The following is a 127,500-nucleotide window of genomic DNA, read 5'->3' on the forward strand; positions in this document are numbered from 1 at the left end:
TGGATAACACTGCATCCAACAACCGCGCCAATCGAATACGAGTAGGTTATTACATCTGGGTGTTTGATATAACATTTGTAGACTGTATATAATTGGATTGTAAATGTAAATTGTATTCTCTTGAAATTTCTGGCAACCTTAATCACGGTGATGTACATACGCGAACTCCTGATAACATACCAAGGAACGTTATAAAACTTCCTACAAGGTTATGTAATCAATATGTACTTCTGCCAGAGTAGCTGTGTTATGGGCTTGTAATGAAATGTTCAGAATGCTTTTTTCAAGTATATAAGGACTCAGCCATCTAAGAGTAGTAAGTAGCTGTTGTCGGCAAAGACCGACTGTCTGGAACGTTCTAGTGAGAAATCTACTGTGATATACTTCGAAGACTAAGCATTTCGAGTAGATTTGAAGACAGTGAGTTTGTGCCAGTGGTAAACTAAGTCTGTAGTGGCTTAAAGTAATTTCTTTCAAGGATAACTGTAGTATTTTCGATAGGAGTCGCAACTCGATAATAATTATTACACGTTGTTTGATGAAATAGTTGGGTTTGTCAGTCGAAGTGAGGTGTTCCTTCTGCCGCTTAGGCAACATTTTTCTAACCATAGAATTTTCATGATGCATTGGTGGCATTTTGCAGAGTTATTGAATATTTCATTTGTAGCCTCTTTGAACTTTCCAGATCTCGGCTCGCGTCATTAAATAATGAATACTAAACACATTTACAGAGCTGATTACTAAATGACGAGGAGTAAGGTTTCTTTAGAAACGACTCAACAAAGGACATCTCTTTAGAATCAAAACGTGGGATCCTGATAGGGCTTATGGCATTCGCTTACTGGCGCTGGAGTTGTGAATCAATGGGTGTTTTTTCATAAGTGTGCGAGCTAATTGAATCGGTGAAATAATTGGTGGCCGTGTTTTCACGTCGCCAGATAAAATTATAGTAGTAAATTCGTACGAGCAATTTGAGAGGAATAAGCACGCAAACAAATCAATTTGTAGTCATAACGGAACTTAGATGTATACTGTAATCAAATATGGTATAACACTTTGTATTTCTAAACTTGAAAGAAATGAAATTCTCCTCGAAAGGTTGGCTGGTGGATAATTTTAGGAAGAGAAGCTTCAGATATCTGGAGACGCATGATTATTCACTTTGTTTTTAACGCGAGTTACTGAAATAGACCGCCTGCTCTGTTTCTAATTTGACAGCTTCATCAAATTACTTTCAGTAAATTCTATTTCATTAGGCAACATAAGTTGCATAATGATTCAATTAGTGGCTTGAACTTAACTCCAATTAAATTTTACTTTGCTAACTCCCTTAATATCAGGTAAAGTAGGAAGAGCAACTGGTCTTACAAGATTTCCAGTTGTCATATGCAAACCATTAGAAAAATCGCTCGCTAATGCTTATATTCCTTAAGAAAGAATTTGTAATTCAAAATTGAATGTAAACAAATGAGATTTCTTTGAAGGATTGTATTTTCTTTGCAATGTCATGATTACTCGTGCAACTGACAAAAGAGAATCAATCATTTGTGGGCCAGTGACGTATTATCCAAGACTACTCTAAGATATTTAACAATTGAAATTATCTTCATGTAGCTTTGTTTGTGACTTTTAAGACTACGTGAATCAAGGCCTTAATTATATATTATGTCAGATTCCGGCATATCGAAGATTAAACACTTTTTCATCATTTAATCACACATCTCATCAACGAAGCCTATCACAAATTCTGTCCTGCACTCTACCTAGATCTAACGATCCCACGCGTCTTCAAACAAATGAAGGACGGTCCTAAATATATTTTGTTATCCAACTAAGAGTGCAGTCTTTCAGCGGCACGGAAGTTAAATGTCTGCTCAAAAAAAAAAAAAATAAATAAAACCGTTCGTTCCTTGCTCACTTTTAAGAATGGAGAATTAAATTTAGAAATATATTTAGCGCCATGTATGTTAACCGTGCCCCCGGTGTCAACATTAATTGAATAGACAGTTATTGCTCTCTTGCCCATTACAACAATTTACTGCATCAACAGGAATTTATTTACACAGCAATATTTACAGTTAATATGTACCTCACAAGTGAATAATGCTTTTCGTGCGCGTTGACTGGTTAAGCCGGAAGTGAATAGCAAGTACTTTTCAACTCAGAGCAGCCGATGAGACAAAATCGCGCGTCAAGAGTTTATTTCCAACCATTTTCGGTTTGTTAAAAAAAATTGACCTTTTGGTATCCCTGAAGTATATAATAAGACAACTATTTACCTCAGTTTCGGTGAAATGGTGGATATTTAACTCTCCAGTATATAAAAGATTATAACCCACACATTAATTTTCGCGCGATTCGATTGGCTACTTTACGTCACGTCAGGCAAATCACAGGCATTTATCACGCAATGATCCTTGACTACGTCGATATTTGTCCACCGATTATATTTAGCTCAAGAGTTTCCTTTTTTGTCTTTATTACTTTAAATGATAGAAAAAACGAACTAACTTTCTTGAGTCCAGTGATAGTGATATGAAAATTTAAGTAAAAAAAATACAATATTTAATTTTAAAACCGTACAATTTCAGAATTTTAAAAGTTTTCAGCTCAAATGTGGCTCCAATTTTTCCTTCACATATCGGTACTAATACACTCTTTCCTTTGACATAGTTTTGTCAAAATTTGTCCACTGTTTATTACACGTACTGGGCAATGCGATACCTCCATTTGGTCTCATTTTGATTGAAAACGTTTTCATTCTCTGTGTCCTAGCATCAGTTCATTTAACCAAAAACGCGACACAGCAATTTCTAGAATATTTTAGGAACAACAGTACTCTAATCTCGGTGTCATTTGCATTCAATTTTCTCGATAAGACAAGGTCAGAATTAAAATTATGTGAATAAGATGTTAAATATTTCTTGAGTCAACAATAATGTTTTCGTAGGCAGAGAGCTCTAAAAGGTTATTGACTTGTAGATTTGGAACAGAGTTCCAGTCTCGAGAGCGTCGAACCTCATAGGTCAGTTTCCTGCATAAATTGCATTTGTATACATACTTCTGAAATATTTTTGGATAGAGACCGGGACAGTTCCACTAGATCATATATGGGTCAGTAGTAGATATCTTATCTTGTTCAAATTTCTAACTTGCCGCAGCTTTGCATCAGAAGGAATACATTATTCAAAAATCATATATTTCATAAATGTTGATACACAGGGAAATCCAGAGCGTGCGCTTAGGCCACAATTAGCAGATTAGCAATATCCTCTCCTGTTTCATCACATTCCTGACACGTAAACTTTATTTAGGAATTCATTTCACAAACGCAAGTGGCTTATCAGTTTACGTGTGGATAGAAAGCGGCCAAGTTTTCTCGTATTTTACTTCCTTTGCCTCAAACACTAATATTAGTTCCAACTAATAGTCACACTCTCCTGCAAACTTGTAAAGCTTGAGGTATAAATGGTAAATTAGTTTTAAAGAAATCTCAACGCATTTGACCACAATCTGAAAGAGGAGATCTTTTCAGACAAGCTAAAAGTTATTTCGGGCACAATGGGCGCTGATAAGACCGACTGAAACCCTGACCTTCATTCGCGGGGGGCTTAGTGAAAATTATTTACAAAATACCAGAAATTCTGTCGCGAGCTGAAGAAAGTTAGAATTGCGAAAAAAAGTCCTATTAACTGTTTAACATCAGTTATATATAGATTTGCTTTTTTTTTAAATAATTTTTTTTTAAGTTTACTGTCAAAGAATAGTGTCTTCTGGCTTGATAGTCCTGAGCACGCTGCATTAAAAGAAACTTTAGAAAATTTTACTAAGCTTTTAAAGTATATGTATTCCGAAAATAACAAAAGTTTTAACATGTATGTTTCAGCGGGCACACCAAAGCCTCCAAACACAAAATTGACTGTGCTTTCTACCAGCCTCTGTCTACCACGAACATTGAAAAAAAGTGGACTTTCATTTTTCGCTTTCATTAATTAGCTGTCTCATCGTTCTTTTGAAAGGTGTGCAGAAAATGAATGGTAAAGTGAGAAGGTATGTTCTCTTGTCTGTTAATCAAATTTTCAACCCTTGAAATTTTTAAGTAAATCGACAAAGAATTCCATAAGAACATTTCTTACTTTGGGACATAATTGTTTTTATCACTCTATCCACACGAAAGTATTCAGTAAGAGTTATCCGGCTCAATATGCTGCAAATAATTTTAAAACATGGTAACTAATACTTTCACCCAAATGAGCGGTTACACCATGCCCGGAAGTACACTTCGATACTTTACGTGTTCGTCAGATCAAGTAAAAGATCTTCACTGTGAATTTCAAATTAAAAACCATTGTGGGCCTAGAAATCCTCGAGCATAGGAGAAGGTCTGCGACAAGTGGATTCCCATGGCAACTCAATCGATAAGTGTTTTATATAGATGTAGAAATAATGTAAGGCAGTCTTTATTTTTTCACAAATTATAAACTCCCATTTTAAAGGTACCTTTTGTGATTTAATCTTTGATAGCAATGAAATAGCAAAGCTTAAAAAATCATAAGAAAAGACTAAAGCCAAAGTATTTAGAACAAAACATATATAAACTCTATCTTATGGCATGTAGCGTTCCATTGGAATTCTTCTGAATTAACTTTGGGGTAATGCTGAAATTCTCTTCCTGAAATCATGTTTGGTAAAATTTTATTTGTGTTATCGTAAACAGATCTTATTAAGTCTACAAATAATTAAACATTTCTGATACAAACTGGCTACATTATATTTTCTTTACAACAAAAAGGTCTTCGAGTCTATGATGCCGTCATTAAACTTATTTGCTTATTCTAAAAATCCGAACATCTTAAATTAAAGAGATTGAAAAAACTAATCGGTGTTTTCTTGTCGCAAAATTACGTCTTCATTTTTCTAAAACAGCATTGATTAAGCAGATGCACATATCATATATGTTGACTTCAAGCCACGCGCATAAATTCCACTGGTCTAATTTTCATTTTAGTTCATGTCGGAGCGCTTCTCTCGGCACTGGTAGAATCTAAGTCTTTCCAGTGTTCCGCAACGTGGATAAATACCATTGAGATTTGAATGAACAGTACATTAAGCGTTTCTATTGTCATACCACCAGCCTCCTCCTCTATTTTGAGCACAATCAGCAGGAACCTCATCCCAGGCACCAAAAATGAGATCTCTGAGAGGACCGTGGGTATCAGAGGAAACGGTGGCATATGTTGCAAAACAGAACAAAAGAAGTGGGCATAATTCAAGGGTCCGTATAATGTCTTTATGGCTTCAAGTAGTTTATCTTGTCCAGTCCAATTCAAAATTCACCGACCGAGTTACTGAAACCATGTTTGGGGTCATCCCAGGTGCGGTTAAAATCGATAAAGCCATCCATTCTCTTCTGGATCACTGTCTATCCCCCACCGGCTGTAGCTTGGTCACAATATACATTAAAGGCGCCTGAACCGTCTGGGTCGATTGTGTAAACATTGTTGACCCTTCGACCAGATTTGTACAGCTCAGCGCAGTTCTTAGCTATTGAAGATAAAATAAGGGTGTTCGATGGTGTGAGAATGTCTAAAACGAGGATGGGTATCGATTTGCATCTAACGAAAAATGCGCAAAAAAATTATATCTTGGAAAGAAGAGGGTGGAACCTACATTTTCACAGATCTTTTATATTACTTATCCTATCAAATTAAATGGTACGAACACAAAATTTTATTGACGTGCTCTGAAGACGTACACTGATTATTAGCGAAAGGAGTGCTACTTGGTTGATTCAATATAATCTGTATTATTTTTTTTTGTCATTTCAACAATCACAACCTTTGAATATTAAAGGTATTCAACTAACGCACTGTGCCTATTTACCATATCACATCCATCAAGCGCAAATGGAATAACTGTTTAATCAGATATTGTTTAATGAGCCCATGAAATTTGTTGTACTAAAATTTCTCAAATTCCAATGACCAGAAGTCAATTCTGCACCCAATCGCCAAAACAAAACAAAACAAAACAAAACAAAAAAAACATCACTAGGCAATATACAGCGATATTTCAATATCTACATAAAATTTCGAATCCAAGAAAAGATGAAGGGATAATACTTCAGAGAGGAACATTGCATTGTCTTTGAGTTCCAGCTCATCGACAACCTAAAACGTTCTCACAGTATAAGTGATCACGTGTTTTGTTTTGTGGAACCGAGTGAAGGAAGTGGTGATCGAAGACAGCCTTCGTTTATAAAAACCTGAACTTAATTTCACGCTCTGAGCGTACGAATTACGAGTTACCAACTTACCGAGACGATTATTTCCTTCGACGTTTAAAACTTCAATCTTATCCAGAAGCGATCAGATTCCCGTAGCTTCTTATGCGTTTTCTATTCTTTAACAAAACTTCTGAATCAAACTGCCAACTGATTCCACGTGGACTGACTTTAATTGAGAGTCATTGCTACGAAGTACCAATACTGATAAAGCCAAATTGAGCCTGTGAAATTGTCAATCTTTTAATTCGGGGTTCGGTGAAGATAGATTTGTCCTTTTACATTACTTTGGCGATAAGTTTTCGGTAGGGGCGGTCAATTTTCACTCCGTTTGGCGATTGATTGTGGGCTACTTGACTGAACGATCAATGTGAAGAAACTTTGATAATTCAGAACACTTGCTTGGCCTAACTGAAGGGCAGAAATCCGTCCCCAATTCTACCGGAGATCTGCATCGACTGAATTTTTACCTTGATGAAAAAGCGGAATTTCTTATGTCTCCCTGGGCTCAGGGAATGTATCATTCATACGCTTCACATGAAAATATCACGATATACAAAGGAATTTATCAACGTGGCGGTTTTACGTTTCGACTTTATCTTTTTAGCCAGATTAACATTCAAATTTTTAGAGAAAACATCGCCGCCAAAACTTTGAGGAACAAAATGAGTGCATGACTTTTTCGGACAGACGAGAAAAGGCGGCAGAGAGCAATATTGAATGAAAGAAGAAGAAGGCACCTAAAGCCTGTTTCTTTAGCGAAATTCTGTAAGAGAATCCTCAAATCTAACTGTACCAAACAAACATCATGCTTTGCCATTCTCGTACGAAAAAAAGAGCAGCGATTTCAGGACCCTAGCCATCAGCATGTATTCAGAAGCACCATGAACGCAAGTAAACTTTAAAGGAATAAAGGAATGGGAAGGACTTAAATCTTATGCCGAACGAAATTCGACGAATCAGCCAAATATCATATGCGAATGATTCGCATGATACTTGTTGTATAGGGCTGTCATTTTCAAGAACTTATTACAATGCGACACTTCTGTTTTATCTTCCCACACTTGAATTAAAACATAAAATATTTTCATTCATTAGACATTGAATAGCCGTTCCAAAGCTAGACGAAATTTAAACTGAAATTACAGACTCCAAGAAGATGTTTTCAATAAAACGATTGAACGATGGAACTGGAAAATAGAATTGCGCTGAGCTCGGAAATGAAAATTACAAGACCTTATAGGCCACCACGAGCACAAAAGTTCGACTGTGTCAGACGATCTTACTATTCTTTATTCAAAGCCACCATCGAAAGACATTCCAAAACGTTTAGAGGTCCACCTCTGTTTCTTACGATTGATAACACAGAGTGGACTTTTCGAAAGTTTTAGCTGTTTGCAAGATTAAGAGTTGCATGGGTTAGAAATTAGGTTTAAATGACATAGATATTAAAAAATATCCCATATTTGAAAAAGTAAGCTTTGGATCTAAGCACTGACTCAATTTTCGACGAAAATTTTTTTAGGATGCGACTGATTGTCAAGACTGATTGGACTCAACCTTCTGCCGAGTTATAAGTAGCTGACAGAGTTGTGTGCGCACGTGTTCTATACATCAATGCTTTTCGAAGTTATGGGAGTTCGTTTTCGCCAGCAACATTAACTGCATTATTTTTTCGACAATGACCCTCAAGAGTGATCCGTTAAATTAATTAGCGTTTCAGCGAAATCCTTGGTTAGTCATGTCCAGAAAATTTCTAAACGCAGTTAAAAATATACAAATTTACTTTAAGATTCACCGTAAAGTTTCCACTGTTAAACGCAAACATGGGAAACTTAAACGGATATCAACAACTTTTTTAGTCCGACCTTTGTTCGACGAGGTGAGAGTTCGTGAAAACTGCGTACAGCGTTCAGAGAGAATTTGTGATTGTTTTCGACTTCAATAATGGGATTTATGCTTCAATGGTGAAAATGGCGCTGATCTTTCATATACTGGAATCCGAAACGACAAATTATAAAGACTTAGTTTCATGTAGTCTGGCTTAAGAGCCACGAAATTAGGCTTAATGATGATATTTATGGGTATTTTAAAGAACCATTATTCACCGCACTAGAGGCCCATGAGTGATAACTTTAATTTTATCAATTGCATGAACAACCACGAGTATTGAAATGGAAATACTTTACTTCTGATACATGCACAGTAACTTAATACAATGGGCAGGAGAGACACAATTGTCCATTCAATCTATAATCACCCTAAGATCCTGGATGAAATTGCTCTAGGGGAATTTTTTATTCCTAAACGTCGGAGCAGACACCACTTTTCCGTGGAAATAGAAGACGAGATTCTTAACTTGATAGCAAAACATTTTTAGGGATGACGTTGTTATCTAAATTTAAGATGGCTCGCTAAGGCGGAATTAGATTGAAAAGAAGATAAAGCATTACGATTAGTGACCAGGCACTCTTGAATGCAGATCGCACGTACCAATTATCTCAACCAAAGTAGTTGCCTTCTTCTAACCTTCTTCAATCAATTATATCATCCATCAATCAAATCATTATCTACCTTGTACAGTTATGGTGACTACAAATGTTGAAATCATTGCAAACGTAAGCGAAATTTCTATCTTAGTCCATGATGAATATCAGAATTCGTTTTGTGAAGTCCATTACGAGTGTTTATTACAACGTCTAATTATAACAATCACTTCATTTGCTTCATTTTGATTGAAGCCGTAATCATTCTCTGTGTTATATTAATGATCTTTTTAAAGAAACAGCAAATCGCTAGTAATATATTGTGTTCTCTGATCTTATCTGTATTCAAAAGATGAGAACAGAAATAGAATAATTAGAATAACGGGCCTAATATTCTTCAAGAATATCAGACATGTTGATGACCCAGTAGGTCACTAACGAAGGATGAAAGCCTGCAGTTCACAGCAATATCTTACGAGAAATGATACCTCAATTCCAGTCACATTGCAGTAATCATTCAACACTACGCTGTGGCCACACGCTCGGAACCGAGTTAGGTCTTGAATTGATTAAATGGCCAGCAGTCAGATATGTTTAGCCAAATTTTCATAGATTTTCTTTCGAGCTTCTTCAGAGTATCAAAGTTAAGAGATGCGAAGGATTCCAGGAAATATGTTTATTCTTGAGTTTACTAAATGAGCGACCTTGAATATTCTTTATTAGATCACTTTAGATGTATAACGCGCGCATTAAGGCCACAAACATGATATTCAATGGCTCCGCCCAAGTTATGCAACAAGAAGTTCAAGTTATTTCGCGAGTAAAACTATTTTTACCTAGTTTCTACCTCGATAACATTTTTTTGGCCAAATAACTCAAGTGGCTTATAATTATTACCTCCAAGCGTGGCGAGAGAACAAGGGAATTCTCCTATTTCGTATTATTAGTATTATTAGGTATTCATCTTCCTCTCAGAGACCAGGAGCTTGTGATTGGAAAGCGTGTTGGTTATTGAGCATTTGTTTTTTTCGATAATTATGTGGGAGTCATGGGAGTAGCCATTGGGTTCACATTTGTGGTTTACATCAGGATATATTTGACTGTTCGACGGCACAACAGTTAGATGCAATCTATGCAAGTTTAAGATAAATTTCAGTCTAGCGATGTAGAATACTTTGCCACCCTTGCCAAATCTGCACTTGGTATATTCTAAATATATCCCTTTTTTCGCTTTCTCCTTTCTTCTATATGTGTAGCTTTTCTTAGAAACCCTGGCTCGATTATCGCTTTAGAAAAGTTTTAAATTTCCTCTCTGATTCCAACACTTGTTAATTCATATTTGAACCCCGTTATTTACTGCTGGAAAATGAGGCATTCGACTCGCTGTCATGGACACACTCTGGAACATGTCACGGCTCGAGGAAGAAATCAGCCATCTCGCTTAATTTACAATCGGTCTTCAAATGTCGTCCACGGAAGCCTTCTGTGTGATTAAAAAGGACTGTGTGTAGTTCGAGCTTGACAGAGTAAATAGGGAAAGAAGAGAATAGACTTACATATGCACTCAGTGATATGATGCGATTGCCGAAATAACCATGCATTCAACTTTTGAATGAAATAGCGTTACAAAGAGCTGCTTTAGATAAGAGAAATATCAGTGAAACTGTAAAACCTAAATAGAAAGTGAAGTATTGTAATTATGAAAGCAATTACAAATGAAATAGGAGACATATATAATCTGTACCAAGGCATTCCTATTCTTTTTAATGTTATTAAAACAAAACGGTAAAACAAAAATAAATTGAACGCTTTGATGGAGAACCTAAACTTTGAATAAGGGTTTTTCTATCTACATAACAGTTCTCTTTAATTTTCAATGCATTGCCAAGGAAGGCAAATGAAGAGAAGTACAATAACTGATGAAATAGAAGAAATTTGTATTGATATTACAATATTTCCATCCAAATCAATCTAGACTGACAAGTAAGATATTAGCAAGGAGGAATTATTTTCAGATCTTGATTTAATAGTGAACGGGCTGACTAATTTCAAGACCCAAAGAGAGTGTAACAATCTCGTTTAAAAATTGACCTGAAGACTGTTCTTAAATTTAAAATACATTATTACTTCAAAGAAATGTTTATTCAGCTAGAAATCCTCTAAAATGGTGATAATTGAACTGAATGCTTAACTAAGGGAACTTTTCACTTGGATTAACATCATCGATGAATTGAAAGAGCTGATTTGAAATGATTGAAAATTTAAAATGTTTAGTTTGCTACTACATTTTACTTTCAAAACAGCACTAACTTGGTAATTCAACGTTCAACTAAAAGGCCTTAGATCTCAGCAGATAGTTGCTTCCTATGCCCAGATGGGAAATTAGTTAGTTATAAGTTTTTTCTAGACTACCTTTAGCGTTAAAATATTTACGTGTAAAAGCAAGTTTGTAGGACTGGTTTCATTTCTGGTTAATATCCATTAATTGTGATACAACTCTTAATAACTAGGTAGCTTTGTACCAAATTTTTGAAAATTCATCTCAGCCGAAGATCCGACTTTAAACTTATGGGCATAATGTTTATTCACTATCTTCTATTTTGGGATTTCATTATTCATTGAAACATCACGAGGAATTTTTGCAGGAGAGTCCAAACTCCTAACCTTTCGATGTAAGATCTTTCGGTGGAAGTTCATGCTATGCTATGTTGGCAGTGTTATTTTCAACAAAGAAGATCCGACTTTAAACTTATGAGCGTAACGTTTATTCACCATCTTTTATTTGCGATTTTGCGATGTCATCATTCATTGAAACATCAGAAGGAATTTTTGAAGAAGAGTCCAAACTCCTAACCTTTCAATGTAAGATCTTTCATTAGAAGTTCGTGCTATGCTATGTTGGCAGTGCTATTTTCATAAGCGCAAAAATTATGCTCGTTTCTCCAAATTATGCCAAAAGTTATGCTAACATAATCTATAGGGGCCTTTGGTTGTTTTAAACGTAAGGGGTACTACCGTATTTTCTGCTGGAGGCTCACAGAGCCTGATGTTGGCACATGTCTCTAAGCGGGCGTAAGATGTTTAACTGATGGACACTCACGACGGAATGCTTGAAAAATGCATCGAACGAATTTTAAAGTGGCGTATTTGATGAATTTGGTGCGTTCCTCGACTGGACCATGAGGAACATAACTCTATCGCCTTTTTTTTTTATTTATTTATTTTTTATGCATATGCAGCTTCATTTTTCACTGATCATTCTGTGCAGTTGTAATCGGACAGTGCAATCGGACAGTATAATCGGACAGTTGGCTGTAATCGGACACCTTTAATCGGACAATTGACGTAACCAATCATACTAAGTCTACTCTGCTAATCCACCAATCACAGAAATGATCACAATAACCATATCAACGACCATTTATCCAAAGAAAAATTATGGCATTTCCAAAATGGCAGAATTTTTAACAAAAGGCATTGTCGCCACTGGAGATATTTGTTCTACGTGTATTTGTTTTTATATAATTTTGTAATTATACGAGTGATTACTGATTACAGACCGAATTGGACTCCACGCGGTCCTATTACCGCTATTAATCAAAAGTATAACAAAATTCTTGAACGTGACTGGTTCTCACCAGCCCGATTTAAGCACTGATAGGTCAGTGTATGCGTCATGCTTATAATTGGACTTCGTAATCGGACAGTTAAAGGGACGGTTACCAAGTCATGCCTGTATAATTAGACAGAGCGCGTAATGGGCGCGCGTTGTTGTCTCCTATTTCGTCGAGTTAACTATTTTTTTTTCTTTTTGGAAAGGTATAACAGGACCTCGTGTCGCCTTATTCTATCTGTAATAATACTCGTGATTAACAAATCGGACTCTCCCTTCGCGGTCGTCCGATTTTGTCAATCATTGGTATGGTTAGGGACGGAATTGGACTCCACACGGTCCTAGTACCGTTATTAACAAACACTTTCTTCCAGGCGGCATAAGAACGGAACATGTTTTTAATTTTTTCAATATTACACCTTAATAGATAGGTTAAAGAAAACTGATAAGAAATACGGGAAAATGCCAGGCCTCTTTTAGAAACTGATCGTTTTTTATTAACACAGTGCAGTTACGTTTAATTATGGATCATCTTTGATACCCGATTTATTCGATGGAATGGATCTCATAGATTTTCTTTTTGGTTTTTTTTTTCAATTTTCAAACAAAGGATTTACGAAGATGTAGTCGTGAACAGCTGTCTCTTTCTGTTCATTATTCGTACACATGGGCACCTCTTTTGGTTGAACGGTCCACACGAGTCGAAATAAAATGTGAGGAGATTAAAATAGCATAGGGAAAGCTCTTCTAAGCTTCTTGTTTGTAGGTGTTTCGATAACTGGACCAACTATTGTTTGGAAAATTATATATTTGAATGAAATGACCGATAGGTAAATTTAAAATAATAAATGCTTTAGGGGATTAAAATATGGCACTCATCTTTTAAAAGAAGGAAATTCACGATTTGTGAAGTTGGATAAGTAATAATAATAATAATAACGGATTTCTGAGCTTGGAAATCTGGTTTTTGATTTTATGTGTTGTCGCAAAATCCTAAATTCGGATATCAAAAGCTAAATCCAGGTTTCCCAGTCGATAGCACCCAATAATTTCCTTGTGTCTGTTGTCAGAAATTCACTCTGAAATGTGACAGTATAACATATCGTAGTTGAGATGTCTGCACACTGCACTTTGACTTCTTCTCCGGTTAGGAGCCGATTTTAAAGGGAGGAACTGAGGAATGAAGGAGTTCGTTCCAGAATGTGTACGACAGTTTTGTTTCTGTGTGTTTGACAAATGCGAATAACATTTTTTTTTTGTGTGCGTGCGTTCAGTTACTTCCGTTTATTGTCGTTTTTATCCTCATTTATTTGCTTTATACGTAATCAAAATTGACGAAAGTTGGATGCTAAAATTAAGAAGTATGTGTCAACTATTTTATGATCATATTTTACATAAAAAATCGCCAAATTTTGCTGTCTTTTGTGTCTGAGATCCATGATTATAAAACTAGAAGCACATATTTGCAGTACCTGAACACTTGCACCTTCAGGATAAATATAAGGAGATTCTGTCCAACAGTTATAGGATGCTACTATTGAAATGATATTCCTATAACAATGCGGGAGAAGCCCACTAGAAAACTTTTAAAAGTGCAGTTTTTGTGTATTATTTCACTCATTATTTATCAATGTCTTCCTTTGACCATGTAATATTGATATGTTGTTAAAAGTGTGATTTCCATTCCTCTCGTAGATATGAATTGCTTTCGTTTTATTGCATGAAAAAATGTTACTGGGCGTAAAGGGCATCTAATAAGTTTGCTTTATTATGCCCATCTCCAATTTTTATTTTATTTTGTTGTAATTATTCAAAGGTTGTGATTGTTGAAATAGAGGAAATAATGATGCATGTGTTTTCGACATATAAAACTGGGATTATGACTTCTTCAAAAGACTTTACTAAATGCTATATAGGTACAGGTAGGTGTTGTAAAAAAAGTTTGCTTAGCTTTTTCATTAGTACACATTTCTTTTTCTACGAACCTCGTTTATCCAGCTTGTGCTGAATTCTAATTTTTCAACCAAATTTTTACTATTTTTTTAAATGTTATTAGATCTCTTAGTATCAGTTAATATTCATTCAATTAAAATAATTACATCAAATCTTGCAGATGTATGGCATATTATTTTAGCTCTGAACCTCCTAACATTTTACCATTTGAAGAGACTGGTATTGGCTATAAAAGTATAGTCAAATTAAAGGTTTTTGCGCAACCTATGCATCGAGTTTTTGTTATAAAATATTGTATCCTTCTCAAAACTAGTTTATCAGAATAAGAATGAGTTACCGGGAACAAGTAAGGCTTTCATGATGACAGTTTCCAGATTTGAAAAAAATCCACTGCCTACTAAAATCCTCAGTTCCTTTGCCTTGATAGCCCAACCTCATCAAAACATTACCAACAGGAGTGATTAGCAAATTATTGATAAAGACAAGAGGGCCTATTCCCACATACATCCTCCTCAATCCCGTTAGCTTACTATGGTCATGGCATTTCAAACATGGCGTATATGCCACAAGTTTTCCATTTCCCTGACTAATTATTTTGTAATAGTGTTTATATGATGAGGAAATGGTTGGGTTGAAGTATAATACAAAGACATAGATAGTTTTATTACTGAGACTTGCCAGTAGATAGTTTTATTACAGTTTTTATTCAGTGTACTAGGTAGGGCTGGAAAATAAACTAATAAGAGCTCCGATTTTAGGCTTGGTCAAATCTTTATATTAAGAATACAGATCATAGCGAGTCAATCATGTAGCACTCCTTTCGCTGAATAATCAATGTATGCTACAAAGTACGTTAATGAACTTTTGTGTTCATACCATTTAATTTGATACGATAAATAAGATAAAAGTTCTATAATAAAGTAGGTTCCGTCTTCTTCTTTCCATTTCCGTCAGGTGCAAATCCATACCTATCCCTCGTTCGAGACATTCCCACACCATCGAACACCTTTGTTTTATCTTCAACAGGGCTGAGCTGTACAAATCCGGTCGAAGGGTCAGCGGTGTTTACCCGATCGACCCAGATGGTTTAGGTGCCTTTAATGTGTATTGTGACCAAACTACAGCCGGTGGGGGACGGACAGTGATCCAGGAGAGAATGGATGGCTCTGACAATTTTAACCGCACTCAGGAAGACTACAAACATGGCTTCGGTAACTTGGTCGGTGAATTTTGACTCGGACTGGACAAGATAAACCGCCTGACCCGAAACAAGACAACAACAACAACAACAACAAAGCGTACCACAGACATCCAAAGAAACTGGACTGTATCACTCAAGTCCAAGTAAATTTTCGATATGAATGAAAACGGCAATATGACTTTAAGAAATAAATTGAAGAATATTTCATTAATTAGCTGTCTGAACAGTGTGCAAATAGTTAAGGCTAAACTGAGAACGTATGTCCCTTGTCCGTTACTCAACTTTTCAATCCTTGAAATTTTAAGTATATCGGCGAAGAATTCCATGAGACTGATGATAACATTTCCTACTTTGGAACATAATTGTTTTTGTCATTCTGTTTACACGAAAGTAAAGAGCAGGAGTTATTGCGCTCAGTATGTTGCATAGACATTTGAAACATGTTAAACTAATACTTTTACGCAAGTAAGCGGTTACACAAGGCCCGGAAGTGGACTTCGATACCATAACGTATTTGTCAGATCAAGCAAAAGATCCTCACTGCAAATGTCAAATTGGAAACCATTATAGGCTTAGTTTTCCTCGAGCATAGGAGGTCTTCGACAAGTGGATTCCCATGGCAACTCAATCAATAAGAGTTTTAAGTAGAGGTAGAAATATTGTAATGCAGTCTTTATTTCTTTACAAATTATAAAGTCACATTTTAAAGGTACCTTTTGTGATCTAATCCTTGATAGCACTGAAATAGCAAAGCTAAAGAATCGTTAGAAAATATAAAAACTATAGTATTAATAACAAAACATATATAAACTCTATCTTATGGCATATAGTGTTCCACAGTATACAGAATTCTCCTGAATTAATTTCGGTGTTACGAAAATATGTTTTTCCCAAAATTATGTTTGGTGATATTTTAATCGTATTATTCTAAACAAATCCTATAAAGTCTGCAAATAATAAAACATTTCTGATACCAACTGATTACGATATATCTTCTTTACAACAACAGTGTCTTCGAGTCTATGATGCTGTCATTAATCTAATTTGCACTCTAAAAATCTTGAGGGAAAGAGATTGAAAAAAGTAATCGGTGTTTTATTGTCACACAAACCACTTCTTGATTTTTGCAAACAGTAGATGCAAATTTCATGTAAGTAGAATTCAAGCCACGCGCATGAATTCCACTGGTCTTATTTTCATTTCAGTTGATGTTGGAGCGCTTCTCTTGGCACTTCTCTCTAAGTATCCCCAGTGGATAGCGGCCAAGGTTTCTTTTCCACAACGTGGATAAATACCATTAAGATTTGAAGAAACAGCACATTGGGTAATACTGCTGTCATACCACCAGCCTCCTCCTATTTGTTGAGCACAACCAGCAGGAACCTTATCCCAGGTACCAAAAACGAAACCTTTATGAGGACCGAGTGAATCATTGGAAACAGTGGCATCTGTTTCAAAACAGAACAAAAAAAAATTTCGCATAATTCAAGGGTTCGTATAGTGCCTTTGCAATTTAAAAATGGTTGTTTTCCGTTAAAATAAACAAATAAACAAATAAAAAATAAACAAACAAATAAAATATGGTTAGTAAGAAGTTTCTTATGTGGCACTCAGACCAAACTCTCGACCGAGTAAGAACCAATCAGAACATGCGGATCTACCTCAGGGCTACCCTGCTACTTAATAATACCATTATTCGACTACGTGGAGTTTTAGATCGAGATTTTGATGAGAGAGAAGTAACGTATTAAGATCGAGCGATGAATGCTAAAAAAACGGTCTACTTACCTATGATTTTGCCAAGGTCTAGCCAGTACTTAGCTGTCTCGATCCCAATCCCAAACCAGCCATACTCAGAGTGAACAGTCTTGCCAGTTTTTACTCCTAGATCTACTCGAAGCTTGTTCTTTGTCTTGTTTCGTATCAGGCGGTTTATCTTGTCCAGTCCGAGCCAAAATTCACCAACCAAGTTACCGAAGCCATGCTTGTAATCATCCCAACTGCGGTTAAAATCGACAGAGCCATCCATTCTCTTCTGGATCACCGTCCATCCCCCACCGGTTGTAGTATGGTCACAGTATACATTAAAGGCGCCCGAACCATCCGGGTCGATTGTGTAAACACCGCTGACCCTTTGACCAGATTTGTACAGCTCAGCGCAGTTCTTAGCTATTGAAGATAAAATAAACGTGTCCGATGGCGCGAGAATGTCTAAAACGAGGGTGGGTATAGATTTGCACCTGACGAAAAATGTATAAAAAATCTATATCTTGGAAAGAAAAAGACGGAACCTACACTTTTCGTAGATCTTTTATCTTATTTGTCGTGTCAAATTAAATGGTATGAACACAAAAGTTTATTAACGTACTTTGTAGACGAACACTGATTATAAGCGAAAGAAGTGCTACTTGATTGACTCATTATAATCTGTATTATTTTTTTTATCATTCTTCCCTTCACTTCAACAATCAGAACCTTTGATTAATTACAACAAAATAGAGAAAATTGGAGATAGGCATAATAAAGCAAGCTAATTAGATGCCCTTTACGCCAAATAACATTTTTTTTTCATGCAATAGAACAAAAGCCATTGATATATGAGAGAGAATAGGAATCATACTTTCAACAACAAATATATCAATATTACATAATGAAAGGAAGACGTTAATAAATACTAAGAAAAGTAATACATAAAAACTGCTCTTTAAAAAATGTTTTCTAGTGGGCTTCTCTCGCACTGATATAGGAATATCATTTCAATAGTAGCATTCGATAACTGTTGCACAGAATCTCCTTATATTTATTCTGAAGGTGCAAGTGTTCAGGTGCTGCAACTATGTACTTATAGTGTCATAATCATGGATCTCAGACAAAAAGGAAAGAGAAAAATTAGGCGATTTCTCATCTACAATATGATCGTAAAATAGTTGACACGTACTTATTAACCTTAGCCTCCAATTCTCCTTAATTTTGATTAGGTATAAAGCAAATTAATGAGGATAAAAACTACGATAAAGGACAAAAATAAAACGGATGTAAAAAACAAAAAAAACAAAAAAACAAACAAAAAAAAATATACATATATATATTATTCACGTTTTTCAAACACAGAGAGACAAAACTGTCGTACACATTCTGGAACGAACACCTTCATTCCTCGGTTCCTCCCTCCCGAATCCGCTCCAAACCGAACAATATACTGTTTCTTATTCTAATAGAATGTTTGTTGCTCCTGTCAGAGGAAGTTACTGCAAACATTTCAAAGTGTTATCCTTTTCTTTTTTTCCTTTCCATGTTCAGCTACATTTCTTTTTAAAAGAGTATTGCAAAGGATAAGAACTACGAAGACAAAACTGTATAAACTGTTTTAGAATTTCAAAGTTACTCCTTTGAAACATAAGTTGGATTCACCATTCTGCAGAATTAGTCTCTCGTAATATAAGTTACGATTGAGAGAAGATGGAATGATAAATACGAGTAAACGAAGGATATCTTACTCACATCTCAACGATGTTCTGTTCTCTGCGAGAATGTTAACCTCAAATCGAACTTGGGTGAGTTCCTTCATTATTTCCTCCAGGCAAACTGCAGTGTTCTTTCGGCAATCTATTGGCAATGCACGCATTGTTGGTAGAATTTGAAAAGTCACAAAAAGTGCAAGAGACAGTAGAGCAGAACCTGAAGAGAAGAAGTCATCGAGCGTTATGAGGTCACTTCATCTACGATATGTTATACAGATACATTTCCGAATGAATTTCTGACAACAAACGAAAAGAAATCATGGGGTCCTTTTGATTGGGAAATCAGGATTTAGTTTTTGATATCCGGATCTCGGATTTTGCGACAAAGCATGAAGTCAAAAAACCAGATTTCAAATCTTAAAAACCCGTTCTTACAGGGGATTATTATTATTATAAGTTATCCAACTTATGATATCACGAAATTCCTTCTTTTGCGTTCTTTTAAAAGACGAGTGCTATCTTTTAATCCCATAAAGCATATGCTATATTTAAATTATCCTATCAGTCATTTCATTCCAACACATGATTGTCCAAACAATAGTTGGGCAAGAAATTGAAACACCTACAAACAAGAAGCTTGCAAGAGCTCCCCTACGCTATTTTAACCCGCTCGCAATTTTTAAAAAAGAACGATAGTTGTCAATTTTGGCATTCCCAAGGTAGAAACGAACTCAAAACTGCATCTGCATAATCCAAGAGATTCAATTCAGTCAACTATTGAACAAGGTGATCGAGTTTTTTAAGTGAAATTGTTCAGGGCTCGTTGCAAAAGAAAGTTATAGGCTACCACGTGCGTGAATGATCAACTGTTTCAGATAACTGACTTTACTTCATTTATCATACCACGACTGAAAGATTTCAAAGCGTTTGGAGTTCGACTACTTTTCTCTGTGATCGAGTACATTGACTGGGTTTTCGAAGAGTTGTTAGCGTTTGCTATAATAGGAGTCGCATACAAACCCCATCGGTTAAAAGAAGGTGGAAACTTCAGCCTCTTCGTATTCAATAGCTTCAAAACGAAAAATCCCATATTTGGAAAAAAAGAAGCATAGGATATAATCAAGTAAGTTGTTCAAAACTGTGACTTCCATATCGAACAATGTTACATACCCATTCCTTGTCGATTGTCCCTCACTTTGATTCGTCGGGTGTTGTTTGCAGTGTTATTCATAAAGGCTGCAAAAAGATAAAACCGATTTTATGATAAAGATAGGAAAGAACATTAAGAAACTCTATGGAAAAAGCACAATGGGAAAGTTTTTCCTAAAAGTACTAGGACCCTACATACTGCTGAGTTCACTTACTTCACTTACTTATTTACCCTAACCGCCCGCCTCCTTCGTACTCTGTTCAGGAACTAATAAAAGTCCGTGCGAATTTGTCTGCTAAATATACCCAGAGAAAACAAAAAGTAGACAAATCCTATTGTCTCAGGCCGTTCCAGGGGTTAGAAATTCTGTTAATCCTTAAAATAAAACTAAGGCAGCTAACTACATCGAGAATCTACGACGGGGTCGTAACAGGAAGTTTCTAGTTTGGCAACTTTGTGCCTTAAATAAAAGGAAAAGATAAGAGAAGAAGATGTTGGCAATTTTCCGTAGCCTCTAATCCTTCCTAAGCTCTTCTCATCAGTTTTCATCTGTCAATCAAATCACTATCTAACTCATACGGTTACGGTGGCTACAACTTTTAAAATCATTTGCATAAAATTATTTCCGCAAGCGACATTTATTGAACTTTTCCTCCTCATCTTACACACGTTATCGATGACGTGTTTCGATAGAAATTTCGATAGAAAAACTCATTTCTACAATTTCTTTTCCTAACAGTTTTGCATTGGTTATCCAGCGTGGGTTACCTCGGTGTTTGATTAGTTTTTTTCCTGAAGCGGCTAATGAGGTAAAAACTTGATATATGACACTAGTTTTCCGGCACAAGCATTACACTGATTAACATTCCGTTTTCTGAAATGTTTTCCCCCGATTTTCTAGTATGTTGTAAGCGTTTTCAGAGAGCCCAGAATCACCGACAGAAAATAACAACTGGCGATCAACAATAGATATTGATGCTAGATTTCCTTTCTTAAACATAGCAACGTATCATCTAAATAGACAGCTTTTTCTAAATTTCGAATCCGATTTAACGGAGACTTTTAATTGACGATGAAGAAATCGGAATTCATAATTCATGTTTTAGTTACGAATTCGTTATTTTCAAAGGGTATTGAAAACTTCCACGAATCAAATCAAGAGGTCCATGTTGCTGAAGGCAGACGGCTTTTTGGGGCAACTGGGTTATCTATCATTTCATTTCTATCATTTGGATTATTTTTTCTAGTTGAATCATTCATGTCTCTTGGATCATTTCTGCCCGTGGCGTCATTTGTGTCTCTGAATAATTTGTGTCTATTGGATCGTTTGTGTCTATTGAAGCGAATGCGTCATTTGAAGCTTTGGTGTCTGTTGGATTAGTTATGTCTATGAGATCATTTGAGTATGTTAAGTCATTTGTGTCTATCGAAGCTTTCGTGTCTGTTGGATCATTTGTGTCCATTGAAGCATTTGTGTTTATTGAATCATGTTTGTCTGTTAGATCATTTGTGTCTGTCAGATCATCTGTGTCCATTGAAGCATTTGTGTCTGTCGGATCATTTTGTGTCTCCAAAGCGTTTCATTATTGTGATAAGGACGGAATTAGAATAATCAAAATAACATGCCTAATATTTTATGGGTCACCATCAAAGTATTAGACAAGCACACGTCAGCAGTTTGCACCAATATTGTATTAGAAAAGAATACCTCAGTCCAAATCACATTGCCAAATGCATGGGGACGAGAACGCTCTTAAATGTACTTAGTGCCAAGTAGTCAGGAATATATTACAAGGGTTTTTTTTTTCTTTAAAAAAAGGAAATGTAGATGGTGAAATGCAGATGAAGAAATCTGCGAGACTGAGTATCGTCGTAATTGTGTAAGGGTGGACATGCTCGCTGCATTGGCTCACTACAATCGTGTGATTGTTTTCAAATTTGTTTTTTCAAAATTATCGTCATAAATGTTGAGGCATCTCCCCTTTCCTTTTCTTCGAAGTTTTTAAAGTGAAAAAAATGGACAGTTGTTAAAAGGCTCAAACTTATCTAATGGGGTGCCGGATGTTTCAACAAAACTTGACGAGCGTGGTCGACAAGGCTCAAAAGGGTCCAGTAAAAGGGATCACTAGCTTAACTGAATACGTTGCGTAGTTTTTCGAACAGTTAATATCATTTTCAGCTGCTGGATTTCAAAATTATTGTCAAAGTACAACATTTTAATTTCAAAACCGTATAATTTCAGAATTTTAAAGATCTTCAACACAAACCTATGCAATTTTCTGGTCGTGAATTCGAGTAAACGACGATTCAAGCATGCTGAATCTACTACGTAGTCTCGCATACAAAATTTCATTCATTTTTCGCTCCAGACAAGAAAAAATTCCAGTTCCTTGAATACATATTTGGTCTCGAAATATTTCTTGGTCGTTTTTGCCTTTTCATAGTTTTTGAGTAGAACATGATTACTTGCTTAACCCGACACAGTTTTTTTTCCGAGTATAACTATTGTTCACATGCTTTGTTCTAAAATAATTGGTTCATGCTTTAACTGTACTTATATCGAGTTATTAATGCACTTGGGAAGTTTGGAGAGCTCTCAAGAAGCTCAGTTTACTCTCAGCTTCGCATCAAGCAACTCTCATCAACTCTTACCCTTCTCTCGTGCGTGCATTACTCGATATACAATCGCTATCCAATTCGTGAGTGTTTTATAAATACTCTAGTGAATAGATTTGCGACGGAGTTCAGTTCTCAAGAGCGCTGTATTTCATAGGTCAGTTTCCTGCATAAATTCATTTGCATACATACTTCTTGAAATATATTTGGATAGAGACTTGGACAGTTCCGTGAGACCATTCATGGGCTGATGGTACATATCTAATCTTGTTCAAATCTATAACTTGCCGCAGCATTGTATCAGAAATCATTATATTTTATAAATTTTTACACTCAGGGAAATCCAGAACGTGCTCCGAGGCCACAAATGTGATATTCAATGCCTCTGTTTTGTTTATCAGTTTAACAGATTAGCACCATCTTACACTTGATCCTTATTTAGCATTTCACTCAACGAACGCAAGTGGCCTATCAGTTTTGCGCGTGGAGAGAAAACGGTCAACTCTTCTCGTATCTTACCGTCCCTACCACAAACAGTTATTTCAGGTCCAACGATAGGCTCTCCTGAAAACTTGTAAAGCTTGAAGGATAAATAGTAAAATAGTTGTAATGAAATCGCAGCACATCTGACTGCAATCTGAAAGAGGAGATCTTCTCAGACACGCTTAAAGTTATTTCGGGCACAATGGGCGCCAAGCCCTGACCCTCATTCATAGAGGACTACATGAAAATAAATAGTAAAACACCAGAAATTCTGTCGTTAGCTGTGGAAAGTTATAAGCGAGAAAAGAAGTTCTTTTACAGGTTTCAGTTAGATATTAGTTGTTTTTATTATTATTTTTAGTTAAGTTTTCTGTCACAGAATAGTGTGCCTCCTGAAAAAATTATCCCCAAGCATGCTGCATTAAAAGAAACTATAGAACATCATGCAGAACTTTCAAAGTACATATAGTACATATATTCTGAAATTACAAAATTTTTAACGTATGTATCAGTGGTTTTGTCAATACTTATTGGACTCAACCTTCTGCTGAATCATAAGTAGCTGACAGAGCTGCGTTCGCACATGTTCTATACATCAATGCCTCGTCAAGTCGTGGTTATCGCCAGGGACAATACTAATTGTAGTAATTTTTCCGAGAATCACCGTCATGAGTATCCCGTTAAATTGATTACTGTTTCAGCGAATCCTTGGAAAGTCATGTTCAGAAAGTTTTCAAACACACTGAAAATTGCACAAAATATACCTTCGGATTTTACCGTAAAGTTTTCACTCTTAAACGCAAGCAAGGGAAACTTATGTTTTTTCGGCAAGATATATGATATATTTAACGGGAAAATAACAAATTTTTTTAAAGCCGACCTTTGTTTGAGGACGTGCGAGTTCGTGAAAATTTCGTAGAGCGTTCAGGCAGAATTTGTGGTTGGTTTCAACTTCAGTTATGGGATTTATTATTTAATGGTGAAAATGGCAATAATCTTTCATATACCGGAATCTGAAATTATTAGGACTTATTTTTCATGTAGTCCGGCTTAGGAGCCACGAAATAAGGTTAAATGATGATATTTATAGATATTTTAGAGTATCATTGTCTATCACATCTGATGCCTAAATGTGATAAATTTCGTTTTATCAGTTGCATGAATAACTATGAATATTGAAATGAAATATTTTCCTTCTGATGCAGAACTTCAATACGATGGGCTGGAGAGACACAACTGTCTATTCAAGTTATGATGACCCTAAGATCCTAGATGAAATTGCGGTAGAGGAATTTTTTATTTTTAAATGTTGGCGGGGTAACTGACGTTTTTTTGGGACGAAAACCATTCTTTTATGGAAATGAAAGGCAAGATTCTTAACTTGATAGCTACAAATTTTTAGGGACGATCTTTGTTATCTACACAACATGGCTCGACATGGCGGAATTAGATTGAAAAGAAGATCAAGGATTACGATTACAACTCAACACACATTCGCATCTGTATCCCAATAGCTTGCATTAGTATCATATCGGTTAAAGTCACCTTTCAGTATCCACCATGTATTAACATGGATCCCGTTTTTAAATGGTGATATTTTAGCTACCTAATCTTCGGAGCTATAAAACGAAAGAAAATATGATTTTTACTGTTGTATAAAATGTCAAGCTTTGCAGTAGTTGCGAAGTACATCATTGCTCCCCAAGAGCAAGTTCTTGGCAACTGCGTATGGTGAAGACTAAGAATTTGAGATACGTTACCGATGGAATTCAAGATTAAAGGGAAAAATGTCAGTTAATCCTCAGAGCTATGAAGCAAAACAGAATTACAGTTTTTCCTGTTGGCTAGAATGTTGAGGTAAGTAATTTTATAGTACGCCATTGACCCTCAGGAAAAAATGATTTCCCCTCATCAGATGCATAAAAAGAAAGGAAATTGCAAAGCAAATCAGGTTAAATTGAAAATTGAAATTCTTTCTGATACATTTATTTCAATAAACAAGAGCAGTGAAACTGTGTTATCCATTGATAAATTATACTATTTTTAACCTAGGTTCGGGATGTTTCTAACTCACTTAAATATTTTTGCCAAAGAACTCAAGTGGCTTATCACCTCCAAGCGTGGGGAAAGAACAAGTGACTCCTCCTTTTTCGTTCATTCCATGTCAGTCATAAAAGATTTTTATCTGGTTCAAGAAATTTTCCGACTCTCCTGGAACTATTTTGGATCAAAAGGAAATTGGTCAAATTTTTTAGGTACATTTTTTCATGCGTTTGGCTACAATACAAACGATTTTTTGATTATTGCTATTTTTGTGTACAATACTGCGAAACATCATGATCGGTTACATGATACGTTGACCATCGTTTCATGTCAGCAATGGACTTAAGTAAAAAAAAAAAGGAAGAGAGAAACAGCCCTAAATCACCACAGCGCAATTTACTTTAAATTTTTGAAAGAGGTACAATTGATTCTTTCTGTTCAATAGGCACTCTGATTAACAGTTAAAACTCTGAATATTCATTGCTATTTACCCCTGGGCAACACGCGCGGGACTTACGCCCAAAAATATTGTTCTTATTTCATGGATAAATGTGTCCAAACAATCTTTTTGCGCCATATCATCCTACTGTCTTAGTATATACTAAAACAGCTATTCACTTCGGTAGCTAGTTATAGATATTTACTTAGCTGCAGCAGGACTTGGTAAATGTCTACAACAAGTGGCCTTCACAACAGTGAATAGTTGTTAAATTAATTGTAGCTCAGGCTTACCATTATTTTAAAGAAATTGTGGTGATGCGTCTGTTAGAGTGTGACAAGAACGGTTTACGCTCAAAACAACAGCTTTAAAAACTCCTTACGGTGACCAATTTATTAATTCAGTTTGTAAATCCAAATAAGTCTTAAGAATCAACTAAAAAGGGTATTTGATGATTTGAGAAAGAGATGCTCTCATTCGTGATGCGATTTTTTTCACGATAAAATGATGCTTGGGAGAAATTACGCTGCAACTGTTGGCATATTAATGTTTCAGTTTGGGGTTCGGGGCAAAAACTTAGGTTCTGAAAATCAGAGGTGAAGGAACCACATGCCGCACCAATTAGTAAACCAATCGTTCGATAAGTCAGTCAGCTATTCTTTCAGTAAGTCTATCATCAATTTTTTCTCTAAAAGAAGTGATTGTCTTCCCTTTGACATGCGAGCCGGTGGTCTGAATGGAGAGCATATGAGAGAAAATTGAAAATGAAAAACTATTTTCACTAACACTAAGCATAGGAAATTATAGATAGTCGAACCCGGCTATATTTTAAAAGCGGCCAGTACGAAGAATAGAGGAGTACCCACTAAATGCAGGTTTTACATAGAAGGGTATTATATATTGAGAAAACAATAGAAAATTCCAAATTCTGTCATAATTGACCACCTCAAGTACAAATACGCACTTACAAATATAACTAACCTTGCTTCGAAAGATAACACTGGATTAAAGTGCACTTAAGACATTCTTCTTAGCATTAATTCATTAACACGCTCACTGACGCCACAAATGTGTTTTTCAATTTGGATAACATACTAAATATATTTCTTGGGTCAAAATAAATTTTAAGACAGATATTTCTCAGACGGTTGTATCAAAAGATATCAGAAGATAAACATGTATCAGTAATCATTATATCTCAGATAATATCCACGGAAACTCAGCACGTTTACCGACGCCACAAATGTGATATTCAATGTGTCTGTTAGCTTTTTCAGTTTAACGAATTAGCACTATCCTATCTTGTTGGATCGTATTTCTAACTCAACAAAAATCTTTGTTTAGTGACTCACTGTGACAACTCAAGAAGCTTATCAGTTTTACAGGTGGAGAGCAAAACAGCCAGCTCTTCCCTTATTATACTGTCCCTGCAACTAAAAATATATTCAGTCTCCCCTAAAAACTCATAAACTTTAAGATAGAGAGTTAAATTGTAAATTCCAGTGTTGGCAACAAACTAAATATGGGATAGCAGGTAATTTAGTGTTAACAACTGGGTTGAAAACGTAAATTAGCCACCGTAAAGGGTAAAAAAGCTGACGTTTGGAGCGTTAGCCCTTGGTCAGAGCGATTAGTCACAGCGCCACAGCTTATTTAGAAACTTACCCCTTTATAAATATGGGATATCCTTTTACACGCACGAAAGCTATTTTTGGGTACAGTGAACGCCAATTAAGACTGGTGAAATATTGACTTTCGTTCAAAATTGACTTAATCATGAATTTAATGAAATTATAGAATACCAGAAATATTGTCGTTAGATCTGGGAAGTTAAAAGCTTATACAGCTTGAAAAAAATTATTCTATCTGTATGTGATGTGATTTTTCTTATTTTTAATCTTGTTGTTGTTGTTTTTAATATGGGTAAATATAAATCTGTACTGTTTAGTTAGATTGAGGGAAATATTTCGAAGAGAAATGTCTTCAATCGATAAAGGGGGTAAGTTTCTGAAGAAAATGTTGTACTGCGTCAGTGGGAGAGTATAGCGAGGTAATACAGTATCATCAACTGAGTTGATAACGTAAATTGACTACCGTAGAGAGTTTCAAAGCTGACGTTTCGAGCGTTAGCCCCTCATCAGTTAGTAGACATACTAATCAGTCAATAAATAATAAGTTGATAAAATGTCTTTGAGAGAAATGATATTAATCGTACGTTAATCAGTTGAATCATCGTTGGAATTTAACAGCAGTTTTAGCAGTGGAACCCTGCTGGTAAGGCTTATACTATTTGTGAACAGTTTGTAATCAAAGACAGGGATAACATTGTTAATAAAGACGAGGATTACGAACTCCAATGCTCAGGAGATCATTATGATAGAGATTCTCTCGCTCTAATGGATCGAGGATGGTGTCGTATCTCGCTATGATAACTACGCGCGAGGTGATTAAAGCAAAGGTGCTTAATTTCAAAATTCCTGGTGTTCACTTTGGATTAATTCCTTGATTTACCAAAAATAAGTTCTTCTGTTTATTGCCTGAAAAATATCTTGTTACTTTTTCTCAGGGAGTTAAAAGATTAGCGGTGTTTAAGTCTACACCATTAAAAAAGCTCAAAACTTTGACGAGCATCTTAATTCAGCCAGAAAATTCACCCACGAGTGGTAACAAGAGAGAACCAAATATTTTAAATCTTTAGAACAAACTCTATGAACCGATGAAAAGGGCAGTTATCATGAATACTAGCTTTGCTTTGGTGAAAATCCATAGGGAAATGACAAAATACGATATAAACTTTTGTGATAATTGTAACAAAGTTCTTGTTTATAGTAATCATGATAAACGAGTCGTTTTGTGCAAACTCTCTGCTGCAATTATTCTCTCTTTTATGACTTGAGGGAGCTTCGATCAGCTCTTATTGTTAAGTGTGTCTTCAGGAATTCCCTTAGTTACACCGCTATCATGTTAAACATTATGAAAATGTACCACACGCAGAAAGCTTCATCTTTGCCAAAGAATTTAACAACATTGAAGCCCAGTCCTACTATTTCTGATGTTGGAGTTGGTTTGTTTGCTCAATCTTTTAATCCTTTTTGGACAAGTGGCTTGAACTGGAGAACCCTAGCTGCGACGCTTACCAAATGCTTAATATTTCTAGTAATCCATTTTTTTTGCTCGCCTCGTTCTGGTTCCTTGGTGTTGTAGCTGTTATTTTAGAAGTTTCTTGGGTATTCATCTTCATCTCAGAGACCAGGATCTTGTGACAGGGAAGCGTGTGGTTATTGTGGTGATCGCTATATATAGATGTAAAGAGCGGCATCTTTTATTTGCGATTTTGCGATGTTATTGTTCATTGAAACATCACGGAGAATTTTTGCAGAAGAGTCCAAACTCCTAACTTTTCAATGTAAGATCTTTCAGTGGAAGCTCATACAATGATATAAGGAAGTGGGAATTCTGGTTTCTCCAGCATCAAAAGAATAGGCATGCCGGCTTCCTTCAAATTATAATTCAAACGTTTTCAGCTGGAATGTGTGACAACTCTTAATGTATTAAGTATCCCATTTCGATTAACGTGTTAAAAATAATAAAGATAATGCCATAAATAATATTGATGACAATAATGATAATAATAATAATAATGATAATGATAATAATAACAATAATAACAATGATTATGGATTTCGGTTAACGTGTTAATAATAATGAAGATAATGACATAAATAATAATGATAATGACAATAATAATAATATTAATAATAATAATAATAATAACAATGATTATGGATTAAAGCAGAGTTCAGACATCTAAATCTGTCGAACTCCCTTCCAGACATTAGATATCCAATTCATTTGCTGATACATATTCACAATTGAGGCAAGCTGATCAGCTGGTTTGATTATACAGAGAGAGGTTGAAGTTGAGAAGACCATTGAGTGTTAAACGGTGATTTACGTCACAAGATCATTTGGTGTTATGGATGAGTTACTAATGTAAACTAGCCACTATGAAGAGTATCTACAGCTGATGTTTCGATCGTTACTCTCTTCGTCATCTCCCAAGATGAAAACGGTATGCATGTTAACGTCATCGTTGTGAATTGGCCGGTCTCAGTCGACTTTTCAGATTAACTAATAATTTACCGAGCTAAGAAAGTATGCAGCCCTCCTGATTGAGATGTTAATCGAAATACGTCACTAGTGTGCCCAATAAGGAGGGAACGTTTAAATTATAAGGTGACCGCGGACTGCATTCCTTATCTTTTTTTCCTTCGGAAACCAAAATTTTGCACATTCTAATTTCATCGCATGGGCTTCCACTAATAAAAGATAACACCCTCGCTCTGATCATCTCGCGCAAGGTGACTACGGCAGGATAGAACGCAATCCTCGATCACTCAGAGCACGACAAAGTTCTTCAATCAACTGAAAAATTGCACTAATAGATTTTAATCCCCACCCTATGAACCTAATATTGATACCATCTGAATAAGGTGCAAGTTTCTAAAGACATCTAATGGTGCCTCGTCGGTGGGGGAGTATAACAAGATAATTTTGGTTTTATCAACTCGGCTTATAAAACCAAATTGTCCTATTCATGCTATTTGAGCGTGTAGGATTCGAAATACTTTAAATTACAAAAAAAATAAATTAGCTCAATGTTCAATAGACTCTTCAGTACAGCGCTAGCCGCGTGCATGACCCTTAACCCTTCCAGTGCTAAGATCTCAATATCAATTCTTCTTGGTGTCTGCCATACGATTCTTATAGTTTTATTTTGCAGCATGTTGTATGGAATTGGATCAACTTATAATCCCCTGATTGGTATTTTTCTTTATTCTCATCACCTTTCTGTTTGATGTAGTATTGATATTGCGAGCAGAAATTCTGTGTTGGTCACTTATGGGAGTTAAAAGAATTATGCCGTTAGACGGCAAGGAATGGTCATTACGCTTAAAACTTGGATTTTAACAATTGGTCTTTCAAAAAATAGCTAATCGCAAAAATTGCTCTTTTAAGAACGAACGAAAGAAATTAAACGTTAACCGTAGATTGGCCAAAATTTTAACCGTCAAAAAATTTTAGCTGCAAAGCCATTACAAGAACCTCTTTGAGACCCTCTTAATAGTGCGTGAAGCGACATGTGGGTAGCTCCTTTCCATATTGATAGTGGATCGGAAATTGGACATCTTTATTCTCACGGAAATTCAAATCCTGAAGGAAATATACCGAAAGATTAAATCAAGTAAAACATGTTAGTGAACGCGTTTTGAGGATTTACTCATTTTTCTTAATTTATTTCAAACGCAACGAGGTTGAACAAAAAGATTGTCCAAACAAACTGTTTCTCTGCATTTACAAACAAATCACTGGCTTCGTGTTTTTGAGAGGAAAAAGACACAAAAACCTGGTCTCACTGTCTCGGAATCTTATTCATTAGATATTTCTACGTTTAGGACAGAAAAAAAAAAAGATGAAATACACCACACGAAAATTTGGGTTCACTCGGGTTGCAAAGTAAGCGAACGTGTTGAAAATTTAGGGATATAAATTTGTGTGAACGTGCTGATTAGCATGTTCTTGCGGCTTTCCTGTCACACGTGATATAAACGTGACATCGTGCTCTTTGTTTCCTTCACCTTTGCAGATAATGCAATTTTTTAATGAAGACATGAATTTGCACAAGCATTACCCTCTTTGCAAAACCAGGCAAATATAGTGCAATACAAATCTTTTTATTCCCATGTTTGAAAACGTTTTCGCAAGGGATGCAAATGTAAACATTTGCTGATAACTTGCTCTAAATGGATCTAAGAGCAAGAACTAATTTGCTAGAAACTCACAAAGATTTGTAATAGAAAGCCAAATAATACATTGCAAAACTTTTAGAGGATGTGTTTGTTTCTTGCTACATTTGATGTGATTACTTAAGGGAAGCCCGATCAACGTTTCTGTGACCAAGGAATGTTGACTGCTGAATTGCTTGAAATGTGACTCTCAGAAACTTCGACCTTTTCGCTTTTAACCATCATAGTCGCGCCTTGTGAGGAAACACTATTGCGTTAGTAAACGGAATACTATAATCCAACCGGATTTAAGTCCTTCGTTTTTCTCTCCTTTTTGATCCCAATGGAAACTTTGTTTGATTCAAAACATTCCCAGTCTATTAAACTCTTTCAGCTTTCTTTTGCAAGCCTAATGGTCCAGACCATCCACTGATCTTCGAATCCTTATCTGTTTCTGGCGTGCGTACGTGCTTTGGAAGATTGTTACAGCACAAAAACATAACCCAATTAAAGTTCTTGTCAATGACAAACAAAAGCTTGGATGAGTATTTTACACCAAAGAATGTTAGACACCTGAGAAAGTATCAATTTCTTTGTTTGTCCATCTGTAGAACGTTGTTTCAAAAGCACGTCATCTGTTTCTTTTATTGACCTCTTGAAGCGTGACCTCGCAGCCCGCGTGGGCGGCAGAAGGGAAGGGCATACTTCTAATGCAAACCGATTGTTAAACAACAGCGTGAAATACGGTGACAACTTTTTGACTGTAAATTTTTCCCATTTTTAAATCCCTATATACGAGACTTTTCTCACCCCCAAAATCTCGAAAAATGTGGGATTCCATTGTTGTAACTCCATTAAAGAATGCAGCCCTATTACAGTCAATCCAGTCGTAAAAATGCGACTAAGAAGTACTTACCCCAATCCCCTCACGGGCATGCACGGGGTCTTGCCAAGCACAGTTTCCGCACAATGATGTACTTAAGATTTTAAAAGGTTCGTTTTATTTCCTCGTTGCTTAGTCGCCACTTTGTCCTTGTCTGTGGCAAAACTGCACAAAAACAGAGATGAATTATTTCAATATCGGAACAAGAATTAATTTAGGAGTTCCGGTGAGTTAATTTTCTCTTAAAAGGCTTTAACGATAACAGCCAGAGTTCCTCACGGAAAACAGAACATTTTCATCAGGAAATTTTATTTTGACAAATTTGCACTATAAATACTTTTGGAATTTTTTTTGTTGTTGATTTCTTTCTTTCTTCCTTTGGGTGGTATTGAGAGGCATTCCACAATAATATATTTCCTGCTCACCGGGCGGACATTGCGAAAGATCAGAAATTAGATTTAGAAACGGTAACTCGGATGCTAACGATAAAGACAAAAGCGTCAGCATACCCGCCTAAACAACTCATAGAGGAAAAATTTAACTTGGTACACGCACTCTCTTTGGCCGGTAGGTGTGTTTTGATTGAGAGGGCGTGCCTTCTTTATTAAATTTTGTCGTATCATATTTGAGTCGTGTACAAACAAAGAGACAACAATAAAACAAAACAAAACAAAAAAATAGTTGGGATTAAAATCTTCATTTACATCACTATTGTGCAATAGCATCACATGTCGATATTCATATCCTACGAGTATAGAAGAAGTTTGTCTTATGGACAAAGATAAACGGCTCAGCCTCCCACGAGTCTCCAGTAGCTCAGTGGAACAGCATCTGAAGTATTTTTTGGGAGGTCATAGGTTCGACTCAAAGTTATTTTTTCCATCGAAGCCTGTGTCAATCACTAAAGAACATCATCTTAAAAGTTTGGGAAACTGCAGATAACCTTTTGGAGCATCTACGAGTCTTATAACTAACACACGTGCATTTTACCATCAGCAAGCTTTTTCGCCGAGAACCTGCTTCCGAGGCAAAGGGTCAAATCTTATTATTCGTCATCTAAATCTTCTTTTTTCGCATTACATATTGATTGAATCTGCCTCACTTAACTTTATCCTGCTCTAGTCTCTGCATGCCGCTCATGCTTAAGCTAATCTTGATATTATTTGCGCGTTTAGGACTCGAAATCCTGATGACGGAAGATTTCATTTGCTCACGGTCACCTTTCTAATGCTCAATAGATTCTTCAGTGCAGTGACAGCCGTGATAATCCATTTACAGGCCTTTTACTGCCTGCCATTCAATCATTAAAGTGTTATTTTGGGGAACTTTGTATTGGATCCTGCATTGAATAATCGCCTTATTGATACTCTCGTCACTCTCAACACTTGTGTGCTTGATATTGTGTTGATGCTGTAAGAAGAAATTCTGCCTTAAAGCGACTTGAAGGTGACAGGAACCCATTTACGTAATGGATCGGGAATTCAACGACTTCATTCTGGCAGCAGTTCAGCCCGCAAAGGCGATCCGACCGAAAGGCTAAATCCAATAAACATGGTAATTAAGATTTATCGATTACTTAAACTCTCTTAATTTCTCTCAAAATGAAAGAAGTTAGTCGATAAAAAACGAAAACAAAGTGTTTCTGCGCATTTTTAAACAAACGTATTGGCTTTGTATTTGTAAGGTTGAAAATATAGTAGGTTTGCGACCTATCGGGTTGCTATGGTAACACTATCGCATAGCTTTTGACGTAAATGCATAAATAATGTAAAGCAGTCTTCATTTATTCACACGGTAAAACTCACATTTACTAAGTTACCTATTTTGATATAATCTTAACTCGTTGATCGATAGCTCTAATATAGTGAAGCTTTAAAAATCATCAGAACACGTAAAAACTGTGGAGATGAGTACAAAGATTTATAAACTCAAGTTAGTAGATTAGAACGTTCCATAGATATTAATTCTTCTGAATTAATTTTGATGTGAAAAAAAAAAACAAAGCAAAACAAAACATTCTTCTCTAAAATCGCATTTAATCGAGTATATATGGTCGAGTCTATGACTTTGTCATTTTTTCTAATCGGTGTATTCTAAACATTTTAACCTCTAAAATAAAAGGCGTTGAAAAAAATACAGGTCTTTTTCTTGCCTTGCAAATTACTTCATAACGTTTCAAAACAGAATCGACTAGTCCGGATGGACATTTTATTCATGAAGACGTTAAATCACGCGCACAAGTTTCCTTGTCAGATATTAGAAAGCTGAATTCACAGACATTTTGATTTAATCTCGACAGCAAGCGAGCTAATTTTTCCCAATTACAGCGTTTTCAAATCAACAATGAATAGTACGTAAGAAAAGATCAACATTATCATGTATGCAAATTACTGCACTTGATGCCTAGTTACGAGGGAAGTAATTAACGATGGCGAAGTCGACCAAGCAGAAGACGCAGAAATCACAATTTACGTAAACACTTTACCGTCAGAAAGTTTAAAAAAAATCAACTGGTCTAATTTTCATTTCAGTAGATGTGGGGGCGCTGCCCTTGGGATTGTTTGGATCTAAATTTTTCCAATGGATATCGGCCCAGGTTTCCTTTCGACAATACGGATAAATTCCGTTGAGATTCGACCAAACAGCACAATCATTACTTCTGCCATACCACCAGCCTCCGCCTCTTTTTAGAACACAATTAGCAGGATCTCTATCCCAAGTACCAAAATTGAGATCTTTGTGAGGATTGAGGGAATCAAAGGAAACAGATGCATCTGCTTAAAAAGAAAAAAAAGAAAACTCCATGATATTAGGATCAAGATAATACTTTTGACACCCCAAACTAAATAATCGATGAAGTGGGGCGGATATCGATATACAAACATATCGGACAGAATAATAAATACTTAAATTTTGTGATTTTGGTAAAGCCGAGTTCAATTACTTTTCTATATCAAGCGGCTTCGAATACAAACTGTCCACGAAGTAGCGCGTACTTAACTAAGTATGGGCAGAATTAACAGCAAAAAACACTCAAACGCTAAACTGAAACCTTTATTTGCAAGTTACGTGGAGTTGGGGGAAGGGATTGAAGTAACAATCAGTAACACAGAGGTGAATAACTGAGTTTTCCGTGAGATTCAAGTTGTCACGAACTTGTATTTTTAATTGGCTAAATTTAAAGTGGACAAACATCAGTTTAAGCAGCCTCTCTGAAGAAACCAATTTTAAATCGTTTTTTAGCAAAAAACAAAACAGCTCTTAAACTTTTGTGTAAATAGGGCACTGGACGTCGAAAGGAAAGTAACATATAAAAATCCAACGATGAATGTTTAAAAAGACGGTTTACTTACTTGTCATATTGCCAATGTATAGCCGGTAGTCAGTCGTCCCGTTCCCAATCCCAAACCATTCATATTCAGCGTGAACAGTTTGGCGAGTAGTTACCCCCAGATCTACTCGAAGCATGTTCTTTGTCTTGTTTTTTGTCAGACGGTTTATCTTGTCCAGTCCGAGCCAAAATTCACCGACCAAGTTACCGAAGCCATGTTTGTAGTCATTCCAAGTGCGATTAAAATCAACAGAGCCATCCATTCTCTTCTGGAAGACTGTCCACCCCCCACCAGAAGTAGTTTGGTCACAATATACATTAAAAGCGCCTGAGCCATCTGAGTCGATTGTGTAAACACCGCTGATCCTTTGACCGGAATGGTAGAGCTCAACACAGTTCTTAGCTGTTGATGATATGCAAGGGAATAACAGGTGATATACTCTTGAAAAATGACAATAAGAATTGAAATGAATAAATGTTAATAAAGGTAGTAACACACATGAACGAAGAGGAATCGTTCTTACGTCTCGTCAATGTCTTGTTCTCCGTGAGAATTTTAACCTCAAATCGAACTTGGGTGACTTCCTTCATTATTTCTTCCAAACAGTCTGCAGTGTTCTTTTGGCAATCTATTGGGAATGCCCGCGTTGATGGTAGAATTTGATAAGTCACAGAAAGTGCCAGAAAAAGCAGATCAGAACCTAAAGGAAAGAAATCTTATTATATGGTGTCAATTTACTGCTTAGGGCAGGTCCAGGATTAGTAAGGGTGGTTGGATTAATACCGCCGAAGAAATGAAGTTATTGGAGTGGTAAAAATGTAGCATGTCCCCCTATAAATTTTTGAAATTTAGGTCGTCCGAAAGGTGATTTTGTAGTGAAAAGGCGTTGTTAGAGCTAAATTATAATGCGTCTTAGCAGAAAATGAAATACCCCACTTGGTAAAGACAACAGACATGGTAACGTTGCAGCTTTACTTAAGGATCAAGGCTATCAAGTACAGTGTAGATATGCCGTCTGGCAATTTTCAGCATCAAAGAAACGAATTTCGAAGGATAAATTTTCGAAATCAATAGACTTCTTTAGCTTTTACGTTTTGTTTACCCACTTTATCAGAACTTTAAGTCTGAAGGGAATTCTCAGCCTTATCTTTTGTGAAACATAGGCACATACTCACGTGAGTAAGAAGAATTTGAATGTAGTAATTCGCTAGAGTATTATTACTTGACCTGAAGTGGGTAGGCAAAACATACTAGGTAAAGATATCTCTTGGAGTTAAACCTCGGTGCTTCATTTCCTCGCAAAAAAAAAGGTTAATTTTTTCATCATCAAGTTCATTAGCAAAGACGAAATTACCATTTAGTGCGGATTCTACATTCTCGGATGCTGTTAAGGAATTTCAAAAGCCAGATCAACTTGATAGACAGCATATGTGCATTACCCCATTTGCGTTAACCTATACTGCAAACATAAATTGTTTAAAATACATTAAAGTTCAAACGGCAACCAGGTGGTCAATCAGACATGGTTTGATGCCACTGTAACCGAAGAAGTTATAATTCATAGACCCAAAGTTTCGACACTCCTGTCTAGTGCCTTCATCAGGGGTGATCTAAACGCTGCAAAAAGGGGTCCTTTTATATGATCACTAATTAGCTGCCTTTTTTTTCTGACTAGGTGTAAATAGGCGTCAGGAAGCAAGCCGCCATCGTCACGAGTTAAAGGAGCGTGGGCGGAGTTATGTGCCAAGCCTCCAAACAAAAGCGCTGTTGATAACGCCGATAAGTGGTGATAATTTTAGAATTATCCCACCCAACTGTATGGTTAGTTAGGCATGTGTGCTCCGATAAAGCTGAATTTTCCTTTTTTACGAGAGAGAACCGCTTTTTGATGCTCTTTCAAGCGTGTACCAAACAGAGGTTTGGTCTGTCTGATGTATTCGTTGTCACAGTCATTGCAAGGGATAGAATAAACCAAATCGGTTGGTTGTTCTTTCGTGACAGGATCCTTAAGTTTGGCAAAAATATGCCCCAAAGTCTGAAAAGGTTTTTTAGCAACTTTAAAGCTGTGGCTATTCAAAATTCTGTAAATAGTGTATCATTTACCAATCTCGATTTAGAACTCCCTTTCACGCTAGCTCTAAGAAACATTTTTACCTTATTTTATCATTAGTTCAAACCAACAACGACCTTCAATCAACGATTCACAGTGAACGATCCTTTGACAACTTTTTCAATAACCAACTAGGTCAACAATGACACGGAAATCTACCAAATCTATGAAATCTCATAACCTTGATATATTGTAGTCTAGCAACCAATGGACCGTGATTATTAAACCTTGATATTCTCAGTGTTGTATTTGAATGGCCATTGTTTGTTTTTAGAGGCGGATTTTGCTATAAAAATTAAGATGAAAAAGCAACGACGTTTTGACCGCTAACGGTCATTTTGAAGTTGAAGGATAAAATTTTTATCTTGTGCCTCTATATATAATCAATTGTAAAAATATTAATGAGATACTGACTAAAACTCTAAAATATTTATATAGAAAATTACGAGAAAATTCCGGCAAGAATGATAAAAACGCTAAGGCGAAAGAAACAATGATAAAGTGAATCGATTAAGTAAATAGTTTTGCACCGACCGAATCACTACGTTTGTACAGTTTTGGTCCAAGTTCGCGAATAAAAATAATTTCAAGATCAAGCAGTCCAGTTTGCTCTGAAATTTCTTCAAAATCTTGAAATTTCGTTCGATGGTCTCGGGATCCTTTCCGTGCTCGTCCTGTACGTGATTGCCGAATTTTGATCGCTTGTGTTCCTGCACACGTCGGTGAAAGTGTCGGCTCGTGAAACCGACATAGTCTGCAACACACAGTTCTATCGTAGAAATGAGTGAAGGGTGGGCTTCATTCAGCGTTGACAAGATAACAGAGGCCGATGAAGCATCGAAATCCAAGCAGAGAAAGCGTTCGAAGACAACTGTTTCAATAGGAAATATGCCCTTAACATCACAAAAAAAACCACCCTTTTCCAATTCGGCGGAAATTTGTACGAGCAAGCGGATAGGGTTGCCATTGGCTCTCCTCCGGACCACCAAAGGTAAATGCGTTTATGTGCCATATTGAAGAAAAATTGGGAAACCAAAACAAGATGCCTGTTTTCTATTGGCGCTTTCTCGATAAAATCCTCAGCAAAATGCCCGATGTTTCATCTGCCTCTGTATTCTTGTCAACACCGAGTGAAATCCACCCTTCACTCAGTTTCAAAATGGAACTTGGGAACAACGACAAACTTCCCTTTCTTGGAATGATGATTATCAGAAACAGTCCCCGACCAGAAACGAAGGTCTACGGGAAACCAACTGATACTGGAATTTTACCGCGTTACCAAAGCCATGATGAAACAGCTATATACTCTCATGATACTTGATAGTAACATGCCTATTCCTTGTTGAGAGCGTCTCATTCTAATGATTTGAGTGTAACTCTTTGGAAACTATACAGAAAATGTGGCAGCAAGCTTTCTAAACCTATAGGGAACAAACCTGACAGGAAAATGATCCTATTTTCTCCGCAAATGATCTATTTTCTCATCTTCATACTTCCCTTACTGTCAAAGACATCACACGTATCAATCTGTTTTATCGAAAATGACCGTCCCGCTATATCTCTTAAAATGCTTATTGTGAAATATTTAAGAGAGTGCGCGTGACGGTTTTGACGTCATCTCAGATCTTTCGCAACACTCACCAAAAATTGCAAAGTTTGATTTTGTGTTAAGAAACAAGCCGATCTTGAGAGTTTGGAAAGGGGATTGTAAAGAACATATTGGAAAATAAAGTAATAGAATATCACTAGCGTGAAGGTTCGACTGTGTTAGATGAAAAGAACGTACTTTATCTAAACCAGCATCCAAAACCGCGATGAAACGCCTGCACTTCAACTTCTGTCCACTGCAATTGATCATATATAGAAGGCCTCCCGAGAATTCTTACATCTTGCAAAATTAAGTCTTACATGCAGACCCCATGGTATAAAAGTTGCTACAACTGTTTCCCTCTTCAAATTGAAGAGCTCTAGTATTAACTGACATACTTGTTCCACAAAAAGTCCTATATTTGTAAAAAAAAAATTACCACAGTGTTTGCGAAAGTTTATATGCACTGCAGATTGTATACCATACAGCCGGTATTACATACCTATTAGTTGTTGAGAACGTCTCATTGTAGTGATTTGGGCGTAACTCTTTGGATTTATGCAGCACGCATGTAAGACCAAAAAGAAAATGAGAAACTATACAGAAGATATGGCGGCAAGCTTTATAAACTGATAGGACTATACCCTCCGCTGAGTTTCTTATTATCTGACAGGTAGGTGGACCTATCTTCTCTGCCAATAATCTCTTGTCTCTATATAATACTTCCCTTACTGTCAGAGACATCACTACTTTTAATAATCTAATTTTATCGAGACTGACCGTCCCTAGATAATTTTTTTTTTTTTTTTTTTTTTTTTTGTGGCTTAGGTTCCTAGTTTCTAGTTTTTGCACTTAGGATGAGTTTACAGACAGTTAACGGTTTTAGAATTTCCTTACTTTTTTACGACCATCTTGTGCATTCCCCGCCCTGATGAGGAATTGTTTCAGTTGCGCACGTGCTCTTCTTAGATTACGTAACTGACTAAAACTTCTTTCAGCATCGTAAAAACTCGAAGACAGATTCATTTACATTATTCAATTAAGCCGCACAATAATGAGATAAAACTATTATTAGAACGATTTACAATCTGTAAATCACTTAAAAAGCATGTCTTCACGTATTCGCTTCGCCATTAAGAAGATGCTGTAAGCTCTTTGAGGACCTGTTTGATTTCAGTGAGATGTCCTCCGCTAATTTCTCCTTAAAGAACCTTACCCCTAGTCATTCGATTATAAATCAGCTTTAATAAAGCGAGAGCGAATATCTTGCGACAATATGTAATGGCTTACTCAGATTATTATGGAGCAGAGTTTAAAATGAGTTCGACTTCAATGATAGTCAGACGGTTAGGCAGTCACATCATCAATTACTCACTTGCTCACTCCTCACTCACTAACTCACTCACTCACTCACTCAATCCATCGATCAATCAATCAATCAATCGATGGATCCAGAGATATATTAACTCACATTAAATTTCACATCATTTTATAACCTCAAGGAAAATGCCCGGCGGATTTGTGTGCGTATTAGCGGAAATACAACGAGTACTTATTAATACATTCCTTCTAATACGATACTGCTGCAAGCTCTGTCTTCTGCAGCATTTTTGAGTCAAAAAAAATATAAGGTATATGTAATATTCACATAATTAGCATCCATTTCCCCTTCAGAGCTGAGGTTGACTTCAAATGCTACCCTTATATTTGAATATGTTTTTTTTGGTTTTACTATTTTATCAGACGATAACATGTCGATGTCTTCTCTGTCCGGAAGCTTCGACATGTTCATTATTAGCTTATGTTTACTCAAACGCAGTCTTCAGACTTTGGAAACGGAAAATAACTATACATTTACCCAACGGTGAAGTGGCTGAAGAGAAAAACAAATGAACCATCAAAAATCAAAGCAAAATAAGCACAAAATCCTCTATTTTCAGGCCTTGAGTAATTAAACTTCCCGTGACCAAAAGCAAAATTTATGGTACTTTTATTGAAATCCATCATTCAACGACATTAAAGAACGGTGAAGATTTCAGTTGCCGTTCAAAAGGTCTTTTGGATTGAGGCCAAACGCGTGAAAAAATGCACCCAAAGACTAATTGAAAATTTTTGTTTTGATTGCAATTAGTTTTCGCGTAAGTCGGAGTATTTCTTAATCCAGAAATCCATTTGCAGCGGATACCGGGTGAAAACGAAAAAAAAGGGGAACTGACAGTTTTCTTGGCGCGCATTAAGGTGATAAGCCACATGAGTTCTTAAGCAAAAGTATTTATTATACAAGTCTTTTGTCGAACTAGAAACATCGCGAAAGTAAGGAAAGTAGTTTTACTCTGCGAATAGCTTGAACTTATCGTCAGATAATGCGGACGGACCTTTGAACATCACCATAAAGGATACCTACTCCCTCGTATCTCTTTCATTATCTACAAAATCGACATAATTTTTGGGAACCCTCTAAATCACCACTACAGGACGAAATTGCAAGAATCCGTAAACGGAAACGTGGCAGAAACATGTTAAACCGTTCTGGAAACACGACGGATAACCTGTGTTTCCGTTATCGGTTTCGTGACGTTTTCTCGCGTTTCCGTTGCTGCGTATACAACGGAACCGGACCACTTTTTGTGCACGTTAAACATAACGGAAAAATGGAGTTGCATGTTTCCGCCACCTTTCAGAAATACGGAAACATGTGATTTCGTCCTGTGCACGGTTTGAATTGGAAATCTGGCAAAAAAAATTCTGACCGGTATTTATTGGTATTTATTCCATTCAAGTCCGCACTTTGGACCGCGGCATGTTATTCAAATAAATTTGTTATGAATTATTTAGTTACTGGATAACTAGTTCGTCATTTAGTTAATCAGTTTAGTATGATTTAATCTTTCGTTTATATTTTGAATTTATTTAACGTATCAACTCGAATCCCGATGTTATTTAGGTTTAAGCTGACGGGATAAGTTTCCGACTTGTGACAGCCTTGTATAACTTCCTTAGGTGGACGTGCTTAGTTGGTTAACTGACCTTGCTCTGGACCCATGCGGAAGTTCATGTTTTGGCTGACGCAATCAGAGGTTGACTCTGTTGAACGGAAGCATTAAGATCAAAACCTTCGTTGTTCATTTCGAAAGTCTCGTGAAATTGTTTGGTTTAGTGTTACAACAAAAAACGTTCAATCTTCTAGGGTCAGCTGGTTAGCATGCCCACCTATATCTCTCTGGAGTTACTATTAAAGTTTTTCCTTTATAGCTTACTCAGGAGAGTAGAGAGATGAGAGAGGAAAGCAGACTAGGAGAATGAATACATTGTGCAGAAGAGTAGAGTCAAACTTTTGTAGTTGAAGAAGATCTGAAGTATTCAGTTAGAATCAGAGTGTGAGAGCCTTGGAGATTAACAACAGTTTCACAAAATGAAGCAAGCTTGGATGTTAGTAGAATTGTGTATTGGATCCAGAGAACCGAGCAATTAAAGAAAAAATTGAAAAAGGCATTTCGAGAGTATTGGTGCCTTTCGCTCGTTAGCTAGTTCCTTCCTAAAAAATTATTCTAATTGCGTTCTTATCGAGACTTGTTGTTCCTCAAATATCATGCTAAAATATCTGTTGTATACGCGATACTTGAAAGGATCAATGCCATGACACAGACAATGATAACGGCTTCAATTAATATCAGAGCAAATAAAGTAGTCATCATTATGTTGATAAATTGTCACAGAGCACGACCACACGTAAACGGATTTTGGCACATTTCAAACGAAACCGTTTGGAACTATAGATCTGTATAGAAATAAGCGATTAAGAATACCGAACCCATATCATAAAAGAAGACTGTGGATATAAAACGTGGTGAAAATCATGATAGCACAAATGCATTATCATCTTTTATCTCATATGTAGTCAGTTCAAACCAAAGGCGCTCGCAGAGTTGCCGAACTAGCTTCTCTGAGATCATTCTTAAGGGAAAGAGTACGACTGACCCATAGAGCTAAGGGAGATGCCAACGTAGAGACCGAGTCCACTGCCAGGTACATGGCAGTGACTTTCTCGGAAAGCGACGCTGGTGATATCATTGGAAAGATCAAAGTTAATACTCAGAGTTTGTTCGATGCCTCTTAAGAACGGCAACAACTTACGTTTCTAAACCTTGTGCAAGAGAATCGGACATCCTTCTCACCAACTAGTGTTGACATAACATCTCGCGTTGACAGAAATAAATAGGTTAAAGTCGAACTTATATTAAGATGGGTCCTCAGTATTGCACTGCATATGTGGACTCTGTGTGGTAATTACAGGGTGATTTAGCAAATTCAACTGAGTTGATAACGTAAATTGGTCACCATAAATAATTTAAAAGCTGAATTTTCGAGCGCGAGCCCTTCGTCAGAGCGATTTGAGGAGTTATGGGTTTGTGTATGGGTTTACATGCAGAAAATGGAGCTACGCTATTGGTATTAAACAAGAATAAATTAGTTGAACGAAAAGCGCTCGTTGATACCGCGGGAGTTGAGAGTGCCGAGTTCAAAGAACAATTTTTGTTCCTGAGTTCTGTGGCTTTCCGAACTTCCTAGATGTAGGAAAAGGCCGCAAACTGTCACTTTCGGGCCCGGTGTAACTGCTCATTTACGTAGAGGTATGTTTCAATGGTCGTTGCTGTATATTGATCATGAAATCTCCTATTTGATTCTCGTGTAAAGTGACTGACAAAAAAATGACGTCCCAAAATAGAATAGTTATTCGCAAACGGATATGCTATAATTGATCTCTCAGGGAATTCTTTAACAATATACATAGAATTTTAAGGGGTCAAAATTGGATTAACATACAGCAGAACATACGTTTTCAGTTTACTCTTAGTTGTTTGCACACTGTTCTAAATAATGATGAGAAGGCTGATTTTAAAAAGCAAAAAATAAAAAAAAAAAATTGTTACGTATATTTCTCAAAGTAACAAAGTCGTTTTTTCGAAAATTCACCTGGACTTAAGTGATTCAGTCCAGGTTGTTTGGATGTCCGTGTTGACGGGAAGACTGGTCGTTCAGTTGCGGAAACACTTTCTGTTTTGAATTTAAAGGTTCTGAGGTGCTCACTGAAAAATAAATGTTTTTCGGGAATCTGAACTTTAAAAGTTTTACCGCAGTGATTTATACTTTTCTGTTTTTCAGTAATCTATAGTTTTCTGGTTTCGAATTAATATGCAGCAAACAGGCAAAATATATTTTATAGCGCTTGTATCTTCTTCTGCTAGCGGAAGAATTTCTGGTATTTTGTCTTGAATTTTCGTTAAGTCCATCATAAAGCCCTCCATGAATGAAGGTTAGGGTGTCAGTCACTCTTATTAGGGCCCATTGTACCCGAAATAACTTTTAGTGCGTCCTAAAAAAAATTCCTTTTTCAGATTGTGGTCGAATGCGTCGAGATGTCATTAAAACTATTTTATCTATTACCCCTACAGCTTTATAGGTTTAAAGGAGAGTCTGAGTATTTGTTGGACCAAAAAGAGTGTTTAAGACTTGGAGACTTTCATGCGTAAAACTGGTAAGTCACTTGAGTTCGTGGAGTGAATTGCTAAATAAATATTACTTGTTAGATAGTGCTTATCTGTTGAACCAATTAACTCAGCTGAGCCATCGAATATCCTACTGTGGTCTCGGTGATCGAGCTGAAACTCCATGCACATCATATGAAATAATATATGGATAAAGCCAAGCCTCAAAATTTGAGCTCTCGTTAGTACATTTTCCAACCCTTCACTACAATAAAGAACTGTAATATAACTCTTCAGCATTGGATGTCGAAGAGTTTCTTTAAGGAGATCTAGGCTATTTTGGGTTCAATATATGCCATGAACGGCCTGCTGAACCCTTGACCAATCTTTATGTTAATGACAGTCCTTTAATAAAATACCAGGACCGATTTTTTCAAAGGGCAGATAACGCTATGCAACGATAAATCGCTATTCAACGCTTAAATTTAAACAAAACATACTGTGCTATTTAAAGGATAGGGATTTACCCAGTGGATAGCGTTATCCACCTTTCCAACAACCGGAAGCAGAAATATAATTCTTTGGTCATTAACAGTTTAAGAGTTCACATCGATGGAAACTGAAGATTTAATTTTATTTTTGTATGGCTGTGTGTTTTTAACTTGAAGTGAAACGAGCCCTAAATCGCCATTACATAAATAGATTAAAGCTTTTGAGAGTAATACAAGTGATTTTTTCCGCCACGTAAAGTATGAAGATTACATTTGACACTGATAATTTGGCGTTGGGCAAAATCGATTCTCACGGTAAAAATTAAACAAACTAAAGCCAGCTTTTGAATCCAAAGGCTAACGGTGAGAAGTTGGTGCTCAAATTCTTGATGATAATTAGCATATACTAAAACAGGGGATAACGTTGAAGGCGCGCTCTGATTGGCTACACAAACTCCGAATATCCTTTCCTATTCACCTCAGAGCAATGTGCATAGGGTTTGCGCCTGAAAAAGTTATAGTTGTTGTAAGAATAAATGAGTCAAAACGATACTTTAGCCTGTATATTGTTTCACTGTTTTAGTTTATAATTAATCAATTATTTACCTCGGTGTCGATGGCTATCGATTTCTACCGCCTCGCGGCTAGGTACAACTGTGGATATCCACCGCTACCCATCTTCACCTCAGAGAATAGTTGTTGAATTATTTGAAGTTCAGGCTTACCAAAATTTTTAGTGGTAAAGTAAAGTAAATAAGAAAAATAAGATGGATTAAATTTTATTTGAAGGATAATTCTTAGTTTAATCTAGTGGTTTCGTTTTAATTAACGGTTCGATATAGGGGAAAGACAACAAATTAAGAGGTGACCACAACTGCTCAGTACCGGCCGGACGACTGTATTGAGCACTGTATGTTCATTGTACTAGGTATCACCGCAATCCGCCAGGAATTCTAATTGGTGTTATCTGCATTCAAAACTGCTTGATAAGGACGGAATTAAAATATTGTGATGGCATACCAAACATTTCTTGAGTCAACAATATTGCATAAGACTAGTATACCTCAGTAGCAGAATCGCATTAGAAGGTTAATATCATTTATAATCATTGTATTTAGGATAGTACGCTCGGAAATCCGCCACGTTCCCGAGGCCACAAATATGATAACAATACTGTATACTGAAAGGTATAACTCAGCAGGTTGTCGCAATATCGTCTCAGATAGAACAAATCAATCAATAGTCATTATAATTCATGTGATACGCACAGAAATCAAGTGCGTTCATCGAAGGAACAAATGTTGTATTCAATGGCTCCGTTAGGTTTATCAATTTAACGAATTAGCATCATCTTATCTTGTTTCGTCGTGTTTCTGAGTCATTCAAATTATTTATTGAGTGACTCAGTCTGCGAACTCCAGAGGCTTACTTGTTTGACGCGTGGAGAGAAAACAGCCAACTATTCCCTTATTATATCTTTCCTGTCAGAAACACGTTTTTTGGGTCCACCAAATGTTAAAACAGTTTTCGTGAAAATTTCCAATTTTTTGGCTACAATCTGAATGTGGTATCTTTTTTGACGCACGATAAGCTATTTTCCGGAACAACGAGCGCCAATTGAGAGTATTTGAGTCTTGACCATCATTTATGATGAACTCAAACATGGAATTATATAAAACTGGACGCATATTTACGTGCACTCAGGCTTTCTGTTGGAAATAAACTTTCTTTTTGCCTACATTTGCAATTATTGGTTTATCCTGTAACTTTTTTTCTGTCTTGGTTTGCCAGAGATGCACATTTTTTCAGATGTGTACGCAGAGAGCTGAAAACAGCAATTGTTATGTGCTGTGAAGACCCTTTTTTCGTGCATATTATATTGGCTATTATATCAATACTTGTTACTAGACACTATTTCTAATTATTTACTTTTTTGAGTTTTGATTTTACTAAACTTTGTTTTGCTGGTTAAGAAGTTTGAGCGGGGTGTGTCATTTGCTAAATAGGCTGTCTAAAAGATTCCAGGCTGAGATAGCTCTTAATCATATGTTTGTGGTTTCATTCACACTGTTTTGATAGACGATCCTACTTTGAACGTGTCACTTGCGAAGAAATCTGAAGTGAATCACTCTGTGAGTTCTGTCACGAGTATTAGACTCCACAAAAGGTGAGGGGTCAATACATTGCAATACTCGCACCCCTTAACCAGGCCTGTCACGCATCTTGCATTGTCATGCAACGCTTTCTACACGTGACTAACAGATATCAGCAATTATCTCAATAACAGAACATTAATAATTGGGGAAAAAGAGCATAAAAATCCTATTCGCGAGCAAATATTTTATTTATACTTCTCTCATTTTAAATATGTCATTGTTATGTATACTCTGAAAGTAATGTATTAAGCACTTCGAGAAGAACACATATACCTTGAAGCTGCCCTCTACCATACAAATCTCTAGCATGAGAACATATCAGTTTGCTACAAGAAAACAATGTTAAATATCGACTGGCAGGACATTTTATATTTCTTATACTTTGACGAATTCTTTCACGACAGTGAAACTTAAACGTCGTTTTATTTAACAGTTTTTTAGCATTTACATAACAGTACAATTTAGATGACATACGGATGCAGGAAAGAATACGAGTATAGATAAATCCTCAACCTTTCTGCTCTTGTTCCTTTAACTTTTCAAACTTTGTGTTGGTATTCTCCTTGGTTCACGATCATGTCTGCATACACCGTGGGATTTGCGTTTAGGCTTCTCTTGATTAACATAAGATAGCTCAGTTGATATAGCATGTTTCTCGATGAAAGTTCACTTTCGTTCGCTCATAAAGAGATCTCTCATAAGGTTTGCGGACCGACCCGCTCCGAAAAAGCTCATAGTGTGAGTCTACCGCGAGCGATTTGTAATTGAAGGAAAAAAGACAAAAAAGAAAAAGAAAGGAAAAAGGCCGGAACTTGGAAATCCCGAGTAATACCGGAATACCAAAAATTTTGTCTCTGGTTCTGGAAGTTAAAAGCGCAAACATTTGCAATTAATTTTAATATTCGTAATTTTTTTCCTTTTTTCTTTGATCCTTTAGAATTATGATGAGATTATCAAAAAAGATCAAAAAAAGCTTAGAGACGTCGTGAGTTTGCGCACTGGGTTCTCCCAGTTTGAGACTTGTGGGTGTCAAATCACTCGAGCTCCCTATCAGAAAGAGGTGCAAATTCATAACTTTATATCTTTTTCTTGTAATTTTTTTCGCAGATATTATGTTGCTTTTGGTTCCTAAGCATTTTATTTCCTGTACAATCATACAGTCTGAAGTAAAGTTCGCGTGTTGAAACTAGCCTGCAGTGCAGGCGTCTTGTTAGTGCAAGCTAACGCTAAAAGCTCGCGATCGTTTGTTCGACTGGCCATTTTTGATTTGCAGTTAGGGTGGACGGTGGGGGTGGGGGGCGGGGGAGGGGAGAAAAGACGCCTGCCCGAATAGGCTGTTAAAATGCCCTACCCCCTAATTAGTTGCACTTCACTGCCTTTCCGGAAATAGGAAGGTAACCAATAAAAATGGTTCTATTTAAAGGTCGTTGACAATGACATCCGGTAAACACAAACACGAGTGAAGTCGAGCCGCCATATCCAGCTACGTATAATGCTTAATGTCCGATGAGAGTGCGAGTTAAAACTGTAGGCTTTGTGGAGTTTCCTTCAAAATTCAGTTCGGAAATCTCCCCAAGCAAAGCCACTCTTCATCACAGAGTATTTTGAAACCTTCTAAACAGAAGGAGTGCTTTGGAGCTGTTTTGAGCGAAATTCTCCGTCAAGTTCGATTGTCCTTGGTGCAAGATAGCTCGAGTTTTTCGATCGTGTTTGCAACCCATGTGACCGGATAATTCGAAAGTTAGGCCAATTGAACCACTTTGCTAAGAATGCAACTAAAACGACGTCTACTCCAATAAAAACTAGCAAAAGAAACCTTGACACGCCAGGTAAAGCCAGTCCACCGTGGAGGAAATCAAAATCGCGTTTGTTCCCCGATTGGAAAGACTCCGTTGAGGAAAGTTCCTCCTCCCATGCGATTGAAAAAGTCTCTCACATTTGAAAACGCAGTGAATACCTCGTCTGCCTTGTTGGTACAGGAAAATGAGATGCTTAGTCATATGAATGTGAAGGATCTTCCAAACGATGGTGTAAATATCGTGTTCATGAATCCGTCTGGAAACGTGACTGTGAGAATTCCCAGAGATTCCCAAACAAAAAAGTTGGTGAAGAACATTTTTACTAAACAATGGAGAGAAGCGATTAATGCGCTTTCAAGGCACGAAGAAATTAAGCCTGAACTATATAAGGGAATCTCCGAGTTAGTGTAGCTCGAGTTTGACGAACACTTGAAATCTGGATGCATATTGGAGGTGCGTAATCCTGAAGAGCTCGCTACTTTTTCGAACGAAATTTCCATGAAAGAGGTGAGAATTTTCTGCCCCCTCTGGTTTGAATGCATTCGAGGTGCAAGTGGTTTATCGCAGAATGCTTCCAAAGAGTGCGGCCCAGGAATAAACTCCCTAGATTTAGCGACAGTAACGTTAGCACGCTTAAGAAACGCCAGAGCTTCTGCAGCGCACTACCGAATTTCAACCATAACGTTTCACAGCGGTGTTAAACATGACGACTTGACGCGTTTAAATCATTTAGTGGTATGTATGTCTCCAGATTCCATTGTTAACATGCAGTAGAAAATGAATGGGCAATCGGAGGGTAAAGTGCAAGTTTGGGAGAATGTCATTGAGGAGAATCGCAGTGCGCTTCTGTTGGCGCGAGAAATTCTCCAAGAGGGCATTGCCTCACCTTTGGATGTAAGCGAGCAAAGACTTCGATTGTGCACATTCTATTCAATTAAGGGGTAGAAAGCACTGAAAGGCATACTGGATGAAGAAAAGGAGAGAACTGGGAGATATATTATCACCACCGACTGCCTGCAAGAAGCACTTCGAACTCTTACGAGCGCGAAACTTCCATTTTACAAGTAAGCATTTGTTCGTATTACATTGTTTCAAAGCTATTTCAAGGTAAATGAAAAGTTACATTTTGTTCCCTTTACACCTCTTCTGAAAACATTGCCATTTGAAATCACTGATTAGAATCTTAGCTGACATTGATCTTTCTTTTTTTAACTAAATTCAATACACAAGGTAAATTCATTTAATGCCTAAACAATAGTGTATCTTTCCTCCTTTTGGAAGTCATTTACATTCAGTTCCTTGTTTGACTTCTACTTTTCAGAATGGTTGGTGACAACTTTGACTATGAAATTCGTGCTCGAGTGCAATCACAAAAGCACAAGAACCGGTCTATCCACTGGACACGTCAATTTGCTGCTCTTGACAGAGTGCAGGATCCAACCCTGGACTGTCAAAGAAGTCAGAAGAAAGTAGGAGACAATCAGCTGGCCGAGACATTACCAAATCAATATGTCTAGGCACGCCTTGTGAGAAATAGGGCAGTTATTGTCAGCCGAAAAATTACAAGGTACTTAGCCCCATTTCATTCCTTCCAAGATGTGGTTGTCAGGCACATTCCTCACAAATATAAATATTTCTATCATTTAGTCACTTGACAATGACTTAACTATTTAACCAGTTTTAAAGAGAGAGTATAATTTATAAAAATGTCCACAAAATAAAAAAAAAAATGTACAACTCCTTCAATCTATTTAAATTTACCTGCACACTTAACTAATAGCCATGTCGCATTCCTTTTTCCCTTATGAATTAGACAGAGTGTTTGATGTTTGTCAATCATTCATCAGCTGCTGAGGTGGGCACTTCCAGAGCAAGCATCAATAGGACAGCCAAGACAAATGCTACTTAGGGTGTGGAAAACCATTTTAATGAATATAGTGAATTTCATAAAAGAGAGATAGAGGCACACCTATGTGCTTCTTTCATGGAGATGATGGGCATGAACAATGTAACAGGTATTCTACCTATAATCATTGCTCAATGATAGCTTTTGAAGTACAAACTATTTAAAATTAACTAACTAGAGTAATCAGTAGCACTTGCTCTGAACCTTTATGCATGAAGTTGAAGTACACAGCTTGTCATTTCTCAATGGCTCTGACATGCGAGATACATTTGGATATTACATTTGCAGAGTGCGGTGTGGTTTAGTATTCAAGACTAGAGCAACTCATAACTGGTGAGAATGATTATGCATTGTGGCCCTCAACTATCTTTTCTCATAGGGTATACAGTTTATCGAGACAATTTCACTTTTTCTAAAGTAAAGCTATATGATTGATTAATAATGGCAGCACAATTACCATCTCCTATTTTCTTTTATCTCAGTATACATGAAGAGCAGAAACTGGACAAAAGTTAGACATTGATGAGACTCCTTGCAGTGAAGATAAAGCTGACTAAAAATTCAATTATCACGGTGCAAAACTTACATTTGGACTTTTTTTTAGCTGAATTCCAGGTTGCTGCAAAAGAAGGAGATGGTGACAGGCTCTTTGATGTCTACAAGCTTGCTTTACTTCTTTACAAGAACTATGGCCACTAAAAGTATGCATATACAGTGCTAATGTACTTGGTAAAATGTATAGCTATCCTCCCCCATTCCAAGCACTTCAGCTGAAGTGGAACCGTACATTCAATGTAAGTGGCCTTCCAGGTAGAAATATTTCTCTTGATTTGAAAAAAGAGCAACCTTGGGGCAAACCTTGATGAGAAAGGAGAACGAAAGAACTGCAGGAACAATATAATCTAGGCAGCTTGTTTACTATTCAGTCGACAGAGACTGCAGTTTTACTGGGCATTACTATAGAAGAAAGGTTCCAAAGGAAGAAGAAGCTGTTAATCAGATAATTCTTGACCTGATAACCAATGATGTTTTCAAGAAACACCCTGGACGAGAGGGTTATCCTTCCTTTTCAAAGTTTGAACGCAATCTTCTGTCTGGTCTTAATTATAGGGACTTACACAACTGGCTTAGAGAGCACATTGACTTATTGGGCACTATCTTCTAACAAGAAAGATATCTAGTAATTAAAAGTAGTGGATACAGATATAGAGTACCGTAAACACCAGCCAAAAACCTGCACCCTACACTGGTAACTGAAAAGAAATGATTTGGGGTCTTAAAAATTTGCATTATTTTGTTTGCTTACTGGAAAAATACACGTGCGAAAAGTCATTGAGCATGAAGGAGATTCAGGTCCCAGAATGTTTTGTTAACATGCGACGAAATTATTTGCAGGAAATACAACAAAAGGTCAGCTTTTTGAAGAATGTTATTTAAGGCAGGAAAATGTTTATGGTGAAAGGAAAACAGATTTGTTGATAAACCTGATGAAATTAAAGATGTGAATCTCTTTCGAATTTCTTCCTACTGGTTTTCTTTCTTTGGTTTATTTTTCAGCTAACAATGGTACAATCTCTGAAAATGTTCCCAAAAAGTATTACCTACTTCTTTGCAAAAGAGACAACAACAAAAATGTTATTTTTGCACGCCGTCTCTAACCTCTGGCACAGGCCCCACAAAATGGTGCAGAACATCACAGTTCTTGACTTTCTGGGTCACTGTCAATACCGAGGGAAATAGTTTCAAAATCAAACCAGTTATTTACATTTGGTTCTCCTTGTAGAACTGAACTATTGGAATTTTCGAACATAGATGCCAATGATTCTTCACAATTAGGAATGTCCATGAACACTTCCTGAATCACTTCTAGTATTTTTAATGCATTTGTCATTGAAAATACAGGGTAGTCAGAAAGTAAATCAACACAAGTGAAAATCTTCTCCAAGTCCCTTACCACATCCTCAATTAAATGCCTTGAGAAGCTATGACAAGAGCTTTCATCTAATGCTAGTCCTTTACTTCTCATCTCATCTAGTGCTTCGATCAGTCTGCATTGAGCTTTAGTGTCCTCCACTGCTGGCTCTTTTGCCTCCTCAAGTAGCAGGGTGGGTGCACAGCAACCCCTGCCCCACACTTGCATAATTGAGAACAAAAAGAACAATAATCATGCCGTGGTTCAAGGGGCTGAATGGAATAATCCAGAATAGCCAGGAACACGAAAACACCCTTCTGCACTGATAAGGTCTTTGACTTCCTGCTCACAGTGTGCAACTTGCTGTCCATTGAAAAGAACAATAACGTGCGACTTCTCTCCATCTCTTCCAGCTCTTCCAGCTTCTTGATGTTGGTCTAGGATGGAACGAGCTGGGCCCCAATTTATAAAATACCGAACACCAGGGAAGTTTACTCCCATACAAAGTGCTGTGGAGGCCACAACTACTCTTTTCACTCCTGAACCCTTGAACTCCTCCATCACTCTGTTTTTACTACTTCTCCATGAGTTAGAATGGTAAATTCCAATTAGACAGTTGTCCTGGACAGGAGAATATGCAGGAGAGAACATTTTCCTTCCTAGCTTCGACATTATGTAATTCGTGACAAGTGCTATTTCATTTATTGTGCTGCAAAACGCAATTGTCTTTGGACACTCTACCCCCTCATTTCTCAACAGGGTAATAAGCCAGTCTAGCTCCTTTAACTGTTGGGGCTTTTTAACCTTCCTCGCGAAAAACCGTAAATTATGGCGGTTGGGTCTAACGTTAATGCATTTCACATCTTGTGCAAGATCAAGGACCTTATTTATTGTATCTTGAGCTATTGGGTCTGCCGTCCCCGTAAGGGCGCCAACTGGAGTACCTTAAAGTAGGAACGGAGTAAGGATTAGCGACACTTACGGACAGAAAAAAGTAAGACAAAAAAGGGAAACATTAATTACAATAGAATACAATCAAAAACGTTAATTTCCTGCTCCGGAAGCATAATAAAAGTTAAAAATTTTTTTCAAACTCGGAGCTAAAACTTAAAACTTATGAAATATTTCGTCCGTATTTCGACCGGACTTCATCAGTCAATGAAGTCCGGTCGAAATACGGACGAAATATTTCATAAGTTTTAAGTTTTAGCTCCGAGTTTGAAAAAAATTTTTAACTTTTACAATAGAATAAATCTTCACGATATTTCAGCTTAGCAGCCACTAGGTATTCCAGCGTATGAACATAAATATGTAATTAATGGTCTGGAGTTCACCATGCAAATCAGGGTTTTTTAACGAATGTGTTTCAATTAATAAAATAACCTCGTGAATATGGAAAAGTGTGCAACGCTCATTTGCACGAATCTGTTACCTTGCTTGCAAAATGAACGCAGTTGCCCAGGCTGACCAAAAGATTCACGGAACGCAGTGTTCTTCCCTTTCTTCGAACCTCTGAATTGAGGTAACAACAGTACTGTGATCATTCGCGAGCGGGCAAAGAAAAGGTGATCAAGCTAAGCCTAAGCGTTGGAGTAAATAAATGAACCATATAAGAGTTTGAAATCAATTTAAAATAGAATTAAGAGAACAAACGTTTGACCTGTACAAGTTTCCACAGTATACGAATCATTCACAATAATTGCACACATATTCTGATGAGACGGTGTGGCTGCGTTTTTCATTAAGGAAAGAAATGGCTTCGCTAAAACCTCCTCCGCTGACGCAAATACCAGGTTATATTTGCCGCACTCGATGTCCTTCAAACGACTCTTCGTAAGCGTAGCAGCCTTTAATCCCATGGAAGACGCTTCTTCTATTTGATCACACACAATACTCTGAGGCGGAAAAACGACAACTACGCTCGAAGGTGTCCCCGTCATTATTTCTTGTGCACGAACTAGTACCTGAAATATCAGACTTTTCCCAAAACCAGTCGGCAACACGGCCAGCAGATGTTTTCCAGTAACCAGTGTAGCAATTACTCCTTTTTGTTCCCATTTTAAAGCACGAGATATACCAAATTCCGATAGACTCTTTAGTACTTCCTCGAGAGCGAAATCTAACATAACTTCACGATCAGCCATCTTTCTCTTTCTCCAGCAAGAGCAAAATGTCACACCGAAATGATTGACAGTGTGTCAACTCCCAAACCAATCAGGAACTCCGTTCGTGGGCGAACAGAGTGTGGCCAAATTAACAATGACTTCGGGTAGGCGTAATCTTTACTCCCCTACCCCCACCCCTCTCCTTATTTTTGAAAGTCGACCGCCCCCTTGGTATAAAGTTGTACCCTCCCCAACGTTCTGCTGTCATTAAAATCAAAGATGGCGGCTACAATATTCGTTATGAAATTTCTTGGCACCCGCTAGCCAAAATTACGCCTGCTCTGCATGCTATGTTAAAACAAATGACGGTTTTTTGGCTATAATTCAAATTTTATTTATTTTCTTATTTATTTTCACTACTGCCTAAGTAGTGCACATCACTGCGAAGATCACTTTCATTCATGTCTTTATCCGCAGTTCAAATATATGACCTTCATATATTCTTAACCGTCAATTCAAAAGCATGTTGTGATGAAATCCGACTTAGTTTTTCTTGGTGTCACATATTGCTAAATAGTTCTATTCAATATAAATGTCCGAAAATTCCACTCAGATATAGAATGGAATATAAATTTTTCGGAATCATGTTTTAAAAATTATTTTCAAGCCCTCGAGGTCGTCTATTTTTGCGGAAATTTGAAATTCTGACTATAAATTTAAACCAGTTATTTTATAGGTGATGTAGAGGACTTGATATAGCTAGCATCAATACAACTTTAGGAAATCAATTCTAACACGAGCGTAAAAATTGAAAGGATGGCTAGGTTCGTTTTATCATAGAAAGTGAAACCAATGCAGCATTTTTTAGTGGAAGTTCATGCTATGCTATGTTGACAGTGCTATTTTCACAAGAAGCGCAAAATTATGCTCGTTTCTCCAAATTATGCCAAAAATTATGCCAGCACAATCTGTCGGGGCATTTGATTGTTTTAAATGTAAAGGATACTACCGTATTTTCTGCTGGAGGCTCACAGAGCCTGATGTTGGCACATGTCTCTAAGCGGGCGTAAGATGTGTAACAGATGGACTAGTGATTGACAAATCAGACTCTCGCTTCGCGGTCGTCCGATTTTGTCAATCATTGGTATGGTTACAGACGGAATTGGACTCCACACAGTCCTATTACCGTTATCAACAAATACTTTCTTTCAGGCGGCATAAGAACGGAACATGTTTCTAATTTTTTCAATATTGCATCTTAATAGATATGTTAAAGAAAACTGATAAGAAATACTGGAAAATGCCAGGCCCCTTTTAGAAAGTGATCGTTTGTTATTAACACAGTGCAGTTACGTTTAATTATGAATCATCTTTGATACCCGATTTATTCGATGGAATGGATCTCATGGATTTCCATTTTGGTTTTTTTTGTTCGTTCCAGAATGTGTACGACAGTTTGTTTCTGTGTGTTTGACAAACGTGAATAACATTTTTTTGTGTGTGTGCATTCAATTACTATCGTTTATCGTCGTTTTTATCCTCATTTATTTGCTTTATACGTAATCAAAATTGACGAGAGTGGAGGCTAAAATTAATAAGTACGTGTCAATGTTTTATGATCATATTGTAGATAAAAAAAAAAATGGCCTAATTTTTCTCTGTCTTTGTGTCTGAGATCCATGATTGTGAAACTAGAAGCGCATATTTGCAGCACCTGAACACTTGCACCTTCAGGATAAATATAAGGAGATTCTGTCCAACAGTTATAGGATGCTACTATTGGAATGATATTCCTATATCAATGCGGGAGAAGCCCACTAGAAAACTTTCGAAAGGGAAGTTTTTATGTATTATTTCACTCAGTATTTATGAATGTCTTCCTTTGACCATGTGATATTACTATGTATGTTGTTAAAAGTGTGATTCCTATTCCGTCTCTTAGATATGAATTGGTTTTGTTTTATTGCATGAAAAATGTTGTTTGGCGTAAAGGGCATCTAATAGGTTTGCTTTATCATGCTCATCTCCATTTTTTATTTTATTTTGTTGTAATTATTAAAAGGTTGTGATTGTTTAAATGAAGTAAATAATGATAAAAAATTAATAATACATATCGTAGCGAGTCAATCAAGTAGCACTCCTTTCGCTGAATAATCTGTGTATGCTACAAAGTACGTTGGTAAACTTTTCTGTTCATATCATTTAATTTGATACGATAAATAAGATAAAATATCTATTACAAAGTAGGTTCCGTGTTTTTCTTTCCATGATAGAAACTTTAAACATTCTTCGTCAGGCGCAAATCCATACCCACCCCTCGTTTGAGACATTCCCACACCATCGAACACCTTTATTTTATCTTCAACAGTGCTGAGCTGTACAAATCCGGTCGAAGGGTCCGCGGTGTTTACCCGATCGACCCGATGGTTTAGGCGCCTTTAATGTGTATTGTGACCAAACTACAGCCGTTGGAGGATAGACAGTGATCCAGGAGAGAATGGATGGCTCTGTCAATTTTAACCGCACCCGGGATGACTACAAACATGGCTTCAGTAACTTGGTCGGTGAAATTTGGCTTGGACCGGACAAGATAAACCGCCTGACCCGAAACAAGACAAAAAAAAAAAAAAAGCTTCGAGTAGATTTAGGAGTAAAAAGTGGCAAAACTGTTATCTTGAGTATGGCTGGTTTGGGACTGGGACCAGTACAGCTAACTACCGGCTATATCTTGGCAATATTATAAGTAGGTAAACCGTTTTTTTTGGCATCCATCGATCGATTTTTATACACTGCTTCTCTCTCACCTAAATCTCGATGTTTTGCTCTTCTTGGTCGAATAATGGTATTATTAAGTAGCAGGGTAGTCCTGAGGTAGACCCACACGTTGTGATTGGTTTTTACTCGGCCGGGAGTTTGGTCTGAGTGCCACATAACAAACTTGTTACTTCTTACTAGCCTTATTTTATTTATTTATTTTACTTTTTTGCGGAAAACAACAAGTTCGAAGCTATAAAGACATTATACGGACCCTAGAATTATGCGGATTTCTTTCGTTCTGTTTTGAAACAGATGTCTCTGCTTCCTCTGATTCCATTGCTCCTCGCAAAGATTTTTCAATTTCTTTCTCGAAGTCACATTGCCGTTTTCTTTCATATCGAAAATTTACTTGGACTGGAGCGATATAGTCCAGTTTTTTTGGATATATGTGGTACGCAGAGGATGGTAGAAAACACAGTCAGTTTTTTGTTTAGAGACTTTGGCTTGCCTAGTGAAACGTGTATGTTAAAACTTTTGTTATTTTCAGAATATATATACTTTTAAAGCTCTATATAATTTTATTGCGTTCTTGGGGACAGTTTTTCCAGAAGGTACACTATTCTGTAACAGTAAACTTAACGGAAAAGAAGTTAAAACAAAAAGCGAACTAACATACAAATTAAACAGGTAAAATAACTTTTTATGCGCTTCAAACTTTTTACAGGTAGCAACGGAATTTCTCTTATATTGTAATCAATTTTCATCAAGCCCATCATGAATGAAGGTCAGGGTTTCAGCCAGTCTTATTAGCGTCCATTGTGTCCTCAATAACTTTAAGCGTGTCTGATTGTGGTGTGTGGTCAAATTTGTTGAGATTTCATTAAAGCTATTTCACCATTTATCCTGACGTTTTCAGGAGAATCTTACTATTTGTCGGACCTGAAATAAATGTTTGTGGCAGGGACAGTAAAATACGAGAAGAGTTGGCCGTTTTCTCTCCACCCGTAAAACTGATATAAACCACTTGCGTTTGTGGAGTAAATTGCTAAATTACGATTAAGTGTCGTGAATATGTTGAAACAAGGGAAATAGTGCTGATCTGTTAAACTGGTAAACCTAGCAAAGTCATTGAATATCACATTTGTTGCCTCGGAGCACGTTCCGGATTTCACTGAGTATCAAAATGTATGAAATATAATGATTTCTGATTGGTGCATTCCTTCTGCTACAATGCTGCGGCAAACTAGAAATTTAAAGAAGATAACATATCTACTATTGGCCATATAATGTCTTGTCGAATTGTTTCGGTCTCTATCCAAAAACATTTTAAGAAGTTTGTATACAAATGCAATTTATGTAGGAAACTGACCTATGAGGTACGGCACCCTTTGGAGCGGAACTCCGTTGCAAATCTACTCATTACAAATCATGAGCTCTCGGAACTCTGCATACGAAAACTTCATCGTTGACCCAAGAAATATTAGGTATGTTATTCACATAATTTCTATTCTGTTCTTATCTTATCAAGAAATCTGAATGCAAATGACACAATTGTTAGATAATTAGGCTCAGTATTCCTCGAGCATAGGAGGTCCTCGACAAGTGGATTCCATGGTAATTCAATCAATAAGAGTTTTACGTAGAGGTAGAAATATTGCAAAGCAGTCTTTATTTCTTTACAAATTATAAACTCCTATTTTAAAGGTACCTTTTCTGATCTAATCTTTGAAAGTACTGGGATAGCAAAGCTTAAAAAATCCTTAAAAAACATAAAAACTATAGTATTAGTAACAAAACGTATATAAACTCTATCTTATGGCATATGGTGTTTCACTATATATAGAATTCTTCTGAATTAATTTTGGTGTTATGAGAATATGTTTTTTCCGAAACTATGTTTGGTGACATTTTAATCGTATTATTCTAAACAAATCCCATAAAGTCTGCAAATAGTAAAGCATTTTTCAAACCAACTGATTACGGTATATCTTCCTTACAACAAAAGTGTAGTCGAGTCTATGATGCTGTCATTAATCTAATTTGCATTCTAAAAATCTAAAAGTCATGAAGTAAAGAGATTGAAAAAAGTAATCGGTGTTTTATTGTCACACAAACTGCTTCTTGATTTTTGCAAACAGCATCGATTAAGTAGATGCACATTTCATGTAAGTATAATTCAAGCCACGCGCATAAATTCCACTGGTCTTATTTTCATTTCAGTTGATGCTGGATCGCTATTCTCGGCACTTCCATCTAGGTATCCCCAGTGGATAGCGGCCGAGGTTCCTTTTCCACAACGTGGATAAACACCATTGAGATTTTACGAAACCTCACATTCAGTAATACTGCTGTCATACCACCAGCCTCCTCATATTTTTTGAGTACAACCAGCATGAACCTTATCCCAGGTACCAAAACCGAAACCTTTATGAGGACCGAGGGAATCATTGGAAACAGTGGCATCTGTTTCAAAACAGAACAAAAGAAATCAGCATAATTCAAGGGTTCGTATAGTGTCTTTGTAATTTCAAACTTGTTGTTTTCCGTAAAAAAGAAAAATGAAATAAATAAATAAATAAATAAAATAAGGTTAGTAAAAAGTTTCTTATGTCGCATTCGGACCAAACTCTCGATCGAGTAAGAACGAATCCGGACATGCGGGTCTACTTCGTTATTCGACCACGTGGAGTTTTAGATCGAGATTTTGATGAGAGAGGAGTAACGTATTAAGATCGAGGGATGAATGCTAAAAAACAGTCTACTTACCTATGGTTTTGCCAAGGTTTAGCGAGTACTTAGCTGTCTCGGTCCCAATTCCAAACCAGCCATACTCAGAGTGCACAGTTTTGCCAGTTTTTACTCCCAGATCTACTCGAAGCTTGTTCTTTGTCTTGTTTCGTGTCAGGCGGTTTATCTTGTCCAGTCCGAGCCAAAATTCACCGACCAAGTTACCGAAGCCATGCTTGTAGTCATCCCAGGTGCGGTTAAAACCGACAGAGCCATCCATTCTCTTCTGGATCACCGTCCATCCCCCACCAGTTGTAGTTTGGTCACAGTATACATTAAAGGCGCCCGAACCATCCGGGTCGATCGTGTAAACACCGCTGACCCTTTGACCAGATTTGTACAGCTCAGCGCAGTTCTTAGCTATTGAAGATAAAATAAAGGTGTTCGATGGTGTGGAAATGTCTGAACCGAGGGTGGGTATAGAAATTGCACCTGACGAAAAATTGTGTTAAAAATTTCTATCTTTGAAAGAAAAAGACGGAACCTATATTTTTCGTAGATCTTTTATGTAATTTGTCGTGTCAAATTAATGGTATGAACACAAATGTTTAGTAACGTACCTTCACTTCAACAATCACAACCTTTGAATAATTACAAAAAAATAGAGAAAATTGTAGATAGGCATAATAAAGAAAGCTAATTAGATGCCCTTTACACCAAATAACATTTTATTTTTCATGCAATAAAACAAAAGCGATGCATACATGAGAGAGGGAATAAGAATCACACTTTTAACAACAAATATATCAATAGTACATAGTCAAAGGAAGACATTGATAAATGCTGAGAAAAGTGATACATAAAAACTGCTCTTAAAAAAAAAGTTTTCTAGTGGGCTTCTCCCGCATTGTTATAGGAATATCATTTCAATAGTAGCATCCTATAACTGTTGGACAGAATCTCCTTATATTTATTCTGAAGGTGCAAGAGTTCAGGTGCTGCAAATATGTACTTTTAGTGTCATAATCATGGATCTGAGACACAAAAGACAAAGAAAAATTAGACGATTTTTCATCTACAATATGACCGTAAAATAGTTGACAGGTACTTGTTAACTTTAGCCCCTCTGTCGTTAATTTTGATTAGGTATGAAGCAAATTAATGAGGATAAAAACGACGATGAACGACACAAATAGAACGGACATAAGCAAAAAAATATATCATTAACGTTTGTCAAACACACAGAAACAAAACTGTCTTACACATTCTGGAACGAACCTTCATTCCTCGGTTCCTGCCTCCCGAATCGGCTCCAAACCGAACAATATACTGTTTCTTATTCTAATAGACTGTTTGTTGCTCCTTTCAGAGAAAGTTACTGAAAACATTTCAAAGTGTTATCCTTTTTTTTTTTTTCCTTTCCATGTTCAACTACACCGCTGGTTAAAAGAGTATTGCAAAGGATAAGAGTTCCAAAGAGAAAACTGTATATTTTAGAATTGTAAAATTGGTCCTTTGAAACATAATTTAGATTAACCATTCTGCAGAATAAGTCTCCCGTAATATAAGTAACAATTGAGAGAAGATGGAATAACAAATACGAGTAAGCGAAATATATCTTACTTACGTCTCAACGATGTTCTGTTCTCTGTGAGAATGTTAATCTCAAATCGAACTTGGGTGAGTTCCTTCATTATTTCTTCCAGGCAAACTGCAGTGTTCTTTTGGCAATCTATTGGCAATGCACGCATTGATGGTAGAATTTGAAAAGTCACCAAAAGTACAAGAGACAGTAGAGCAGAACCTGAAGAGAAGAAGTCATCGAGCGTTATGAGGTCACTTCATCTGTGATATGTTATACAGTCACATTTCCGAATGAATTTCTGACAAAAAACAGAAAGAAATTATGGAGTACTTTTGATTGGGAAATCTGGGTTTAGTTTTTGATATCCGGATTTCGGATTTTGCGACAAAACATGAAATCAAAAACCAGATTTCAAACCTTAAAAATCCGCTCTTAAAGGGGATTATTATTATTATAAGGTATCCAACTTATGATATCACGAAATCCTTCTTTTGCTTTCTTTTAAAATATGTGTGCTATTTTTTAATCCTATGAAGCATCTGCTATTTTTAAATTCTCCTATCAATCATTTCATTCCAACGCATGATTTTCCAAACAATAGTTGGACAAGAAATTGAAACACCTACAAACAAGAAGCTTGCAAGAGCTCCTCTGTACTATTTTAACCTGCTCGCAGTTTTTTAAAAAGAATAATAGTTGTTAATTTTGGCATTCCCAAGGTAGAAACGAACTCAAAACTGAATCTGCTTAATCCAAGAGATTCAACTCAACCAACTATCAAACAAGGCCATCGAATTTTTTGAGTGAAATTGTTCAGGGCTCATTGCAAAAGAAAGTTGTAGGCTGCCACGAGCGTAAATGATCGATTGTTTCAGATAACTGACTTTACTTCATTTATCATACCACGACTGAAAGATTTCAAAGCGTTTGGAGTTCGACTACTGTTCTCTGTGATCGAGTACATTGACTGGGTTTTCGAAGAGTTGTTAGCGTTTGCTATAATAGGAGTCGCATACAAACCCCATCGGTTAAAAGAAGGTGCAAATTTCAGCCCCTTCATATTCAAAAGCTTCAAAACGAAAAAATCCATATTTGAAAAAAGGAAGCATAGGATATAATCATGTAAATTTCTCAAAACTGTGACTTGCATATCGAACAATGTTACACACCTATTCCTTGTCGATTGTCCCTCATTTTGATTCGTCGGGTGTTGTTTGCAGTGTTATTCATAAAGGCTGCAAAAAGATAAAACTAATTTTATGGTGAAGATAAGAAAGAACAGTTAGAAACTCTTCAGAAAAAGTACAATGAGAACGTTTTTCCCAAAACTAATAGAACCCTACATACCACTGGGTTCACTTACTTCACTTACTTACTTACCCTAGCCACCCGCCTCCTTCGTGTTCCGTTCAAGAACTAATAAAAGTCCGTGCGAATTTGTCTGCTGAATATACCCACATAAAACAAAAAGTAGACAAATCCTTTTGTCTCAGGCTGCTCCAGGGGTTATAAATTGTAACATGGCGTCGGTTCGTACCTTCGCACGGTAGTCTCACCTTAAGCTTGTTTCGGCATTCCCTTTTCAACAAGAAATATCTGACTACCGTCAATATCTTTACCTGATTAATGAGAAGTACGTGCTGGCATGCAGATGAAATATAAGTAAAAATATTATTCTTACAGGTGAGCGGCACTTAAAGAACTTCGACTCGAACTTGTGCCTTCCAGATCTAAGTTCGGCCCTATTTTCAGATAAACGACTAAGCGAGATGTCGGAAGCGCTCCCAATACCTGCCTTCGACCAAAAATTAAAGAGTAGTCATTACATAAGTGGTCAGGGCCCCAAAAGTGATGGATTTTAATTCGTCAGTTGCACAAAAAATATAGCAAAAATATTTCATCTGATACAGTACTTTAACGAGATGGACAGGAGCAATCGAATTATTTCATCAATCACAGTTGACGCTTATGGATTATAAACTCTCTAATGTGGATGACAAGCACCGGCCGTGTTTCACAAGTATTTCTTCAAAAGGCTTGGCGAATGGATATATCGGATATTTCGTAGGAAGAATTGCTTTTCTAATTCGCATAAGGTCAAAAAAGCTAAGAGACGTCGTGGGTTTGCGCACTGAGTTCTTCCAGTTTGACACTTGTGGGTGTCAAATCACTCGAGTTCCCTATCAGAAAGAAGCGCAAATTTGTAACCATCTTTTTCTTGTAATTTTTCGCAGATATTATGTTGCTTTTGGTTCTTAAGCATTTTATTTCCTTCGTTACTCGTTGCTTTAGCAATTACAATCGTATACTCTGAAGTAAAGTTCGCGTGTTGAAACAAATGACGGTTTTTTTGGCTATAATTCAAAAGCAAGTGGTGATGAAATCCGGGTTTGCTCTTTATGGTGTCACATATCGCTAAGTAGTTCCATTCAAAAAAAAAAAGGCCGGATATTCCACTCAGATATCGAATGGAATAGAAAGCTTCCGGAATCTTGTTTTCAAAATTCTTTTCAAGCCCTCGAGGTCGTCTATTTTCGCGGAAATTTGAGAATTCCGACAACTAAATTAAACCTGTTGTTTTATAGGTGATATGGAGGACGTGATATAACTAGCATCAACTTTGGGAAGTCAGTTTAACCACAAGCGTCAAAAGTGGATGAATAACTAGGTTCGTTTATCATAGAAAATACATGCAGCATAATCACTGTTTGAGTGGGAATGGAAAGAGATGTTTTCGTTCTGTTGCAAAATACTGTTCCATTCGACACGCGACACAAATGTTTTAGAAATTCCAAACCGGAATCTTCGGTCGAATTGAACGTGCACAGAATATCAAAGAGCATCAACAGCTCGCAAATCACTCTTATTTTTCTTCTCAAGAAAAATCCCTAATTGAGAGCTCTTTGTTAAACCACTTCATTCTTTGATAACACCTTATATTCTTCTAAATACATCAAGATCTCTCAGTAGTTTCTGTCAAGTTGTGCGGGCTTACTCGGTCTGTAGGAAACATCACTTAAGTTGATGTACGGACTTAAAAGGTCTAATGGAAACACCACTCTGTCAGTTGCACAGACTCTCTCAAGTTAAATGTATACATTAATTCAGTTGTGCGCATTTTAAACTCGCTCAGTTGTAAAACTCATTTCTAGTTCTGTTGTGCGAACTTATCCTGTCAGTTGTCGTGATGACACCCTGAAAAGTAGCTGATTTTCCTTGATAACGGTCAAAAATATGTTTTGTGGTTTTTATATAAGATAAGCAAAAGGAATTCAAAGGAATTTTATGCCATGGAGAAACACTTTTAAAATGTGGAAGTGAAATGATTGAAAATGAGAGCTGACAGCTTTACGGTTCAATTCCTTGATCTCGCGCGTTGGATTTTTCCCAGGGTATTCTTTTTCTCAAAATAAAAAAAATTATCTCATTCAAATCTGACCAAGAGTTTATGTGACGTCTTGATCAGACCGATTAAATTAAACCAAGACGACGAAGAGAGTTATTAAAGTGAACTCTTGCTGCTTTTATGATGGAATTAAGAGAGGCATGGACTGGTTTAAGTAAGCAGCAAGCCATTTTGCAAGTTAAAAGGATCAGAGAGAAATGCTCAAGAATAAGAAGTCGCTCAAATTCACCTTTGCATTCAAATGAAACCATGATCTGACCTCTTTTCTGTCTGTTTTTAGAAGCGACTTTGTATTTCCTTCTCGCGTTGCTCTTCGCTAGAAACTCGCCTTTTTACTCGTGCCCTTTATTGTTCTCTTTCGTGTTCCTCTCGCCGTATTCTGCCTATTTTGGCGTCCTTTGTAACATTCTTACGCGATTGTCTGGACTCACTTTACGCCGTTAACTTGTTGCTTTCTTTGGTCGCTCCGTCTCTTTATATCCAGCCTATTTTCAATTAAAACCCTCTCTCCACGAACTTGCATTATGACAATTTCCTCCGGTTGACAAAGCTTAAACTCTGCCGGTATTGTTGTCTTACGAGTTGTTTAGAAATTGCAAAATACTGAGAATTACTGTTCAACTACATCCTGACCAGTTTGATCTTCCGCTCAAAACGCGGGTGGCAAATTTCATCTGTTACCTCACGTGAAGCCTTCGTGCAATGCCTAACCGTGTGCCCGCAGTACGCTACACTGCAGCTCGACGTTAAAGTATGCGCACTTTATCGTCATCTGACGGTGTCTCTCGGCGCACACTAATGGGGTATCCAAGTTACGCACGTAATCGCGCCTGCGCATGACCTTCTCCCTCGCCCTTCCATTACGTAATGGCTAAGATAGTGTCCGTGGTACAGTTGGCCGCGCATGCTATAAGTAGCACCTTGTACGGTCGTACGGTCGTACATCCAAATTTTTTTGGCTTGATGGGTTACTACTATTTTGTATAGTGATGGGGCTACGCTCTGCGAGCTCCACTATAATGCCAAGTTACAGACTGAAATAAACAAGAGATTTAGGGGAAAGGGAAGGGGAGGGGGAGCAGGAGGAGGAGGGGAAAGGGAGGGATATTTTATTTTTCTAAGATAATTTTCTGCCAATGAACTGCTAGGGAAGGGGAGGGGGGGGAAGGGGGGGAAGAGGAGGAGGAGGGGGGGGTTGAATCCCGACCCTCTTCTTCTCTGCCGAATCTGATGACCAATCAATAAGGAAAGTCTTGAAGGCCCTTCGAGGGAGTCCTAAACTTCAATCAGATCGATTTGTTACCGGTCTTGCTAACGCTAATATGTTTTCAGAAAAGAAGTTTTCCCGGGTGTTGCCGCTTAATCAGGCTAAAACAAATTTGTCTTTGCTTTTCGAAATCATGACTGAAGACAACCCACAGAAAAGAAGTATAGAGGATCTATCTTTCGGCTCCTTGAATTTGACAGATTTCATAGTTTTAGCCTGGGGATGATTCTGCTTCCGTGAGTATTGATTTCTACGAGAATAAATCGATTTTAAGGCAAATTAAGAATTCATTTCGACGCTAAGGGCGATAAATCAGCCAAAAACTCTGCATGAACTGATTTGTTAGAACGCCATTTTCAAAAACAGTTAAGTATAGCTGTCAATCATGCTATTGACCAGACACTGACCTGCAATTCCTAAAGCAGAAGCGAACTTTAAACTGAATGTGCTTATTACAATGAAAAGATTTAATAAGCCCACCGAGTTTGGAAATTGAATTGAACAGAACTCATAAAAAATAAACAAATAGTGTCATGTGCTACCATGAGCAATGAAGTTGAACTGACTGTAATATTTACTGATCGTAAAATATTTTGAGACGCTTTGAGATTTTTTTTCTTTGGAGTCGATATTTTTAGAGTTAACTCTGGTTAGTAAATTAGGAGCTGCATGAAAGGCACACGTACGGTCCCACATTTGAAAAAGTAAGCAACAGATCTTAGCACTTAAGTCTCTACACAATAAATGATTGTGTTTTTCTTAGCATGAGCAATTGCAATCGTACAGTCTGAAGTAAAGTTCGCGTGTTAAAACAAATGACGGTTTTTTGGCTATAATTCAAAAGCAAGTTGTGATGAAATCCGGGTTTGTTTTTCTTGGTGTCACATATTGCTAAATAAATCCATTCAATATAAATGTCCGGAAATTCCACTCAGATATCGAATGGAATGGAAAGTTTCCGGAGTCTTGTTTTAAAAATTATTTTCAAGCCCTCGAGGTCGTCTATTTTCACGGAAATTTTAAAATTCCGACAATTAATTTAAACCAGTCGTTTTATAGGTGATGTGGAGGACATGATAAAGCTTTCGGAATTCAATTCCAACACGAGCGTAAAAATTGGAAGGATAGCTAGGTTTGTTTTTTCAAATGAAACCATGATCCTCGACGATGAACTGAAATTTTAGCAAACACGTGCCTCCAATATACTAGGTAAGTGCCACTACAAACGCAGCCACGAAACTACACGTTGGGAGCTAAAATAATGAGTTTTATTCCATTACCACTTGTGACGTATTCCACCACGGGAAAAGAAAGAACCCTCTAAACTTGGCCTCTAAACGTGTGGTTTCGTGTGGCTTCGTGTCTTTTTTCAGGATTGTTGTTTACAATTTTTATCAAAATTGCAGGTCACCTGCGAGGATCATGTTGCTGAAAAATTAAATCCACAAATTTTTTGAAGCCTTACTCAAAATGCAATAAACAACTGCACTCCAGTTGGTTCTCTTTAGTTATGACCTGATAAAGTCTTATTTCAGAATACCGATAAACAAAAGCCTGAGTTCGTCGGCATGTTATGTGATGCATGAAATTGTGTCCTCGAGTGGGGGAGGGGCGGAGGGCGGCAACTTGAACTATTGGGCTATAGTATTTCCCACTGTGATCGAGTTAACTTAGAGTTATTCAATAGATTGGCGGTAAAACTAAAGTGGACTGCCGATATGTCTTTGAATAATTATAGCATCATTCCCTCGTTCTATTCAGACTTCATGTTTAACCAAAGACAAAAGAAGAGAGCGGTTGACGCCTGTTTGTGTCAATGAAATAGCAGAAAGTAATCCTCAGATCTAACTTCACCAGACCAATCCCAAACAGGAAATCACACTTTGTCGTTAATGTAACGATCGACTTCAGGACCGTAGGCATCACCATACCCATCACCATCACCGTACTCTTTTAATTAAATAATGGGATATGAAGGACTAAAAAAATTCGTTTTTAAATTGTGGACCAAACGAAATTCGGCACGATGGACAATGAATCAGCAAAATATTCATATGATACTTGCTGTAAGCCAAATTCAAAAACTGATCAAAATCACTCATTTTAAAAAAAATCTTTCCAATCAAACGATTGACCCAGCCGACTGAGTTATCCGAAGACCTGATTATTCTTTATTCTGAATCATCATCGGAATATTCTGCAATGTTCGGAGTTGGGCTTCTGCACCCTGCAGAAATGATTATATAGATTGGATTTTTCGGACGTTCTTCTTGTTTCCATGATTATGCGTTGCTTACAAACCCTTAGGTTAATAGTTGGTACAACTCTCAGCCTTTTCAAATTGAAAAGCTGCAGCGGTTAAAAACTACAAAACGTTTCGCGATAGGGTCTACAATTGAAAAAAAAAATGTACTAGCTCTGAGCACCGCTTATGGGAAAATTTCTATACGCTGCAACTCGTGTACCAAACAGTCAGATGTTAAATACTAATTCCTTGTCGAGTGCCTCTCACTATAATTCTTTTGGTGTAAATCGTTTGGTGTAATTCTTTGGATACGTGCACTTCATAAAGACTTGTAAGACTCACACTAACTATCCATGTTTTAAGCACCTGACTCAAGTGTGTTTTCATGTTTTTCATGCACCAATGTTATGAAATTCAAGAATTTTCCTCGTCGTGATAAAGACATCACTAATCAATGGTATTTATTTTATTGAGAATAAACATCACAAGTTGCCGTTAAAGTGCTTATTGCTTTAGTTAGTCTTTAGTAAGTCATACCCAGAAAGGACATAAACGCGGTTAAAATTGCGCAAAAAATATTTCAATACTGTTGTCCTTTTTCAAATGTTAGAGTAAAAGACTGACAGTTTGTTGGGCAGATACCACGCTTCTGTGGCAAAGAAGTACGAGGTCATGAGAATTATGTATAGTGTGGAGACAGAGGTAGGGAGAGATTTACATCTCAATTAAGGGATTGGTGATCAAATACCGAAAATGTCCTTAATCTCCCATACGCCGCGGAAGTCTGTGATGGTAAAGAATCAAGGCGTAGTTTCGAGTAGTCTTGAGAGTCACGAAACTGAAATGAAGACAAATGCTCTTACTGAGCATTTTGAAGTATTCGTCACAAAATAGATCAGAGGTCTAAAAGCGACACATTTGTTTTCGTCAGTTCCGTGAATAACTGTGAATGTTGCAATGCAATTATATTTTCTTATAAACATTACGATAATGTAAAGGAAAGGAGCGATAAAATGGTCCTATTTATTAAAGTTGACGCTAAAAGTCTTATCTGTCATTATATAATTATGGAATAACCTCACCTAAATGCTGATGACAGGCACCGGCCGTACTTTCACGAACAAGCTTTTTGGTGGTTCAACCACTGATATCCAGAATCCTGTCAAAACAATCACTTTCCCCACTCGTTTAAAGGCAAAACAATTGAATGTATTCAATGCAATTGCAGAGTGATGATGCGTGTTAAGCTTTTAAAGAGTTCTTGCTGTTTGCAACATTAGGTGCTGCGTACAAACCATATGAGCTAACAGTTGGTACAACTCTAAGCCTCTCGCAATTTAAAAGCTGTAGCATTGAATAACAGATATGTTTCAAGAAAGGTATATATGAATTACATCGAAGTATATAATTTCCAATGATACACTGCAAACTGTTTACCATACAGCTCAGCAGATGTTATGCAGATGACCTTTGCCTTGTCGAGTGCCTCTCATGGAAATTCTTTTGACTTCATTCTTTGAAAGAATGTACCTAGGTGCTAAGAAAAAAGTTTATTGAAGACAACCTTGGTGTCAAGGACTTATATAGATTACGAGGACCCTAGCTACCGCTAAGTGCGTGCACATATGTCTTAAACACTTTTGTAGTGGTGATCATGAACTTCCCTTATCGCTACAGACAGCACTAATGGTGTTAATTTTACACAGAATTGCCGTCACGAGGGTCCTGGTCGAAAGCGTTTATTGTCTTAACTATTATTCGATAAGTCGTGTCCAGAGAGGCCGTAAATACGGTAAAATATATTTTAAGTTTCCATTTTAAATGTTCGTGAAGGAAATTGACATTCTGTTGATACAGACATTCCACTTCCGTGGCAGTCAAAGACGAAATTTTGAATTGAAAAAAACACTTTTTTAAGGAAAGACGAAATTCTTAATTGGATAACAAAAAATGTTTTGGTTCGAACTTTGTTTTAATACGTGCAAGGTCGTGAAAGCTGTGTATAGCTTTGTGCATGTAGCGCAGAAACAGAATCTGTGATAGATTTCGTTGTAAATCATAGTATATGTTAACCTTTTATATCGAAAAGAGAAACGGTATATATTGTAATAAAGCGTAGTTTTATATTGCCTTAAGAGCCACTATAGCAAGGCACCTACTATTAGATATTTCCAACAATTTCATATGTGATAGTAGTCATTGCAAAATACTTTATAGGCTTACAAATGATTTATTTCCTCTCGCCAGTTGCATGAATAGCTCTGATATTGCAACGTAAGATTATTCCTTCCAACGCAGTACATTATTGCGTGAGCAGGAGTGGTTAAAGTTCTTATCTGCTATCGCTGATTTTTTTTAAAGAAATCTTATCTTTTATCATTTATTTATGGATTTCAAACTCATTAAACGCATTAAAGACAACAGGCACCGCCTTGTTTTCTAGGGTTATTTTTCTAGTGGCTCATCAAATTACAGCCGGAAATATTGTAAACCAATTCAATCAGCTCGCACAATTAAAACAACAAAAGAGTTACCATTAAATTACTTAAACAGCTTGTTTTCACCTATCCGCCATGAGGCAGAAGCCATTAGTAATTTGAGGATCTCGTGTTCGATTCTGGAGAGATGTCTCGTCATTTAATTGTAAGCTTTGATAGTGCGAGGGCACATAGCTTGTGACTATGTCTAGTGAGGGTTTACTACTGAACTGCAATGACAGTAGGAGAGCCATGCAATTACATCATCAAAAAATAGATCAATCGATCAATCCATATATTGATTACTTACTGAAGTCAGAGTATTTTATGAACTCACGTCCGGAGATGACTTTCACTTGACGGTTAAGGAACAGGACTGACTCTTTCTAGTGGATTCTATCCGCGCTTAAGATAGCTCGCTAAGATCGAAATTACACGGATAAGGAAAAATATGCAATATTTAGTAATGACAAGGACACAGACCTATTTTTTCTGTCAAATCGTGGGACAGAAGAAATTATTATCGCCAAGGACAGAGCTTAACGCTCTGATTTTACCGAAAGTCAGGATAACTTAGATGCTCAATGTCTTAGCCAGTCGTTGGTCAGTTATGGCCAGATTGTGGTCGAACGCAGTTCTGCAAATATATTTTAAGATTCATCTTTCCATTCTCAAGCTTAAGCAGGGAAATCTACCAATTTACAAGAGCAAATCAAGTGGCACTGTTAAGTTCACTCTAATACATTTAATCTAATCATATATAATAAACAGGAGCCATGTAGCTGTTCCCTACATAAATATTTAATAATATATGAGACTGGTTTGATAACTGGTTTAATTCTGTTTCTTTATCATGCAGATTCTTCCAACCAAAATGGTTGCTCTTTCTCAATTACTAACTTTCACACAAGGAATCCTCGGTGCGCATGCTTAAAATCTTGAAATTCATGCCTCAGTACGCGTATATTTTCATTGCCTCTTGAGCAAAGGGTTAAGCGTCCATTTCGCACCATTTAAGAATATAAAAGAAATAAAATTATGGCAGTCTAAAGGCGACTTTGTGCGTAAAATATAGAAGAAATCAAACCAAGAAATTCCAACCCTTTTTGTATTAAATGCAACTTGACAAAAAGGTAAGAACATTAATTTTTGGCAATTTTCCGTGAGGAATGTAATCCTAAGTTACTTTTATCAGATTTTACTTACTCATCAAATCACGCATTATCTCACTCACACAGTTGTGGTACCTACCGTTAAAATCATCAAAGTGAAATTATTCCCTAAAAATATATTTCCTAACTTTCTCATCTGTTATGCAGATGTTACTAGGTCTTTTTCGATCTTCGTGTTTTACACACGTTAATGCTTAGTTGTTTCGAAAGAAATTTTATTTTATTGTTTCCTTTGCTAGGGGAAATTAATTACTTTGCCACTGTTTTGTGGCATATTCATTAGCAGATGCATTACATTGCTAAAGTCAGAGACTGAGCACTCACATGCTTCAACCAGTCAGTCTTTTAGTCCGTCAGGCAGTCAATCGAACGATGGATCAATAATTTTTTTTCGGCAAAGCGTGCGGTGACTTAATCCTTTGAAACTGAAATAGACGTCCATGTATGAAGTACATGAAGATATGGATAGAGAACACCCATTTTCACTACCACGTTATACACGAGTGCCCGTATCTTCAATTCGCTTACAGCGAACACTCGCGGCCCAGACTCGCCAGGATTTAGTCTCGCCACACCTGTTGAAACAATCCCATGACCTCAGTCTTAATACCAGTAATGAGTGCAGTGGAAAGAAACTCAACCTCGACAGTATAAAATTACATAGCAGTATTCATTCAACACCACGCGACGGCTATATGGTCGGAGCTGAGTACGGTCTTGGATGCACTAAATATGCTGCGGCCAGAAATGTTTCGCAGAGTATCACGAGGTTTTTTCAAACTTTTCAGTGAGAGTATCAAATACATACGCTGTGTTTTCAAAGGATTAAAAAAAATGATGATTTTCTGGTCTACAATAAAACATGTGTGAGCTTGAGTATTATTTAGAAGATCGCTGTATCAATAATTCAATCAATACTTTATTTAGACAAATAACGCCTTGAGGGTGTATGACCTCGTTCAAATATTATTTAAATATTAAATTTAATTTATTTAATTGGTAGAACTATTTTTTTCTAATTTCGCGATGCTTCTAACTCAACCAAAAATCATCATTTAATAATTACTTTTGCCAAAGAACTCAAGTGGCTTATCATCTTCAGGCGCGGAACCTTGCACAGAATCTTTTCTTTCTTATGTTTAACTACCCGGTGTTTGCCACGAAACAATTTTTTCCGGTTCAAAAAATACACTGATGCCCCTTGGAACTATTTTGAAGCGAGATGAAAATGGTCAAATAATTTCGTGCATTTTTCATGTTTGGCCACAATCCAAACACCCTTCTAAATAATCTTTTTAGACGACACTAAACTATTTTGGGTCATGCACGCCCTGAACGGACTGCTGAAACGTTGATCAACCTTCCATGTCATTGTTGGACTTAAGAAAAATACCAGAGATTCTGTCACTGATGTAGAAAGAATAAAGTTCACATGGCTGAAATAGAAGACTCTTTGTTTGCTTTTTCTTACCTTTTGCTTGGAAGATAAAATCAGCCACAGGTTGCCGCTTCGTATACGACTTTACATGTTTAAGAGCGGTTCAAGCGGACCTTACCGCTCGCAAGAGTCTGAAGACAGCATGCCCATTTGACCAAAATTAGCCGTTAACGAACTTGACAAAACCAGCGAACAAAGTAGACATCGACATTTTGGCGTCGGGAAAAACCTACCATCATTGTAAAATTAAAAAAAAGGTTGTGCATTCCAAACTTAGGATAACTTTTGAATCCCTATTAAGCAATGAGAAGCTGAAGATTTACTTCTTATCGATGATTAGTTGTAGCTCAGGCTGCCATCCCTTTTTCAAACTTTTCAGTCACTGGCAAGATCTTTAATGGCCATGTAAAATGCAAACCCCCATTATGAGGGTGTGCAAAAATAAAGGTTGCCACTAATACTAATCTTCAAACTGTATAGGATATTTTGTTTTTGGTTTATAAACACTTCTTTGTTTGTCTGCTTGTTTGTTTCAGTTTTGTTTTGCTTTGTTTTTTCTTCTGCAATCAAACAACGAAGAGGGCATTTCAATCCCTGCACGATAAGTTCTACTCGGCGTGATTAATGCTAGTGCAATGGCGCTTACGTGTGTAACCTTGTCAACCTCTCTCGAAAACTTCTCTCGAAAAAGGAAATTATAATAAGCTTGTTTTATGATCTCTCAAAAGGAGAACAGGATATTGACGGGCAATTAAGGTGAAGAGGAAACGTTAAGCATCGTTGAAATAGCACCATGGCGACGAAGGAGTCGGATTTCACACGACAAACACATGGATCGGCAATCATTGAGACATGGATAACACACTTTGGATTCGTGTTCAAACTGCTCAAAATATGCCTTTGATGTATCTACAGGCACTCGACGGCTCGATATCCGTAGAATCAGCCTCAAAAGATGTACAGTGTGATTTGAAAGAGGGATGCTCTCATTCGGGCTGTGATTTTTTTTCCACGACAGATACTTGAATTAGGAGAAACTACCATGTAACTTTTTCGAGGCATAATCCTATTTTGGCAACGCAGGGCTAAGACTTGAGACCAATGAAAATTAGAGGCTAGGCAATCACATCAACCAATCAATCGCTCAGTCAGTTAAGCAGCAGACATTCTGTCCCTTTATCTTTCAATCACTCAATCAATTGATCTTGCCATCTTAAACCTATCTCGGGGGTTAGATATATTCATCTTACTCGGTATCACTGCAATCGAATGATTTTTATTCATTTAATCATTATCTGCCTCGAGGAGGTTTTGAAGACATGTGACTCTTAAATAATAAAATTTACTTCTAAATACAGCAAAAAGTTGCACATTTGCCAATAGTGAGCAGATAACTGTATATTCCATCTATGACCCAAAATTAGCACACACGGTATACAATCCAAACCTTTTCACTTGATGTTTGTCAAAGTTATTCTTGCGACATTTGTTCGGGTGATCCCGTTTTATGACAATAGTAATTTTCCGATATCTTCACTTGCCCTCATTTTGATTGACACGGCTATCACTCTCTTTGTTATGAAATTGACTCATCAAGGAATCAAAAATCCTAAATACAATAATAAATCTAATATGAGAATTCTAGAATAGCAGTTCTCTCATAGTTTTGATATCTAAATGAAAGACTGCATGATAAGAAGAGAATTGGAATAACGCGAATAATATACATAATATTTATTGAGTCAACAATAACGTACAATACAGGTTTACCTCAGTATGTTTTAATAGTATCACATTTAAATCTAAGTGACATATATCTACCACCCAGTAATAATTACATTTCCGATGTATAGTGTGCTCGGAAATCCGGCACATTTACTGAAACCACAAGTGTAATCAGTATTCAATTTAAATAGCTTACCTCATAGATCTTGGGCCAGCAATAATGTAGAAGACAGGTACAACTCAGAAGGTTGTAACAAAATATTATGAGTAAGTACACATCAATCAATGATCATTCCATTCTATATGAAGCAATTAGAATTCCGGCACGTTCTTCGACGCCACAAATTCGATATGCAATGGCTCCGTTAGGTTTATCAGTTTAACGGTTTAGCACTTTCTCTCTCTTTTTCACCATGCTTATAACTCATCCAAAATCTTAATTCAGTCATTCACTCCACAAATTTGAGTGGCTTATCAAGTTTGCGTTTAGAGAGATAACAGGGCACTCTTTTCTTACTCTACTCTAACAACAAACACTTTTTTTGAACTCACACAAATACTCAAACTCCTCACAAAACTCGTAAAGCTTAAAAGATAAGTACTAAAAGTTGCCTAAGAGTAATTTTCAATGCGTTTCAGTGGCCACAATTTGAATGTGGGTATCTTTTTATACGCACGATGAGCTATTTCGGGCTCAGTAAGCACTAATCATTTTTCATCCTGGCATTTTGTCGAGCATATGTCTAATTTCAAGGTGAAAGATTACAAGCAATAATAAAGAGGGACATTTACATAATCAACTCACTTGGCAAAATAAAATTCATCTAGTAGCTTTCCCTACCGACGCAGCGCAACTATGTCTCCAGAAACGTACCTCCTTTATCCATTTTAGTTTGTCAATGTTATTTTTTTTATTTTTTCTTTCTTTTTATTTCAGCCGCTGTTAGCAATATTGCCGGGTTATTTGCCATCTGTCTCAATAAAATTGAAATTAACGTCGTTGTTGTGAATAAGTCGGTTTATGTAGAGTTTCCTAGCATAGTAATGAGTACATTTGCCAGGCTAGGAACAATTAGAGTCCCCTTTTTTTAAGATTTTAATCAAAATCGAATACTAAATACAAAATACAAAAGTTTGAATGATAGTTTGACCGTGGAGGACATACCCATTCTTTTGATGTGGCGGAAACCGGTGTTTTGCATATCTTAATATTATTGCATGAACTTGCACTGATAAACGATGACAAAGAAAGGAACTTCCATGAAAAAGCTTTAGCCTCCTAGATAATTTTGCCTTAAAAGTTGGCCTTAGTTTGAATTCATGACGTTTCTTTAATTTTTATAATAATAATCGGTTTTGTCCGACGCCGAAATGTCGATGTCTACCACGTCCGGTGGTTTCAACGCGTTTATTAATAGCTGATGTTTTGTCAAATGCAGTCTTCAGACTTTGGAAAGCGGAAAGAATCACTTGAACCGCTCCGAAAACTTTAAAGTAAATTACGTTGCGGTGATTTGGGGCTGTTTCTCTCTTCCGTTGTTAAAAAAAAAAAAAAAAAAAAAAAGACAAAAGTCAATCCATGTGAACTTTGAATTTTCAATAGTCAAACAATCATTTCTGTTATTTTACTTGAATTCATTACTGATATGAAACGATGGTCAGCGTATCAGCAGACCGATCATGGTGTGTCACCATATTGTACGTAAAAAATAGGTGTTCTCTAATCTAGAGCAGAAATATCCAAATTATCCTTTGTATTGTAGCCAAACGCGTGAAAATATGTATCGAAACTATTTGACCATTTTCCTTTCGATCCTAATTAGTCTCCGGGGGAGTCAGAAATTTTTGAACGAGGAAAAAATGTTTTGTGACAGGCCTCAAGTGAACGAAAAAGGAGTGGCCGCCTGTTCTCTCGCCACACTTGGAGGTGATAAACCACTTGAGTTCTTTAGCCAAGGTACAAATAGTTAACCTCGTGAAATAAATTGAACATCTTGTTACATAACTTGGGCGGAGCCGTTGAATAACGTGTTTGTGACCTTAATGCGCGTGCTATATATCCAAGGTCGCACATTTCGTAAACTCAAGTAGTAAACATGGTTTCTGGAATCCTTCGACATCATTTAACTTTGATACTCTCAAGAAGTTGTAAAGAAAATCTATGAAAACTTGGCCAAACATTTCTGACTGCCCGCTAGTTGATCGATTCAAGACCAGACTTAGCTCCGATCATGTGGCCACCGCGTAGTGTTTAATGATTGATGGAATTGAGATATCGTCGGTGACTCAAATAATATTACACGTGTTACTCTAGTTATTCTATTTCTGTTCTCATCGAGCTCTTCTGAAAGCAGAGAAGACCAGAGATCACTTTATATTACTAGCGACGTGCTGTTCCTCAAATATCACACCAGATATATCTGTAGTATAAGCAATGCTTGAAAAGATCAATACTATAACACATATCATGATAACGCCTTCAATAAAAATGAGAGCAAATGAAGGGATTGTAATAATTAGAAGTTGTAATGAACACTTGTAATAAAGTTGACAAAACTAATTCAGATATTCATCATGGACTAAGAAAGAAAAGTCAAGAAATATAGTCTACATTTGTATTGATTTTAACATTTGTAGGCATCATAATTGTATGAAATGGACAATGATTTGAATGATGGATAATAAATTGATTGAAGAACGTTAAAAGAAGGCAACTATTTTGGTTTAAATAGTCTGTACGTGTGGTCTGCATTTAGGAGTGCCTGATCAAGGAATGGAATTAGGACGACAACCTTGCCATCAAGCACTTTTGAAGTGTCAAATACCAATGTATAGCTCAGTTTTATCGCTCTTGATTATTGAAATAAATGTATTAGATAGAATTTCTCAATGCAAGCTGATTTTCTCAGAAATTTTATTTCTCTTCATGCATCTGATGAGGGAAAATATTTTTCTGGGGGTCAGAGATGTACCATGCAATACATACATGCATACATAAGCTTTATTTATCCTCGGATTTCAGTGTAGCTTACAAGCTAGTATCTCCGATCCTAATAACTAATTTTAAAAGTTACAGCAAGAACAAGGCTAAAAAGAGAAAAAATAATTCATAATATAATAATATAATATCATGATAATCATTAATATAATAATATAATGTAATATTAATGTAATATTAACAGAAACCGTGCACTAACAGTTTGCGCTTAAATTCGGCGCAATTACCAAGCTCAACATTTTGACCAACAAGAAAAAAAAACTGTAATAGCTCTAAGGATTAACCGACATTTTTACCATTTAATCTTGAATCTCATTAATAACTTATCTCAAATTCTCACTCTTCACCTTACGCAATTCTCACGAAATTGCACTAGGAGGTCAATGATGTACTCTGCAACTACTACGAAGCTCGAAATTTTAGTCAACAGGAAAATCAGAATTTTATTTTGTTTCACATCTCTGGAGATTAATTAGCTAAAAATTTAACCATTTAGCAACGGATACCATGTTAAAACATGATGGATACTGTATTTCTGAGATACAGTATCAACAAGCTATTGGGATACAGATACAAGTGTGTTGAGCTTTCTCCTTCAATAATCGTAATCCCTGATATTCTTTCCATTCTCATTCCGCCTTAGCGAGCTTTCTTGAATGGAGATAACACGACCATTTAGAATAGGTTGTGTTCCTACGCCACATGACTCAAGTGAAAGATATCCCCAGATGAAAAAGTAAGCTTATCGAATGCTTTGACATAAAACAGTTCATCGATACATGCTGTACATTTATTTATCGATTTATGATATGATTCCTTAGGCCTCTGCATTTTATGCTCTGATCCGCTATAATATTAGTATGCCACTGATAGCATATACAGTCATAAGGTTCATGCGCTTTCGGTTTTTCAAAGGTAATAATGAAATGGAGAGGATTGAGGGTTCTTTTGAAACAACACACCGAACAAAAACTCTCTAGAATCAAAGAGGAGATCTCTAGCATCTTATGGCATCTGCTCGATGGCAGATAGAAGAAGACATGATGTTAAAGTAATTTATTTGTAATTGATTTTAAACGTATCACAAATTCTTCCTCTAAATTATACAAAGTTCGCGCTAAAAAATTGTTGCTATCCTGTTAAGAATATCGTCTTTCGTTTCCACGGAAGAGTGGTGTCTGTTCAAACAATACGTCAGTTCCCCCTGCTAACGTTTTTTCATCCGGGATATTAAGGTCATTAGAGATTGAACAGACAGTTGTGTCTCTCCTGCCCATTCTATTAAGGTAGTGCATCAGAAGGAAAAGATTTCCATGTCAATATTCATAGTTATTCATGCCACTGACAAAATGAAAGTGATCACTTTTAGGTCTCTAATGCGATGAAAAATTGTACTTTAAAACACCTATAAAAATTGTTATTTAACCTTACACCATTTAATCACAAATCCCATCATTGAAGTCGAAACCCATCACAATTTCTGCCTGAACGCTACACGCAATTCTCACGAAAAAAATTGAAAAATCATTGTTATCCAGTTAGGTATATCATCCTTCCAACAAAACAAAAGTTTCCCTTGCTTACGTTTAAGAGTGGAACCTTTTCGGTAAAATCCTATCAGGTATATTTTGTGCAATTTTAACTGCGTTTGAAAATTTTCTGGACATAACTTACGGAGGATTGGCCGAAACGGTAATCAATTTAACGGGTCACTCTCGACGATCATTCTGGAAAAAATTAATACAATTAGTATTGTGTCTGGCGAGAACGGAAGTACTCCCTCAACTTTAAGGGGCATTAATGCACAGAACATGTGCGCACGCAACCCTGTCAGCTTCATATAACTCGGCAAAAGGTTGAGCGCGATCAGTTTTGACAAAACCTTGCCATTATGCATTTCTTCGCAGTGTTTCTAGGTGATAGCGCATGCAACACCAAAAGAATGACAATGAGAGGTATTCAACAAGGAACGGGTATGTGAAATCTGGCTCTTTGATGAACAATCGCATCTCAAAGAGACTTTCGTCGAAAACTGAATTAGTCCTTAGATCCAATGCTTGTCTCGAATATAGGACTTTTTGCACATCTATATCATTTAACCCTAATTTCTAAACCATTGAGGTTGTATGCGATTATTAGGCTTGCAAACAGCAAGAACTTTCGAAAAGTCCACTCTGTATTATCAAACGTAATGTAATGTTACAAACGCTCAATTTTTTTGCATTTCACTTTGTGCAAAATCCGGATTTCAAAATCTAAATCGAGATTTCTCGATCGAAAGCACCAATACCTTGTTAAGTTCTGTCGGTTGTTCATTTCATTCTGTAACGTGCGTGGCACTGAACATTAAATATCATAGCTTGAATGACTTCACTACGCACAATGTCTTCTTCTCTTCAGGCGCAGCTCTGCTGCTCTTGGCACTTTTTGCGAATTATCAAATTATACCATCAACCAGTGCAGCTCCAATAAATTGCCAGAAGAACACTGCTGTCTGCTTAGGAGAAATTATGAAGGAACTGACCCAAGTTCGATTTGGGATTAAAATTCTCACGGAGAACAAAACATTGGTGAGATGTGAGTGAGACTCTTTTTCTAATTGAACTGATTATTCCATTTTAACTTTATCATTATATTATGTAGCATGAAAAACGGTGGTCTTATGCATGGCGATTTCAATTCCTTTCTTGAGGAATCATTTCGCCAGTTTGGATGACAAAATTTCCTGCATGCTTGGAGCTCTTATCTTCCGCAACTGTCTTTCCTGCAGTGTTGCTGAACATTGACAACCGAATAATTTAAATGCTCTAAACTTTTCTTGAATTGAGTTATTTGTCGAGTTTTTTCATAGTTACTTTTTTTTTTAATCCTTGTGTTATAATTTGATGCGCTTTTTAAAGATAAAAGATTTATGAAGAATTCAAGTCCCGTCGTCTTCTCTCCACGACAGATACTTCGTCCGATGATAGAAGCACATTCATATCAAACTCCCTGTTTTAGAGCATGCACACAACATCAAGCATCTTTATTTTATCTTCAATAGCTAAAAACTGTGCTGAGCTGTACAAATCCGGTCGAAGGATCAGCGGTGTTTACACAATCGACCCAGATGGTTCAGGCGCCTTCGATGTATATTGTGACCATACAACAGCTGGTGGGGGATGGACAGTGATCCAGAAGAGAATGGATGGCTCCGTTGATTTCAACCGCACCTGGAATGAATACAAACATGGCTTCGGTAACTTGGTCGGTGAGTTCTGGCTCGGACTGGATAAAATAAACCGTCTCACAAGAAACAAGACAAAAAACAAGCTTCGAGTAGATCTGGGAGTAAAAAATGGGAAAACTTTTCACCCTGAGTATAGCTGGTTTGGCATTGGAAACGAGACAGCTAAGTACAAGCTGCACATTGGCAATTTTATAAGTAAGTAACCCGTTTTTTTGGCATTCATTGTTCGATTCTCATATATTACTTCTCCCTCAATTAAATCTTAAAATCAATTTTACTCCACTTTGTCAATAGTGGTATTATCAAATGGCAAGGTACTCCTGAGGTAAACCTGAACGTTCTGATTGGCTCTTACTTGTCGGGATTTTGGTCCGAGTGCCACATAATAAACAATTTTCTAACCTTATTTTTTAATTTTTTTTTTTTTAATTCTTTTTTCTTTTTCCCCCTTTTTTTCTCTTTTTTTGGCGGAAAACGACAAGGTTAAAGCTATGATGGCATTTTATGGATCCTAGAATTATGTGAGTCTCTTTTGTTTTGTTTCAAAACAGACGCCACTGTTTCCCCCGATTCCCTAAGTCCTCAGGAGATTTCGTTTTCGGTACCTGGGATAGGGATCCCGCTGGTTGTACTCAAAAAAGAGGTGGAGGCTGGTGGTATGGCAACAGTAGTAAATGTGCTGTTTGGTCAAATCTCAATGGTATTTATCCGCGTTGTGGATATAAAACCTGGGCCGATATTCACTGGGGAAGATTAGTTCTTACCAGTGCCGCGAGAAGCGCTCCAACTTCAACTGAAATGAAGATTAGACCAGTAAAATTTATGCACGAGGCCTAAAGTCTACATAAGTGAAGTAGTTTGTGCAACAGGAAAACACCGATTATTTTTTTCAATCTCTTTAATTCAAGAGGTTCTGATTTTTAGAATACGCAAATTAGATTAATGGCGGCGTCATTGATTCGACCACATTTTCGTATTAAAGAAAATTTATCGCAGCCAGTTGGTATCAGAAATGTCTCATTATTCGCAGACTTTTTGATTTTGTTGGCAATAATACGAGTAAAATATCACCACACATAATTTAAGGAAAAGGTTTTTTTTTTTTTTATCACACCAAATTTAATTCAGAAGAATTCTAATGGAACGCCACATGTCATGAGAGAGAGTTTATATATGTTTTGTTCTTAATACAATTGGTATTATCTTCTCTAATGATTTTTTAAGCTTTGCTATTTTTAAGTGCTATCATTAAATATTAGATCGCAAAAGGTACCTTAGAATGTAAGTTTGTATTTTGTGAAGAGATACAGACTGCTTTTAAATTATTTCTACAGCTATATAAAACACAACTATCTCTGGGAATCGAATTGTCGCAGATCTTCTCCTATGCTCGAGGATTTCTAGGCCTAAAATGGTTTTTCATATCTATATTTTCAGTATAGCTTCTTTCGCTTGATCTGACAAATAGTAAAGGTATCGAAGTCCACTTCCGGGCCTGATGCAACCTTTTACTTTCGTAAAAGTATAGTTTACCATGTTTCAATGGCTGTTGCAGCATATTGACTGATTAGATTCTTCATGTAAACAAACCCACAAAAATAATTATGTCCCAAACTAGGATAGACATTCGCAAATGGAAATGTGATGATTCATCTCTTACGGAATTCTTTAATGATATGCTTAACATTTCAAAGGGTAAAAATTTGATTAAGGTGGCAGACAAGAGAAAATACCCTAGTTGTCTGCACACTGTTCTAAAGAATGATGAGACGGCCTATATTGGAAAATGAAAATTCTTGAATTTCTTTCGCAAAGTCACAAAGTCGTTTTCCTTGATAAAGAACTTGAATTTGAGTGATAAAATCCGGTTTGTTGCCATGTCCGCAGAGGCTGGTAGTTCAGTTGTGAAACACTGTTCGTTTACAGTGATATGTTTTCTGGTATGGAATAAAGACAAAAACTGGTAAAATATATTGTGTTCGCGCTTATGACTTTCTACAGCCAGGAAAGAACTCCTGGTATTTTATTAGTTTATTGAGTGCATCATCAAGCCCACTGTGAATGAATGACAAGGTTTCAGTCGGTCTTCTTAACGCTCAATGTATACGAGATAACTGCTAGTGTGTCTAAAAAGATCTCCTCTTTAAGATTTTGGTTAAATGCGCTGCGATTTCACTAAAACTATTTGATCATTTGTCCTTCTGGCTCTGCAAGTTTTCAAGAAAGTCTATGTATTTGTTGGAGCAAATAGAGCGTTTAAAACTGGGATCATAAAATAAGAGTAGATTTTGCTGTTTTCTCTCCCTCCGTAAAACTGATAAGACACCTGAGTTTGTGGAGTGAATTGTTACATTAGGATTGTTTGTCAGAGACCGTGTGAGACAGTGCTACTGCGTTAAACCAATAAAGCTAACGGAGCCTTTGAATATCACATTGTAGTATCGGTGAATGAGCTGCAATTTCGTGCGTATCATATGAAATATAATGATTACTGATTGATTGATTGATACTTATACAATACTGCTACAAGCTACGGATTTTTACAAGTGAAGGTTTTGGCGGAGACATTTAACATTACCGGAAAGGTTAAATGTTTCCGCCTAAGTTATTTGAAGAGAAGTTGAAGTGCAACAAATTTCAAGAAAGAAATCATTGACCTAATTATTTCTGTGTTACAGTATGGCAAATCTAATTTTGAACAGACATGTCCTCTCCATCCTCGCACCCCGTAATGTTTTGCACGTGCACGTACTTTTCTTGTAGTTTCTTTTTTTATCTATCTTTTTTTTTTTTTTTTTAACAAAATTTGATCCGCTTCCGGTGGGATTTAGATGAGACACCCCGTCGAGGGTAGCGACCGAAGATTCGTCGATGAAATGATCTTTTTTCGACCATCTTAACGATCATCTTACACATGAACGTTAATTGAATTGTCTCGTATCAGGATTAGTTCTCCGTGAACTTCGGAGAAAATAATTCAAGCAGCTTTGGCCGTCAGTTGTTTCTTTTCTTGATTTGAATGGAGCCCTCTAGTTTTTTTTTTTTTTTCCCACACAAGAGCAGCCTTGTTCACAATGACTTGTCCATAAAAAAGTATCATTTTGAAGTCAAAATAAAGTTTTTTGATTAGAGTTTTCCGGACTCGAGACTGCATGCCCAGCAGACTAGTTTGGGATAAATACCGTTGGAGTCCTGGTCGATATCATTTTAAATTAAACCAAAAGCTCTCTTTTGAATGAGCTATTGTTATTCTTATATAACAGCAATTTGCCATCGAAAGGGCAGAATGTGCTTATAAATGAAATATGATCATCCAGGGGCTGAAACCAAAGACTAAAGGGCCTTTAGGTATAAGAATTCGATAGCAACGGAAGCTTAACTGATTCATTTTTGAAGCATTTGATATTACAGTATATGTTTATTAGCGGTCTGAACCATCTTCTTTGCCCCGCCAGATAAGGATGTGTCAAAATGGCTGCAAGGTAATTTCTTTTGCTTTATTAGAACAGTCAATTAAATAGAGAGGTGCGAGGTTTCGTTCGAAGCAACTGGTGATAAAAAATGACCGTGTTTAAAAGACGAGTTAGTTACATAACTGACGCCGATCACGTAATGGTGAAGGAAATTTCAAGAAATGTAGTGGCAGGAATAATAACATTTTAGTGATCTTAGCATTGCTAGGCATCATTAATGAGTTTGAGTAGAATTTAATCGACGGATTGACGAGAACTGATCGAAGTAGCCCACAGTTAGGGTCCCCATAAAATTCCCTACATTGCTTTTTCTTACCTTTTCCTTTATCTTTAAGGCTCAGAATCTATGCATTTCATTCCTCTTATCCATTGAGCACAATTCGCTTAATGCTCATCTGTTTCATTTCCATTGATGACTCGAAATCGTCGCCTACCGTTCGATCACGAAGCAGTCAAAGTACACACTTATTGAGATACGAATGCCTCAGATTTTGGAGACACATTACTCGTGTTAGACGTGGAAACAGAGAGAGAGAGAGAAAGTACATTTGTTGAAATAACATGTACGTATAGTCTGCCTTCAAGAGTGCCAGATGAAAGAACTGATATACTACATCCAATTAAAATTCTAAAATGCTGAACAAGAGGAAAAATCATAATTATAGTTTGTCTAGTTGCTCTTAAGATTAGCTGACACTTTCATCATTTAACTATAAATCCTATTATTGAAATCGATGAAATACCCACATTCTCATTCTACACTATCGCAGTTCTCACGAATTCGCTGTCTTCAAACAAAGCAAGGGCTCTCCGCAGTTCTCTCGAACTTGGAGTCTTTCAACAAAGCAAGGTCGGCCGGCTCTTAAAAGTTGTTGTTGTCCAGTTAGGAATGTCGTCTGTCACTGCCAGCAAAGTGATAATTCTGGTCCACCAAATCGTTCATTTTCCCTGCAAAACTTTGAGAATGGAAAGAGCGATATCAAAATACATTTTGCACAATTTTAGCCGCGTCTGACCACAATTCGGTCATTACTGACCAACGACTGACAAAGACATTGAGCATCTAAGTTATCACGGCTTTCGTCTTCTACATTTTCGATAAACTTAAAGCGTAACCTCTGTTTCTGGTCATAAGAATTTCTTACCTTTCCCAAATCGACATCAAAAGAGATATTTTTGTTGTTTCTTATCGCAAATAACGCGCATAGAGCAACATGAGACGCACTTTTCTTGTACGGAGTGGGAAGAGGGGGCTCTAAAGGGTAATAAGATAAGAGAAGCCAGTGCACTCGGCATTTGATAGAGACCCATCAGTCTCGGCAAAACCATACCATCATACATCTTCTGATTTTCTTAATTTCCTTTCTGCTTCGTAGTCTTCTTTATCTTTTTCGCTCGTCACCTAAAAGAAACAAGGTTTTTTTGCAATGTTTTTGGATAACACTGCATCCAACAACTGAGGCAATCGAATACGTATAGGTTATTACATCTGGGTCTTTGATATAACATTTGTAGACTGTATATAATTGAATTGTAAATGTAAAGTGTATTTTCTTGAAATTTCTGGCAACCTTACTCACGGTGATGTACACACGCGAAATTCTGATATTATACCAAGGAACGTTATAAAACTTCCCACAAGGTTATGTAATTAATATGTACTTCTGCCCTAGTAGTTGTGTTATGGGCTTGTAATGGAATGTTCTAGAATGTTTTTTTCAAGTATATAAGGACTCGGTCATCAAGGAGTAGTAAGTATCTGTTGTCGGCAAAGACCGACTGTCTGAAATGTCCCAGTGAGAAATCTACTGTGAGATACTTCGAAGACTGAGCATTTCGAAGAGATTTAAAGACAGTGAGTTTGTGGCAGTGGTAAACTAAGTCTGTAGTTGCTGAAAGTAATTTCTTTCAAGGATAATTGTTGTATTTTCGATAGGAGTCGCTCCTTGATAATAATTATCACACGTTGTTTGATAAAAATAGATAGGTTTGTAGAAGCCAGGAGTGCCTTCTGCCGCTTAGATTATACTGCAACATTTTTGTAACCATAAAACTTTCATGAAGCATTGGTGGCATTTTGCAGAGTTATTGAATATTTCATTTGTAGCCTCTTTGAACTTTCCAGATTTCGGTTCGCTTCATCAGATAACGAAACAGAGCTGATTACTAAATGACGAGGAGTAAGGTTTCTTTAGAAACAACTCAGCAGAGGACATCTCTGTAGAATCAAAACGTGGGATCCTCATAAAGCTCATGACATTCGCTTACTGGCGCCGAGGTCAAGACAAGTTGTTTAAATAATATAGTTGTGAGACACTGGGTATTTTTACATAAGTGTGGGAGATAATTGAATCGGTGAAATAATTGGTGGCCGTGTTTTCACGTCGCCAGATAAAATTATAGTAGTAAATTTGTATGAGCAATTTGAGAGGAACGCGCACGCAAACAAATAAATTCGTAGTTATAGCGGGACCTAGATGCATACTGTAATCAAATATGGCATAACATTTTGTATTTTGAAACTTGGAAGGAATGAAACTCTCCTTGAAAGGTTGGCTGGTGGATAATTTTAGGAAGAGAAGCTTCAGAGATCTGGAGACGCATGATTATTCACCTTTTTTTAACGCGAGTGATTGAGATAGACCGCCTGCTCTGTTTCTGATGTGACAGCTTAATCAGATTACTTTCAGTAAATTCTTTTTCCTTAGGGGAAATAAGTTGCATACTGATTCAGTTAGTGGCTTGAACCTGACTCCAATTAAATTTTACTCTGCTAACTGCCTTAATATCAGGTAAGGTTGGAAGAGCGACCGGTCTTACAAGATTTCCAGTTGTCATATGCTGAACAACTTCAAGTTTTTATTATTTCACACTGTTTACAGAAAAAAATAACTTAACATGATTTGCAATGATATAAAAAAAAAATTCCAAACAGAAATTAACTAGAAGAAAGAATGTTTAATCGTGTACAGTGACCAAAGTAGCCGATGAGCTTTCGAGTTGGTCACTGTCGTGTGTAGATATGAGTCGGGGTTGGCCGCATGTTAAGTGTAATTTAAATTAATAGTTACATTAAAGACGATATTGTTATCGTAAGAGAAGAAAGACATACGTAAATGCAAGTTAGAGTAAAATGAAAACTGCATACTGTGAAGCATTATCTTATATAGCTAACAGTTAAATTATGGTCAGTTTTGAGTACTAAGAAGAAATCTTTTATACCGCTTTTCAAATAGCGTTTAAAAACGTTTAAATTCAGGTGGTGCAGATTCCCAGATTTTTTTATCGCAGAGAATTTAAATGTAGACATACCATAATTAGCGCGTACTGATGGCTTAAAGAAGTTTTGATTTACAACATACCTGGTATTATATGAGTGAATCTCTGATGCAGGTGTGGGAATATTCAGTAGTGCCACTGGAGTGTTACTTTTGTCTTTCTTTAGTTTATATGTAAAAAGTGATACTTTTAGTCTGTAAATATTTTCAAGTTTCAAGATTCCAAGAAGATTATAATAGGGGTTGACATGTTATCTGCCATGAGCAAAGAGCATGCCCCGTATAAATCTATTCTGCTTAGTGCGAATTTTATTTAAATTAGCCTTCTTTTGTGACTTTTAAGACTACGTGAAACAAGGCCTTAATTATATATCATTTCACTACGGCATATCGAAGATTAAAAACTTTTTCATCATTTAATCACGCATCTTATGATTGACAACGAAGCCTATCACAAATTCTGCCCCTGCGCTATACCTAGATCTAACGATCTCGCCCGTCTTCAAACAAATAAAGGATGGCCCTAAACATATTTTGCTATCCAATTAAGAGTGCAGCCTTTCAGCGCCACGGAAGTTAAGTGTCTGCTCCAAAAAAAGAAAAAAAAAATCGTTTGTTCCTTGCTCACTTTAAAAAATGGAGAATTAAATTTAGAAATATATTTCAAGTTTAGCGCCATGTTAACCGTGCTCCCAGTGTCAACATTAATTGAATAGACAGTTATTGCTCTCTTGCCCATTACAACAATTTACTGCATCAACAGGAATGTATTTACACAGCAATATTTACAGTTAATATATACTTCACAAGTGACTAGTGCTTTTCGTGCGCGCTGACTGTCTAGGCCATTTCAACTCAGAGCAGCCGATGAGACAAAATCGTGCGTCAAGAGTTTATTTCCGACCATTTTTCGGTTTGTTGAAAGAAATGAAGTAATCTTTTGGTATCTGTGTGGTATATAATAAGACAACTTTTCACCTCAGTTTCGGTGAAATGATGGATATTTAACTCTCCAGTATATTAAAGATTATAACCCACATATTAATTTTCGCACGATTCCATTGTCTGCTTTACGTCACATGATGCAAAACACCGGGCATTTATCACGCAATGATCCTTGAATGCGTCGATATTTGTCCTCCGATTAAATTCAGCTTAAGAGTTTCCCTTTTTGTCTTCATTACTTAACATGATAGAAAAAGCGAACTAATTTTCTTGAGTCCACTGAGTGATATGAAAATTTAAGTAAAAAAAAAATACAATATTTTGATTTTAAAACCGTATGATTTCAGAATTTCAAAAGTTTTCAAATCAAATGTGGCTGCAATTTTTCTTTTACATATCATATTAGTACACATTCGTTTAGTGTAGTTTTGTCAAAATTCGTCCACAGTTTATTACATTCACTGGGCGATGTAAAATTTTCACTTGGTTTTATTTTTGATTGAGACCGTTTTCATTCTGTGTGTCTTAGCATCAGTTCATTTAACCAAAAAAAGCGACACAGCAATTTCTAAAATATTATAGGAAAAGCACTACTCTAATGTTGGTGTCATTTGCATTTAAGTTTCTCGATACGATAGGGTGAGAATTAAAATTATGTGAATAATATATTGAATATTTCTTGGGTCAACAATAATTTTTTCGTATGCAGAGAGTTTTGAAAGCTTATTGATTTGTAGTAATTAGATTTGTGACAGAGTTCTCAAGACCGCCGTACCTCAAAGGTCAGTTCCCCGCATAAATTACATTTGTATACATACTTCTGAAATATTTTTGGATAGAGACCGAGACAAATTCATTAGACTATATATGGTCCAGTAGTAGATATCTTATCTTGTTCAAATTTCTAACTTGCCGCATCATTGTATAAGAAGGAATAGATCATTCAGAAATCATATATTTCAAAAATGTTGATACTCAGGGAAATCCAGAGCGTGTGCTCAGGCCACAATTAGCGGATTAGCAATATCCTCCCTTGTTTCATCACAGTCCTGACACGTAATCAATTCATTTCACGAACGCAAGTGGCTTATCAGTTTTACGCGTAGAGAGAAAACCACCAAATCTTCTCGTATTTTAGTTTCCCTGCTACAAACACTTATATCAGTTCCAACAAAAGTCAGACTCTCCTGCAAAATTGTAGAGCTCGAGGTATAAATGGCAAATCAGTTTTAAAGAAGTCTCAACGCATTTGACAACAATCGGAAAGAGGAGATCTTTTCAGACAAGCCAAAAGTTATTTCGGGCACAATGGGCGCTGATAAGACTGACTGAAACCCTGACCTTCATTCACGGTGGGCTTAATGAAAACTAATTACAAAATACCAGAAATTCTGTCGCTAGCTGTAGAAAGTTATTAGTGCGAAAAAAAAGTCGAATTACCCGATGTAGAAATAATGTAAAGCAGTCTTTATTTTTTCACAAATTATAAACTCACATTTTAAAGGTACCTTTCGTGGTTTAATCTTTGATAGCACTGAAATAGTAAAGCTTCAAAAATCATTAGAAAAGGTAAAAAACCAAAGTATTTAGAACAAAACATATATAAACTCTACCTTATGGCATGTAGCGTTCCATTAGAATTATTCTAAATTAACTTTTGGGGTAATGATAAGATTCTTCTCCTGAAATCATGCCTGGTAAAATTTTATTTCTTTTATCGTAAATAAATCTCATTAAGTCTACAAATAATAAAACATTTCCGATACAAACTGGCTAAATTACATTTTCTTTACAGCAAAAAAAGTCGTTGAGTCTATGATGCCGTCATTAAACTTATTTGCTTATTCTAAAAATCGGCCCCTTTGAATTAAAGAGATTGAAAAAACTAATCGCTGTTTTCTTGTCGCAAAATTACTTCTTGATTTTTCTAAAACAGCATCGATTAAGCAGATACACATATCATATATGTAGACTTCAAGCCATGGGCATAAATTAAATTGGTCTAATTTTCATTCCAGTTGATGTCGAAGCGATTCTCTCGGCACAAGTAGAATCTAAGTTTCCCCAATGGATAGCGGCCAAGGTTTCTTTTCCACAATGTGGATAAATACCATTGAGATTTGAACGAACAGCACATTCAGCGCTACTATTGTCATACCACCAGCCTCCACCTATATTTTGAGAAAAATCAGCAGGAACCTTATCCCAGGTACCAAAACCGAGATCTCTGTGAGGACCGAAGGAATCAGAGGAAACAATGGCATCTTTTCGAAACAGAACAAAAGAAATCCGCATAATTCAAGGGTCCGTATAATGCCTTTATGGCTTCAAGCTTGTGGTTTTCCGCGAAAAATAAATGGCAAAAAGAAAATAAGAAAATAAATAGAATAAGGTTAGCAAGAGGTTTATTATGTGGCACTCGGACCTTACTCTTACTCTCTCTCCCGACCGAGTAAGAACCAATCAGAACATGCGGGTGGACCTCAGGACTACCTTGCTACTTAATAATACCATTATTCGACCAAGTGGAGTAAAATATCGAGATTTAAATGAGAGAGAAGTAATGTATAAAAATCAAACGATGAATACTAAAAAACGGTTCACTTGCTTATGATATTGCTAAGGTATAGCCGGTACTTAGTTGTCTCGGTCCTAATCCCAAACCAGCCATACTCAGGGTGAACAGTTTTGCCAGTTTTTAATCCTAGATCTACTCGAAGCTTGTTTTTTGTCTTGTTTCTAGTCAGGCGGTTTATTTTGTCCAGTGCGAGCCAAAATTCACCGACCAAGTTACCGAAACCACGTTTGTAGTCATCTCAGGTGCGGTTAAAATCAAAAGAGCCATCCATTCTCTTCTGGATCACTGTCCATCCACCACCGGCTGTAGTTTGGTCACAGTATACATTAAAGGCGCCTGAACCATCTGGGTCGATTGCTTAGGGTTAAACGACAGAAATAGCGGAACAGACATAAAAAAATATATATCATTCACGTTTGTCAAACACACAGAAACAAAAAGTGTCTTAAACATTCTGGAACGAACACCTTCATTCCTCGGTTCCTCCCTCCCGAATCGGCTTCAAACCGAACAATCTACTGTTTCTTATTCTAATAGACTGATTGCTGCTCCTTTCAGAGGAAGTTACTGCAAACATTTCAAAGTGCAATCCTTTTTTTTTTCCTTTCCATGTTCAGCTACACTGCTGGTTGAAAGAGTATTGCAAAGGATAAGAGTTCCGAAAAGGAAACTGTATATTTTAAAATTACAAAATTAGTCCTTTGAAACATAAATTGGATTCACCATTCTGCAGAATAAGTCTCCCGTAATATAAGTAACGATTGAGAGAATATGGAATTATAGATACGAGCGAGCGAAGGATATCTTACTTACATCTCAACGATGTTCGGTTTTCCGCCAGAATGTTAACCTCAAATCGAACTTGGGCGAGTTCCTTCATTATTTCTTCCAGGCAAACTGCAGTGTTTGTTTTGCAATCTATTAGCAATGCACGCATTGATGGTAGAATTTTAAAAGTCACAAAGAGTGCCAGAAACAGCAGAGCAGAACCTGAAGAGAAGATGTCGTTATGCGGTGTGAAGTCACTTCAACTACGATATGTTATACTGTCACATTTCATAGTTAATTTCTGACAAAAGACAACGAAATTATGGAGTGCTTTCGACTGGGAAATCTGAATTTAATTTTTGATATCAGGATTTCAGATTTCTCGGCAAAACATGAAATCCAAAACCAGATTTCCAAGCTTAAAATCCGTTCGTAAGGTGGATTATTATTGTTACTTATTCAACTTCAGATGTCATGAGTTTCCTTCCTTTGCATTCTTTTAAAGATGAGTACTATCTTTTAATCCCATAAAGCGTTTGTCATTTTAAAATTAACCTATCAGTCATTTCATTCCAATATATGGTTGTCCAAACAATAGTTGGACCAGTAATCGAAACACTTACAAACAAGAAGCTTTCAAGAGCTTTCCTGTATTATTTTAACCTGCTTGCATTTTATTTCGAGCTGAACCAAAAGATAAGAAGTTATTGTGCGGTGTGAAGTCATTTCAGCTTTGAAATTTTATGTTCAGTGCCTCGCACCTTACAGAATGAAATGGACAACCGATAGAACTTCACAATCGATGAGTTCCTTTGGCTATTTAGATTTTAAAATCCGGATTTTCCAAAAGGTGAAAAGGCAAAAAGTTGAGCGTTTATGACCGAATGAATTTTTTGTGGTTAACACGACAGATTTCCTTAAGAGGCAGTCTGCTCCATTAGTTTTCGATTTCGTTTTGCGATGAAGTGAAGAGCTACTTTTTTAGTCACAAACTGCTATATAACGTTTTCAAAAATAATCTGAAAGCAAGTTACGAATCATCCATGTCTAAAAAAGGAAGCAAGTTTCATATAGAGGCACTTCAAAAATTTCACACCACAATCACACCACCTACTTCTAGTCACTCTCTGATTACGTGCAAAACTTGAACATTGAACGCATTCCTAACTGTATCCCCAATGGGATTTTAATATATGCAGGCTCACGTGTCTACTATGAGCCAATCACAATCGTATTAAGAGCAAGGGAAACTGCGAGAGTATAATAATCAACAATTATTCAACTAACGCACAGTACCTATTTGCCATCTCACATCCAGCAAGCGCAAAAGGAATAACTGTTTAATCAAATTCTCCTCCGTTGTCGATATTGCTTAGTGAGCCCATGAAATTTCAGCTCATCGCTGAGCGAAAACGTTCTCACGATATAAGTGATCACGTGTTTTGTTTTGTGGAACCGAGCGAAGGAAGTGATCGAAGACAGCCTTCGTTTATAAAAACCTGAACTCAATATCATGCTCCGAGTGTACAAATTACGAGTTACCAACTTACCGAGACGAGTATTAGCTTCGACGTTTAAAACTTCAATTGTATCCAGAAGCGGTCAGATTCCCGTTGCTTCTCATGCGTTTTCTATTCTTTAACAAAACTTCTGAATCAAACTGCCAACTGATTCCACGTGGAATGACTTTAATTGAGAGTCGTTGATACGAAGTAACGATACTGATAAAGCCAAATTGAGCCTGTGAAATTGTCAATCTTTTAAGTCGGGATTCGGTGATGATGGATTTCTCCTTTTACATTACTTTGGCGATAAGTTTTCGATAGGGTCGTTCAATTTTCATCCCGTTGGGAGTTTGGTTGTAGGCTACTTGAGCGAACGATCAATGTGAAGAAACTTTGATAATTCAGAACACTTGTTTGGCCTAACTGAAGGGCAGAAATCCGTCGCCAATTTTACCGAAGATCTGCATCAACTAAATTTTGACATTGATGAAAAAGCGTAATTCCTTATGTCTCCCTGCGCTCAGGGAACGTACCATTCATACGCTTCACATAAAAATATCACGATAAATGACGGAAATTATCAACGTGGCGGTTTTACGTTTCGACTTTATCTTTTGAGCGAGGTTTTTCGAGAAAACACCGTCGCCAAAACTTTGAGGAACAAAATGAGTGCATGACTTCTTGGGACAGACGACAAAAGGCGGCAGAGAACAATATTGAATAGAAGAAGAAGGCGCCTGAAGCCTGTTTCTTTAGCGAAATTCTGTAAGATAACCCTCAAATCTAATTGTAACAAACAAACATCATACTGTGCCGTTCCCGTACGAAAAAAAGAGCAGCGATTTCGGGACCGTAGCCATCAGCATGTATTTAGAATCACCATGAACGCAAGTAAACTTTAAAGGAATAAAGGAATGGAAAGGACTTAAATCTTAGGCTGGACGAAATTCGATGAATCAGCCAAATATTATATGCAAATGATTCGCACGATACTTGTTATATAGGGATGTTTTATCTGTTTTATCTTCTCACACTTGAATTAAAACATAAAATCTTTTCATTGACTAGCTAGACATTGAATAGCCATTCCAAAGCTAGGAGAAATTTAAAACTTATATTGCAGACTTTAAGGAGATCTTTTCAATAAAACGATTGAACGATGGAACTGGAAAATAGATTGCGCTGACCTCGGAAAACGAACATTATTAGACCCTACAGGCCACCACGAGGGCAAAAGTTCGACTGTGTCAGACAATCTGACTATTCTTTATTCAAAGCCACCATCGAAGGACATTCCAAAATGTTTAGAGTTCGACCTCTGTTTTCTACGATTGATAACACAGAGTGAACTTTTCGAAAGTTTTTGCTTAGGAAATTAGGTTTAAATGACATAGATATGCGAAAAATGTCCCGTATTTGAAAAAGTAAGCTTTGGATCTAAGCACTGATTCAATTTTCGACGAAAGTTTCTTTAGGACGCGGATTGTTTATCAAGAGCCAGATTTCACATACGCGTTCCTTGTTGAATACCTCTTATTTTAACTATTTTGGTGTTGCGTACAGTATCACTCAGAAACGCGGTCAAAAAATGGATGATGGCAAGGTTTTGTCAAGACTGACTGGACTCAACCTTCTGCCGAGTTATAAGTAACTGACAGAATTGCGTGCGGACATGTTCTAAACATCAAGACTTTTCAAGTTATGGGAGTCGGGTACTTCTGTTTTCGCCGGTGACAACACTAATTGTATTATTTTTTTCGACAATGACCGTCAAGAGTGATCCGTTAAATTGATTACCGTTTCAGTGAATCCTTGGTTAGTCATGACCAGAAAGTTTCCAAACGCAGTTAAAATTGCACAAATATACCTTAGGATTTACCGTAAAATTTCCACTGTTAAACGTAAACTAGGGAAACTTATGTTTTGTTGGAAAGTGATAAACTTAAACGGATATCAACAATATTTTTAGGTCGACCTTTGTTCAAGGACGTGCGAGTTCGTGGGAACTGCGTATAGCGATCAGACAGAATTTGTGATTGGTTTCGACTTTAGTAATGGAATTTGTGATGAAATGGTGAAAATGGCGCTAATCTTTTATATAATGGAATCCGAAACGACAAATTATTAAGGCTTAGTTTCGTGTGGCCTGGCTTTAGAGCCACGAAATAAGGCTAAATGATGATATTTATAGGTATTTTAGAGTACCATTGTTCATCACATCAGAGGCCTAAGAGTGATAGCTTTAACTTTATCAGTTGCCTGAATAACTATGAATGTTGAAATGGAAATATTTTTCTTCTGATACAGTAACTTAACACATTGGGCAGGAGAGACACAATTGTCTATTCAATCTAGAATGACCCTAAGATCCTGGATAAAATTGCTCTGGGGAAATATTTTATTCCTAAACGTTAGCGGGGTAACTCACGCTTTGTTGGAGCAGAAACCACTCTTCCGTGGAAATGAAAGACAAGATTCTTAACTTGATAGCAACAACTTTTTAGGGATGACCTTTGTTATCTAAATTTAATATGGCTCGCTAAAGCGGAATTAGATTGAAAAGAAGATCAAGGATTACGATGAGTGACCAGACATTCCTGAATGTAGATCACACGTACCAATTATTTCAACCAGAGTAGTTTCCTTCTTCTAACCTTCTTCAATCAATTTTATCATCCATCGATCACATCATTATCTACCTCGTACAGTTATGGTGCCTACAAATGTTAAAATCATTACAAACGTAAGCGGCATTTCTATCTCAGTCCATGATGAATATCACAATTCGTTTTGTGAAGTCCATTACGGGTGTTTATTATAACGTCTAATTATCACAATCACTTCATTTGCTCTCGTTTTGATTGAAGCCGTAATCATTCTCTGTGTTATATTACTGATCTTTTTAAATTATCACGTATACTACAAATATTTCCGGTATGCTATTTGAGAAACAGCTTATTGCTAATAATATATTGTGTTCTCTGGTCTTAACTGCACTCAAAAGAGCTCGATGCGAACGGAATAGAATAATTAGAAAAACAAGCCTAATATTCTTCAAGAATATTCGACATGTTGATGACCCAGTGGGTTACCAACGAAGAATGAAAGCTTGCAGTTCACAGCAATATCTTACGAGAAATAACATATCAACTCCAATCACATTGCAGTAATCATCACACACTAAGCTGTGGCAACATGCTCGGAGCCAAGTTCGCTCTTTAATTGATTGAAGGGCCAGCAATCAGGTATGTTTAGCCAAATTTTCATAGATTTTCTTTCGAACTTCTTGAGAGTATCAAAGTTAAGAGATGTCGAAGGATTCCAGAAACCATGTATATTCTTGAGTTTACTAAATGTGCGACCTTGGATATTCTTCATTAGACCACTTTTGATGTGTAGCACGCGCATTAAGGTCACAAACAGGATATTCAATGGCTCCGCCCAAGTTATATAGCAAGAAGTTCAAGTTATTTCACGGGTAAAACTATTTTTACCTAGTTTCGCGATGTTTCTGACTCAATAATATTTTTTTTTAAGCCCAAAAATATTGTAATCGTTTCATAGATAAATGTGTTAAAACAATCTTTTTGCGCCATATCGTCCCATTGTCTTAGTATATACCAAAACAGCGATTCACTTCGGTAGCTAGGGAGAGCCATTTACCAAACTACAGCAGGGCGTGGTAAATATCCACAACAGGCGACCTTCAAATTGGTGAATAGTTGTTAAATAATTTGTAGCTCAAGCTTACCGTGATTCTAAAGAAATTGTGGTGATGCGTCGGTGAGAATGTAACAAGAACGTTTAACGCTTAAAACGACAGCTTTAAAAACTCTTTATGGTGGCCAATTTATATTATCAATTCAGTTGATAAATCCAAATAAGTCCTTAGAATCAACTTAGAAGGGTATTTGATGATTTGAAAAAGAGATGCTCTCATTCGTGCTGCGATTTGTTTCACGAACGTTTGATGCTTGAGAGAAATTACGCTGCAGCTGTTTCTTGTCATATTAATATTTCAGTTTGCGTTACGGGGCAGAGACTTAAGCTCTGAAAATCAGAGGCAAAGGAATCACATGTGTAATAACACAGCGATGCACACGTTCAAGCGGTTACTGAACAGACATTTAATCTCTATCAAGTGCCTTCAAGGTACAAACGAAACTGAATATATAATGAGTCTAGCAGCACGTGCAAATGAAATTCAACACAGGGCGTGAAAATTACAATATTATAACAACATGCCGCACCAATCAGTCGACTAATTGATCGGTAACTCAGTCAGCTATTCTGTCCGTAAGCGTATCTATCAATTTTCTGTAAAACATGCGATTGTCTCAGACAGGGAACCAGCGGTCTGAGTGAAGAGTGTACGAAAGAAAATTGAAGATGAAAAACTATTTCACTACCACTGAGCATAGGGAATTACAGATAGTCGAACCCAGCTGTATTTTAAAAGCGGCCTGTACGGAGATTAGAGGAGCGCCCGCTAAATACAGGTTTTAAATAATAGGGGTATTATATAGAAAACGATAGAAAATGCCAAATGCCAATACACACTAAGAAATATAACTAACCTTGTTTCGAAAGATAAAACTGGATTTAGGTGCACTTGAAATATTATTTTTAGCATCAATTAAGTGGTTCCGGAAATCCAGTACCCTCACTGACACCACAAATGTGGTATTCAATTTGGATAACATACCAAATATATATTTCTTTGGTCAAAAAGAAAATTTAAGACGGATATATCTCAGAAGGGTTGTAACAATATCGTACCTATCAGTAATCATTATTTATAACATAGCGCGCCTGCTTGCCGCTTCGAGCTACTCTTACACATTACTCGTGCTCTTCAAACTTCCCGCGTGCATCCATAACGCGATATACGCACGCCAAGCATGAACAAATTCTTAAATTTCAGATACTATGCACGGAAATTCAGCACTTTCACTGACGCCGCAAATTTGAGATTTATATGGTTAACAAATTAGCACTATCTTACCTTGTTTCATCATGTTTCTGACTCAACAAAATTCTTTATTACGTGACTCACCCTGACACCTCAAGAAGCTTATTAGTTTTATCTGTGGAGAGCAAAGAGCCAGCTTTTCTCTTACTTTACTCTTCCTGCAGCCACAAATAAATTCAGTCTCCCCTGAAAACTCATAATTTCTAAGATAGAAAGGTAAATTGTAAATTCCAGCGTCTTGCAACAATCTGAATATGGGATATACTTTCAGACGTATTAAAGCTATTTTTAGGTACTGTGAACGCCAATTAAGGCTGGTGAAATCTTTACTATCATTTAAAATGGACTTAATCATGGATTTGATGAAATTATAAAATACCAGAAATGTTGTCGCTAGATCTGGGAAGTTAAAGGCTCTTACAGCTTGAAAAAACTGTTATTTTACCTGTTTATTATGTGATTTTGCTTGTTTTTAATTTTGTTGTCGTTGTTATTGTTTAAGTCTATGTAAATATAAATCTGTATTGTTTAGTTAGATTGAAAGTAATATCTTGAAGAGAAATGTCTTCAATCGTGCTATAATCGATAAAGGGGGTAAGTTTCTGAAGATACATCGTCGGTGGGAGAGTATTACAGAGTAATTCAGTATTATCAACTGAGCTGATAGCGTAAATTGACTACCGTAGAGATTTTCAGAGGTGAAGTTTCGAGCGTTAGCCCTTCGTCATAGAAATGCAAAGCAGTTAATAGACAGTAAGTTGATAAATTCTCTTTGAGAGAAATCTTTCTAAGCGTACTTTAATCAATTGAATCATTGCTGCAATTTAAAAGTAGTTTTAGCGGTGGAATTGTGCTGGTAAGGCTTACACTATTTGTTAACAATTTGTAACCAAAGATAAGGATAACATTGTTAATAAAGACAAGGATTACGAACCTTAATGCTTCGGGCTTTGTAAATGTTACCGAGGAAGGGTTAATGTGATAAAAAAAAATGCATGAAACTGAAGAGCGCAAAATATGCTGCTATGTTTGGCCGAGAGGAAAAGATGGGACATTAACTTCTTTAGGGCATCTATTATTGACGAATGTGCGGATTGAATATTCAGTGAAAAAGCACAACGAAAGTTTGCGAAAGAGTCCAAATCTTTCAACTTTTAAATGGCAGTTCCTTTCTTTGTCATCGTTTATCGGTGCAAGCTCAAACAATAAAAATTAAGATTTGCAAAACACCGATTTCTGCCATATCAAAAGAATGGGCATGTCCAACACGGCCAAAATATCATTCGAACTTTTTCATCTAATTGTGTCTGCCCATGATATATTTAGTATTCGATCATTATTGTGCTGCGTCGGTAGAGGATGCTACAAGATAAATTTAGTTTTACCAACTGAGTTATTATGTAAATGTGCCTCCTTATCGTTGCTGGTAATTAGACTTCATAACATAATGCGGGTTAAAGCAGTCTATTCTTCACTCTTTCACCTTGAATTAAGATGCCAAGGAACTGCCAGTGTTCAGTTTCGATTAGTTCCTTGATTTAACAAAAATAAGTTCTTCTGTTTATTTCCTGAAAAATATCTTGTTACGTTTTCTCAGGGGGTTAAAGAATAATGGTGTAACCATAACAAAGCATAAAACTTTGATGAGCATCTTAATTCAGCCAGAAAAATCACTCGTGAGTGGTAATAAGAGAGAATTTGATATTTTAAATCTTCAGAACAGACTTCATGAACCAATGAAAAGCTTTGCTTTTGTCAAAATTCAAATGGAAACGGCACAGGTCATAATACTAACATTAATATTAAAGGCACAGGTCAAAATACTAATATTAATTTTTCTGACAAAGGGTAGCAAAGTTCTTTTTTATACGACTTGAGAGAGTTTCGATTACCTCTCATTGTTAAGTGTGTCTTCAATAGCTTCTTTAGCTACACCGCTATCATGTTAAACATTGTGACAGTGTACCCCATGCAAAAACCTTTTTGCCAAAGAATTTAACAACACTGTTGCTCAGTCTTGCTATTACTGATGTCTAGGTTGGTTTATTTGCTCAATCTTTTCATACTTTTTGGTCAAGTGGCTAGCTGCAGCAAATGCTTTTTTAAGCTCGCTTCGTTCCTCGGTGTTGTGGCTGTTATTTTAGCAGGTTCGTTGGGATTCATCTTCATCTCAGAAACTAGGAGCTTGTGACAGGCAAGCTTGTAGTTATTGTGGTGATCTATATGGATGTAACGATAATTATGTGGGAGTCATGGGAGTAGCCACTAGGTTCTCTGTTACGTTTGTGGTTTACATCAGAATATATTTGACTGTTCGACGGCACAACAGTCCGATACAATATATGCAAGTACAAGATAACGCGAGAATACGAAGCAATGCGAGTGAAGCGTCTTGCTTAAGGACACAACGTCATGCCCCAGCCAGGACTTGAACCCGGGCCGTCCGACCCAGATTCCAGAACACTGATCACTGGACTACTCACGCCTCACAATCTCACGCCCCTATCCTGTTTTATTAAGTTTTCTTTCTCCTTTCTTCTATATGCATTGCTCTTATAGAAACCCTGGCTTGATTGTCGCTTTGGAAAAAAAAATTATCTTTCCTCTTATTTGAACTCCATTATTTACTGCTGGAAAATGAGGCATTCGACACGCTGTCATGGACACACTCAGGAACATGTTACGGCTCGAGGTAGAAATGAGCCATCTCGCTTAATTTACAATCGGTCTTCAAATGTCGTCCATCTTGATAAATGAAGCCTTCTGTGTGATTGACAAAGACTGTGTGCAGTTTTAGCTTGACAGAGTAAATAGGGAAAGACGAGAATAGCCTTACATCTGCACTCAGAGGTATGATGCGACAGCCGAAATAACTATAAATTCAACTTTTGAATGAAAAAGCGTTAAAAAGGAACTGCTTTAGAGAAGAGAAATATCAGTGAAAAAGAGAAATATCAGTAAAACTGTAAAACTTAAATTGCGAAAGACAGTGAAATATTGTAATTATGAAAGCAATTACAAATGAAATAGGAGACATATATGATGTGTACCAAGGTATTCCTTTTCTTTTTAATATTATAAAACAAAACGGTAAAACAGAGAAATTGAACGCTGTGATGGAGAACCTAAACTTTGAATAAGGATCTTTCTATCTACATAACAGTTCTCTTTAATTTTCAATGCATTGCCAAGGAAGACAGATGAAGAGAATTACAATAATTGATGAAAGAGAAGGAATTTGTATTGGTATCACAAATTGGTTTCTTCCAAATCAATTTAGACTGAGAAGTAAGATATTACCAAGGAGGAATTACTTTCAGATCATGATTCAATAGTGAACGGGCGGACTGATTTCAAGACCTCAAGGTGGCGTAACAATATCATATAAAAAAAATGACTTGAAGACTGTTCTTAAATCTAAAATACACCTTTACTTCAAATAAAAGTTTATTTAGGTAGAAAGCCTCTAAAAAGGTAATAACTAAACGGGAAAGATTATGAATGATTAACTAATGGAACGTTTCATTTGGATTCACATCATCGATGAATTGAAAAAGCCGAATTGTAATGATTGAAAATTTAAATATTCAAAACGTTTAGCTTGTTACTACATTTTACTCTCAAAAGAACTCTAACCTGGGTAATTCAGTAACTAAAAAGTCCTTAGATCTCGGCAGATAGTTGTTGCCTATGCCCAGCCGGGAACTTAATTGAAATAATTTTAGTTATAAGTTTTTCTGAATTACCTTTAGCTTTAAAATGCTTACGCGTAACAGGAAGTTTGTAGGGCTGGTTTCATTTCTGGTTAATATCCCTTAATTGTAATACAACTCTTAATAACAAAGCAGCTTAGTGGGCATAATACTTATTCACCATCTATTGTTTGCGATTTTGCGATGACATTATTCATTGAAACATCACGAGGAATTTTTGCAGAAGAGTCCAAACTCCTAACCTTTCAATATAAGATCTTTCAGTAGGAGTTTATACTATGCTATGTTAGCAGTGCTATTTTCACATGAAGCGCTAACATTATGCTCGTTTCTCCAAATTATACCAAAAATGTTGCTAGCAGAATCTATAGGGGCCTTTGATTGTTTTAAACGTAAGGGGTTCTAGCGTATTTTTTGCTGGAGGCTCACAGAACCTGATGTTGGCACATGTCTCTAAGCAGGCGTAAGATGTTTAAGAGATGAACACCCATAAGACAATTTTTTAAAAAGGCGTATTTGATGAATTTGATCCGTTCCTTGACTGGACCACGAGGAACATAACTCTGTCGCCGTTGTTGATGTTGTTGCTTTTTTAATATTTTAGTTAATCATAACCATTATTGGTGCATATGCAGCTTCATTTTTCACTAATCATTCTGGCCAGTTGTAATTGGACAGTTGGCTATAATCGGACACCTTTAATCGGACAGTTGAAGAAGCCAATCATACTAAGTCCACTCAGCTAATCCATAATAGCAACAACCACTTATCCAAAGAAAAATTTGGGAATTTCCAAACTGGCGGAATTTTCAACAAAAGGCATTGTCGCCAATGGAGATATTAGTTCTAGGTGTATTTGTTTTTTCGGAAATTGAAATGGTTATGATTAATTGGTATCAGGACTTCTTGTCGTTCAATTCTGTCTGTAATTAAACGAGTGATTATAGATTACAGACCGAATTGGACTCCACGCGATCCTATTGCCACTATTAATCAAAAGCATAACAAAATTCTTGAACTTGACTGGTTATCACCAGGCCGATTTAAGCACTACTAAGTCAGTGTACGCGCCATGCTCGTAACTGGACTTTTTAATAGGACAGTTAAAGGGACAGTTACCAAGTCATGCCTATGTAAACGGACAGAACGCGTATTTAACTGTTTTTTTTCTCGTTTTGAAAACGTATAACAGGACTAATTCTGTCTGTAATAATACTCGTGATTAACAAATCGGACTCTCGTTTCGCAGTCGTCCAATTTTGTCAATCATTCGTATCATTATCATTAATTTTCAAAAGAAAAAAAAAAAGGATTTATGAAGCTGTTGTCGTGACCAGCGGTCTCTTTCTGTTTATTATTTGCACATAGGGACACCTCTTTTGGTTGAGCAGTCTACAAGAGTCGAAATGAAATACGAGCAGGTTAAAATAGTAAAGGAAAGTTTTTGCAAGCTTCTTGTTTGTAAGCGTTTCGATTACTGATCCAACTGTTGTTTGGACAATCATATATTGGAATGAAATGACTGATAGTTGAATTTTTATGGGATTAAAAGATAGCACTCATCTTTTAAAAGAATGCAAAGCAAGGAAATTCATGACATCTGAAGTTGGATAAGTAATAATAATCCACCTTAAGAACGGATTTTTAAGCTGAAAAATCTGGTTATCAATTGTCACAAAATCCGAAATCCGGATATCAAAAACTAAATCCAGATTTTCCAATCGAAAGCACTAAATAATTCCTCTGTGTCTGTATGAAATTCTCTATGAAATGTTACGGTATAATATATCGTAGTTGAAGTGCATTCATACCAGACAATGACTTCTTCTCCGGTTAGGAGCTGATTTTGGAGGGAGGAACTGAAGAATAAAGGAGTTGGTTCCAGAATACGTAAGACACTTTTGTTCCTGTGTGTTTGAAAAACGTGAAAATTTTTTTGGATGTGTTCTATTACTATCGTTTATCGTTGTTTTTATCCTCATTCATTTGCTTTATACGTAATCAAAATTAACGAGAGTTGGAGGCTAAAGCTAATAAGTACGTGTCAACTATTCTACGATCATATTGTAGATATAAAAAAATCGCCTAATTGTGCTCTGGCTTTTGTGTCTGAAGTCCATGATTATGACACTAGAAGGACATATTTGCAGCACCTGAGCCCTTGCATCTTCATAATAGATGAAGGAGATTCTGTCCAAAAGTTATGGGATGCTACTATTAAAATGATATTTCTATATCAATGCGGAAGAAGCCTATTAGGAAACTTTAAAAAATGTTGTTATTGTGAATCATTTTTCTCAGTATTTATAAATGTCTTCCTTAGACCACGTACTATTGATACATATAAAGTGTGATTCCTATTCGCTCTCTTATATATGTGAATCGCTTTTGTTTTATTGCATGAAAAAAATGTTATTTAGCGTAAAGGGCATCTAATTAGCTTGCTTTATTATGCCCACCTAGGTTTCTTTTTTTTTTTTTAATTTGTTGTAATTATTCAAAGGTTTTGATTGTTGTAATGAAGGAAACAATGATAAAATAATAATAATAATTATAATAATAATTATAATACAGATTGTAATGAGTCAAACAAGTAGCACTCCTTTCGCTAATAATCAGTGTACGTCTGCAGATTACGTCAATAGACTTTTACGTTAATATATATTTTTTTGTTCCCTTCGAAAACAGATGCCTCTGTTTCCTTTGACTCCCTCGCTCCTCACGAAGATTTCGTTTATGGTTCCTGGGATAAGGTTCTTGCTGATTGTGCTTAAAAAGAGTTGTAGGCTAGTGGTATGGCAACAGAACTAAATGTGCTGTTCATTTAAATATCATCGTTAGTTATCCGCGCTGTGAAAATGAAACCTGGGCTGTTATTCATAGGTGAAAATTAGATCTTACCAGTGTCGAGAGCAGTGCTCCAACATCAACTGAAATGATGCACACTGTTGTAAAGAATGATGACGCGGCTAGTTTATCAAAGAGAAAAAATGAAACACTGTTCAATTTCTTTCTCGAAGTCACATTGCCGTTTTCCTTTACCTCAAAACTTTGGTTGGACTCGAGTGATGTAGTCTAATCTGTTTGGATGTCTGTGGTACGCAAAGGCTGGTAGAAAAAAACAGTCAGTTTTGTGATTAGAGGCTTTGGTTTACCTACTGAAACGTGTATGTTAATACTTTTGTTATTTTCGGAATAAGTATACTTTTAAAGCTGTGTATAATTTTCTTACGTACTCGGGGACAGTTTTTCCAGAAGGCACACTATTCTGTGACAGTACACACGAGAAGTGAATTAATATATTACTGAAACTGTAACAGGTGAAAGAACTTTTTTCGCGCTTCACAGGTAGCAACGGAATTCCTCGCATATTGGAATTAATTTTCATCAAGCCCGTCATGAATGAAGGTAAGGGTTTCAGCCGGTCTTATTAGCGCCCATTGTGTCTAAAGTAACTTTTAACGTGTCTGAAAAGATCTTCTCTCTCAGATTGTGGTTTGTAGTCAAATTCGTTGAGATTTCGTTAAAGCTATAGTACTATTTATCCTTCAAGTTTTCAGGAGAGTCTGACTATTTGTTAGACCTGAAATAAACGGTAGGTACAGTAAAATATTAATACGGGAATAGTCGGCCGTTTTCTCACTACGCGTAAAACTGATATAAACCACTTGTGTCTGTAAAGTAAAATGCTAAATTAAGATTAAGTGTCATGAATATGATGAAACAAGGGAAGATATTGCTAGACCTTACAGAATCATTGAATATCACATTAGTGGCCTCGGAGCACGTTCTGGATTTCCCTGAGTATCAAAATTTATGAAATATAATAATTTCTGGTTGATTTATTCCTTCTGATCTAATGCTGCGGCAAAATATATAATTGAAGAAGATAACATATCTACTATTGGCTATATAAGGTCTCATAGAACTGTTTCGGTGTCTCTACAAAACAATTTTAAGTTTGTATACAAGGGAAATTTATGCAGGAAACTGACCTATGAGGTACGGCGCTCTTGAGAGCGGAACTTCGTCGCAACAAAGTGCAGAGTTAGGGGTAAACTGAGAACGTATGTCCTCTTGTCTGTTACTCAACTTTTCAACCCGTGAAATTTTAAGTATACCGTCGATGAATTCCGTAAGATGGATGAAAACATTTCCAACTTTGGAACATGATTGTTTTTGTCATTCTGTTTACACGAAAGTATTTAACAGGAGTTATCTCGCTCAATATGCTGCAAAGACATTTGAAACATGTTAAACTAACTCTTGTACGCAGATGAGCGGTTACACCAGGTCTGGAAGTGGACCTCGATACTTAAACGTATTCATCAGATCAAGCGAAAGATCCTCACTGCAAATATCACATTGAAAACCATTGTAGGCTTAGAAATCCTCGAGCATAGGAGCAGGTATTCGACAAGTGGATTCCCATGGCAACTCAATCGACAAGAGATTTATGTAGAAGTAGAAATATTACAAACAGTCTTTATTTTCTCACAGATTATAAACTTACATTTTAAAGGTGCCTTTTGTTATCTAATCTTTGATGGCACTGAAATAGCAAAGCTTAAAAAATCATTAGGAAAGAGAAAAACTATAGTATTAATAACGAAACATGTATAAACTCTATCTTATGGCATATAGCATTCCACTGCATATAGGATTCTTCTGAATTAATTTTTGTGTTATGAAAATTTTTTTTCCTAAAATTTTGTTTGGTGACATTGTAATCGTATTATTTTAAACAAATCCCATAAATTCTGCAAATAATGAAACATTTCTGATAACAACTGGCTACGATATATCTTCTTTACAACTAAGTGTAGTCGAGTCTATGAAGCTGTTAGTAATCTAATTTGCATTCTAAAAATCTAAAAGTCTTGGAGTAAAGAGATTGAAAAAAGTAATCGGTGTTTTCGGTCGCACAAACTACTTCTTGATTTTTCCAAACAGCGTCAATTAAGTAGATACACATTTCATGTACGAAGAATTCAAGCCCCGCACATAAATTCCACTGGTCTTATTTTCATTTCAGTTGATTCTGGAGTGCTTCTCTTGGCATTAGTAGAATCTAACTTTCCCCAGTGGATAGCGGCCAAGGTTTCATTTCCACAACGTGGATAAATGCCATTGAGATTTGACGAAACAACACATTCAGTAATACTGCTGTCATACCACCAGCCTCCTCCTATTTTTTGAGCACAACCAGCAGGAACCTTATCCCAGGTACCAAAAACGAAACCTTTATGAGGACCGAGGGAATCAGAGGACACAGTGGCATCTGTTTCAAAACAGAACAAAAGAAATCCGCATAATTCAAGGGTCCTTAAAATGTATGTATCGCTTCAAACTTGTAGTTATCCGTAAAAACAAATAATAAATAAAATAAAATAAGGTTAGTAAGAAATTTGTTATGTGGCACTCGGACCAAACTCCCGACCGAGTAAGAACCAATCAGAACATGCGGGTCTACCTTAGGACTACCCTGCTACTTACTAATAACATTATTCGACCACGTGGAGTTTTAGATCGAGATTTAGATGAGAGAGAAGTAATGTATAAAGATCGAGCGGTGAATGCTAAAAAAACGGTCTATTTACTTATGATTTTGCCAAGGTATAGCCGGTACTTAGCGGTTTCGGTCCCAATCCCAAACCAGTCATACTCATGGTGAACAGTTTTGCCACTTTTTACTCCAAGATCTACTCGAAACTTGTTCTTTGTCTTGTTTCGTGTCAGGCGGTTTATCTTGTCCAGTCCGAGCCAAAATTCACCGACCATGTTGCCGAAGCCATGCTTGTAGTCATCCCAGGTGCGGTTAAAATCGACAGAGCCATCCATTCTCTTCTGGATCACTGTCCATCCCCCGCCGGCTGTAGTTTGGTCACAATATACATTAAAGACGCCTGAATCATCTGGGTCGATTGGGTAAACACCGCTGACCCTTCGACCAGATTTGTACAGCTCGGCACAGTTCTTAGCTACTGAAGATAAAAAAGAAGGTTTTCGATGGTGTGGGGAATATCTAAAAAAAAGGTATATCTGAAACAAAGGTGGGTATAGATTTGCACCTGACGAAAAATGTGTAAAGAATTTCTATCTTGGAAAGGAAAAGATGAAACCTACATTTTTCATAGATCTTTTTCTTATTTGTCGTATCAAATTAAATGATATGAACACAAAAGTTTATTAACGTACTCTGTAGACGTACACTGATTGTTAGCGAAAGGAGTGCTACTTGATTCACTCATTATAATCTGTACTATTTTTTTTTATCATTATTTCCTTTATTTATACAATCTCGACCTTTGAATAATTACACCAAAACAGAGAAAATTGGAGATGGGCATAAGAAAGCAAGCTAATCAGATGCCCTTTACGCATATAACATATATCATATATATAAGAGAAGGAATAGGAATCACACCTTTAAGAACAAATATATCAATATTACATAGTCAAAGGAAGACATTAATAAATGCTGAGAAAAGTCATATATGAAAACTGCTCTTAAAGAAGTTTTCTAGTGGGTTTCTCCTGCATCGGTATAGGAATATCATTTAAATAGTAGCATCCTAAAACTGTTGGACAGAATCTCCTTATATTTATTCTGAAGGTGCAAGTGTTCAGGTGCTACAAACATGTACTTCTAGTGTCATAATCATGGATCTCAAACACAAAAGGCATAGAAAAATTAGACGATTTTTCATTTACAATATGATCGTAAAATAGTTGACACATACTTATTTACTTTAGCCTCCAACTCCCGTTAATTTTGATTACTTCTAAAGCAAATTAATGAGGATGAAAAAGACGATAAGCGACAGAAATAGAACGGAGATAAAAAAATATATATATATATATATATATATATATATATATATATATATATATATATATATATATATCATTCACGTTTGTCAAACACACAGAAACAAAACTGTCTTACACATTCTGGAACGAACACCTTCATTCCTCGGTTCCTCCCTCCCAAATCGGCTCCAAACCGAACAATATACTGTTTCTTATTCTCAGTGATAGACTGTTTGTTGCTCCTTTCATAGAAAGTTTATTAAAAAAATTCAAGTGTTTTCCCTTTTTTTTATCCTTTCCATGTTCAGCTACACTGCTTTTTAAAAGAGTATTGTAAAGGATAAGAACTCCGAAGAGAAAACTGTATATTTTAGAATAGCAAAATTAGTCCTTTGAAACATAAATTGGATTCACCATTCTGCAGAATAAGTCTCCCGTAATACAAGTAACGATTGAGAGAAGATGGACCCCAGCCCGGATTATTTGTGACTTACTGAAACGGGTGACACCGCTGGATTTTTTACCTCGAAGGCTCGGTTTATTCCTTTGGGCATTGCTTTCGGTGGCTGCCGAAAACGTGTCGAATGATTTCGGTTTTATTCGTTTCGAAAAAAGTGAGATATTTTGGAAGAAGACCAAAGGAACTGCGGAAGGTACTTCAAAAGACTTGGAGAATAGTGTAATTAAGCTACCTTGGGCGAACAGACTTGTGATCTTGTATCCTTTTGCTTACATTGTCTTGAGATGAACGAACTTGAGATCAGTAAACTGCAATCATTTGAATGGATTTAGTTTCTATTCACGGTGTATTTTTAGCCTTAATATGTTTTTAGGATTAAAGAGCGTCGCAAAAGATTTAAAAATGGATCTTGGACGAGTTGTTGTAATCACTGCGAAAAGCAAAAGCGAAAATCCCGAAATCGACTCTCAAGTCGCATTACAACACGTCAAGGGGGGTTTGTTTACGCGAGTTATTACATGCATTGAAAACTCTACAACGTATTTTATTAATTTATTATACTCATTACTCGCACTTTTATTTTTTCCACTGGATAAAAATATCTTAGAAAGCAACAAAGCAAGTTCTCAATGATTTAAGAACCCTCTTTAAAATCTATATGGTATATTTATACCGCTTGTTCTCTTAACTTCACGTCGCAAATACCGTACTATGTTAAAATACGCGAGCTCCGTTTGGGGGCGCGCGGCGCATGTAATGTTTACTTCTACTTGAAAAGACATGTAAGCTGATAAGTGCTTGGGTTTGATCCGAGGTTGATGTCTTTGACATGTTGCCCAACACACCGGAATGCGTAGCAATTATTAGACATCAATTGAGCAGATTCCCGAGAGAGTTTATTTCATCTGTTAACAGAAGAAAAATATCTCACCTACATCAAAGAAGTTGCGCTCTTCACGATCTTCGGAAGCATGCCGGCATGCCGGCATGTCGGCAAACTAATCGGAATGAATAAGTAATGAGAAAGAACAATAGCCTGAATATATGAATACTTAACAACCTCAATTTTTGAGGTTCACGTTTAATCCGCTATGGAGTAGTCATGCCAGAATGAATGGATAAATACGAGTAAGCGAAGGATATCTTACTTACATGTCAACGATGTTCTGTTCTCTGCGAGAATGTTAACCTCAAATCGAACTTGGGTGAGTTCCTTCATTATTTCTTCCAGGCAAACTGCAGGGTTTGTTTTGCAATCTATTGGCAATGCACGCATTGATGGTAGAATTTGAAAAGTCACAAAAAGTGCCAGAAACAGCAGAGCAGAACCTGAAGAGAAGAAGTCATCGTGCGTCATGAGGTCACTTTGTCCACAATATGTTATACAGTCATATTTCCGAATGAATTTCTAACAACAAACAAAAGGAATTATGGGGTGCTTTTGATTGGGAAATCTGGATTTAGTTTTTAGTTTTTTTGATATCCGGATTTCGGATTTGGCGACAAAACATGAAATAAAAAAACCAGATTTCAAATCTTAGAAATCCGTTCTTAAAGGGGATTATTATTATAAGTTATCCAACTTATGATATCACGAAACCCTTCTTTTGCGTTCTTTTAAAAGATGAGTGCTATCTTTTAATCCCATAAAGCATTTGCTTCTGTTAAATTCTCCTATCAATTCATTTCAACATATGATTGTCCAAACGATGGTTGGACAAGAAATTGAAACCCCTATAAACAAGAAGCTTGCAAGAGCTCCCCTGTGCTATTTTAACCTGCTCGCAATTTTTAAGAATGAACAATAGCTGTTAACTTTGGCATTCCCAAGGTAGAAACGAACTCAAAACTGAATCTGCTTAATCCAAAAGATTCAATTCAACCAACTATTAAACAAGGCGATCGAGTTTTTTAAGTGAAGTTGTTCAGGGCTCAAGTTACTACCAAGAGCGTGAACGATCGACTGTTTCAGATGACTGACTTTACTTAATTTATCATACCACGATTGAAAGATTTCAAAACGTTTGGAGTTCGACTACAGTTCCCTGTGATCGAGTACATTGACTGGGCTTTGAGAGTTGTTGGTGTTTTCTATAATAGGAGTCGCATACAAACCCCATGGGTTAAAAGAAGGTGAAAATTTCAGGGTCTTCATATTCAAAAGCTTCAAAACGAAAAAACCCATATTTGAAAAAAGGAAGCATAGAATATAATTATAATCAGGTAAGTTTCTTAAAACTGTGACTTGCATATCGAACAATGTTACATACCTATTCCTTTTCGATTGTCCCTCATTTTGATAGGTCGGGTGTTGTTTGCAGTGTTATTCATAAAGGCTGCAAGAAGATAAAACTAATTTTATGGTGAAGATAAGAAAGAACATTAAGAAACTCTTCAGAAAAAGTACAATGGGAAAGTTTCTCCCAAAACTAATAGGAACTTACATACCGCTGCGTTCACTTACTTCACTTACTTACTTACCCTAGCCGCCCGCCTCCTTCGTGCTCCGTTCAAGAACTAATTAAATTCCGTGTGAATTTGTGCGCTAAATATACCCACAGAAAACAAAAAGTAGACAAATCCTTTTTTCTCAGGCCGCTCCAGGGGTAATAAATTCCGTTATCCCTTGAAAAAAAATAATGCAACTAATTACATGGAGAATCTACGAGGGGGTCGTAACAGCGAGTCTCTAGTTTTGTCTCGTCTGTGGTCAGTCTTCAGAGTTCGTGAGAACTTGCATGTAGTCGTCAACCATGTAACTGGAATGTGAAATGGTTGACGACTACAGTATCGTTACAGCTAGGGTTCAGAATTCAGCTGGTCTTCTAGAACTATCTTAGTTTCACTCTGTTCTGTCTAAACAAGATTTAAAAGAGTGTTTGATGAAGCCTCTTCCGGAGACACCTTTCATCTGAAAGTTGAGAAACAGCAATGAGGTTTTTTATTAGTTTTCTCCGCTTTTAAGATTTCTCGTTAAAATTGCAATTAAAGGGGTGAGGAAAACACAGGAATAATGTTTCCAAAAACACCAAACAAACAACGGAAAAACTAATAAGACAGCTATACCTCAGTTAAAATCGCATTTCAGAATTCCTTATGAATTAAAACGAATGGAAATCGAGAATTTTTGGTTGGGGCCGCAGCCAATGTAATTTTCCATATTCAAGAGTTCAACAGTCAATGAACTAATCATTAGGATTAATGCTCTGTGTTCACGTAACTCTGTATGCAATTTACAATTTGTTTTTTAGGGGCCAAGGTTTTAGTTAAAACCGCCCACTTTCGCTTATAAATGCGGGCAATTGGTGTTAACTTGTAGAACTCCCTAAAGAAGTTTACGACAGTAAAACGAAACGTGTCGAAGAATTAATAACTTTTATAGCTAACGGTCGCACGTTGCTGCTCACTGGTGTAGTTCTCAAAAATCACACCTCATGATGTTGGGTGTACTCGCCTAATTTACCTTATTACCTTTTAAACCGCCTCCTTCGCACTCCGTGCAAGAACGGACAAAAGTGCGTATGATGTTGGTTTATGTACCCGAAAAAATACATAGCTGCGATCAAAAACAACAAATAGACCTCTGTTGCTGCCAAATTGTTGGATTTAAGAAACTCTCGTCGACAGAGACGGAGCTTAACTTTTTTATTTCATTGCGTATGTCCTAAGCGAAAGTCCTAATAACTTCGATGCACCACGTCCATTCCAGTCACCTGTCAGTCATATAAACATTCCGGCTGAATGCAGTTGTGCGAAATATATTTCAGAATTGATCTTTCCGTTCTTAAAAGGGAAAGCTAACAATGTTTCGGACCAGACACTCCACTTCTGTAGCAGTAAAATACGACATTCTAAATTAGAACTTTCAGGAGCGACCGATAATTTTTGCAAGTTCGTGAGAACTGCGTATGGTGTAATGTGAGAATTTGGGATAGGTTATCAATGTCATCTCGAGATTTATGATTAACAAGTTAAAGTGTCGCTAACCTTCAAAGCGGCGCATCAAAGAAGATTTATGACTTTAAATGCTGTTGAATAAGTTGACCGTAGAAATTGAATTACCTCCAAGTGATAGACTTTCCTGTAACATTGAATATTGCAAAGCAAATCAAATGACATAGAGTAATTCATTATGTTGCACTTATTATTATAAACAGTAGCTATATAGCTGTTTTATATCCACTAATATTTGACTCTTTAAAGAGCTTGAGGGATTTTTATAATCCTCATTACTAATTAGACAAACGATGAAAATGCATTAGCATTGTTTTCAACGCGTCCAAAGCCTTTTTGTTTTTGCCTTCGGAAGTCTTATCACCAGTTTCTACACGGAAAAAAAAATTCCTTTTTCATGGGAAAAATCACGCTATCAGAATGTTTTCCGGGACCTGGAAAAACTCATGTCTACACTTTGTTTTCCTAACAGTTTTGCATTGGTTATCCAGTGTGGGTTACCACAATGTTTGTTTAGTTTTTTCCTGACGCGGCTACTGAGGTGAAAACTTGATTGACACTACTTATCCAGTGTGGGTTACCACGGTATTTGTTTAGTTTTTTCCTAAAGCGGTTAATGAGGTGAAAACTTGATTGACACTAATTTTCCAGCATAAGTATTACACTGACTAACATTCCGTTTTCCTAAATCTGACTCAACGGAGACTTTTAATTGACGATGAAGAAATCGGAATTTATACTATCACGTTTTAGTTGCGAATTCCTTATTTTCAAAGGGTATTGAAAACTTCCACAAATCAAATTAAGAAGTCCATGTTGCTGATGGCAGGCGGCTTTTTGGTTCTTTTGGGACAATTGGGTTATCTATCATTTCATTTGCATCATTTGGTTTATTTTTGCTAGTTGAACATTCATGTATCTTGGATCATATCTGCCTGTTGCATCATTTGTGTCTATGGGATCACCAGTGTCTATTGGATCGTTTGTGTCTTTTGAAGCGTTTGTGTCAATTGAAGCGTTTGTGTCTGTTCGATCATCTATGTCTATTGGATCATTTGTGTATGTTAAGTCATTTGTGTCTATTGAAGCGTTTGTGTCTGTTCGATCATTTGTGTCTATTGAAGCATTTGTGTTTATTGAATCATTTTTGTCTGTTACATCATTTGTGTCTGTCAGTTCAACTGTGTCCATTGAAGAATTTGTGTCTGTCGGATCATTTTGTGTCTCAAAACCGTTTCGTTATTGTGACAAGAACGGAATTAGAATAATCAAAATAACATGCCTAATATTTCATGGGTCCCCATCAAAGTGTCAGAAAGACACACGTCAGCAGTTTGCACCAATATTGTATTAGAAAGAATACCTCAGTCCAAATCACATTTCAGCAATCATTTGACATAACTCTGTTGCCAAAGCCCGGAGATGAGTACGCTCACCAATGCACTTAATGCCGAGTAGTCAGAAATATACCATGAGGATTTTTTTAAAACTTGTTGATAGTATCAAAAATATGGTATTTGATGTCGAAGGATAAAAAAAGGAAATGATGTTCGTTCTGTAGATGAAGAAATCTGTGAGATTGAGTATCGTCATAATTGTAAAAGGGTGCACTACTTACTGTTTTCGTTCATTACAATCGTGTGATGATTTGTAGCTTGATGTAATCGTAGTCATGGTTCAAAATCACCAAAATTCTCGTCAAAATTGTTCAGACATTTTCCTTTTCCTTTCCTTCGAAGTTTTTAAAGTGGAAAAATTGGACAGCTGTTAGAAGGCTTAAACTTACCTAATGGGGAGCCGGATGTTTCAACAAAACTTTACGAGCGTAATGGTCGACAAGGCTCAAAAGGGTCCAGCGAAGGGAATCACTGGCTTAACTGAATACGTTGCTTCGTTTTTCGGACAGTTGATATCATTTTCAGCTGCTGGATTTCAAAAGTATCGTCAAAATATAATGTTTTAATTTCAAAACCGCACAATTTCAGAATTTTAAAATTTTTCAACACAAATCTATAAAATTTTCTGGTCGTGAATTCGAGTAAACAACGATTTAAGCATGCTGAATCTACTACGTGGTCTTGCGTAGAAGATTCATTCATTTTTCGCTCCAGAGAAGAAAATTTTCAGGTCTTTGAATAAATATTTGGTCTCGAAATATTTCTTGGTCGTTTTTGCCTTTTCATAGTTTTGGAGCAGAACACGATTACTTGGTAAACCCGACAGAAATTTTTGTTTTTCCGAGTACAACTATTTTGTACATGCTATGTTCTAAAATAATTGGTTCATGCATTGAATGTGCTTATATCGAGTTATTAATACACTTGGGAAGTTTGAAGAGGGCTCAAGAAGCTAAGGTTGCTCTCGTGTGTACATCTATAACTCGATATACAATCGCTAACCAATTCTTGAATGTTTCATAAATACTTTAGAGAGTAGATTTGCGACGGAGTTCCGTTCTCAAGAGCTCCGCACTTCATTGGCCAGTTTCCTGCATAAATTTCATTTGTGCACATACCTCTTGAAATATATTTGGATAGAGACTTGGACAGTTCCATGAGACCATTGATGGGCCGATGGTAGATATCTTATCTTGTTCAAATTTATAACTTGCCGTAGCACTGTATTAGAAGTGATACATCAAATTAGAAATCATTATGTTTCATAAATTTTGATACTCAGGGAAACTACTCCTGAAAACTTCAACCTTCTGCTGAATCATAAGTAGTTGAAAGAGCTGCGTGCACACGTGTTCAATACATCAATGCCTTGTCAAGTAGTGGTTATCGCCAGAGACAATACTTATTGTAGTGATGTTTTCGAGAATGACCGTCAAGAGGAACCCGTTAAATTTATTACTGTTTCAGCGAATCCTTGGTAGGTCGTGTCCAGAAAGTTTTTAAACGCACTTAAAATTGCACAAAAATATACCTTCGGGTTTGACCGTAAAGTTTTCACTCTTAAACGTAAGCAAGGGAAACTTATGTTTTTTCGGCAGGATATATGATATACTTAACGGGAAAATAACAATTTTTTTTAGGCCGACCTTTGTTCGAGGACGTGCGAGTTCGTGAGAATTGCGTTGAGTGTTCAGGCAGAATTTGTGATTGGTTTCAACCTCAATATGGGATTTATTATTTAATGGTGAAAATGGCATTAATCTTTCATATACCGGAGTCTGAAACGACAAATTATTACGACTTAGTTTCATGTAGTACGGCTTGAGCCACGAAATAAGATTAAATGATGATGTCTACAGATATTTTAAAGTATCATTGTCTATCACATCTGAGGCTTAAAAGTGATAAATTCAATTTTATCATGATCAGTTGCATGAATAACTATGAATATTGAGATGAAAATAATTTTCCTTCTGATACAGAACTTCAATACACAATCGGCAGGAGAGACAACTGTCTATTCAAGTTATGATGACCCTAAGATCCTGGATGAAATTGCCTAGAGGAATGTTTATTCTTAAACGTTAGCGGGGGTAACTGAAGTATTTTTGGAACGGAAAGCGTTCTTGCGTGGAAATGAAAGGCAAGATTCTTAACTTGATAGCAATACATTTTTAGGGATGATCTTTGTTATCTACACAAGATGGCTCGCTATGGCGGAATTAGATGGAAAAGAGGATCAAGGATTACGATTACAGCTCAACAAACATTCGCATCTGTATCCCAAAAGGTTGCAGTAGTATCGTATCAGAGATACCTCGGTTCAAGTCACACTTCAGTATCCACCATGTATTAACATGGCATCCGTTACTAAATGGTGACATTTTCGCTGCCTAATCTTCGGAGCCATGAAGCAAAATAAAAAAATTATTTTTCCTGTTGTTTAAAATGTGGGGCTTCGTAGTAGTTGCAAAGTATACCATTGCTCCAAAGTGCAAGCTCGTGGGAACTGCGCATGCTGAAGAGTAAGAATTTCAGATAGGTTACTAATGGCATTCACGATTAAAGGGAAAAATGTCAGTTACTCCTCAGCGCTGACGCAAAACATAATTACGGTTTTTCCTGTTGGTTAGAATGTTGAGGTTGGTAATTTCATCGTTCACCATTGACCCCCAGGATAAAAATAAAAAAGATTTCCCCTCATCAGATGCATAAAAAGAAATGAATTAGCAAAACAAATCATGTTACATTGAGGAATTCTCTCTGATACATTTATTTCAATAAACAGGAGCAACGAAACTGTGTTATCCATTGATATTTGACACTTCAAAAGTACCTGATGGCACCGTTATCGTCTTCATTCCGTTCCTTCATCAGGCACTCCTAAATGCAGACCACACGTACAAACTATTCCAAATATCTCAGTCCATGATGAATATCAGAATTCGTTTTGTGAGGTCTATTACGAATGTTAGTTATAATTCTCATTGTCACAGTCACTTCATTTGCTCTCATTTTGAATGAAGTCGTCATCATTCTCTGTATTATAGTATTGATCTTTTATAGTATCGCGTATACTACAGATATTTCTGGTATGATGTTTGAGGAATAGTAAGTCGCCAATAATATATTGTGTTCTCTCGTTTTATCTGTATTCAGAAGAGCTCGCTGAGAACGGAAGTAGAATCATAAGAATAACATACTCTAACTTTAGATATATAGCACGTGCAGTAATGCCACAAAAATAGTATTCAATGGCTCCACCCAAGCTATGCAACAGGAAATTCAAGTTATTTTACTAGTAAAACTATTTTTAACCTAGGTTAGGGATGTTTCTAACTCAATAGCATATTTTTGCTAAAGAACTCAAGTGGCTTATCACCTCCAAGCGTGGGGAAAAAACAAGTGACTCCTCCTTTTTCGATCATTCGATGTCAATCACAAAAGATTCTTATCTGGTTCAAGAAATTTTCCGACTCCCCTGGAAACTATTTTGGATCGAAAGGAAATTGGTCAATTACTTTTGGTAAATTTTTCACGCGTTTGGCTAGAATACAAACGATTTTTTTTTAATGTTTCTATTTTTGTGTACAATACTGCGGAACACCATGATCGGTGAGCTGATACGTTGACCATCGTTTCATGTCCGCAATGGACTTAAATTAAAAAAAAACAAAAAAAAAACAAAAAAAAAACAAAAAAAAAAACAAAAAAAAAACAAAAAAAAAAACAAAAACAAATGCTTGCTTTGACCATTGAAAGTTTAAAGCTCATGTGGATTAAAGCAAAATACTTTTGTCTTTTTAAAACAAAGGAAGAGAGAAACAGCCCTAAATCACCACAACGCATTGTACTTTAAATTTTTGAAAGAGGTTCAATTGATTCTTTCTCTGAACATTCATTGCTATTTACCCTCGGGCAACGCGCGTAAGACTTACGCCCAAAAATATTATAATTATTTCATGGATAAATGTGTCCAAACAATCTTTTTGCGCCATATCATCCTACTGTCTTAGTATATACTAAAACAGCTATTCACTTCTGTAGCTAGGGAGAGCTATTTACCTAGCTGAAGCAGGACTTGGTAAATGTCCACAACAAGTGACCTTCACATCGGTGAATAGTTGTTAAATTAATTGTAGCTCAAGCTTACCATGATTCTAAAGAAATTGTGGGGATGCGTCGGTGAGAGTGTGACAAGAACGTTTAACGCTCGCGACGACAGCTTTGAAAACTCTTTACGTGACTAATTTATCAATTCAGTTGATAAATCCAATAAGTCCTTAGAATCAACTCAGAAGGGTATCCGGTGATTTGAGAAAGAGATGCTTTCATTCGTGCTGCGATTTGTTTCACGATAGAATGATACTTGAGAGAAATTACGCTGCAGCTGTTTCTTGGCATACTGATATTTCAGTTTGGGGTACGGGGCAAAAACTTAAGTTCTGAAAATCAGAGGCGAAGGAATCACATGCAGCACCAATTAGTCAACCAATCGTTCGTTAAGTCAGTCAGCTATTTTTTCTGTAAGTCTATCAATCCATTTTTCTCTAAAAAATGTATTGTCTTACCTGTTACATGCGAGCCGTCGGTCTGTGTGAAGAGCGTATGAGAGAAAATTGAAAATGAAATACTATTTTCAATAACACTGAGGATAGGGAATTACAGATAGTCGAACCTGGCTGTATTTTAAAAGCGGCCTGTACGGAGAATAGAGGCGTAGCAACTAAACACAGGATTTACGTAATAGGGGTATTACATAGAAAACGATAGGAAATGCCAAGTTCTATCATTAGCGACCACTTCAAGTACAATTAAGCACTCACAAATCTAACTAACCTTGCTTCGAAAGATAACACTGGATTTAAGTGCGCTTAGAAGAAATGTGATATTCAATTCGAACAGCATACTAAATATATATTTCTTGGGTCAAAAATAAATTTTAAGACAAATATATCTCAGACGGTTGTATCAAAAGATATCAGAAGGTAAACATCTATCAGTAATCATATCTAAGATAACATGCACGGAAATTCAGCATGTTTACCGACACCACAAATGTGATATTCAATGTCTCCGTTAGCCTTTTCAGTTTAACGAATTAGCGCTTTCCTATCTTGTTTCACCGTATATTTGACTCAACAAAACTCTTTGTTTAGTGACTCACTTTGACAACTCAAGAAGCTTATCAGTTTTACCCGTGGAGAGCAAATAGCCAGCTCTTCTCTTATTTTACTGTCCCTGCAACCAAAAATATATTCAGTCTCCCCTGAAAACTCATAAAACTTAAAGATAGAAAGGTAAATTGTAAATTTCAGTTTTTTGCAACAAACTGAATATGAGATATTCTTTAATTTTAGACGTACGAACACTATTTTTGGATACAGTGAACACCAATTAAGACCGGTGAAATCTTGACTATAGTTCAAAATTGACTTAATCATGAATTCAATGAAATTACAGAATACCAGAAATATTGTCGCTAGATCTGGGAAGTTGAAAACTTGTACAGCTTGAAAAAAAAATTTTCTACCTGTTTGTGATGTGATTTTTCTTATTTTTAATTTTGTTGTTGTTGTTGTTGTTTTTAATATGTGTAAATATAAATCTGTATTGTTTAGTTGGATTGAGAGAAATATTTTGAAGAGAAATGTCTTCAATCGATAAAGGGTGTAAAGGGCGTCAGTGGGAGAGTATAGCAGGGTAATTAAGTATTATCAACTGAGTTGATAACTAAAATTGACTACCGTAAAGAGTTTCAAAGCTGACGTTTCGAGCGTTAGCCCTTCATCAGTTAATAGAAAATAAGTTGATAAAATGTCTTTGAGAGAAATGTTTCTAATCGTACTTTAATCAGTTGAATCATTGTTGGAATCTAATAGCAGTTTTAGCGGTGGAATCCTACTGGTAAGGCTTTTACTATTTGTAAATAGTTTGTAACCAAAGATAACATTGTTAATAAAGACAAGGATTACGAACCCTACTGCTCAGGAGATTAATATGTTAGAGATTCTCTGGCTCTAATGGATCGAGGATGGTGTCGTATCTCGCTATAATGACTGCGTGCCAGGTGATTAAAGCAAGGGTGCTTAATTTCAAAATTTCCGGTGTTCAGTTTCGATTAATTCCTTGTAAGTGATAAGTTCTTCTGTTTATTCCCTGAAAAATATCTTGTTACCTTTTCTCAGGGGTTAAAAGATTAACGGTGTTTAATTCTACACCATAAAAAAGCTCAAAACTTTGATGAACATCTTAATTCAGCAAGAAAATGCACTCGCGAGTGATAATAAGAGAGAGCCGAATATCTTAAATCTTTAGAACAAACTCTATGAACCAATGAAAAGGCGAGTTGTCATGAATATTAGCTCTGCTTTTGTCAAAAACCATATGGAAATGGCAAAATACGATATTAACTTTCCTGATAATGATAGCAAAGTTATTGTTTATAGTAATCATGATAAACGGGACGTTTGGTGCAAACTGTCTGCTGTAATTATCCTCTCTTTCTGACTGGAGAGAGCTTCGATCAGCTCTCATTGTTAAGTGTGTTTTTAATAGTTGCCTTAGTTATATCGCTATCGTGTTAAACGTTATGACAATGTACCCCATGCAAAAAGCTTCATCTTTGCCAAAGAATTTAACAACATTGTGCCCAGTCCTGCTACTTCTGAAGTTGGAGTTTGGTTTTATTTGTGGCTGTTATTTTAGAAGGTTCTTGGGTATTCATCTTCATCTCAGAGACCAGGAGCTTGTGATAGGCAAGCGTGTGGTTATTGTAGTGATCTCTATATATGGATGTAAAGAGCAGCATCTTTTATTTGCGATTTTGCGATGTTATTGTTCATTGAAACATCAAGAAGAATTTTTGCAGAAGAGTCCAAATTCCTAACTTTTCAATGTAAGATCTTTTGGTGGAAGCTTCTACAATGATATAAGGAGGTGTGGAAGTCTGGTTTCTGCAGTATCAAAAGAAGAAGTATGCCAGCCTCCTTCGAATTATAATTCAAACGTTTTCAGCTGGAATGTGTGGCAACTCTTGATGTATTAAGTATCCCATTTCGATTAGTGTGTCAATAATAACAAAGAGAATGACATAAATAATAATAATAATAATAATAATAATAATAACAATTATTATGGATTTAAGCAGAGTCTAGACTAAAACTGTCAACGTCACTTCCAGACATTAGATATCCAATTCATTCGCTGATACAGGCGGGACACAATGGAAGCAAGCTGATCAACTGGTTTCATGGTGCAGAAAGAGGCTGAAGTTGAGGAAACCATTGAGTATTAAATTTTGATTTACGTCACAAGATTATTTGGTGTTATTAATGAGTTACTGATGTAAACTGGCCACTGTCAAGAGTTTCTACAGCTGAAGTTTTAATCGTTACTCTCTTCGCCATCTCTCTAGATGAAAATGACATGCATGTTATCGTCATCATTGTGAATTGGCCGGTCTAAGTCAACTTTTCATGCCTAGTAACTATTTTAAATTTACCAAGCTAAGAAAGTATGAAGTCCTTCTGATTGAGATGTTAATCGAAATACGTCACTTGTGAGCTTAATAAGGTGGAAACGTTTACATTATAAGGTGACCGCGGACTGCATTCCCAATCTTCTCCCAAATTTTTCATATTCTAATTTTATTGCATGGGCCACCAACGATAAAAGATGACACCCTCGCTCTGATCATCTTGCGCAAATTGATTATTGAAGGATAAAATGTAATCTTCGATCACCAGAATTTCTGCTGTGTTATTATTCTATTAAGTCTATCATAAATCCATCATGAACGAAGATTGGCGCTTATTGTACCCGAAATAGCTTATCGTACGTCTAAAAAGATATTCACATTCAAATTTTGAAACATGTTGAAAATTACCCTGAGGCAATTTTATAACTATATTTTACGCTTTACGAGTATTTTGGGGAGTTTGACTATTTTTGGTGCTTATGGCAGGTAGAGTAGAATGAGAGAAGAGAAACTTCAAAGGCCACTCAAGTTTGTGGAGTGAATTACTAAATAAAGATTGTGGATGAATGACGAGCATGATGAAACAAGGAAAGAGAGTGATAATCCGTTAAACTGATAAGCCTCAAGAAGTCATTGCGTATCGCATTTGTGGCGTCGGAGAACGTGCCGGAATGCTGTTTGTTTCATATGGAATGTAATGATCATTGATCGGTGTGTACGTCACCATACGATACTGCTGCAACCCTCTGAGTTATACCTGTCTTCTACACTATTCTGATCCAAGATAAATAAGGTAAGTTATCAAAATTGAATATTGATCACACTTGTGGTTTAAGTAAATGTGCCGGATTTCCGAGCACATTATATATGGGAAATATAATTATTACTTAGTGATTGGTGTGTCACTTAACTTCAGATGAGATAGTGCAAGAACCAACGGAGCCAAACCTTCATTATTCCTAATTGTTGACCCAAGAAATGTTATATATAGTATATTAAAGTTCACACGGCAACCAGGTGGACAATCAGACATAGTTTGATGCTACTCTGGTTTGCAGAAATAATGAATGTAACCGAAGAAGTTATAATTTATAGACCCAACGTTTCGACACTCCTGTCTAGTGCCTTCACCCCTGATGAAAGCACTAGACAGGAGTGTCGACACGTTGGGTCTATGAACTGTAACTTTTTCAGTTACATTCACTACATCTGCAAACCAGAGTAGCATCAAACTATGTCCAAATGTTATATATATTTTTCATGTTGTTCTACTTCTCTTCTTATCGTGCAGTCTTGCACGCATCAAACAAAACCATGAGAGAACTGCTATTCCTCAGCTATCATATTAGACTTATTTGTTGTATTTAGGATTTTTGATTCCTTGATGACTCAATTTTGTAACAAGGAGAGTGATAGCCGTGTCAATCAAAATGAGGGCAAGTGAAGATATCATAAAACTAATTTGTTGTCATAAAACGGGATCACGCTAACAAATGTCGCAAGAATAATTTTGACAAACATCAAGTGAAAAAGTTTCCGATTGCATAACGTGTGTGCTAATTTTGGGCCATGGATAGAGTACGAAATTATCTTCTCACCATTGACAACTTCGCAACTTTTTGGTGAATTAGAAGTAAACTTTATAATATAAGAGTAAAATGCCTTAAAACCCCATCGGGGTACATAATGATTAAATGAATAAAAATCATCCGATTGCAATGATGCCGAGTATGATAAAGATATGTAACTCTTCAGATAGGTTTAAGATTGCACGGTCGATCGATCGATTGATCGAAAGATAACTACAAAATGTCCGAAAAATTGACTGCGCGATCGATTGGTTGATGTCATTTATCAGCCTCTGATTTTCATTGGTTTTCAAAATAGCTGGCAGTATGCCTCGAAACAGCTGCAAAGTAGTTTCTCCCAATTCAAGCATCTGCCGTGAAAAAAATCGCAGCCGAATGTGAGCATACCTTCTGCAAATCATCATATTTCTTCATGACACTGTACATCTTTTGAGGCTGAGTCTTACGGCTTTCGAGCCATCGAGTGCCTGTATATGTATCAAAGGCATTTCTTGAGCGATTGGAACATAGATCCAAAATATGTGTCATCCAGACCTCAATGAATGTCGATCCATGTCGTTGTCGTGTGAAATCCGACTCCACTGTCGCCACGATGCCATTTTGATGATTCTTTAGGTTTTCTCTTCACCTTAGTTGCCCATCGATATTTCCTTTTGAGATATCATAAGACATATTCATTATAATTTACTTCTTCGTGAGAAGTTGTCAAAAGGGATTGTCAAGGTCGCGCACGCAGGCGGCACTGCACCAACATTAATCAAGCAGAGCAGAACTTAAAGTGCAGGGATTGAAATACGCTCTTCGTTGTTTGATTGTAGGAAAAAAACAAAAACAAAAGCAAGTTCTATTTTTGCACACCCTCATAATGGAGGTTTGCATCTTACATGGCGAATAAAGATTTTGTCAGTAAAATGAATGCTACGTTTGAGCTACAACTAATCATCAAAATGAAATTAAGCTTCAGCTCGTCAATAATTATGTTGATAGAGCTTCAAAAGTTTAGTTTGGAATGCATAACGTTTCTTTAATTTTACTATGATAATCGGTTTTGCCCGAAGCCAAAATATCGATGTCCACCTTTTTTCGGTGGTTTTGACATGTTCGTTTGGATTTGGTCAAATGCAGTCTTCAGACTCTTACTAGCGGAAAGGTCCGCTGGAACCACTCTCAAACGTATAGAGTCTTGTACAAAGCGGCAACCTGGGGCTAATTTTATCTTTCAAACAAAAGACGAGAAAAAGGAGACAAAAATTCTTCTATTTCATCTATTTCGTGCAGGACCCAAAATAGCTTTCTGCCGTTTAAGATGTATTCAGAAGATATTTTGGATTGTGGCCAGGCACGTGAAAAATGCACGAAACTAATTGAACATTTTCGTCTTGATCCAAAATTGTTTCCAGGGGTATCAGTGTATTTTTTGAACCGGACAAAACTGTTTTGTGGCAAACACCAGGTAGTTAAACAAAAGAAACAGAAGATTTTGTTTTCTCTCCTCGCCTGAAGGTGATAAGCCACTTGAGTTCTTTCGCAAAGGTAATTATTAAAAGACGAAAATAGAGACCACTCAATACTGCATCTTAATTCACGTGATATTTGTCTATCTTTTCTAACTTCTATACACGAACGTATTTGAACGAGGTTGTATAGCCCCTAGACATTACTTGTTTAAATAAGTCAACGATTACTTGAATGATTGATACTACAGTGTGATTTTCAGCGGGGTGTTCTTTCAAATACAATACCGTTGCAAACTACTGATGCGTGTCTGTCTCGTAGTTTGATCGTGATTGAATCAAGATCAGACATGTTATTCTCCGGTGTTGTGAGTAGTTGTTGTTGTAAATATAAGCTTCCAGAATCTCCAGACTGCTTAGTCATCCTCTCATGCGTATCATAGAACGTTCTGGAAAATTTCATCAATTTACGCAATAATTACGTGATACTTCAAAAATAGTAAAAAAATCCTTCTCTTTCAAATATAGAAGAAGCCAGCGAAGAACTGCCCAATTTTTTCTATTGACATTGACCTTTTAGGTCCTTGTCCAACAAGCAACAAAAATAAAGCCGAAAAAAACTCGCAGGTTGCGCGTTTCGCAAATTTGTTGGAAGACCAGCTGCAGCAAATTTTGGCCGACAGACATTCACTGGGAACAAAAGAGTCACCATTTAGTCATTAATAACTTTAAAGGTAAACTTTCCGCTTTTAATTGTTTTTTTTTTTAATTTTTTCAACCTGGAGAACAAAGTAAACAGTTATATAATTGGGA

General features: G+C 36.6%; 6 protein-coding genes, 2 long non-coding RNA genes and 3 pseudogenes across 10 annotated transcripts in view; 5 read left to right on the forward strand and 6 right to left on the reverse strand.

The window, feature by feature from the left end:
• LOC149037314 (uncharacterized) overlaps positions 1-232 on the reverse strand; it is a 1,369-nt gene extending 1,137 nt beyond the window's left edge. Inside the window, exon 1 of the long non-coding RNA XR_016181147.1 lies at positions 1-232. This exon is cut by the window's left edge and continues 298 nt beyond it. This is a non-coding gene — a long non-coding RNA (uncharacterized LOC149037314).
• Positions 1-15,747, forward strand: part of LOC149037313 (fibroleukin-like) — a 17,496-nt gene extending 1,749 nt beyond the window's left edge. The window contains exon 2 of the mRNA XM_089187608.1: positions 15,362-15,747. Coding sequence (XP_089043734.1) covers positions 15,362-15,569 — 208 coding nt within the window. The 3' untranslated portion in view covers positions 15,570-15,747. The remainder of the gene's footprint in view (positions 1-15,361) is intronic.
• LOC149037315 (angiopoietin-related protein 7-like) lies at positions 14,343-19,313 on the reverse strand. Its single transcript, XM_089187603.1, has 3 exons — positions 19,038-19,313; positions 17,325-17,705; positions 14,343-16,984 (listed from the first exon to the last, which is right to left on the reverse strand). The coding sequence occupies exons 1-3, from the start codon at positions 19,159-19,161 to the stop codon at positions 16,698-16,700; spliced, it is 792 nt and encodes a 263-aa protein (XP_089043729.1). The 5' UTR covers positions 19,162-19,313; the 3' UTR covers positions 14,343-16,697.
• Positions 19,314-34,825: 15,512 nt separating this feature from the next.
• LOC113671332 (angiopoietin-related protein 7) lies at positions 34,826-43,770 on the reverse strand. Its single transcript, XM_027187549.2, has 5 exons — positions 43,562-43,770; positions 42,455-42,511; positions 36,253-36,429; positions 35,751-36,131; positions 34,826-35,174 (listed from the first exon to the last, which is right to left on the reverse strand). Exons 2-5 carry the CDS (start codon positions 42,480-42,482, stop codon positions 34,894-34,896), a joined length of 867 nt encoding a protein of 288 aa, XP_027043350.2. The 5' UTR covers positions 42,483-42,511; positions 43,562-43,770; the 3' UTR covers positions 34,826-34,893.
• A 5,289-nt stretch (positions 43,771-49,059) lies between these two features.
• LOC149037316 (uncharacterized) lies at positions 49,060-51,129 on the forward strand (annotated as a pseudogene).
• Positions 51,130-51,831: 702 nt separating this feature from the next.
• Positions 51,832-52,679, forward strand: LOC149037317 (uncharacterized; annotated as a pseudogene).
• A 279-nt stretch (positions 52,680-52,958) lies between these two features.
• LOC113681798 (uncharacterized) lies at positions 52,959-55,470 on the reverse strand (annotated as a pseudogene). Its single transcript, XR_016181145.1, has 3 exons — positions 54,831-55,470; positions 54,610-54,689; positions 52,959-54,121 (listed from the first exon to the last, which is right to left on the reverse strand). The product of XR_016181145.1 is annotated as an uncharacterized LOC113681798 (transcript).
• Positions 55,471-59,694: 4,224 nt separating this feature from the next.
• Positions 59,695-62,744, reverse strand: LOC113667856 (angiopoietin-related protein 7). Its single transcript, XM_089187607.1, has 3 exons — positions 62,394-62,744; positions 60,806-61,186; positions 59,695-60,502 (listed from the first exon to the last, which is right to left on the reverse strand). Exons 1-3 carry the CDS (start codon positions 62,515-62,517, stop codon positions 60,408-60,410), a joined length of 600 nt encoding a protein of 199 aa, XP_089043733.1. The 5' UTR covers positions 62,518-62,744; the 3' UTR covers positions 59,695-60,407.
• On the forward strand, positions 61,100-63,071 carry LOC149037318 (uncharacterized). The gene is made up of 2 exons (XR_016181146.1): positions 61,100-61,239; positions 62,473-63,071. It is a non-coding gene; the product is annotated as an uncharacterized LOC149037318 (long non-coding RNA).
• Positions 63,072-82,082: 19,011 nt separating this feature from the next.
• On the forward strand, positions 82,083-108,947 carry LOC113673925 (fibroleukin-like). Of its 2 annotated transcripts, none has more exons than XM_089187606.1 (6): positions 82,083-82,503; positions 82,860-85,790; positions 98,023-98,100; positions 106,229-106,423; positions 106,889-106,948; positions 108,576-108,947. In XM_089187606.1, exons 1-2 carry the CDS (start codon positions 82,083-82,085, stop codon positions 83,063-83,065), a joined length of 627 nt encoding a protein of 208 aa, XP_089043732.1. In that variant the 3' UTR covers positions 83,066-85,790; positions 98,023-98,100; positions 106,229-106,423; positions 106,889-106,948; positions 108,576-108,947. The 2 variants fall into 2 exon arrangements, with proteins under 2 accessions (XP_089043732.1, XP_089043730.1); XM_089187604.1 differs by having other exon boundaries at positions 106,229-106,333.
• On the reverse strand, positions 108,012-113,508 carry LOC149037319 (angiopoietin-related protein 7-like). The gene is made up of 4 exons (XM_089187609.1): positions 113,084-113,508; positions 111,966-112,142; positions 109,141-109,521; positions 108,012-108,821 (listed from the first exon to the last, which is right to left on the reverse strand). The coding sequence occupies exons 1-4, from the start codon at positions 113,142-113,144 to the stop codon at positions 108,532-108,534; spliced, it is 909 nt and encodes a 302-aa protein (XP_089043735.1). The 5' UTR covers positions 113,145-113,508; the 3' UTR covers positions 108,012-108,531.
• Positions 113,509-127,500: the final 13,992 nt, after the last annotated feature.

Source organism: Pocillopora damicornis, chromosome 11 (genome assembly GCF_964200805.1).
Source record: "Pocillopora damicornis chromosome 11, jaPocDami1.2, whole genome shotgun sequence".
NCBI lineage: Eukaryota > Metazoa > Cnidaria > Anthozoa > Scleractinia > Pocilloporidae > Pocillopora > Pocillopora damicornis.

Coding starts and splice junctions, on each gene's coding strand:
- LOC113673925 (XM_089187606.1), top strand. CDS start 82,083: ATGCACACAACATCAAGCATCTTTATTTTATCTTCAATAGCTAAAAAC. Junction 82,504..82,859: donor GCACATTGGCAATTTTATAA/GTAAGTAACCCG, acceptor GTTTCAAAACAG/ACGCCACTGTTTCCCCCGAT.
- LOC149037319 (XM_089187609.1), bottom strand. CDS start 113,144: ATGAATAACACTGCAAACAACACCCGACCTATCAAAATGAGGGACAAT. Junction 112,143..113,083: donor GGACAATCGAAAAGGAATAG/GTATGTAACATT, acceptor TCTTCTCTTCAG/GTTCTGCTCTGCTGTTTCTG. Junction 108,822..109,140: donor ATACCTTGGCAAAATCATAA/GTAAATAGACCG, acceptor GTTTTGAAACAG/ATGCCACTGTGTCCTCTGAT.
- LOC113667856 (XM_089187607.1), bottom strand. CDS start 62,517: ATGCGTGCATTGCCAATAGATTGCCAAAAGAACACTGCAGTTTGCCTG. Junction 61,187..62,393: donor GAACAGAACATCGTTGAGAC/GTAAGTAAGATA, acceptor TATCTTCAATAG/CTAAGAACTGCGCTGAGCTG. Junction 60,503..60,805: donor AAACCTTGGCAAAACCATAG/GTAAGTAGACTG, acceptor GTTTTGAAACAG/ATGCCACTGTTTCCAATGAT.
- LOC113671332 (XM_027187549.2), bottom strand. CDS start 42,482: ATGAACTTCCGCATGGGTCCAGAGCAAG. Junction 36,132..36,252: donor GAACAAGACATTGACGAGAC/GTAAGAACGATT, acceptor TATCATCAACAG/CTAAGAACTGTGTTGAGCTC. Junction 35,175..35,750: donor ATACATTGGCAATATGACAA/GTAAGTAAACCG, acceptor TTTCTTTTTAAG/CAGATGCATCTGTTTCCTTT.
- LOC149037315 (XM_089187603.1), bottom strand. CDS start 19,161: ATGCGTGCATTGCCAATAGATTGCCGAAAGAACACTGCAGTTTGCCTG. Junction 17,706..19,037: donor GAACAGAACATCGTTGAGAT/GTGAGTAAGATA, acceptor TATCTTCAATAG/CTAAGAACTGCGCTGAGCTG. Junction 16,985..17,324: donor AGACCTTGGCAAAATCATAG/GTAAGTAGACCG, acceptor GTTTTGAAACAG/ATGCCACTGTTTCCAATGAT.